This window comes from Apodemus sylvaticus, chromosome X, assembly GCF_947179515.1.
Source record: "Apodemus sylvaticus chromosome X, mApoSyl1.1, whole genome shotgun sequence".
NCBI lineage: Eukaryota > Metazoa > Chordata > Mammalia > Rodentia > Muridae > Apodemus > Apodemus sylvaticus.
Genome location: NC_067495.1, coordinates 126,881,694 through 127,025,872, shown reverse-complemented (window position 1 = coordinate 127,025,872; position 144,179 = coordinate 126,881,694). Strand labels below are relative to the sequence as shown.

The 144,179-nt window shown below is 43.3% G+C and overlaps 2 protein-coding genes across 4 annotated transcripts; one reads left to right on the top strand and one right to left on the bottom strand.

Moving 5' to 3' along the window:
- The first annotated feature begins 24,388 nt into the window (after positions 1 to 24,388).
- Apln (apelin) lies at positions 24,389 to 33,667 on the top strand. The gene is made up of 3 exons (XM_052171556.1): positions 24,389 to 24,764; positions 30,565 to 30,736; positions 31,357 to 33,667. Exons 1-2 carry the CDS (start codon positions 24,698 to 24,700, stop codon positions 30,729 to 30,731), a joined length of 234 nt encoding a protein of 77 aa, XP_052027516.1. The 5' UTR covers positions 24,389 to 24,697; the 3' UTR covers positions 30,732 to 30,736; positions 31,357 to 33,667.
- Positions 33,668 to 87,604: 53,937 nt separating this feature from the next.
- Positions 87,605 to 141,697, bottom strand: Ocrl (OCRL inositol polyphosphate-5-phosphatase). Of its 3 annotated transcripts, XM_052170948.1 has the most exons (24): positions 141,442 to 141,697; positions 141,113 to 141,192; positions 137,734 to 137,813; positions 134,188 to 134,226; positions 123,171 to 123,281; positions 122,674 to 122,760; positions 121,971 to 122,091; positions 121,724 to 121,885; positions 119,499 to 119,600; positions 118,096 to 118,210; positions 116,816 to 116,932; positions 116,534 to 116,721; positions 114,170 to 114,281; positions 111,350 to 111,459; positions 108,786 to 108,921; positions 105,389 to 105,499; positions 104,608 to 104,773; positions 104,124 to 104,359; positions 96,691 to 96,714; positions 92,909 to 93,025; positions 92,028 to 92,112; positions 91,283 to 91,410; positions 90,218 to 90,329; positions 87,605 to 90,011 (listed from the first exon to the last, which is right to left on the bottom strand). In XM_052170948.1, exons 1-24 carry the CDS (start codon positions 141,478 to 141,480, stop codon positions 89,887 to 89,889), a joined length of 2,703 nt encoding a protein of 900 aa, XP_052026908.1. In that variant the 5' UTR covers positions 141,481 to 141,697; the 3' UTR covers positions 87,605 to 89,886. The 3 variants fall into 3 exon arrangements, with proteins under 3 accessions (XP_052026908.1, XP_052026909.1, XP_052026910.1); XM_052170949.1 differs by lacking the exon at positions 96,691 to 96,714; XM_052170950.1 differs by lacking the exons at positions 137,734 to 137,813; positions 141,442 to 141,697 and having other exon boundaries at positions 141,113 to 141,141.
- Positions 141,698 to 144,179: the final 2,482 nt, after the last annotated feature.

Genomic DNA, 144,179 nt, shown 5'->3' with positions numbered 1-144,179 from the left:
CCAGACACCCCATTATCAGCCTAACTCCAGCACACATATCATCTCTTTACCTTTGCCTTTCCCTCTGGCTAGGAAGTGAACCTAGCCGAAGTTTCAAGTCCAGGCTTCCCAAGGATCAGGTCAATTAATGGAGGATAAGTGACAATACACCTCTTTCCTGCAGCCCAAGCAAAAATATTCTCATTCCCCATGCCTCAGTCCTTCAGAACTCCATCTGCACACTTGTCTACATAGTTGAGCTAATCTGTAACTACTTTAAGGCACATGTTGCCCCACACGCAGGGATTTTCATATATTGAGGTGGTCAGTGACTTGTCTAGGTAAGAACATGTGTCGAGGGGATGCAGAGACGCGCTCAGCTGTTAAGAGCACTTGTTGCTCTTGCAGTTTGGTTTCCAGCACCAGCACGGTGTCTCACAACTTAACTGTAACTACAGTTTCAGGAGATCCCATGCTCTCCTTGATTTTAGTAGGCATCAGGCATGTTGACATCTACATGCACTGCAGGCAAAACACTCCAACCCATTAAATAAAATAATCTAAATTCTCTAAAAATAATCGAATGTTTATTATTAAAACAAATAGTAACTCTTCTACCTTTGCTTCTATTCCTGTTACCTAGAAAACTGACCTTTGAGTCCTCATTTGTATCCGAGAAACCTACCCTTTGTTCAAGTACTTCTAGAACCCAGTCTTGGCCTTTCTTGTTCAGGGACTGGTACAAGAGCCATCGCCAGTCTTTGGTATTGAAGGGACAGGTGAGATTTTAAGCTGGAGAATGAAGATGTGAAGAAAATAGAGGGATGAAGTAGATGAATACAAAGTTCTGTGGGTTGAGCATGCCAGTGAGGTTGAAGTACAGTTCTCATGGCAATAAACAGTATAAATTGGCAATCTGGAAGATAAAAATATAACAGGGAGGGCTGGAGAGATGGCTCAGCAATTAAGAGCACTGACTGCTCTTCCAGAGGACCTGAGTTCAATTCCCAGCAACCACATGGTGGCTAACAATTATCTGATGCCCTCTTCTGGTGTGTCTGAAGACAGCTACAGTGTACTCATAAAAATAAATAAATCTTTTAAAAAAAGGATATAATGGGGAGAGGCTTGAAGTAGTGTTTCCAGTGTGGTGTATACTCATGTGTTTGTGTAGATGTGTACAGGTTGGTCATTGATATTAGGTGTCTTCTTGTATCTATCCACCTCATTTTTTGAGACAAGATCTATTGAGTGGACTAGTTGGCCAGCAAGCTCCAGATATCTCCCTGCCTCTGTTTTCAGTGCTGAAGTTATAGATGTTGTGATAGTTTGAATGAAAATGGTCCCCATAGTCCCAAAGGCACTATTAGGAGTTATGTCCTTTTTAGAGTAGGGGTAACCTTGTTGAAGAAAGTGTCTCATTGGGTTTTGGGGTTTCAAATGTTCAAGCTAGGCCTCGTGTCTCTATTTCCTGCCACCTGTGGATCCAGATATAGAACTCTCAACTACCTCTCAAACACCATGTCTGCTTGCGTGCCACCATGCTTCCAGCCTTGATGATATTGGATTGAAGCTCTGAAACTCTGAGCCAGCTTCAATGAAATGTTTGCCTTTGTAAGAGTTGCCATGGTCATGGTGTCTCGTCACAGCAATAGAAACCCTCACCAAGATAGACGTGTTCAGCAATGCCTGGCTTTTACATGAGTACTGGGGGTCCAGACTCAGCTCCTCATCCTTGAATGGAAGGCACTTTGTTAATTGAACGTCTTCATAAAGAAGCTTTTAAAGTGATACAGTCCAAAGCCATGACAAGGCGCAAGATATACCTGGCAGAATGGTGCTGAGGGAGGAGTGAGAGGAGGAAGTCAGAGAACAGAGACATCCAGGTGTTAAGAAAGTAGACTGGTTACCTTTCTTGTCTCTGTGACAAAATGCATGATGAAAACCGTGTAAGCAAGGATGGATTTTTCATACTGGCAGAGAAGGCACGCATGGTGTGGGAGTCTGAGACACCTGGTTACATCGTATCTGCAGTCAGGAAGCAGAGAAAGATGAATGATGGTATCTAGCTACCTTTCTCCTTTATATTCAGTCCTGAACCCCAACCCAAGGAACATTGTCACCTATATTCAGGGTGGGTCTTCTCTATCATTGAAAACTTTCTAGAAATACCTTCATAGATATACCCAGAGGTATGTTTCTATGGTAATTCCAATTAGCCATCATAGAAGGCATAGCCATATTAATATTAATGTTATTCATGATAATGAGGGTTGGGGAGCCTCCTGGGAGAGGAAGAAACCATGAGGTTATTATTATTATTATATTTTTATGTGCGTTGGTGTTTTGCCTGCATGTGTGTCTGTGTGAGGGTGTTGGATCCTCTGGAATTGGAGTTACTGACAGTTGTGAGCTGCCATGTGGGTGCTGGGAATTGACTTGAACCCAGGTCCTCTGGAAGAGTAGTCAGTGCTCTTAACTGCAGAGCCATTTCTCCAGTTCCACCATGAGATATTTTATCAAAAGTCTTTAGTGAATGAAATAAAAAACAAATGCAATGGAGGCAGGGGCAGTAGTCTAGATGTTGAAAGAGCCAGACATTAAATATTAGCATTCCTCTAGACCTATGTTAGTTTCTTCCTTGACGTTCTAGAGTCTTTACCCAGGTAATCTTCACACTGTTTGGCTTTAAATACTTTCTTCAATCTTTTTTCATCTCCATGGTACTGGCAACTATTCAATTACCTAAGCTATCCTAGACAGACTCCTTGTGTTTTTTTTCATGTCCAATTTGTTAACACGTCTTGTTGATTTCCCTTTCTAAGTAGCTCTTGAATTTACCCACTTCTGCCCATCATCCTGGCTGGCATTACCATCACCTCTCATCTGGCCTAATGCACTACCCTTGCACATCTACTTGGCCCATGTCTAATATGTTCAACGAGCCAAAGTGATCTTTTAATTTATAGTTCAATAACAACAACAACAACAACAACAACAACAACAATAAGTGTGCATAGCACTGTACACATATGGAGGCTTGAGGATAGTTTTCAGGAGCCGGTTCTACCTTCTACCCTGGATTCTAGGGAGCTAGTGTGGCAAGGTCTGGTCCCTGTTAAGCCATCTTTCCAGCCCCAAAGTGATCTTTTCAAACAGCAAATTTGGTTCCATCACCTGTCTGCTTGACCAAGTCTGTCTACTTCGCCATATAACAAGCACTGTGCCCAGGGCAATAGACTAGTTCAATAAATATTTGGTAATCGAATGAGTGGATGTGAGACAGAGTTCGGTCAATATAGTATCTGGGGTGGGGACCACTTTAATTAGGTTTTGAAGTATTGGGTGGTTTTAACACGCAGCTTCAGTCTGGAGCAGTGTTACTCTTGTTCCTCAAAGGGTGCAGGCAGCAGCATTCCTAGGAGGTTATCAAAGATTTTTCCTTGCTTTTAACTGTGTGTATGTGAGAGAGGGAAACTTGCATATGATTGTAGGCCGGCAAAGTGGTGGGTGCTGTGAATGGAACTCGGGTCCCCTGCCAGAGCAGTGCGTGCTCTGAACCACTGAGAGGTTATTAGAAATGCAGTCTGGGGCCCCTCAGCTCTTTTAAGTCAGAATCTGTATTTTAACAAGGAAATAGTGTTTGGAAACACTGTCACCAAGCCAAGGAAGAGGGTAGCCAGTTAGTGGTGCTCTTCCTAACTTCCAGGGAGGGCTATAGCTACTTGAAATGGGAACAAATCTCCACTCCTTCTCAGGTCCGGAGCTGATAATGGATTGCGGAGGCTTTTGGCAGGCTGCTGGATTTGCATCCTATTGTGAAAGAGGTCTTCACATGGACAAAATCCCCCGTTCTCAGTAGCAAGAGCAACAGCAAAGTAGTTTCCCTGTTCTGAAACCAAGACAACCGGGACTGGCAGACTGTGCTAGCTCAGAGTCCTCTCTAATGAGTGGAAACAATAGAATAAAGACCGCACTCACGGTCCTGTCACGTCCCTGTACCCAACTAACCACAAGCCTGGCTTGGTCGTAATTGCCAGCACTGCAAGCAATGCCTGCGCCTGGGGCCAGCTCACAAAGCCACTGCTCTCTGAGATTCTCTCCATCAGCTCCACCCCAAGGCGTATCTCCCCCAAAGAAAAGTAAAAGTGATCAGGATGTTAAAGTTCTGTTGTTGGATTGGTTTCTGAACGTCATCTCGCTTCTCTGCTCTTTTAAATTTTCGTTGCTCCTTAGAGCCATTTAGTTGGAGGGCAAGCATGGGAACTCACGACCTGGGAGGGTCCTCAGTCCTGTCACCACCACAGTGCCTATGCCTCCTCCAGTCCTCAGCTAGAGCAGCAGTGCCTGGGCGCGCTCCTGAAGCTGGGACAGGAGTGGCCATTGACTCGCGAAGGCATGCGTGCATGCTGGCAGTTCATTGCCCTGGTCAGGGCAGGCGACAAGCGTCTCTGCAGACCAAAGTAATCCTCTTCCCGGGCCTGTCTGGCACAGCCCAGCACCACCGCCGGTCTGTCTAAGTACCGCGCCAGGAAATGTCTTTGTACTGGAAAGACCCTGCTGTCTGCTCCAGAGTGTGGCAAACGTGTGAAACCAATTTGCACAAGCCTTGGGCGACAGAAAGCCTTGTGTTTCTTTTAAAGAATGTGGCCTCAGAATGCCAATTCTGGATTTTTTGTTGTTGTTTGTTTGTTTTTTAAACAAAGTCACCTGTCAACTGAACAACCCCCTGGGGGCCACGAAAGTAGAGGAAACATTTAAACACCACTGGGGCCATTTGGTGGCAGTGCCCAGAGCCTAACTTCTTCAGAGCCAGCTGTTTGCTGTGTAACTGAGAGCCGAGTCCTCTAAGGACACTCAGGCCATTGGGTAAACACTTTCTTCGTCTCTCAGGCAGCTGGTTTCGAATGGTGGCAGTTGCCTTTGGCTGGGAAGCAAGAGCACCCAGCTGTTGCCTAGCCTTTGAGTCTTGCGGAAGGGCATATAGATTCTGCAGAAAGCAAAAGCCAATCTCTCAAAGGATGGAGAACACGCATGCACTGACACATGCGCACAAGCACACACACACACACACACACACACACACACATCCTTGTGGAAGCAGATGTCTGCTTCCTCCTCAGCAGCAGTGCAGGTTTGATCTCTATCTATGTTGAGTCCTTCAGGCCTTCACTTCCATCTATTTTTCTCATGTTTCTGGCTTCTCTTATCTTGCCACCAGATCTCTCGTTTCCCCCTTCCTGCATGTTCTATCTGATCTGTTCTCTCCTCTTTTTCGTATTCCTTCAAAACTGCACCACTCTTATGTTAAGCGGTAGCTTGGCCGTGTAACACAATATTGTAGACTGTGTGACTTAAACATCATAAATCACTATTCCCATGATTCTGGAGGCCAGGGAGTTCAAGCCAAGATGCCAGCATGGTCAGGTAGAGTTAAGGAAAGAAATGGAGTATGTTGGGGGCGGGGGTAGGATCAGCTTCCTGTTTCTACAAGGTTACACTTCTGTCTGATTAGGATCCCATCTTTATAGTCTCTTTAACCTTAATTAAGGCCCACACCCAGACAAAAACACATTTGAGAAATTAGAACTTCAGCATACAAGCGGGGTAGGACTGGGTCCATAGCAAGTTCTTATAGGAACCATCGGGTCATAAACGGCTAAAATAGGGGCAAGACAATGGTATAAAGAGATGTAACCAGTGTTGTTACCATACTATGAGCAGAGCACAGTGGGAATATAGAGGGTCAGGGGTGAAGAGGTGTCTAAAGATGTCAAGATGGACTTGCTATAAGAGGTACTATTTGACCTGGTCCTTTAGGCAAGAGAAATAATTTGACGGATGCAAGAACAAAATTTCAGGCAAAGCAAATTTGACATGCACAAAGGGATAGAGCTGTCGCATCTTTTCATTTGATAAGCAGTGATGGATTTTGTGGTGCTAGAGGTAAGTGTCTATAAGTAAGGGTTCTATAAAGCAAGAGAAAGGGAATGTTGATGATGAAAGTTGTCATTTTATGAAAAATCTAACCTAGGATAATGCCAGTGGAAATGAAAAATAAGATAGTATTAGGGAGACATAGGTAAGACTAAATTACACAGTGCTTGCTGGTCGATTGAATGGTGAAGTGATCAGGAATACAGACTAGATGTTGAATTTAGGAGATTGTCCTCATTCATTAAAACAAAGAAAAGAAGGGTTGGGGCGAGAGCAGAAGTAAGCAGCCCGAAGCATCTCTAGGCTCTGCAGATGAGGTGGGGCTCGGTACTAGGGATGAAGTGGGGGTAGAACAAGCTATGTAGATTCAAGAGCACGTGAAGGGAATGATCTGGGGAGTGCTGGGGAGACACCACTACTAATGGCTGGAGGAACTGGACTCAGAACTCAGAGGTGGAAGTAGCACCTGTTCCTAACTAGCTAAGGTTTAAGTTTGGGGTGCTGCTATAGCTTGAACGTTAATGTCATTGCCAAAGCCACTTTCTATATTCCTAACAACTGGCATGATGGTATTAGGAGGTGGGGACTTCGGGAGCTGATGGGATGATGGGAGTCCTCACAAATGTGCCTTCTGCCTGTACATGAAGGGATAAGGTCTTTCTCCCTCCTCCATTTCTTTCTCCTCTTCTATTTCTCCTTCCTTCCCCCATCCTTCTCTTTCTTCTCTATTTCTGTCCTCCTTTCCACCCTCTTTTCTCCATCCCTCCCTCCTTCTGCCCATGTGAAGATATAATAAAAGATGGCCTTCTCAAATCAGCCAAGAATAATTAGCCTTTGACTTAACATTGCTCTGGTTTTATTTAATAAGGGTGAACAGCAAGAGCCCTTATTACCAAACACTTTAGAAGCATCTTAGCCAAGTCTCAGAATGAAGTTTAAACAGTTTACAGCAGGGTTCGTCAACTTCAATGCAATTGGTCCTGAGAAATTCTTTCTCATAGAGGCTATCCTGTGAGCTGTAGGATGCTTACCAACACATTCAACTTCTACATATTAAATACCAGTACTACCTTCCAATTGTAACAACCAAGCACGTCTCTAGACAAACAAAATCATCCCTCGTTGAGAACTGCTGATTATATAGATCCAGTGAAAAAAACTCATTAACATGGAGGCTACAATGTCTGGAACCTAGTTAAAAATGACCTGGCATGGCCAAAACAGGAAACTGACCAAAAGTACAATGTAAGTCAAATTACTGAAGTAAAATCAGAACTAATACAGATGATAGAATCATTAAATAAAGGCATTAAAAACAGTTACTATAATTGTATTCTGTAGGCTGTAATCATTAGAGACATGGAAGGTTTTTATGAAAATGCCTTATTAAAATTTATAGGACTAAAAATTACACATACAAAGTAAAAGAAAATACATTGAATTAGATTCGCTGCAGATTAGACATTGAAGAAGAAATGACTAGTGAACTTGGATTCAGAAGAATAGAGAGCACCCCTTCATGGCCTCTACATTAGCTCCTACCTCCAGGTTGCTGCCCTGTTTGAATACCTTCCATGACTTTCTTTGGTATTGAACAACAATGTGGAAGTGTAAGCTGAATGTGCCCTTTCCTTCCCAACATACTTTTTGCTCATGGTATTCTATTGCAGCAATAGAAACTCTAAGAAAATAACCAAATTGCTCAAAAACAGAACCTATTATACACTCTCAGAGGGAAGGGACAATTTTATGTATAAAGAAAATTGAGCAAATTTTTTTTCCAAACATAGTTTCTCTGTGTAACAGCCTTGGCTATTGTAGATCAGGCTGGCCTTGAACTCACAGAGATTTGCCTGCCTCTTCCTGAGTGTTGGAGTTAAAGGCCTGTGCCACCATGCCTGGCCTGAGCAAAATCTTTAAAATACCAAGATTAAGAAAAATTATAGCAGATTTTATTATACACAAACATATTGTTATAGATTGAGTGTCCCCTCTGAAAGTCCTTCTGATATTTAATTGCCATGGTAGAAGCATTAAAAGGAGCTTTTTAAAGAGATTGTTTATTAATAGTTCACATGTTTGAGTGTCTGGTACACATGGAAGGTAGAAGACGGCACCAGATTCTCCTGAAACTAGACTTACAGATAATTGTGAGCCACCAGGTAGGCACTGGGAACTGAACCTGTAAGTTCAGCAAGTATTCTTAACAGCTGAGCCATCTCTCCAGCCCCAAGAGGTGCTTTGATGTTGGAGGGTAATAGCTCAGTTGTAGACTTGCCTAGTAATATACTAGGTTCCCGGTTAAGTTCCCATAGTGAAAAATAAAGAGTTTGATGAATGGATTAATGGCAGTTATAAATGAGTTTGAAGCTTATTTGAGCTTATTTGAATTCCAATTTAACTTCTTGCTTTCTCTCACCCTTCTTTCGCTCATCTGTCATGAACTAATAGAAAAAAAACAAAACAAAACAAAACAAAAAGAGCCTTTCCTGCTACTACAATCAGTCTTCACAGCTTTCAGAATGATGTGCCAATATGTTTCTGTTTACTATAAATTGTCCTGTCTTTGGTATTCTGTTTAGGTATCACAAAGCTGATGAAAACAATCATCTTTCAAAACTGAAGGCCAAATAAAGACTAAATGGCTATAAAGGTCAAAGCACTTAAGGAAAAGTGACAACAATAGAGTATGACTTATGTGTAAATATAAAATGTATTACAATAATCGTCCAGGTTAGGAGGGGTAGTTCAAGTAGAGAGAGATCACTTGCAACTTCTTGTTACAATTAGGCTCTTAACAAGCGAGACGATTTCTGCTTATGCTGATGAGACTGATCCTTTTCTGAAACTCTTAGGCCTTCTGAAAAAAAAATTGTCACAATCTATCTGGAAATAGTCTGTAGCCCAGACAAGTTGACACGTAAAATTAATCATGCAGGCCTTAAATCAATGGCCTCAGTTTCTACTGTGAGCCACAAGCAGTAGATGAATAAATTAAATCCCAAGCAGAAGGAAATAAAGATCGGAGCAGAAATCAAGGCTACAGAAAACAAACAAACAGTACAAAAATAACTGAACCCAAAAGCTGGTTCTTAGAGAAGATCAATAAAGCTAATAAATCTTTAGGCAGGCTGACCAGGACAAGAAAGAAGGAGACACAGATAAAGAGTTTGAAGAATGACAGGCTGAGTAACTACAGAGTCTATGGATGTTAAAGTGGTACTAAGGGACTGCTAGGAACAACTTTGCTCTTCAGAGGCTCAAAAAACAAAAACAATGACAAAAACAAACAAAACAACACATCATTCAGAAATACACAGGTACTATGAATAGCTCTTTATTACAGACACCCAAATTTGCAGTTTAAATGATCAGTCCAGATAGACAGTTTCAGGGCCAGGTGACTTTATTGGTAAACTCTACAAAACATTTAAAGAAATAAGGTCAACTCTTACAACTTTTCTGTAAAGATGAAAAGAAAAGCCTATTACTTTTTATTACTCTTATAATACAAGCAGAAAAATATTTTAATAGCACAGATCAGAGCCCTTTACAAACACACACAACTTTCTGTAAACCAAATATAACAATATATAAAAAAGGAGAGCAATGTTCATAATTGTCCTGAAGAACAATGCTTGAAGTTAAAACTGTTTTAATGGTTGTTAAAATGATTAAACAGTATAAGCCATATGAAACAGGTCAATACTTCCATGTAGTAGTGATAGAACTGCAAGAGTATCTATATAAGCATGTACATAAGTTCTTCTAAAAGCATGATTCACAATAGTTCATGTTAAAAATAAGTCAATCGTCTATCAATTATTTCATCTAAAAATGTATTTCATCTAAATTATTTCGTCTAAAAATTTATTTCATCAAGGCAAGTTTTAACACTTGGGTGTCAAGTGATATAATTAGCCATATTAAGAAGAAATACACAAAAGCCAAACGATTATCTTAGCAGACACAGGAAAACATGTAATCAATCCAATATCTGTACCTATAAAAAAACTCTTAGCAAGGTAGAAATGGAAGGAACATTATCAATTTCAGTGCTACTGTGGACAAAACTATACAGTTAACGAGATCAGCTGCTGGATTCTTTTCTCCTAATGTGAGGCAGGAAACAACAATGTCTGCCTTTATTCAGTATTTTACTGTAAATTCTCAGTAGAGCAATAAAGCAAGAAAAGTAAAATGAAAAGCATTCATATAGGAAATGAAGACATAGTTGTCTTTACCTCTGCCAGCCCTAATTATCTGTTAGAAATCCACTGGAACTATTAGACTGTTTTAGCAAGGCTTCTGGATACAATATACAGAGATCAATTTTAGTTCTATTTACAAGCATCAAACAATGAAATGCAAACATTTAAAACAATACTAGTTACAATTTAATGGGAGGGGGAAAGATTATGCTTCTCAGTAAATCATGTTAAGAAAAATGGATATCCAAATGCAAAAGAATAAGGGTGATTAATTTCTTTCTTTATACATACAAATCAACTCAAAATAGATCATTGATATAAATAAACACAATAGAAAAATCTATACAACTTTTAAAAGGAACTATAATTATAAATCTGACTGTATTTATATTAGGTATCTGTTTCTTAAATATGAAACCAAAAGCACATGTCACCAAGGAAAATAGAGACAAATTAAACTTTATCAAAATTAAAAAGTTTTGGGCATGAAAAAGTGAGGAGACAACTTACCAATAGAAGAAAATTATTTGGAAATTGAATATCTGATAAAGGTCTACTATCTACCAACTACGTATACAGAGCCCATCACTGAGTTGGTAAAGTGCTCACCATGCAAACATTTGGATTCAAGTTTGATTCCTGGAACTCATGTTTAAAAAATGTCTAGGCATAGGGTAGCATGTTTGTAATCCTTGTACCAGGGAAGCAGAGAAAAGTGGATTCCTGTGACTCACCAGCCAGTCAGTCTAGTGCACTCGGTAAGCTCCAGGCTAGTGAAAGACCTAGTCTCAACAAACAATTGAATAAACATGGAGGGTTGCTCCTGAAGAACAATGCTTGAAGTTAAAACTGTTTTAATGGTTGTTAAAATGATTAAACAGCATAAACCATATGAAACAGGTCAATACTTCCATGTAGTAGTGATAGAACTGCAAGCATATCTATATAAGCATGTACATAAGTTCTTCTAAAAGCATGATTCACAATAGTTCATGTTAAAAATAAGTCAATCGTCTATCAATTATAATTGAATTATCCTGACGTCACTAACTTGGGGAAGAGGTTTTAGTTTGGCTTCAGGTTCAAGGAGATATAGCCCATCATGTCAGAGAAGGGATCACAGTGGGTGGCTTCAAGGCTGTGGGATATGAGCTCAGGATTCTTCATGTTTGAGATGCAAATGATGGTGGATGAATAAATAAAATGTGATATGTACAAGCAGTGAAATACCATCTGGCAATAACAAGGAATTAAATATAGATGCACACTATAATATAGATGAAATTTGAAGACAATGTAGTAGTAAAGGAGGCTACACACAAAACTACATCTTTATTGTATGACTTTATTCATATAAGATGTTCAGAAGTGGTAAACCTACCGAGACAGTAAATTGGTGGTTTCTAGAGGCTGAAGGGACAGCAAATAAAGAGCGGCTGGTAATGGGTATGAAGATTCCATTAAGGATGATGAAAATATTGTAATATTAGATTATGATGATACTTCTACAACTTTGTAAGTACATTAAAAACCGCTAATTCTTATACTTTCAATTAGTACATTTATGCATATGAATTATATCTCAATATAATTAGCATAATCCAGTTATAAGAAAACTAGCCAATAAAATATACTAAATATCTGAACATACGGTTGAACAAATATTATGAAGTAAATGTGCAATTTATTCTGTAGACTCATATGAACACTTGATTTCCATTTGGTGGTACTGTTTTGGGAATTTGTGTACCTTTTAGAAGGTGGGGTTTTGGAAGAAGTGTGTCATGGTAGAGGTCAAACCTTGAGGCATAATATAGCCTGTCTCACTTCTTGTTTAATCTCTGGATCCTGTCTCAAATGTGAGGAGTTCAGTGCTCACATTCCCACTGCTCTGCTGCCACCTGCTTTGATGTCTTACCCTTTGTGTAGGGCTATATCCCCTAGAACCAGGAACCAGCATGAGGCCCTCTTCCCGCAAGTTGCTGTCGCCAGGTATTTGATCATAACAAGAAAAGTAACTAACATAAAATTGGGCCTCTGAAGTAGGGTAGTTGCTGCGAATAACCTGGGTGAGTCATAGACCTTGGGATGATTTGTGAGAGAAATGTGGTTGAATTTGTGATTCCAGGTTAGAGCAAGCCTTAAAATGTTCTAAGGAGAACTTAATGGGTCATTCTGATGGGAGTGCAGAAGAAAGAATGCCAATAAAAATGTGGACAGTGAAAACTGTTCATGAGGTCTTCGAAGGTTTCAAGGAGTTTATTGGGAAAGGGGCTAGGGGTCACTCATACTATATTCTGGCAAAGAATCCAGCTGTGTTCTCCTCATATCCTAAAAACTTAAAAGGAATGGATTGACTTCTTGGTGGAATACATTTCAAAACAGCACACATTAACACTATAGCATGAAAATGCCTCCTTTTTGCTCTTAGTTAGGCTTGTGATGAAAGGGAGCAGAAAGCGAAACAGAAAAAATACCTAAAGTATGCCAGTTGATGAGGAAAGGTGCCTAACCACAGGCAAAGTTGCAAATTCAAGGCAGGTTCAGACAAAGCTTCTGTAATTATTGAAGAGGTTCATGCAATTGAGGACAGACCTCATATTTTGTATTGAAATGCTAGGAAAGGTGACCTAAAGGGAAGTCCACAGTCATGGTAGGTTCCAGGAAGTAACTACAAATTCATTTGGAAAATTTGTTCACTCAGAAACTAATACATGACTATCCATAGAAGTTTTATTTGTAAATAGAGAAAAACAATAAATGTCCACCAACAGGCATATGGATGAACAAAGTATGGTGGAAGGTATGAAATGAATATATACAGCAGCATAAATGATTTTTAAAACAATTTCATTGCATGAAAGAAATCAACAAAAGGGAAGATAATATTGTTTTGTTTCATTTTTAAAATTCCAGAACCTGTAAACTTTATAGTAACAGAAGAAGAAAAAGGCAAAACAACAACAACAACAACAAAAAACAAATAAAACAAGCAGACCACTACTTTCCTGATGTGTGGGAGAAGAGAGAAGTTTAAAGGAAGAAATAAAGAGACAGAGGGAAAGTTTAGGGAAGGAGAGACACCTGGTGATGGCGATGGTTTTATAGGGTGTTCTAGTTTGCTTTCTGTTGCTGTGACAGACATCATGACCAAAAGCAACTAGGGAAGGAGAAGAGTTATTTAATCTCACAACCACCCACACTCAGTCCATCACCGAGGGACATCAGGGCAAGAACCCAAAGTAGGAACCTCGCACAGGAACTGAAGCAGACACTATGTAAGAATTCTGCTTACTGGCTTGCTCCCTAATGTTTTGTTCAGTTTGCTTCCTTATATGACCCCAGACCACATGCCCACCTACTCTGGGTCCTCCCATATCAATTTGTTTGTTTGTTTGTTTTTGTTTTTGTTTTCCGAGACAGGGTTTCTCTGTGTAGCCCTGGCTGTCCTGGAACTCACTCTGTAGACCAGGCTGGCCCCAAACTCAGAAATCCGCCTGCCTCTGCCTCCCAAGTGCTAGAATCAAAGGTGTGTGCCACCACCTCCTGGCCCATATCAATTTCTTGATTATCAGTCAGGAAAATGCCCTCAAAGACTTGCTCATAGTCCAGTCTGATGGAGGCAACTCCTTAAATGAAGCTCCCTCTTCCTAGATGCCTTTAGCTTGTGTCAATTTGGCAAAAACCACCACACACACAGACACACACACATATGTACATCCATACACACATACAAGACACACATGCATATGCATGCATGTATATAGACATGTGAAGAATTAGTATTTACTTTGTATACTGTAAATTGTTTAAATTATTATGTCACTAAAACCTGTATAATACTATATGTCAAGGAGGAAGTCTTTGGTCAGATGCACTGGCAGGTCCTTTCAAGCTCCCATTCTGTACCTATTGGACGGAATTACCCTGAACTCTTCTACTGAAATGGTGTTTTTCCTGGGATATCTCAGTCAGTGAGACAAAGCTAGGAGTTTGGCTTGGACTATGCAGACATGTCTCTGCCCACCTGGGGTTGCATAGACAGCTTCAAAGAGCAGGGGACAGAACAGGAAAGCACGCCATCAGGCAAGTGGGAAGACATCCAGGTTGAAGGAGGAAACTGGGGAAATGACAGCCTAATGAGCGCTGCTCTTTCCAATTTCTTTAAGTATATGATTCAGAGGATCAGCTTGCTGTGGACATTCCAGACCAGTGAGGCATCTCAGAACTGTGAATATATAGATATCCCAGGGGAGAAAACAATGGACCACAAGATGGAAATGAGAAATAGCCCTTTAAGGTCTCTGGACCCAAATGCAAGCAGCTAAGAGGATATGGTGGAAGAGGTGGAAGTGTCCCTTCCGTGCAGGAAAAGAGATTATGACTTGAGAGGGTCTGGGGAAATCAAATGTAAGAAACCAAAGACCTGGAATGTTGAGCCTCTAGGGATGCTTTTTAGATGGATGTGCCTCAGGAATACGCGGAAGGAGGGATGCCCCTTTGCTTGTCCACAGTGAAAGCCAAGAAGGCATGGAAGTAGAAGAATGCAAAAGCAAGAGGCACACTTCACAGTCATCTGTCAAATGGGTAATGCCTTAAGCCAGTGCCATGGCTGATGGATCACTTAATGGGATGCACCACAAAGACAGTCTTAGCCCAGAAAGCTGTCACCCTATCCTTAACCTGACCCGATCAGATGTTTTAAAAGGAGACACTAAGAACCCTAAATACCTGAGATGGCTCCAGGGGATATTTACATCTGAGAATGCCCTTTCCTTCTTGATTTAGAGGATAAGTTATGAGCATTAAGCCTGGAAGCACAGAGAGTGTTTTTGTCATTTGTCTTCTTCAGTAGCAGAGCTGTAGAAAGTCTTCCTATCCAGAAGGATGTAGACTTCAAGTGCCCTTTCCCAGTTCCACATCTGTTTCTTCTGCAGCCTCTAAGACCTGAGCACTGCGTGTCTCACTCATGGGAATGGCTGGTTACATTAGCTGGTGTCATGCCTCCTTGAATTGGAAAAGTAACTCATGGTTTACAAAGTCCCTTCCCCTCCATTTCTAGGGAGATGCTACCCCATTGACCTATGTCTCCAATCTAGCTCACATTTTTCACTTGAATTCTTACTGTTTATTATGTATTTATTTAGAAAGCAACTGAGGACTGGAGAGATAGCTCAGCAGTTAAGAGCACGGACTGCTCTTCCGGAGGGCCTGAGTTCAAATCCCAACAACCACGTGGTGGCTCACAACCATCCATAATGTGATCTGATGTCCTCCTCTGGTGTGTCGGAAGACAGCTATTGTACTTACGTCAAATAAATAAAATCTCTGAGCAGAGCTGGAGCAAGGAGCTATAATGAGATCTGATGCCCTCTTCTGGTGTGTCTGAAAACAGCCACAGTGTACTTAACATATAATAAATAAATAAATATTTTTTTAAAAATAAAGCAATTGGATACTTAATATGTGTCAAATGCTGACTAGATGCTGAGGACAGTCATAAAGCAGGACAGTCCTAGATTGTGTCCCTGTGGAGCTCAAAGATGACCTCATCATCTGTCTGCCTTTGATGTCATTATAAAATCCATAACATAGACCAGTCCTCAACAATCATTGCCCTGGCTCAGAACGGAGTGTTTCCAGATTTAAGATCATATAATGTCCTGTCTAATGCAAGTCTTGATAAGGTTAGCCAGTAATGCAAGAGGAAGAAAGGTTTGCTGGCACATGGGACCTTAAGAGATAAACCTGGGTGTGGCTCTTTTAGCTCAGTGGGTCTTGCTTGGTGCAGAAAGAATTCCCATGCTTAACCCCGGGTACCAGAATATTTATAGATCCTAGGGGAGAGGAAGGATGGAGGTCCCGGGAGACGTCATAGAGGATGTTCAGAGGAAATGAAACTGTTCTGAAAGACAAACAAGAGGAGCAGGGATCTAGGTGGCTCTGGGAGAGGCAGGATCAGAAGGAATCAGACAGGATGCAGGGGGGAAAGAACACCTTGGTGTGGCTTAGGCTGGGGGTCATGGGGTTGAGGACAGAGGTGTGGCTCTTGTATCCTTCTTAGCGCTATTGAACTGTGAAGAATTAATCCTTCAGAGACAACTGAGATATGACGGATTATCTGAATTCCACTAATACAAGGTTTTTCAGATGCATGGTCATTAGTCGAGTGAAATTTATCTGTGGGAACCTATGATGCCTCCTAAATATATTAAACAACTGGAGAACAAACATAGTTTGTGAAGAATTTGGAAGAAACATGTAGTGGAAATGGATCAAATGTTTCCAGGGCACGTGCAACCAGTTTGAAAGTGGCCAAAAAGGCACCTGGAGAAGGAATTGGCATGGAACAACACCAGTAAATGCCAAGGATGTGACTAGAAGCCACGACATTGTTCTGGAAAGTGGGATGCAGTACGGATGTTGTATTGGTTATTTGTCTTGTTGCTATGACAAAATGTCTGACAAAAGAAACGTAAAGAGAAAGGGTTATTCGTGCTCAGGTTTGAAGGGTTAGCTCAACAGGGTAGAGAAGTGATTTTATTAAGAAAAGATCTACATATTTGTGTGTGTACATGAGTGTGCATGCATGCCCATACACACATATCTAAATGTATTTGAATGTGTGCATGCAGTATGGGTGCACATGCCTATGTATATGCTTAGTGGCCAGAAGAGAGCGTTGAGCATCCTCCTCTACCAGTCTGCATAGTTATTTGAGGCAGGGTTTCTCCCTGAATCTGGGACTTGTGTTTTCTCTGCCATGCTGGAAGTCAGCATGCAGTGGTGATCCTCTAATCTCTGCCCCGTTTATAGCTGAGGAAACAGGAGTATTCAGGATCCCTGGCTTCTTACAAGGCTTTCAGATCTAAACTCCAGTTCTAATGACTGTGCAGCAAGTACTCTTAACTGTTGAACCATCTCTCCAGCTCAGCCTCCTTTCTCCTTCATGTTTAATCTAGAATCTCAGCCACCCGAATTTAGGGTAGGTCTTCTCATTTACTAGCTTTTTTTTTTCCCCAGTCAATATTCAGAAGTTCGTTTCCATGGTAATTGTAATTCACATGCAGTTGCCAATCAAGCTTAACCACAACAAAAGGTTAGTATTTGGCTCTGTGTGCTTGGGAAAAGGGTTCATGTGAAAGATAGGATCTTATTCTGTGGTCAGGGTTACGTGACAAAGATATAAGAAGGTATTGGGCACAAGACTAGAGAGACAATCATATAGCTAGTTGAAGAAGAAACACTGGAAAACTCTACCAGATCTCAACAATATGGTTAGTTCGTCTAAATGGTAATGAGTGTCTTGTGATTCACAACATTTCAAAACAGGTTCTACGGATTTAACATTCGCTTCTTTATTCTGTGCTCTTGCATCTTATATGGGAAAGCTTACCCTTAAGCATGTGCCAGGGCATGGGAAGCATTGTGGCTGCCATTCTGTCACGATTCTGCCATTCTGAAAAGAGCACAGCTGTCACCAGTAGAATCCAAAGGAAACAAAACAAAAACCAAAAGCCACCCAGGTATTTGGACAGGAGAAAACAAAAAAGTCATTAGTCTATATCTGTGCTTCAGCAAGTGAAGTTCGTTTGTCATGGATCCAGTTAGCGAGGCATCAACTAACAGCTGACCTCTTAGGTCCTTCCACTGGGTTTCTGTTAAGCAGCTCTACAGAGAGTGTAAGATTTGAGGCTCTTTAAAAAAAAATTATTCAGCCAGGCAGTGGTGGCGCACGCCTGTAATCCCAGCACTCTGGGAGGCAGAGGCAGGCAGATTTCTGAGTTCGAGGCCAGCCTGGTCTACAGAGTGAGTTCCAGGACAGCCAGGGCTACACAGAGAGACCCTATCTCAAAAAAAACAAATCCAAAAAACACCCCCCAAAATTATTTATTTATTATATGTAGGTACACTGTAGCTGTTTTAAGACACTCCAGAAGAAGGCGTCAGATCTCATTACAAATGGTTGTGAACCACCATGTGGTTGCTGGGATTTGAACTCCGGACCTCTTAACCAATGAGCATCTCTCCAGCCCTTGAGGCTCTTTTTAAATGATTTCAAAAACAAAAAAGCAAAACAATTAAATAAAACAAAAGCAGTGCCATTGCTGCTGACCCATGCTCGCAAATTTTCCTATGTATTAGGGAACAGGTAGATGAGGAACACGGACTCTCGAAGGACTGGACCATGAACTGAGTCCTGTGTCTAACCACAGCCACTGTGAGTACCCGCTCTGCCAAGCCAGCTCGGGTTCTTCTAATGACCCTTTAGATCAATGCTGGAAAGGTACAGAGAAAAAAGCAAGATATGGGAGTTAATGTGCCTCAGTCCTGAGTTTGCTTCCAGCTTTGAACAAGCTGCTTTTCCATCCTTGGCTTCAGTTTCTCTATCTGCATAATGAGTGGAGTTAGAACTCTTAATATGAAAGTTCTCTGGTTGCTGGCAGGCCACCATTACCCAGACCTTTCTCCTTACTCATTCCATTATTTGTATTGCCCAATTAGGGCTGAGCTTAGTCACGTCTTTGAGTATTTCTGCTAACTGTTGATGTTGACTCATCTAAAATCCTGTGGGCAAGTTGTGATGATTTTTCCCAAAATAAGGATTCTTGGTGTGTCTCAAACCTAGAATGATGATTAGTACAATTCTTTCTTTCATTCAATGAACAGTCTCCGAGAATTGACTTTGGGCAACAGTACTACTGGAGAGAAGACAAAAATAAGACATAGGCTTACTCTCTCTCTCTCTCTCTCTCTCTCTCTCTGTCTGTCTGTCTGTCTGTCTCTGTCTGTCTCTCTTTCTCTCTTGGTTTTTCAATACAGGGTTTCTCTGTGTAGCCCTGGCTGTCCTGGTACTCTGTAGACCAGGCTGACCTCGAACTCAGAAAACCACCTGCCTCTGCCTCCCAAGTGCTGGGATTAAAGGCATGCGCCACCACTGCCCAGCATAGGCTTAGGCTTACTATCTTATATTGGTTATATATATATACATATATATATATATATATATATATATATATATATATATATATATATATATATACACACACACACATATCTATGAGAGTACATAACAACTGTACAATGCTCACCACACCATAAAAATCACCAAGCCCTGTTCTAAGTACTGTGTAGATTCTGATTCCTTTAAGCCTTCCCCAACTCCAGGGAGCCAGTGCTAGGGTGGCCTGGTTTTCATATAAGGCAGCAAAGGCCCAGAAAAGGTTAATGCTTTATCTAAAGTTATTCATTTAGTAAGTGACAGCACTGCTACAGTAGCCCTATGTCTCTCCCCACTGTGCTTCACTAGTTCCTAATTGAAGAGAGTATGACTTAGACGTTAGAGGCTCAAATAAAGCAATGCGTGGTATGGACCCAAGAAGTAGAATGTTTCTTCTTCCTCTTCTTCCTCTTCTTCCTCTTCCTCTTCTTCTTCCTCCTCTTCCTCTTCTTCTTCATTTTTTAAATTTAATTTAATTTTTATTTATTTATTTTTTACGTATTCACTTTACACTCCAGTCACTGACTCCTTCCCAGTTACCTCCTCCCACAATCCTCGCCCTTCTCCTTCTCCTCTGAGAGGGTGGGGGCCTTCCTGGACATTTTCTCACCCTGGCACTTCAAGTCTCTGCTGGGCTAGGTGCTTCCTCTCCCACTGAGGTCAGACAAAGCAGCCTAGCTAGAAAAACATATCCCATGTACAGGCAACAGTTTTTGGGATAGATGCCTCCCCACCCCCTGCTCCAGTTGTTCAGGACCCACACGAAGACCAAACTGCACATCTGGTACATATGTGTAGGCAGGCCTAGCTCAGCCCTGTATGCTCTTTGGTTGGTGGTGACCAGGAACAGGAGAGTATGAGCTTTGAGCTTTGAGGTTAGGCAGACCTGAGGAAATGATCTCTGTTAACTCCATTTGACTCTTCTACGAAGTAGGCCTGCCTCACTGATGTGAGGATTAAATATGTTAATACATTTAAAACACTAAGGATGGTACTTAACACATAGTACTTGTATAATACATTATTAGCTATCATCATTACTATTTTTATTATCTATGGAGACAGATAGAACTGCAGCAGGATCGTACTGAGGACTCAGTGGATGGATCTTTGACTTGGAAATTGATTTTTGAAAGCAAGCTAGCTCTATTTAGATTTGTTTTTTTTTTCCTCCAAGACAGGGTTTCTCTGTCTAGCCCTGGCTGTCCTGGAACTCACTCTGTAGACCAGGCTGGCCTCGAACTCAGAAATCTGTCTGCCTCTGCCTCCCAGAGTGCTGGGATTACAGGTGTGCATCACCACCACCCGAAGCTAGCTCTGTTTAGAAAAGTGCAAAATTAAAGTCACCAAAGAGTCTCTGTGCCTGACAGGGTGGAGTTTAATGCTCTGTTAGAATGAACTTCATACCTGGAAGTTTACCTTAAGTCACGATCACACTTGAAATCCCTAGATCCTGGATTCATCAGATTAGCCTCCAAAAGTATTGACCCTTTGGAGACAATGAGATAATGATCAGTTTTGCTGACTATTAAGAAGACAGGCGCTGAGGAAGCAGGGCAAAGGCAAAGGCCTTCCCACCTGATCAGTTCCTGGAGGCCAGAGGGCAGACTGCCAGATACGGGTAGGGGGAGGTCAGGCAGCAGAGAAAACTGACTTGAATGTGCACCTACTCTGGAGGGAGACCTGCTTAGTACTTTCGTGCATCATCTCATTGAACTGTTCAACTATAACTCTCTGCTCCTGCTGCTGTTATCAAAATGTCAGAGAAAGGGTAGTTCTTGTACAGTACAAATATATTTCTCACAGTTTTAGAGGCTGGATGGTCCACAATCAAAGCACCAGCAGGTTTTCATGTCTGGTGACAGCTTCCAAACTCTCTTCCCTTCCAATATGGTACCCTGAGTGTTGCTTCTTATGAGGTTGGGGTTGGGGGAATGAGGAGTGTGTGTGTGTGGGGGGGGGGCGGGGAGCTGTTCAATGCTGTGCTCCCACATGGCAGAAGAGACATGTATTAATTAGTTTGGGGGTTGTTGTGACCAAATACCTCAAGAAAGAGCCAACTTCAGGGAGAAAAGATTTATTTGTGATACATGGTTTGAGCAGATATATTCCATCATGGTAGAGAATTCATGGCAGCGGGAGTGGGAGGTGGTTGGTTGCATTACACCTATAGTCAGGAAGCAGAGAGAAGAAAATGGATGTGTTCCGCTTTTGTTCACTCATTTTCTTCTCTCCCCCCCCCCCCCAGTCCCTCAAGTACTGGGGGTTGAATCTAGGAAGTCCTGCATGTAAGCCAAGTCCCAGCCTCATTACCTCCTTTTTATTCAGTCTAAGACACTTCCTACTCAGGACATTGTGCCACCCACATTCATGGTGGCTCTTCCAATGTCAGATAAATCTCTCTAGAAATGCCTTATAGACCCACCTAGAGGTTTGTTTCTTAGGTGACTCTGTATTCCATCAAGTTGACAATCTACCACATGGCTCGAGGGTAAGAAAAGAGCATGGGAGTGGGTGTGGTAGTACAGACCTTTAACCCCAGCACGTGGGAGGCAGAGGCAGGCAGATCTCTGAGTTTGAGGCCAGCCTGATCTATATATAGAATGAGCTTCAGGACAGTCAGGATTACAGAGAGAAACCTTTTCTCAGAAAAAAAAAAGAAAAGAAGAGAAGAGAAGAGAAGAGAAAAGGATAGAAAAGAACATTGGATTGTTTCCTTCAACCTCTTTTATAAGAGCTCCAATCCACTCATGAGGATGGAGTCTTCATGACTTTAGTCACCTTCCAAAAAGCTTCTCAGAATACTACCACCTGGGGTTTTAGTTCTAACAAGAGTTTAGAGGGATATATACCTATAGTGTGCAGAAGAAGCCCTGAAACCTCAAAGGAGATAAAAGGCATCTAGAGCCACACAGCAGATGTAAGGAATTGAGCAGAATTTAAAATCCCAGGTTAAAAAAAAACCAACAACACTGCTCATACAAACCCACAGTACACAGAGGTAAGTTAGTCAACTGAGCAGCTAAAGAGCTGATGGTAATGACATATAAGACACCTTGGAACTGTATAGCATAGTGTTGATGTGGGGACTAGTGACCAGGTGCTCCCACAGAGGTCCGCCATCTCATCTCTGTTCCCAACAATGCCTGCACCAAGTTGTGTTCCTTGCGTCACATGGATACTAAGTCTTGTCAATGGGCCATGTTCTATGCTGCTGAGTATAGTAGCCACCAGCCTTGCATGTATGGCTCGAGCAACTGAAAAAAAAATGGCCAAAATGGCCAAGGAACTGAAAATTTATTTATTTTTTTTTGTTTAGAGTGTGGTTAGTATCTATCATATTGGAAAGCACTGTTCTAACCATTCAGCAACAGTCAGGCACGTCCCCGTGGACATGCAATGAGATATGGAACTTTCTATTAAGCTCTGAGGGGCACTTACTTGCATGTGCACAGGTTTGCTCAGTCAAGAACTGGAGCTATATGTTTCTTAATCGTGACTCTGTAAGGGCTTCTTCTCAATTTGTACAGTGCCTCATTTGTCCCTGTAGCACCATGGAGTGGGCTTCCCCTAAGATCCAGTAAGTATGGGTAAGGGCAGCAATGGCCTACAGCAGATGCATCTAGAGGACAATCTTTCTCATTCTCACTGAACTATTCTTTCCAGTAGGAGAGGGGGGAGAGCGTGGCATGCTACCCATGCTGGCTATTCATATCCACGGTCCCTCAGGTGAAGAGATTCTTCCTGGTCTCTCTTCTAGTCAATGTGCCCAATTGGACCGCAGACCACCATCAAGAACCTGTCTCGTTCCCGTCTGACTCCCTTGACTTATTTGAATAGTTACTCAGATGTATATCATATATTCTGAAGCCCATGAGCTCTGAGGCCCTGTTCTGGGCCTGGAGCTGCATTTATACAGAAAAAAAAAAGGATCACTTTCTTGTGGACAGTTTTGGCAGACAGACTGACAACATATATGTATTGGAGTGTTGCAACATTTCAAAGATAGTTCATAGTAATATATCATACCTTTTCACATCTTCTGTGGTACACAGAAACTGTCCAATGTACCTTTTGTGTACCTTTGGATATACACATGGAGCAAGCTGCCTGGCTTGCTGCAAGGTGGGAACACCTTTTGATTTAGTCTTTTGATATGTGTTGAGTGCCACCTATGTGCAGAGAGTGATATTGGGGACTTTGGAGAGATCTGGAAGATTGGGGCCATTAGGGTCCTGTCTTAAGGGGTTCCCAGTCTGGTGCATTTCTTCGGGAGCCCCCAGGCTGTAAAAGGAGCTAAGCATCTCAGGCAAATGGCTCCAGGGCCCTGTTATGACAGGGGACCCCAGTTGAGTGTAGAAGAAATCCAGCTGACTTTGGAAGGAACTGGAAGGCTCCTCCCTACAAAGAGACAAAACTAAGTTGGGGTCAGCTCCAAGCAACAAGAAGGGGAACACGGTAGAAACTGCAGAGTGTCTCTCCACAGTGACGCGGAACCAGGGGACAGCATCTCAGAATGGGCAGGGACAGGACAGTGGCCTTTAAGTTGGGTGGGATATTGAGGTTTTCCTGTATGCATAAAGAGCTTTAGTAGAAAGTACTCGCTGGGGGACAGCAGGACAAATAAATGGTGGTTACCTAAGTTTTATGTACGACCTAGGCAATCACTTCCAATTCTAATTCAGTTGAAGATGCAGAGGAGAAAAGAGGCGGAGTAGGGGAGGTCTGCAGCAAACTCATACTTGGGAATGCAGTGTCAAGGAAAGAAAGAACATGGTTAGATTCGGAAATGGAGGGTTGTTGTGGGGAGCCCAAATAGGGTCCTTCTCCAAATGCCCAGGTATCCTGACAGCTGTGAAGGAAACCCAGGTGAGAAAGAGTTAAGAGTGCCCCCTCACTGCTCCAAATGGTTTTTATGTTTGAAATCCTTCAGGTCTCTATGAACCCTCTGGACCCTGGCCAGGCAGGCACTGTCCGGGGAGCAGTTGTGGGTTGTCTGAGCAGCCGCTCAGTCTTTGTTGTGGGGCCACCTCGGGGGTTCTCTCGCGCGCCCTGCATAGGGCTGCAGCATGCTTCCCGGGAGGGGGGCGGTGCGGGAGGCTCACTCCCTCTCCCTCTTCCTGCCTACCCCCCCACCCCCGCCTCCTAATGACCACATGACCAAGTGGGCTCGTGGCCAAACCACAAGCTACAAAATGCAGACCCCGAAGTGAGCAGGGAAGCATTCTCTCTAGCAGCCTGGACCAGCGGGTAGCTGGGAGTCGCGGACAGAGCAGAGTCAGCCACTTGGAGAGTTTTTGCCGCCGGCCCGGAGCCACCAAGGCCAGCTTCGCGGCGCTGCCCTGCGGCCGCAGAGGAGGCTAGGCTGCCCCAGAGCAGAGGCAGCGAGCAGGCGTGGGGCCGGCAGCCAACGGTGCGCCTGGGGCGCTCACCCTCCCGCGGTCCAGGAGCCACGCGAGCTCCGTGCCCGCACGCGCCAGCCCCGGCTAGCGCCTTTCTTTGCGTCCGGGTGCCCGGCCTCTCCGCCCACTCGCCGGCTCTTCAGGGCTGCCGCGGACCGAGTTGCAGCATGAATCTGAGGCTCTGCGTGCAGGCGCTGCTGCTGCTCTGGCTCTCCTTGACTGCAGTGTGCGGAGGTGAGTGCGTGCCCTCCTGCTCGCTTGGGCTTCTTCCGTGGCTCTCCCGAGGTGCAGCCTGTGCGTTCCTCTCTTTCCGCCCCCACGCGCGCTCTTCCCGCCTCCGGGGAAACCCGGTGCGAGCCTTGCAGGAGCAGCCACGCGCCAGCCACACCGGGAGGCCTATTGACAGGGCATCTGGGGCCACGGGGCAACATGCCATGTAGGCTTTGCTTCCTGGGACAGCGCAGGGGGTTCGTGATTATTTCGGATATCAACACTTAGCCCCTACCCCACGCCCCTCATAGTTTAAAGTGCTCAGGGCCATAAACTTACACCTTGTGTCCTGCACCCTGCACCCCACGTGGTGGTGGTGGTAGTGGTGGTGGGGAAGAGGATGGGGGGGATGTCCAGCTCACCTCGTGAATCAGTGGAGATGGCTGACTAGAGCTGAGTGGGTCGGGACTCCATGTTGAAGGTCTCTGGGTCTTAGAATTTAGGGGCCGCTGGCCAGTCCAGGGGCTCAAACTACTGGGGATGATGTGCCAACTTGTAGACGTGACACTTGTTGCATAGTCAGGAGCACGCTGCGGGGGCGGGGGCAGGGGCAACCGCAGCGGCTAGTGGATCCCAGCTGCTGCTCTTTCAGCCTGTGTAAGCAGAGGCAGCGTCCTTAGGCAGACCTGGACTGGACAGGGCCAGACTGATCTTCTGTACGCCAAGGTCCTGGATGATTTTGTTCCCTGCTCCATTGTGGGGTACCTGGCCCCCCAGCCTCCATCTCTCCGGAGACTTAGTTCTTTACCCTGGCTTTACCCTCCACTCTTGCCCCAGGTTATCTTCGGTCCCTGGTCTCCAGGTACCAAAAACCAGGAAACACAGGAATTTGATCTGATAACCTCTCTGCAGCTCAGAGAAGGGGAATCCCTTCACCCCTACCTGTATTAACCCCCTACCTGGAAATTCCCCACACCCTTGGCACCCTTGTCTGCTTCAATCCCCAGGTCCTCAGGTCCTCAGTGTCCCATCAGCCCCTACCCGGTCTGACTGTCCTCTGTGGGTCAGAGCCTCCTGGGGCTGCCAGCTCCCACCTTCAGCTGCCCCAGTCCTGTGATCTGGCTGTCACAGCAGCCTGCCTGGCACAGCAGAAACGGAAGGCCAAGACCAGGTGGACAGTTGCCAGTGCCAGTGCCTCTCACAGAGAGGTGAGAGTGGGGAGAGAGAGAGAGAGAGAGAGAGAGAGAGAGAGAGAGAGAGAGAGAGAGAGAGAGAGAGAACAGGACAGCGAGTTTCCTAGAGGAAGAGCCCAGGAACTTTCTTAGTTTGAACAACCACCCCCCCCAACCCAAGAACAGGAGGATGGCACTCTGCCCGGGAGCCTCTGGGGTTCTGGCCAACTCTGCCCGCCTCTCTGTGTAGCCATCTCCTTTCTGCACTTTTGTTCTTTGGCATTGCCCTGAACTCAGTACATTGTTGGGCTTCTGAGGAAAGTACACTGACCTGGTTGATGCCCCCTGCCTCCAGGTAGTCCAGTGATCTCCAGCAGGACCCTAGCACTGAGGCAAGGCAGCCTCCTCCTTAGGAAGAGGGAGAAAGAGTTTCTCCTCAGAAATTCCTGTCAGCCAGGCAATGGCCGGAAGGGAATGAAAACTATGAATAAAGAAAGATAGCCCAGCCGCCTGTCCCTCTACCCGGGAGCTCACACAGCCAGTACGGTTGGCAAGACAAGACATCCTCATCATTCAGTTTCAGGCAAATAGTCCAAAGTGGTGCCTTTAAAGAAGAAAATGGTTGGGTACAGAGAGGGTACCCCAGAGGAGACTGGACCACCTTGTGCTGCATATTTTCCCAGAGGGTATAAGGGAGACTTTACCTGGCAGATACTCTGTGAACCCTTTGGGGTGCAGCTGTGGGGGTATTACTAGTGAAGTCATGAGCCGATGTCAAGGAAGCTAAGCAGGCTGCCAGAATACATAGGGGTTCTGGTCTAGACCCTGAAACTTCTTGTTCCATCTCCTCCTTTTATATTACATTTCTTGCATACTCTAATAATGTAGGTATAAGCATCACACTTACCATTTTATTAAAGACTAGCCTTGGTTACGTCTAAAGCTCCTAGTTTTCCACCCCCTGATCACTTCTGAAACCAAGAACAGCACTTCCTTGGAGGCGGCCGCCAGCCTGAGTCCTGGTCTAGAAAGAGGAGCCCTCGAATTGCTTTTCTTGTCCTTAGTATAATACAGACTTGCATGAACTCTCTCCATAGCCAGCGACCTCAAAGGTCCAGGTTCAAAAATCATACTTCCTCTTCGCTTCCCACTTTCTGTTCTGACTTGGAATGTTCACCTTCCTTCTTTGCCCCTCCTCCAACCACAAAGACTCCTTGCTGCCTCCTGACCTGGGAGACACTTTGCTCTTCTGAGACCAAGATTTTCTGGGTCCTTGCCAAGTGTCCCTTGGTCTCTGAGCACCACTTTCTCTCCTTCTACTCCCTCTTGGCAGCTTCTGCTCCTCTGTGCAGTGTAAGGGCAGTTGACTGTACCCCTCCCACTGTGGAGGACGCCACTCTATCACCAGTTTTCAACTCTAGGCACCCTTGGAACCTGAGTCAGGCCTGTCGGCAGGAAAGGCTAGACAAGTGGAGGCCAGGCCTGATCCAGAGAAGCAAAGCTGGCAGTAGAAGTCAGCACATTGTCTTGGAGAAGGTGAATGTGGAGGCAAAGAACAGTGCTTCTTATTAGTGAGTATTACTACAGAGTAGTAGATGTAGTAGCATCATCACCGCCAGTGGGATCTCCTCCAGAGCCGGGGGGTGGACTTTTAAAGCAATCACTATACAGGCCAGACCCTGAACAAGAAGACCAGTGCACCATTCCTGCTGAGCTTGGCATGTTCCTGAAAAGTTGCACAGACTTCTTTTTGCATCTCAGCTGGGTTGGAGTTCGGGTTGCAGGAAAATCAAATCCGCTTCTTCCCCAGGCTGCAGTTCTCAGCTTGAAAATGCTGTTGTCTTACTCTCATGGACAAGGGCTCCAAACCCCTTGGCTTGAGATTCCCTGGGAAATAGCTCTGGCTTCCTTTTAAACAGAAAATGAGCTGGAATGGTGTATTGAAGTGTACTGGGGGTATTTCGAGTTTCTAAAGGGGAAAGCCTTTTGTACAGCCAGGACCTCGACAGTGATGAGAATCAATGGCCTCTAATTTGCTCTTTCAGACTGGACAAAGCCAGGGTTTCAGGTATCAGCTTATCTAACCAGACTCAGCAGTAAAAGTAGGAAACAAGGGGGTGATGGGATCAGAGTGCAGGAGGAGCGCACAGACTTCCTGCGATGAGGAAGACAATGAGGTCCAGCCCAATAGGATGGACGAGGCCAAATGGCTTCTGGGGTGGCTGCTTTCCCAGACCTGGCTGAGCCTCACAGAGCACAGAGTAGATCTTCTCTGCAGGTCTAGAGTCTAGACATTTTCCTGGCCCGAGTCGGAACCACTGGTAGCATGCTGCTCCTCCTGGCTCTTGATCTCCCTTCCCTCAAGTCCTCCTTGACTCCCATGGACACTGACAGTCTCAGACCACGAGGCCATAGCAGCAGGGGGGAGGGGCGGTGATACTTAATCCCTCCTGGCACCATCCATCCATGCTTGGTGTGCCTCTAGGATACAATGGCCTGGACCATTGTTCCAAATCCAGTAGTTGAAGGCAGGGACATGAGAACCAAAGTCTCACATTTTTTAAGGGTCATTCCCTTATGCATGGCCACATGCTGGACACAGTGCTTACCACCCTATCCCTGAAACGTGTCTCTGCTTCTAACTTATCATCAGCATCATTCAGAGCAACCCTTAAGACTCAGGATGAGCGTTGATAAGATCCTAAAGCTCAGGACATCAGCTGGATCCCCTGGTAGGGAAGTCCAATGGTGCTCCCTCAGCCCCTTCACAGACAGTAGCAGGAGAGCAGGTCTAGGTCAGACAGAAGTAGTCCCTAAGCCTTCCCATCTGCTTCCAATGCACTATTGCTATTATTTTTAAAATCTTAATTCTTATGAGTTATATATAGGTTTAGAGGTTCAGTTGACACACTAATGCACTTTAACCATGAGCGTGGAAATGTGGCAAGTCAACCCTTGCAAACCCCTAGGTTTTAATAGACCTAATGATTTTTCTTGGACAAGAAAGAAAGGTGTTGCATGGATAAAGAGTATGTGCGTGGAGGGGTACGGGCGCAGTATGCGTAGTGTGCGTGTCTGGCCCTAAAGTCTATGCAAAGAGGCCTGCAAGGTCATACCATGCTTGATTTTCATCCATGAGGATACTAAATGCCTGGAAATTGTGTGCAAGCTGAAGAAGATCAAGGACCAGGGGGTCAAGGAAGGAGCCAAGGCGTGGGGGTGTTGGAAGCAGTGAGGATTGGAGGAAGGAGGAGTAATCGCCTGGATGCTGTATGGGAACTGTGAACCAGTGATGGGAATTCCTGGATGGATAGCAGTGAGATTCGAGGAACAGGGATCTAGCTGAAGGCAAATCTGCTGCTGTGTGGGGAAGGAACAGAGGCTGGTATTCATTATCACTGGCCTCAGGCACTTCTGTGTTTCTGAAGGCCACTCCCATACTGGGCATTGCATAAGCATCCTACTCATCTGCCTCTTCCCCAGAACCATTTCGTCTCTGGACACTGTCTGCTTTTTGTGGCCAAGAGTGTCTCCCGGTACTAACTCAGCTTTCCTGGCTGTGCTTCTGGCTCTGTGAGAGCTGGCAAGCTCACCTTCTCCGTCATCTTTCCCAAGAACATCCTGCACAACTTGGATTCCATTGTTAAGGCTCGGTGGCATCAGATGACTTCTGCGTTAAGCCAGATGTAGGCAGATGGAGCCAGGAGCCAGGGAGAGCATAACGGAAGCCAGGCAGCCTTAGAATGGAAAGAGTTTATATCAAATTTTGGATAGGAAGTGTGATCTAGAATGGCAACTCCGACAACCCACCCCTCTCCTGGTGTAGCATAGTGTACATTTCCCCCCACTCCTTTATTTCTTAGCCTCTGAATCTGGTAGAACCCAGAACAAAGCAGGAGGAGTTAGTCATGTCCCAGCCACACCCACAAGGAAGCCTTGAGAACAAGGAAAAGCCTCAAAAATACCTAACTGCTGGTGGGGTGCTCAAGGTGGGGTGTTCAAGGTGGGGTGCTCAAGGTGACGCAGATGAGATCTCTAGCATACAGAAGTGGGCCGCCTATCAAAGCATGGAAGCATGGAGTGACATGATTTGTTATTTGCTTTAAAATATTGTAGCTAAGAAGAGAAAGAAAGAAAGAAACCCAGAAAGAAAGAGAGAGAGAGAGACAGAGAGAGAGAGAGAGAGAGAGAGAGAGAGAAAGAACGAGTGAAGCATACAGGAATAATTCAATAACTGTGATGTCTGGGTGTGGGTCCAAGAAGGGACATCAGTGTGAGGTTGTACATCTAAAATGGTTGAAGTACACCAACTGTAGATGTGCCACAGGCAATTGTCCCTGCACCCCAACCAAGTATAGGCTTGATGTCGCAGAATGTACCTCTCTCTAATCATGACATTTCTAAAAGAAGAGCTTGTCCGTGCTTGTAGAAACATGATAGAACTGTCTGAAGAATGTAAAATCCTCAATGGTAAAATGAGTGATTCCACTTGCCCCAGAACAGTGTTTGAATGAGACATCTTTTCATCAGGGTAGAAAAGAATACTATGAGGGGTGCCATCTTGTGGAGAAGTTGTACTGTCCCTTGGACTGCAGCTTCCCCTACTGTTTCAATCCATCTTCCTGACTAACAGACTTTTCTTGTCTCTGCAGTACCACTGATGTTGCCTTCAGATGGGAAAGGGCTAGAAGAAGGCACCATGCGCTACCTGGTGAAGCCCAGAACTTCGAGGACTGGACCAGGGGCGTGGCAGGGAGGCAGGAGGAAATTTCGCAGACAGCGCCCCCGTCTCTCCCATAAGGGCCCCATGCCTTTCTAAAGCAGGTATTAGAGCCCCTTGTCAGTTGGTAGCTCTAAAGGGGATGGGCAGCCTATTATCAATGGGAAGACAAACCAGGGTCTTCAAGCTTCTTGAGAGCTAGTAAAAAGTGCTCATCTCCTTATAGACGAGGTGACTGTGGCCGAGAGAAAGGCTTAGTGCTTGGGACCAGTCTGATGACTCCTTCCCAAGAGCTACATGGCATTGGACAGGCTGTTGTCATTGGAGAGTTCTGGAAGTCCTAGCAAGTCTGGGCTGGAGAGGTGTGCCAAGGGAGGCTATGGCTACAGATAGCCAGTGTGCACTCTTACCAGGGCCACGGTAAAGAGGGCAGCCGAGAGCCTTGGGACAGTTTGGTAGGGAATAGGAGAGCCTGGATGGTAGCTGTCCAGAGCTGTGAGAAACAGAGAAAAACGAAAGGCTGATGCAGAGAGCAGAGCCTATGCCTGCTCCTGAGGCCTGGCCTGCCCCCCTACCCCTCACTACAGCTAGAAATGAGGGGAATCACCTTGGTGCCTTGGGATTATGGGTGGGAGCGGGAATGACTCTGTCTCCTCTTTTCCTAAGGGATTCCTTTGATCTAGGATATGTCTTTGACTTCTCTCTGGTTGTTTTGTTTCTTTAGGAGTGAAAGGCTCTCCAAGTGCCCTCCCGGTGCCGGTCCCTCTGCTCCACAGATGAGTTCTCTTCTCTGGAATCCTCACGTCTATTTGTCTCTCATCTTGCACCTGTTATAGCTGCTGATGGTCCCGTCTCTTCTCACCCACCAAGTTCCTCTGATGGCATGGTCTCACCCCTCATTTGGATGATTCCATTTCTCTCACAAGGATCCCTTTGGCCCATCTTCCTGGCCACTCCTCGGACTGCCCTTGGAGACCTAGCTTCTCCTCGGCCTGCTCCATACTCTAGTCCCTGTCTTTCAGCTTTAGCCTTCTCTTGCCCCCCCCCTTTTCCTTTGCCTTGGGCACTGGACAGGAACGCTCCCTTCTTTGATGGATTCCTACACATCCGTGCTTTCTTATCAATTGGACCTCGCCTGGAAGGGAGCACAGAGATGTGCAATGAGACTTTGGTTGAGAGGGCTTGGGTGTTGGGGTCCAGAGAAGGTACACTGGGAAAACTGAACAGTGGGCATGAGGAAGGGGTGAGGAGAAATAGCTGTCATGGCCTCTCCCTTAGCTCTCTCTGGCCCTGTTAAAGGAAGACACAGAGGAGAGGAGTTCGCGAAGTACTATGTCACTGTGTCTCCTAACATCCCCGCTCTCTCTGCTCTGTTGCAGCTAGCTCAGTCCTCAGGTAAGAAGGGGAGAGTGCTCATCCTGACATGGTTCTGCACTCTCCTGGGAGTAAATTTGCCAAAAAGTCCCAACCAATCAAGCAGCCAACCAAACGATCCACAGAAAGTCAGAGCCCAAAGGACCCTTGAAGATCACTTAGCTTCTTTATGCAAAAGCTTGCACAAACAGACCCTGGAGAGTGAAGTGACCTGCTCAGAGGCACTGCAGAGCCTGGCAGGGCACCAGGACCCTCAACTCCCACTTTATGATGCCTTTTATTCCTCTTGATGATGTCCTTTCAAAGCAAATGAAGTGCCTTTTGCTGGGTTTAGTGAAGTGGGTGGCTAGGAAGGAAGAGAGCAGCGGGAGGCAAGCCGGCTGTGAACTGCCTTGTGTGGGAATGGGGTTTCTCCCTCCCAGTGTGGCCCGGGAGAGTCCGTAAGTGGCGAGGTGTACCCCGCACAACCCTATGCCCAGGCTCATGCCATTTTAATGGGGGTTCTCAGGCACGGAAACTACCATTCCGCCCCTGACACTGGTTGTCATGAACCCCTATGTTGACTGCACCCTTGATCTTGGGGCTTGTGGGGGATGGAGAAAGGAAAAGAAAGGAAGGAGAGGTGGAAGAAGGAAGGAGAGATGGGAGGATGTGTAGGTGGGATCTATCAGTCCACCAAGGGGGTCTCATCTCTCACCAGGAGCCTTTTATAGCCCTTCCCTAAAGGGAGACTCTCATGTTCTCTGCCTGAGCAGATGGTCTTCTCAGAGGCCTCTCAGGAGGGAGAAAAGAGAAGACAGAAGCTTGCTATTCACTTACGTATGTGTAGGGTAGGGGGAGTCAGGACCCCCAGGCCCCATAAGATTGCCTATTCGTCCCTCCCTAAAGTTTCCCATCTGCTGCTGCTAATGCTGCTGCTGCTGCCGCCGCCACCGCTGCCTCTGCTGCCACTTCAAGGCCTACCTTGGGAAGTGGGGCCAGGCAGTGTCCTCACCACTTGGGCTAGAAGTGGGAGCTGTCTGGTGCCTTTTCTACTGCTGGTACCCCTCCCAGGGACCCGGCCTTTTCCGTCTTTGTCGTTTCTGCACCTCCTGCTTTATCAGCCTGCCATGACCAGCCCCACAGGGAAAGGGAGGGAAGGGGAGGTGTTGGCTGAGAAAGAGGAGAAATATAGAAACAGAAGAGGGGGAGTGGGCGGGCCCAGTGGGCTGTCTTATTTAAAGTGGTTGTGTATGATTCTTATACTAATTTATATAGAGATATTAAGGCCTTTTGAGTTAAAGAAACTGTCCCCTTCCCATAAGTGTGTTCACTATGTTTATAAGAATTATTCCATGTAAATATGTCTTTATAATAAAGAGTTAAAAGCTGACAGTTTGCCCTTACTCTTTGAGGTCATATTCAGGAGGGGCATTCTTTTCCCCCTAGGGCCAAACTTGTCCCTGTGCCCACAGATTGCACGTGTAGGGAGGTAAGGGCTTGTATCCCAAATTGGTTCTAGGTCAACTGGCCTCAAACCGATTTGCCACAGGCTCACAAAAAGACTCGCTATGCTTAAGGGCCAGTTCACATAAGTTTGAGCCCCTTTTAAGTCCTTTGGCATCCGTTTGAATGTCCTCATTTTTCTGGCAGTGTCACTTAAAGGATTTTTTTTTTCAGAAGCAATTCATTTAAGGACACAGTGATCAAAGGTGGGATTTGTACTAAATGCTATTTTGTAGCCCTGGTGGGTGTCTTCTGTTTTATCTGCTTTTGAATACTTTCGGGACTTTTTAGCCAGTTTGCCTTTCTTGACAAATGTTGTCTTCAGCCATAAATACATTTGGTAATGACTTTGTATGTATCGTTTTATGTTTCACAAAGTGGAGTTGCTTCATGAATGAGATTGCCTGGAAAATAAAATGCGAGGAGTTCAACCCGATCCTGCTCCATCTGTCTTATTTTTTTCATGCTTGTTGTCAAAATGTCAATATCTTGCAGAACAGACAGGAACATTGGGTACATGCTAATTTGGCTAATAAACCCATTAGGTACGCACAGGAATACACAATGCAGTACAAAACCCAGTGAGGAGACAGAATCATCAGAATAGATGAGTTTGATAAATCTTGTGAGGAATTTCATAGATTTGACAAGTAGTGAGTGCTGAAAAGATTTAAAGTTAGAGAAAATGCCTTCAGACAAACTTGCTAAACAGTCATAAAACTGCTCAATAGGCGACAACATAGAAAAAGTCACCCACAAGCAAGCTTAAGTATCCCATCATTAACGGAGTGTTGGATATTGTGCCATAGCAATTTGAAAACTATGGCGTTTTGTTGCAAGTGCCTCTTAGGAAAACATGTAGTTTTAAAATTGCCAGTTTCCTGTTTAAGTGAACTTGTTAACAGAAGAATTTAGCACGTGTAGGCTGAGCTTGGATTGGGCTGGCTTTAAGCTGATTGGTTTGTCATCTCCCTAACCACCCCCTGAGCTTACACAGGAAACCCAAGGCAGAGGGACAGTACTGGGCAACAACTGAATTCTGACCCATGAGGATCTAGGCTTTTTAGCAATTTCACAGAGTTCTCTAAAAATTACTAGCTTATGTTATCATTAGGACATCTAGGACAAAAGACTTCCATTTGCATCTTACAGATGAGAAAACATGGCTAGGAGAAGGGATGGTCTTGATCCAAAGTTTTGTAGCTTGTATGTGACTATAGAATTTACATCATGAATTCAAGAATACAAACTCTGTAGGGTAGAATAGAAGGCCTCCTAGTCTTGAGAAAAATGAAGTATAAAGTGTGTTTGTTTGTTTGTTTGTTTGTTCCAGTCCGTGAAACAGAATTTTGGAGTAGGAGACATCATGGGAAGAGGGTGGGCAGGGAAGACTGGGAATAAGAAAGAAACAGCAGCCACTAGGGTGCAGAGAGCAGGTGTTGTGAGCTGTGTATGAGCAAGTAGGTGCGAGCTTGACTCCCTTGGCACAGAGGACAAGGAGAAGGAAAACTAGTGTCCTTCTCTTAAGATAGCTGGACTTCAGACCTAACTAGAGCAGGGACATATAGGTTATATCCTTTGGAGATACCTTGTCTTGACCAAACAAATGCAATAGAATCAGAGCAGTGTTGGTTGTCAAAATGCTGTGCTCTCCAGGGATATCCAGTCCATAGCCTCGAGACCACACATGGCCCAGGATAGCCACGAATGTGGCCCAACATGAAAGCATATGCCTACTTTAAACTTGATGAGCTTTCTTTCTTTGTAACTTGATTATGTGGCTTTTTCTTTTTTTTCCCATTTATGTATGCTTTTGTGTATGCGGGCACATGCCTGTGGGCTTGCTTACCGTAGTGCACACATGGAGGTCAGAGAACCGCTGGCTGGAGTTGTCTCTCTCCTTCCACAGTGCAGGTTGCAGAGATGGGACTGAGATTATCAGATTGGGCTGAAAGTTCTCTTAACCACTGAGCCATCTTACTGGCTGCTTTATACGGTGCTTGAGTGTGACAGTTGTAGCTATGAGTGTCACACGAAATAAATGCATTGCATACTCTCATAACCTGCAAGTTGGGGTTAGATGCCCCTGCTAGACAAGCCAGCAATTCACCTGATTATTTCTGAACAAGAGGCCCTGGCCTGAGGAGTTGAGGGAGGCAGGCAAAGAACCTGAACCATAACACTGCTTCCAAAGCCATCTAGAAGCTGGGCAGCCTTTGAAATGACAGAGATTGGGAAAACAGATTTGGGACATGTGTGGCTTTTCAGGTCCCAGGTGTTGCTGTCAAATGAACCATGGCTCCTTGCCAGGAGACCTTTCTCTTTGGACTCTCTGATTGACTAAATAATAATAATAATCGGGGTAGGCCTCTTCTACAACCAAAGAGCTCATGGGGTCTGGAGTAAGTGGCCATTCCAGGGTGCTTATATAATCCTGTTTCTCGGATCTAAAGGCCATTCAGCTAAATTTCTCAATCCAAGGTTTCTCTCTGCCCAGATTGAACCAATGCCAGCTAACTGCCAAAGAAAATGGTAGAGAAGACTTAGTCAATACTTTCCTGTCCTGGCTGGCGAAGGCTGTTCCCCCTGCCAGGATTTCTCTGGAACACCCAAAAGGAAGGCCTCTGGAGGTCTCCTTTGAAAACCTACTTTCCCCTTCCTAGTGGCCAGTGCTTGGAGAGGTTAGCCTAGTAAGGAACTCCTCTGCTGGTGCTTTGGATTGCAGCCGAAAGGTCAAAGGTTCAAGGAAGACAGTTCATGGCAGGGACCAGAGCACTTTTTCTGTACAGTCTTTTCAAATCTGTTCCCCTATGAATTATATCTGCCTTGTCCCACAGAAGCAGCCATAGACAGCACATAAATCAACGGGCAGAACTGCGTTCCAACTAAGTTTTGCTTTTAAAAACAGGTAGCAGGCTACAGTTTGGCCAACTCCATTCTGATGAAGCATTGGCCAGTTCTTTGACTTCCCATTCAGACCCAGCCAGGGGATATGGGGAGGGGGGTGCAGGGGACGTTTGCAGTTGAGGGAATGTCATCAACTGCCTGTGATAGGACCCCTCACCAGGATGTGATAATGATCTCCCAAAGAACTCTCATTGGAAGGGGGAAGTCTGACTTTAAGATCATAGGTTAAATCCTGGTGCAGTTACTCACATATGTGACATTGGAGGTAAGGTCCTGGCCATGGTGAGCCTGCTTTTCCTTCTTGTCCCGGCTGCTTCTGCTTGCTTCTTGGTGCTATGATCAGGACTGTGTAGCATCACACAGGTAAGTGCTCAATACAGCCCTCAGCGCCCACTGGCTCAGGAAATAGCTGCGGTTAGTATCTCTACTCAGCCTGACATGAGTCCTGAAATGTGGATAGAGAAGCCATTATTTTTGCTTTATATAGAGAGGAAAAAATATGCTTGAGTTGGTGAAATCACTTGTTTAAGTGCACGAAGTAACTCTACTTGGTAAGCCATGCTTCAAACGTAGGTCTAACCTCAGCACGGGTTCACTGTCCTGCTCCCAGAACGTCTGTATGCCATGCCCACTGTGCCGCGGTCACTGGGACATATTCAGCCCACAGCATTGTCACTTGTGCCAGCTTCCACCTGGGCTCCAGCTTGGAAGGCCTCTCCAAAGATCCCAAGTTCTAAATATCAGCACCTCATCTGGGGACCCTGAGTTGCAATTATGGAGATAGACCTCTGTTCTAGGAGACTTGGTATTTAGGGATCAGAAGCCGGGAGGTGGTGGCGCACGCCTTTAATCCCAGCACTCTGGGAGGCAGAGGCAGGCGGATTTCTGAGTTCGAGGCCAGCCTGGTCTACAGAGTGAGTTCTAGGACAGCCAAGGCTATACAGAGAAACCCTGTCTCAAACAAACAAATGAGAGAGAGAGAGAGAGAGAGAGAGAGAGAGAGAGAGAGAGAGAGAGAGAGAGAGACACTAGTCTTGAGGGATCTGGGGCCTGTAAACCTAGTTTCCAGTCCTGAATCTGCTTCTGCCTTGGTTTTCCAGGCAGCCTGGCCATGCGTTTCTTTGGCCACTATTGGCCTCAACCCCCCCTCCCTGCTAGGCCAGCTTGAATGGGTAGATGGCTTTGGAACACCTTCAGGAACAATGCTTATAGCGGGGAATTCCAGAAATCAGTGAAAGTGCTTCAGGTACTTTGGGTTGTCCTGTGGAGGCAGCTCGGGTGTGGGAGAAGAAATACACATAGGATGGGGCATTGCCCTCAGCCAGAAAGCCAGAAAGGCAGGCCACTGCTGGGTTATGTGAGTCTGCACTACTTTCCTTTACTCCAGAGAGGCTGCTACCTCTTTGTCATCTTTCTCCCATGGTGCAAATGGCTTTCCCTTCTTCTGTGGGCACTGAAGAATTGGTAGGGCACAATCAAGGGAGCCCAGCAGCATGAAGTGGCCAAGCTCAGAGCTCTGCGTCCTGCGCCAGCTTGGCCAGTAGCTGACTGGGTGATTCCAGCCAGGTCATCTGTTAGGGTTCCACTTTGCCCTCATCCGTCCTCATCATCAGTCTCTCAGTGGTCTCCCTTTCTCAGCCATAGAGAATCCCGAGATCAGAGCTGGTGAGCCTCAGAGGCCATTCTGTGAGTCACACCCCTTCAGCTTTACATAGGACAAAGTTGAGATTCAGGCCAGGAGACTGACCCTTAAAAAGAAACATGATTAGGTAACACTAGAGAACTCAGAGAATCAAGGTGGTATTGGTATCTTTCTGGGCCTCAATTTTATCCTTTCTGAAATGAAAATCACAGTGCTTTGCAGGCTTGGAATATACCTCAGTGGTGGAGTATGTGCTTAGCATGCATTAGGTCCAGGAGTCCACCCCCCTCAAAAGAAATCTTAACATTTCTCAAATGTGTATTGAGTGCCTACGATATACCACATTCCTTATGAGTTGGAGAGAGAGGGGGGAGGGAGAGGGAAAGGAAGGAAGGAGGGAGGGAGAGAGAGGGAGGAGGGAGGGGGAGAGATCATTCAAAATGACAAGATGTTCAACTAATATTAGAAAAGTCAGGGCTTCTAGGTAGTTTCTCTGGGGACCATGGGGATGTGGGAGGAGGGTTCCTATAGGAGACTTGGGAGATGGGATCTCAGGAATGAGTCCGGAACAAGAAGGAGGGAGACCTTGGTAGAAGAAGCCCAGGGCTCCTGTTGAAACACTGAGGCAGGAAGGGGAAGACATGACTTCTTCTTAAAGCCATTTTACAGACAAAGAGGAGAGGTTGTGAGAGGCTGTGTGACTTGCCCAATGAGAGATTCCACAGAACTCCTACAGGGACTCCTGCCCTAGACTGGAAAGGGAGGGTACTTGATGATAGCTAAGACATCGTCTCCTGGCAATTTGCTTAAATGCTCTTATCGATTTTACCAGTTACTTAGGAAAGGTAGTGCCCCTCTCCTTACAGAAGTGGATGGTTGAGCGTCCCTGGTCTAACTTTCAGGCTGACAGGATACTCTGAAAGCTTCTACGTTCAGCAATCCTAAGCAGCGTTTCAGCAGTGCTATCTTACAGTCAGTTTGCTTGCTCAGTTTGGGGGAGAAATATAGCATGAGCGGCTTCCCCCTGCTGGCCAAGTGTTGAAACTGCAGAGTTTTTCTCCTTCCAGGAGCTCCGCGCACCTGCGAGTGAGCTTTTGCTTCTGATGGAACGCTTCCTTCAATGAAGCCCGTGTTCCCACCAGCCTCTTCCCTATCAGCGGCCTTTCTGTTACCCTGAAGTGCCAGAGGAAAGTCCCATCGCTTCTGCAGGCAATAGCAGTTGATACTCATTGTATGTGTTCCTGGAAGATCTCTAGTTTCTGGTTATTTCTTTGCCCCCGTCTGCACTGGTGAGGTTGGATAGGGTGATTCTGCCCAGAAAACACTGATTGATGGGCATTTCTGTGCCATGATGGTTATCCAATATTTTCAAGGTGCCACTCCAGATACTTTCCACGTTCCCAGATACAGATGTTCATTTTAACCCAGAGCTCTAGGAAGTCTGGCCTCTTCTAGGTGACTAAAAATGTCGTCCCAATTCCTGCTTCTCCGCTGGGCTGTCCGCAGTGCCACCTGGAGAAATCAAGGCAAAGTCCATAACTGGAACAGGAAACAGTGGAATCTGGGACAAAAGCTGGGGTTCCTGGTCTCTTGTGCACTTGGGTGCTGCTGGCCTACCGCTGGGCGTCAGGAACGGGGATCCCGGGTTCTCGATTCCCCTCAGTGCAACAACATAGGGCAGGAAGGGGAAGACAGAATCCAGCTTGGGGGGACCTGTTGGTTCGGAGTGAGTGCTGAGGGTTCAGAGGGTCTGGAGGAGAGAACTTCCTTTAGAGTTTAGGCTCATGGCTGGTTAAGGTGAAGGTTTTCCCTGCTGTGATCCTTAATGAAGAGCAGGTCATTGCTTGTTCATACTGGTTTATTTGATGATGGATGTGAGTGGTTCCCTGGTTCCCATACACTTTATTGGGGGTGAACCAGGGATTAAATACCGTTCACGGGAAGGAATGCTTATTGGCTGAACTTTGGGAGCTATCTAGATACTCCAATAGCATAGAGAATTCCTGGTGTTTATGCTACTTGATCCAGTGTCTGTAGTCCTCAGTGGGGTGAACCAGAGCAGGTAGAGGCAGGGAGGGAACGGCTCCACTCCTGCTGTTCTCAATTCTGAGATTCCGGGGATTTGAGCCCATTTAACCTTACCATTCTTACGCCTGTCTGGTAGCAAGGTCTCATAGCCTACATAAAAATACTAGCCTCCCTTGACCAATCTCAGCAAGCAAAATCCCCTGGTGAGGTCATTAGCTGAGTATTTGAGCCTCTATATTGGGACAAAAATGTCAGATTAGAGTCTAATGAATCCCTGAACCTGACTCAAAGGGAAAGCTTCTGGATGTGACCAGAATGATGGGAGCTCAGGAAAAGCCCATTGAGTTTCTAGAAATCAGCTTCAAGGGCTGGAGAGATGGCTCAGTAGTTAAGAGCACTGACTGTTCTTCCAGAGGGCCTGAGTTCAAATCCCAGCAACCACATGGTGGCTCACAACCATCCGTAACAAGATCTCACCTCCTTTTCTGGAATGTCTGAAGACAGCTACAGTCTACTTAGGTATGATAATAAACAATCTTTATAAACAAACAAACAAACAAACAAATAAATAAATCAGCTTTAAGTAAGTGCGCATGCCCAGGTGTCACTTTGTCTTCTTCCGTAGGCAGAACACACCAGTCACACGCCCAGCATTTCTAAGATGTACCCTCTTTGGCTTCCCCTAACTGTGGCTGTGACTCTTTCATGCACAAGTCCAAGAAGGGAGGAGCTGCTTCCCTCCGGTTGTCATCGCCAGGCAGGGCTCTCTCGCCCACCCCACAGCTCGCTCTTTCCATCTGCCATCCTCTCGGTAGGGTGGTCCTAAGTTCTGAGAAGTGTCCTACCAGAAAGAACGGCTCTGCTACTTGATAACGGGGTCCCTGCTCATCCTCCTTCCTTCACTTTCCTTACTAGACGGTGGAGATGGTCCTTGTACTCCTTGTTTGGGTCTTTAGGCTCAGTGAAGAGATTGAAACTAAAAGAAAACCGGCTACTAGAAGTATGCTAGTGAAGAGTTCAAAGCTCCTGGATCAGCCAGCGGTGAGATGGCACACGCCTGTAATCCCAGCACTCTGGGAGGCAGAGGCAGGCGGATTTCTGAGTTCAAGGCTAGCCTGGTTTACAGAGTGAGTTCCAGGACAGCCAGGGCTACACAGAGAAACCCTGTCTCGGGGAAAAAAAAACAAATCCACAAACAAACAAACAAACAAAAAAGCTCCTGGATCGGTACAGAGCCCTGCCCTGGGCAGGACACTTTCTGTCTCTCCAGATGGTACAGGAGGATGGATACACAGCTAACAGTCATGTAGCATCCTGCACTTGGTGGGAACTTCAGCTGAACCATCATGTTACAAGGCAAGCTGATATTTATTGAGCACCGATGCGCTAGGCACTATGCTGTACGCTTTACATCTGCTATTCTGATTGAATCCCGAAGACACCTCTGCCAGGCGGAGACTCTCATCCCCGTTCTTGTGGACATTCTAATATGCTTAAGCAAATTGCCTAAAGTCACACAGTTAGCAAGCTGTGCCAAAGTCTAAAGGCTGCAGTCTCCTTCCAGGACTGGGACTGAACCATCTAGAGCATGCTTGCTGAGCAGGTGCTTTTTGCCTCTGCTTGCTTACCTCCGGTAATGAGGACTTCATTACCTTGCAAGGTAGCCTGCTTCAGTTTCACACAGCCATAGCTGGTGGACTCTTCTGGCAAGTCTCCTCAAGTTTTAGTTACCCAGATGGCCCAATGATCTGTTTCCTGAAGATACAAGTAAGGAATAGGTTATAGCAAATATTCTTCTTCATGTTCATCCTCACACAGCAAAACTGAGGATTTCTTTGAGCTCAGAGAAATCTTGATGTCACTTTGTGGGGGGTGGGTGCTGGCATTTAGTCACACCTCTCCTCTTATCACAGGATCCCCCAAGGGACCAAGGCTTCTTTGTTATTCCATGGTCCTGATGCAGGGGCTGAGAACCAGACAGGGTTGAAGTGGAAAGTAAAATGGTCCTATCCACCTCAACCTTCTTTTCAGTTGTGGACAGTGGCTAATCAGGCCTTGTCTCTCGCTATAACCCAGAGCATCCACAGCTCCCAGTGTATTAATAGGTGCTCACTAATGCCAGATGAATGAATGAGCTCTAAGAGTGTGAAGTGCAAGCCCACAACCTCCTTTCTGGCTGGCCTCAATTTCTTGGAAGAGTTACTTTTGCATCCTGCATTGAGATCCTTAAAAGCAGCATTTCCATGGTAACAAAGCATAGACTTGTCACTCCGTAGGGCCAAATTCTTTTCTGTCACACAGAATCTGAGCTCCCTCCAGGAAAAAAAAAAAATACCCTAAATGTCCCCAGTGTCTGAGTAGCAGGCAGCTGTCAGTTGGGAGACCTGAGGAATAGGCACTGCCAAGGGCAGATCCCCCAGAGCACATCTCCTCAGGGAAGTTCTTGGGCCCATCAACCTCGCTGGAGTTTCCATGGTAACAACACTAGGCTAATGGGTTGCCAGGGTGACAGCGCGCTACTGCTAAGATTGCTCGGGACTGGACCACACAGGGCCACCGAGTTGAAAAGATGCTAATAACACCTTTCTGAGTCTCTATGGCAACAACACTCAAACACCCTGTCGGCTTTGTCCTGAATGCAGATTAGACCCCTAGCCTTCACCCTCAGCAAAGAATGCCTTGAAAGGTGGGGCCCCTAGCCCTGTGTGCTTTAGATTTTGTCCCTGCTCTTCCTTTCCAGAGGGAAGGGAAGACCCAGATTTGTTTCCTTCCTCAGTCTCCCTCTGCTTATTGCACTGATTCTCAGACTGCCAAGCTGAAACAGCCTCGGTCTGGAAGAAGGTCTGGGACAGGAACAGGGCTTGGCCTGGTAGACGTGGGGGCAAATAGAGCTTTAGTTACCTTCCGGGTCCAGTGCCCCTCTCACTGCAGCAGTTTTCAGGCTACTCGGGTTCATGTAGTCCAGGAGCAAAGCCAGGACCGCTGAGCCAGACTTTTCAAATTCTTTGCAAAGCCATAGCCCAGATAAATTGTATTAAAGCAAGATCAAAGCCCTCGGCATCAACTATTGAGTCTCATTCCTCTTCCTACCAGTGTCTCCCCTCCCCCAGGCACCCACAATTCCGTGGAACACAATTTGAAAAGTCTCAACTTTAGATCATTTCTAACTTGGAATCTTTGATTTTCCAAGGAGCACTTGGGCTTCTAGGTTTCCTACCTGTTTGTGGAGTTGATTTAAAAAAAAAAAAAATAAAGGACTGTGGGGGGAGGGGAGAGAAGGTTTCATTGTGGGGCCAGGCAAAAGCATTTAGGACAGACTTTCCAGAATTGACTTCCACACTTGTTACATGCTAACCAGTAGTTTAGGACATGCGTTCTGTGCTAGCCATCATGTCTTCTTCAGAACAAGCCATCAAGGCAGGCATGACTGGCTCCATTTAATGAAGGACAAAGGAAGCTCAAGGCAGGGAAAAGTGAACCCCAGTGCACCAACCTGGGTGAACATCTCTTTAGAAGGGGTGCTACTTACGAGTTCCAGCAGAGAATTCAGTGCGCAGTGCTGACCTGTGACCTCTCTCTGGTGACAATGAGTTGAAGCAGGTGGATTCATCCAAGTCATTAGAAACCCCTTACCACTCCCAGCCCCCACCCCCAGTCATTATCCACATGCAACACATTGCCTTGTCAGGGGGAAGTATTATCAATGTTGCGCAGCTGCAAGCCGTAAAAGGCATATGATCTTGTTAGGACATGGATAGCTATGGTGATTCCCAGTTACCATGGCAACTCAGGAAGGTGTATGCCCATCAGTTGCAGCAAAGGTCTGTTCTTGGGTGTGGTGGCACACACCTAAAATCTGAGGACTTGGAAAGCTGAGGCAGGGGGTCCACAGGGCAAGACCTTGTCTTAAATTGAACGCAACTAAAATAGCATTGACAATAAAAGAAGTTTTGTAGGGTTAGGAGGATGGCTCAGCAAGCAAATCATTTGCTGTGCAGGTCTCATGACCTGTGTTCAATTTCTGGAAAAAGTGGAAGGAGAGAGAGAGCATTCTGCCAAGTTGTCCTCTGACTCCCACATGTGCTGTGACAACTGTGCACTTGCATGCACATCACAGTCACACACAATAATAACAAATAAAATCGCTGTAAAGGGCCTGTAATTATTCCTGCAGTAGCACAATCACGTTGACACCTTTTGAATGTATGGGCTGATGGGGCCAAGTCTCTGCCTCAGGACTCTGGAGGATGGAGCCGCCTCTTTGACTCCTCTGAAACTGGAACGTGTGTAGTGTGTAGGCTGCTTGCCAGTGGCTTTCCCGGAGACTTCACCTGGACTCCATGGGCACTCAACTTTCTCAGAATGCACCCGTCCCTGCATCTGAACAGTCTTGTATTTTTTCCCATTAATTTTTTTTATTTCTTTACTTTTATGTGTATGAGTGTTTTGTCTGCAGCAGCTCTGTCTATCATATGCATGCCTGATGCCCAGAGAAGCCACAAGAGGGCATTGGATCCCCTGGAACTGGAGTTACTGACAGCTGGGAGCTACCGTGTGGCTGCTGAGAACTGAACCCTGTCCTCCGGAAGAGCAGCCAGTGCCCTCAATCACTCCAGCCCTTTCTGAACATTCTTCCAGCCTTGAACCCTTGAGGTTTTTCTGACAAGATATTGAACACTGGATAATTCGACAACCATAGAAATTTGTTCCTCATAGTTCTGGAAGTTGGGAATCCAAGGAGAAGGTGCCTGGTGAAGCCTGCTGTCTGCTTCAGGATAGTAACTTGTAGTATCTTCCAGAGTGGAGGAGCATTGTGTTCTCAGTTGGCAGAAGAATAGAATTGGATGCCTGACCCCTTCTTTTTTTAAAAAAAGAAAAGATTTATTTATTGTTATATCTAAGTCGCTGTCTTCAAACACCTCAGAAGAGGGCATCAGATCCCATTTCAGATGGTTGTGAGCTACCATGTGGTTGCTAGGATTTGAACTCAGGACCTTCAGAAGAGCAGTCAGTGCTCTTAACCACTGAGCCATCTCTCCAGCCCCCAACCCCCTTCTTATGCCATCTTATAAATCTCCTTATTTTTTTCTTGAGGGTTCTATCCTTGTGACTTACCTCATAAAGACCTTAACTTTTTTCAGAAAGAATTTCTTTTATTTTTATTTATGTCTAAGTATGTCTGCATATGGGTATATGAATGTGAATGCAAGTGCCTATGGAAGCCAAAGGGTATCATATGCCCTGGACCTGGTATTATAGACAGTTGTGAATCACTCAGCGTGGGTACTGGGAATGAAACTTGGGTCCTATTGAAGAGTAGTGAGTGCGCTCAAGTGCTTGGCCACTTCTCCAGCTGAAAATGCCACTTTTTAATACCATCACATGGGACTTAAAGGACTTATTTAGGTCACAGTTCTCCTTTGAATTCTATCTGCTAGAGGGTCACTTCTCTACCTCTCCATGACTGCCTCTTATAGATGCATAGTAGGTGCTTAATAAGTGTCAAATGAACAGAGATGAGGACAAATTGCTATAAACATTCTTCCTCTGTTTCTTTGTATTTCTACCCTGGTTTGGTGTCTTTAAAGCTCTGCTATTTCTACAAAGACCAGAGAGGCTCATGCAAAGTTTTCATTAGGGCTCAAGATTTATATATATATATATATATATATATATATATATATATATATATATATATATATATTCTATATTCTTTGTTTACATTCCAAAAGCCTTCCCCTTTCTCAGTCCCCCCCCCCCCCTTGTCCCATAAGTCCTCTTCTCTCCATCCATTCTCCTATCTTTCCCCCTCCCTTTTCTCTGTCCTGGTACTCCCCTACAATGCTGGATCAAGCCTTTCCAGGATCAGGGCCCTCTTCTTCCTTCTTCATGGGAATCATTTGATATGCTAATTGTATCTTCAGTATTCAGAGCTTCAGGGCTAATTAATATCCACTTATCAATGATTGCATTCCATGTGTAGTCTTTTGTGATTGCGTTACCTTGCTTAGGATGATATTTTCCAGTTCTAACCATTTGCCTAAAAAAATCATGAATTCATTGTTTTTAATTGCTGAATAGTACTTCATTGTGTATATATACCACATTTTCTGTATCCATTCCTCCATTGAGGGATATCTGGGTTCTTTCCAGCTTCTGGCTATTATAAATAAGGCTGCTATGAACATAGTGGAGCATGTGTCCGTATTGCATGCTGGGGAATCCTCTGGGTATATGCCCAGGAGAGGTATAGCAGGGCCCTCTGGAAGTGTCATGCCCAGTTTTCTGAGGAACCGCCAAACTGACTTCCATAGTGGTTGTACCATCTTACAATCCCACCAGCAGTGGAGGAGTATTCCTCTTTCTCCACATCCTCGCCAACACCTGCTGTCTCCTGAGTTTTTGACCTTAGCCATTCTGACTGGTGTGAGGTGAAATCTCAGGGTTGTTTTGATTTGCATTTCCCTAATGACTAATGATGTTGAGTATTTCTTAAGGTGCTTCTCGGTCATCTGAATTTCTTCAGGTGAAAATTCTTTGTTTAGCTCTGTACCCCATTTTTAATAAGGTTATTTGGTTCCCTGGGATCTAACTTCTTGAGTTCTTTGTATATATTGGATATTAGCCCTCTATCGGATGTAAGATTGGTGAATATCCTTTCCCAATTTGATGGTTGCTGTTTTGTCCTTTTGACAGTGTCCTTTGCCTTTCAGAAACTTTGTAATTTTATGAGATCCTATTTGTCAGTTCTTGATCTTAGAGCATAAGCTATTGGTGTTCTGTTCAGGAACTTTCTCCCTGTACCGATGTCCTCAAGGGTCTTCCCCAGTTTCTTTTCTATTAGCTTCAGAGTGTCTGGCTTTATGTGGAGGTCCTTGATCCATTTGGATTTGAGCTTAGTACAAGGAGACAAGGATGGATCAATTCCCATTCTTCTGCAGGCTGACCTCCAGTTGAACCAGCACCATTTGTTGAAAAGGCTATCTTTTTTTCACTGGATGTTTTCTGCTCAAGATTGAGTAGGTCTTTCCCCTTTGACAGGTGGCCAGGGGAAGACACTTAAAGCACCATGGTATGTACAGGTCAGGTGGAGAAGTGTGGGCTTCCATTGAGACACTTCCAAGTAGAGTGGGCATGAATGGAAGTGGCCCCTTGACCAGCAGAGGCAGCAGCCGTACTACGAGCTTCCAGGGTGGGAACAGTAAAGCCAGATGGCCTGGATTCCAGCCCCAGCTCTGCTACTTAGCATCTGTGCTAAGGTGTGGAGATGGGCAGTTCCTTCTCATGAAACTCTCATATGCGAATTCTCTCTGTGTGAGATGATGCCTGGTACCAAGTAAGCAGTCAACAAAAATGGAAGGGCTGGAAGGATTGTAGCTGTCACCCGGTAGCCAAACATTCATGCAGTGTGTGTGTGTGTGTGTGTGTGTGTGTGTGTGTGTGTGTGTGTGTGTGTGTGTGATGCTGTGAGTTAACATCTCAGCACCACAAAAATAGAGAGGGGAGTCAAGAAGCTCTTTATCCCCATCAAGGGTGAGAAATTCTTCACTCCCACTAATGTCCCACCCATTGCCACCACTGCAGTTTCTGGCCATAGTTGACCTATTTTTCCATAGGAAGAAAGCCCAGATGGTTATTTTAGTCTCACTGCTTGGGACTCAGAGCAGAGCAAAGTTTTAAATTTATGTGTGATGCATTTGTTGAGCACATACATGACACTTGGCTTCCCCTCAGTGTTGTTTGAAGCATCTCTGTAACTCTGCTTAGAATTCCTACTTCAGCTGCCTCATGGTCCTTCCTTCAAATTGCAGCCCTGCCCCCTTCTGCCTTCCCCAGTGGCTCTGATACTGAGCCACAGTGCTCACTGCTTTGTACCTCTATTTTCTTTTCTAAGACATCAGAGCCTGGGTGCTCTTTGGGCCTCCCTCATAGCACAGATGCTTACAGTGAGAATGTTTCTACTGGCTTGTCCTAAGGTTCCCTGGCTTCTGGAATGGCTCTGGCTCTCTGTCTTCTGGGAAAGGGTTGGGGCAGGCATGGGGCCTAAAATAGATGTTCCAACAGGAGATCTCAACCTCACCAGTAAAGTAAGCTTCTGCTCCAGCTCAGTCCAAAGCTAGATGAAAACAACCTTTCTGATTTGGTTGGCATCTACTGTGCTTAACCAAAACTTTCTCACTGGGCTTTGTCGGCTTCCTGAAGAGCAAGAGGGGCTGAGCAGTTTGGAGGGGGGAACATAATAGGTGGCTCTCAAGCAGGGCTATCTGTCTGCCTGCTCTCTCTGCAGGGCATTGATGGTAGCCATTGATCTCCCACACAGAATCTCATTAGATCACCCAAGCCCAACTAACTCCTGTGGCTTGTAGCTCAATAGGCCAGTCTGTAAGGATTTTCTCAACACAGCACCTTCATACCTCAAAGCCTTGCAATTTGAGTCACAACCCCTTAATAGTGAAGAAATTCTTACGCATTTCCCTGCTTGGATCTAGACTGTGCTTCTTCATTCAGTTCCTTGTGCTGTTATGATAGTTCGTCAGTCTCATAGAAACAAGGAAGCCAACCAAGGATGGTTTGGGGCTGGGGCATAGGAACTAGCTCTGGACTTGAACCACCTGGAAGCAGAACGCCCGAATTCTCTATTCTAGTTCATCTCTGCGTTGTGTATCTGACTTAGGGAAGATCATTTCTCTTCTCAGCATCTGCTTCCTCATCTGTGGAAATAGGAAGCGATAGTCTATCAACCTCACTGGGGAAATATGAGGCTCCCATAAGAATGGATCTGTGATAACACTTGCAAGTTGCACTGTGGTACATAAATATCCATCCAATGACAAGATGTCTTTCTACCTCTCCTAGGTGTCTGGCTTCCACTGTTCCCCTCCATGCTCTGAAGTACCAGCTTTTACCAGCTCCTCAGCCTTCTTCTCTGGCCATTAAAAGTACTCAGAGCTTCTGTGTCCATCTCCAACACTCTTCCACAACTTAACTCCTCATGCAAATGGTTGTCAACCATATGCCTTCACTTTTTTTTCAACCCTATTTCTCGGTGCCACTCCTCACCTGTCATCTTTCTTTATGATCTCAGCAACTGTGTCATCCTTTTGGTTCTAATGGTCTCAGAGAGTACCACCTCTTGATAGTCCTGTCCTTGTCCAATTTAATCCCCTTGACTGTGGGCTGAACCAAGAAACGTTAACTAATGGTAAGGTGGATGGGCAGGCATTTCTAAGATTACACTGTAAGGCAGTGATACTTGTCTTTCTCATATTCTCTCTCCTGCTTGCTCAGAGGAAGCTTGTGGCCATGTTGTGAGCTACCCTCTGGAGAGTTCCACATGGCAAGGCACCGAAGGCTGCCAAAAGCCAGCAGCACACCGAGACTCTCCATCCAATAACCAGCAGGCACCAGGATACTCCTGCCAGCAGCCACATGACAGAGCTTGGAAGTGAAGTCTCTCAGTTCAGCCCTGCAGTGACGGCAGCCTGGCTGACAACTTGACCCCAGCTTGAAAGAGAACTTAAGACAGAGGATCCAGTTAAGCAACACCTAGATTTTTGACTCAGAGATTAAGAAATACATTTTCTTTTGTTTTTGAAGTAGTAGGTATTGAACCCAGAACCTTGTATATACTAGGCAAGCACTCCACCACTGAACTACACCCACATTCTCCTTTTTGGAGACAGAGTTTCACTATGTAACCCTAGCTGGCCTGGAACTCCTTATGTAGAGGAAGCTGGTTTTGAACTCACAGAGATCTATCTGGCTCTTTCTCCAGAGTGCTGGGATTAAAGGCATTTTCCACCATTCACAGCTCTCTTTTCACCTCTAAACATTTTATTTTTATTTTACTTTAATTGTATCTATGTGTGTATATGAGTGCAGGGACCTCTGTAGGAGCACTTAGGACTCACCTAGTTAGAGTCACAGTGGCTGTGAGCCACCAACATGGTGCTAAGGAACCAAACTTGGATCTTCTGAAAGAGCAGTAAGTACTCTGAGCCACTGAACCATTTCTCCAATGTCCCTCTATTACACTTTTTATTTTGAAATATGGTCATACTAAATTAACAAGGTTGGTCTTGAACTCTCCAATAGCTGAGGCAGGCCTTGAACTTTCAATCTTCCTGCCTCAGCCTCCTGAGTGATAGGATTATAGCTATGTATCAAACCATGCCTGGTAGGGGCTGGAGAGACAACTCAGTTGTTAAGAGTACTGATTGATTTTTCCAGAGGACCCAGGTTCAATTACCAGCACCCCCATTAAAGCTCACAACTGTCCAAAGCTCCAATTCCAGGGGATTCAAAGTCCTCTTCTGGTCTTTAGGGTTACCAAGTCATCAAACAGTGCACAGACAGATCCCAGCAAAATGCCAATAAACATAAAATAACAACAAACCATGCCTAACACCAATTAAGTGCTATCTGTATGACTAGTACCACAAAGCCTTATATTACAATCTGTAGAAATACAAGCACAAGGGCTGAAGAGATGGCTCAGCAGTTAAGAACACTGACTGCTCTTCCAAAGGTCCTGAGTTCAAATTCCAGCAACCATATGGTGGCTCACAACCATCCGTAATGAGATCTGATGTCTCTTCCAGTGTGTCTGAAGACAGTTACAGTGTGCTCACTTACATATAAATAAATAAATAAATATTTAAAAAAAAGAAGTACAAGCACAGCATTCAGAAAGTCAGGCATCTGAAATTATCTCAATAGGGAGATAAGTACACAAATTGGGGCACATTTATACTATGGGCTACTAAAGAGTTAAGTTGAAATATATGTTTCAACATGCTAAATCTTAAAAACATAATTTTGAGTAAAAACAGCACACTGAAAAATGATATGGACAGGATATATAAAGTTCAAATACTCATAAAACCATGTTCTACATTGTTTATAGATGCAATGCATTGTAAAAGTTAAAATATATGCTCATTTCAGCTACACATATGGTAAAATTTGAACTCTAAAAAGGGTGACATGGACTCTGCAAAAATTTTTGAAGTATTCCATGAAAAATTATATATATATAATATAAGTTTATATGGAGAATCTTGCCCATGTCTCATCATATTATCTGTGGTGTTTTGAATGAGAATGTCTCTCATAGGCTCATATGTTGAAATACTTGTTCCGTGTTGGTGGGACTGTTTGGGACTCATTAGGTGATGTGGCTTTGTTTGAAGGGATATGTCACTGGGAATAGGCTTTGATGTTTTAAAAAGGACATTGTCATCTCTGCCTCTTGCTTGTGAATCACGATTGTTCAATTGTTTCTGCTGCCATGCCTTTGCTCTACCATTACCATACTCTGAAGCCATGTGTTGAATTAAACCATTGCTTTTATAAGTTGTCTTGGTCCTGTGTTTTATAACAACAAAAGAAAAGTAATTAAATTGGAAGTTAGTTCCAGATAGAGGCTTGTTGCTGTGAAAAACCTGACCATGTTTTTTGTTGTTGTTTTGTTTTGAGGAATTTGGACTAGAAACACAGTTGAATGTTGTAAGCAGCGTTTGATGGGCCATCTTAGTAGGAGCTTGGAAGACAATAGTTCTGGGAGCTATGTGTAATGTGAAGGCCTCACTCAAGAGGTTTCAGAGGCAAACAATCTTAGCAACTGGACTAGAGTCCACTCTTGTGTTTTGGCAAAGATTGAGACTGCTTTCTGCCCTTGTCTTAAGAATTTGTCTAGAGCTAAATTAAAAGGTAATGGACTGAGTGCTTTGGTGAAGGAGATTTCAAGACATTGTTGTTATTACATGGGTCTACAATGAAAAAGAGCAAGTGGGGCAAAAATAAATTTAAAATGTACAGTTTGAGAAGGAAAAACACAAGGAAATTTAATGCTGGCAAAAATGTTTGTGCTGAAAGAGATGAGGAGACTAAAATGAGGTATGACCTTCACTGGAGGGGTGACCTTGGGCTAAGACCTCATTCACGTAAGCTTCTAACTTGTAAAAGGAAAAGGCTTAAGAAATTTTCTCCTCCTAGAAAGGAAAAACAAGTCAATGCTGCTGCAAATGTGAGTTAAGGAAGCCAAGTCAGCAGCCAAACCTGACAGTGTTATTCATGTGGGGCTAGCTTCAGTCATGACAGATACATCAGCAAAATGGCTGTGGAAGCTTCCTTCATGGTTAAAGTAGCTAGACACCAACCATCCCTGCTGTGGACTAAGAGAATACCAACTTTTACCCAGAGTGTTATAAAATGCTTGAGATGGGGGGCGGGGGTGGGGGGTGGTGGTGGGGGGGGCTGGATGGCTCAGTGGTTAAGAGCACTGACTGCTGTTCTGAAGGTCCTGAGTTCAAATCCCAGCATCCACATGGTGGCTTACAACTATCCGTAATGAGATCTGATGCCCTCTTCTGGTGTGTCTGAAGACAGCAACAGTGTACTTACATAATAAATAAATCTTCTAAAAAAAAAAAAAAAAAAGGCTTGAGATCAGTCTCTCTGTCTCCAGTACTTCTGTTTATTCCCTGAAATGATTATTGACGGTTTATGGCCAGGCCTCTACCCAGAATTTCTTGTTACCTTCTATCTTCCTCAGTGTGATGACAAATGACCCTTCCAGATTAGTCTCAGTGCTTCCGAGCTAGACCTCCTGCTGCCATTCCCTAGGCCCTCCACTCCAAATACAGCAGTTGGTTAGTCCCTGTCTACTCAGCATACTCCCACCTCAGAGCCTTTTTTAGTTGCCACTCCCTTGGTCCAGAACATTTTTCTCTCAGGTAACAACTTGGCTCTCCTTCTTTATATCCCTCAGTATTTACTCTAAATGATATCTCCATAAAGCACCCTGGTTTTAAACATTACAAATGCTCCTCAAACCAGTCCTCTTTTTTCCTCTATTTTTCATATCACTGTCCCATCATGTATGTTTTAATTCTTTGTTGATTGTCTTCTTCATCATATGAAACTGTAAATTCTAAGTCAGTGGTTCTCAGCCTTCCTAATGCTGTGACCTTTCAATATAGTTCCTCATGTTGCAGTGACCCCCCCACATCCATAAAATTATTTCATTGCTACTTTCTAACTGTAATTTTGCTACCCTTATGAATTGTAATGTAAATCTATGATATACAGGACATCTGACATGTGACCCTTATGAAAGGGTCGTACTCTAAGATGATTGGATTTTTGTCTGTTATGTTTCCTGAAGGGGCCTATGCAGCAGGTGGGGGTATGGACAGCCTCCATCCGAGACAAATTGCTTTTTGGTCATGAAACTTTTCCTGGATGTGGCTTAGTTCCACATCTACAGCAAAGGTGGCATCTGAGTGTGACATTCCTGAAGGCTCCCCTGAACAGTAGGTCAGACAAGAGTGTCTATATGAGAGTTTGTGAAGACCTGTGTGGATGTGAGTAGGATTGGGAATGGAAGGCAGGGCGTGACTGTGGGGCTGTGAGCTTATGCTCTGGAGGGAAAGGTTAAGATATGCTTGGCTGGGGAAGGGTAAGCCCAAGGCACAGAGGCCTAGTTAGCGCTATAGGTTCCATCTTTGCATCCAGCAGGTGTCCTTAGTATGGCTGGCACTAGGATCTCCTGATATCCTCCTGGTGTCCCTGGAGGAGCTAGGAGTACTGTGAGTAGTAGGCCAAGCATCTCTGAGGAGGTGGGAGCCAAGCCTCTGGCATTTCCCCTCATGAGCCAAAGGAATGCCGGAGAAGCCCCAAGAACAATGGGGAGCTGACAGCCTCTCAGAGGATCAGTGACGTGGGCCCTAAAGGGGGAATGCACAGCTGCTGGCCAGAACTCAAGGGAGGGGAGAGGGTTTGGCAGGGATACAGAGAGCCTGAGGAATCCTTGAAGGAGGAAGGCGGAAGCAGCTGGGATGACACCGATAGGCATTTCCCGCCTCAGGATGCCCTCCCGCTTTCTTCACTTCCACTGCAGCTGCAAAAGCAAAAGCTGCAACTTCCATCCGGCCCCCAAAGACCATTCTAGAGTTCGTGAGCTGTAGGGCCCCCGTGAGCCCCCTCCACTCTTGCCACCCCGCCCAATCCCAGAGGAAAGCAGACCAACTGCTCACCCCACTGCAGAGTGCCTTCTTAGCCTACAGGAAAGTGTTAATGTAGCCCCTCTCCATCTTTGCCAAAAGTGGAAAGAAGGGCATTTGGGCCTGGCAGGTATGCTTGCCTTCTCGTTCTCTCACTGAGGTGTACCTACCCCCAAGTGATGCCGTCTGTTGCTCAGCCTCCATCTTTTCTATGGGAGCTTTGTTGAACAATGTTTAGTCACAGGCAGATCAAAGCCTTTCTCTTTAAAGGCCCTCTCGCTCTCTCTCTCTTTTTTTTGCCTCACCTCGGCACCCCATTTCAGGACTTTACAATCTTTTTTTTGTATTCTAACACATACTGAGCATGCTCCTTTGGCGTATTTTGGGGCATGATAATTCACCCCCATCAATTTACAATCACCGAGGCTACATCTCTCAGCCACCCTTCATGGGTATTCAAGGTTTCAGCTTGGAGAGGATAAGCTATGGTCAAAGCAATTCCAAGTGTAACAGCTTCGTTGGAGGGAGAATAACTTCATCCTTGGAATAATTCCAACTGCACCCTTGCAATGAAGATCATCATGATGCAACATCACATGCAATGCCAAATCATTTCTTTGCAAATTTCAATACTTTATCATGGCTTCCTTTACAATTGTCTTGACTCTGTTGTCTGAAAGGGCTTCCTACCTGTCATCCACTTTTCATTCTTAGAACAAACGCCCAAGATAATCAATTTGTAAAGAGAAGAAGTCCATTCCTTTCTAGTGCTTTCAGTCCATAACCAATTGGCCCCATTATTTTGAGCCCGTGACAAGGTAACTTGCGGCAGAGAAAATTGTTCACCTCATCTCTCAAAAGTGAGAGAAAGCAAGACGATGACACTGGGTTCCCAGCAGCTCCTTCAGGAGTAGCATCCCTGTGCTGCTTGGCACAGTAGCAACTGTGACCTCGATTGAAGTGGGAAGCACCTAAGTAATTATTAGCAAAACACTCCTTTGGGTGTGTTCATTAGTTTCTTTCCAGAGAGGATTAACTAAGGGGATGTTCTTGTTTCATTCTGTTGTTGTGATAAAGCAGTTTGGCCAAAACCAACTTACGGGAGGAAAGGGCTTATTTGACTTACATTTCCAGGTCACAGTGCATTATTGAAGGAAGTCTGGGCAGGAACTCAAGTAGGAACTAAAACAGATACCATGGAGCAATTCTTCACACAGGCTTGCTCAGTTAGCATTCTTACACAGTCTGGGACCAGTTGCCTGTGGATGGTGTTACCATAGTAGGCTGGTCCTTCCTATATCAATTAGCAATCAAAGCAATGTTGCCCTCAGACATGATTACATGTTAATATAAGCTGTGCAATCTGTCAACCAAGGATCCCTCTTCTTGGATGACTCTAAGCTGTGTCAAGTTGATGATGGAAGCTAACCAGCACAGGGGGAAGCCTTATTCTCACTGTTGGCAGCACCATAAGCTAGAGGCTAGGATGGGAGAGAAGAGGTAAAAGGGGAGAGCCAGTAGAACAGTTGCATTCTCCATGGTGTTTTGCCTGAGTGGGCGGGGCCAACAAACCATGAAACTCCCAAAATCTTTTCTCCCGTAAGTTATCTGGTCAGGCATTTGGTCATAGTGACAGGATGTCTGTTTAATATAGCTCCAGATGACCCAACTTCCTTCTGCTAGGTCCTATCTTTTAAAGGTCTCACTGTTTCCCAACAATGCCATATTGGGTAGCAAGTCTTTATGACATGGACCTTTAAGGAACACATAAGAGTGACCATACAGCAGAAGGTCCTCCCATAGATGCTTGAGCCCAGTTGGCATAGTAACGATCACAGGTGTGCCAGGTAATAGGTGCAGTAACAGTTGTGCTTCACCGGCCTCCATGAACCTTTAGGGAGACGCCTGATCACCATCTTGTAGGTATATGTCAACCAGCTGCTGTTACCTCAGGGTCAGCGGTAGAGTAGCTACAACACTGGAGGACTGAGATTAAGGACACACTTCTGGAGAAACAGACACCTTGGAGTCCTCCAGCAGGAGACCTGGTACCACAGTGTATTTTGTTACTGTAAGAGAATATAGATGTGGTAATTTAAAAGGGAGGGAAAACCTTTTTTTCTTCTCATTGTTCTGGAGGCTGGGATGTTCCAAGGTGACAGCACTTGGATGTTAACAGCATCTGGCTTCAGTGGTGGGTGGATGGCTTCACATGAGAGCGAGTGACAATGTGCAAAATAACCACACTGTTAAAAAAACAAACCAAAACGACAGCACTAATAAGAATGAATATACTCCTGTCAGAACAAACCCACTCCTTTAATCCATCCATGCAGGCTGTATGTGCCAGTAAGCCTCTCTTCTCAACACTGCTGCACTTGGAATTAATGTTCTAACCCTTGGAATTTCAAACCATAGCTAAGGGAAAGGTGCTTAGACATCAATTAAACTTGTGCTGTGTAGAACAAGTAGTATCAGCCATATCCGGCTACAGAGCATTTGAAATGGGACTATTGCAAAAGATGCTCTCTAAGAGTATCACATAAAATAAACTGCCAAATATATAAAATTACAAGGGGAGGGGGCTGGAGAGATGGCTTAGTGGTTAAGGTCAAGAGGACCTGAATTCAGTTCCTAGCATCTATATCTGGTAGCTCATGACTGTCTAAACTCTAGTTCCAGAGAATTCAACTCCCTGTTCTGGATTCCACAGCACACTCGTCCATGCATGCATGTGCACACATGCACACACACACACACACACACACACACACACACACAAAATAAATTTTAAAACATTCACAAAAGGACAGGAGCCCTTTGAAGTGGAGCAAAGCATTCACTCTCTGATTGTGATGATGGTTTCACAGATGCTAACATTATATATCAAACTGACCACTTTCAATATGTGCATGTCTTTATATACCAACTGTACGGCACCTGAGGATGAAAGGACTGATTTCACCTTTTTTTTTTTTTAACCAGTGAGGCTACTAGGCCATTTTGAATTACACACATGACTTGCATTGCACTTCTTTTAAGAAGGGCCAGACTAGAGGTCCTGGTTCATTTTTACAGATTATAAAACTAAGAGGAGCCTGTTCATGTAATGAGATAAAGAAAATATTTTTCCCTAATAGCCAGCACCAGCATCCACAGAAGCAGAAATATGCCACCAAAACCTTGAAGTATTTATTCCTTTAAGGGTAGAAAAGGGATGCTTGTCCTAGCTTTCACACCTGTAATACATACCAAGGCTCAGAAGGCAAGGGAAAGCTTTGGAACAATGCTAGATACCTTGAAGGAAAGCAGCAAGGAGTGTGAAGAAAGGTAGTCAGAAGACCCAGACAGAGGGAAGACATCTAGACACTCCTACCAAAGATTTTCAGGAAGGTCTTATTTTCTCCTTGTGTTCTTGTGAAAGGCCAAGGTTTCAAACCTTCATCGATATAGTAGGAACAGAGACTATGGCCCCAAAGCACAGGAACTGGGGAGGGGTGGGACCAAGAAGACCACAAGATATATTTTCCCTATTATTTCCCCACCCTGTGAAATTGACAGACATCATGGGTAGGGCTGTCTTGGCACTGAGCTGGCACAGAGGTGAAGAAGGCTAGAGGTTAAGGCCATTTAAGTCCTAGGGAGTATGGGGGCCTGGGGAAAACTGTAGAATCCAGTTGGGTAGATTAGAAAGGCAAAGGCAAAGGAAAAGGAGACTATAGATTTGAGTATCACCTACCACCCCTTGATTTGACAATTGAATAATAATAAAGGGGAATTAAGGAAGAGTTTGTGGCATGCAAAGCCAAGCTCTATCACCGCTCATGCTAGGTGTTACAAACAAACAAACAAACCAAGCACAGTCACTTGAAGCCTATAGAGAAGTCATTTCAACAAGAGATAGCACAATGGAGAGAAATCAGAGAGCAGGGTAGTTGGAGGACACAGGGACTCTGGGGAGCACTGAGAGGATAGCTCAGCAGAGTGGTAGAACCCAAGACTAGCTTCACTAGATGATGGACCTGATTCAAGGGACTTCTGGGTGTGTCTAGAATCCTTGGTGGCAAGAATGGCAAGAGGGAAAGCAAGCGATAGAATCTGGTGGTACAAGTACACCAGGGACTGAGTAAGTTGTTTGGGAAGGATGCCACTTATATTTTCTGGGAAGATATGTACTGAAACTCCTGAAAACAATGTATTTTATTGTATATGTATGGGGTGTTTGCTTGCCTGTATGTATGTAGATGTATTGACTGTGTGTCTGGTACCCATGGATGTTAAAAAAAGGCATTGGATTAGCTAGAACTGGAGTTACAGATGTGGTAAGCCACCAAATGGGTGCTGGAAACTAAACGCAGGACCTCTGTAAGACCCACAAGCGCTCTTAACCGCCGAGCCACCTCTCCAGCCTCATGCTGCCTTTTTCTATGTGCACCGAGAATAATGAGTAATCTAAGCTTAGCACAAACCTATAAAGTAAGTGCCCCTTTGGTCCCCATTGGACAGGTATAGAACTAGAAGCTTATGGAGGCTTCTGAGTCACTCAATGCTGCACAGCTGGTTAGGGATGGAGCCCGGAAGCAAACTTAGCAGATCTCATGCCATAGCTACTACTCAGACTACCTCTGGGATGGGCAGAAATAGGATGAAGGTGGGAGGTACAAGCTGTGACTTGAATAAGCAGAGTCAGGGAGGGATCCAAGAACACCTGGCATCTCATGGAAAGCAGAGATTATCTGGGTGGCTTGAGGTACTGGGAGGTACTGGGTGGTACCTGAAGGGGAAGTCATCCAAGTGCAGGTAGAAAAAAAAAAAGGAGTTTCGAGCTACATCTTCAGGTACCCGTGGGTAAAGAGTGTCATAGCACTGTGGAGGACTCACTAGCAGTAACATTCGATCACCTTTGCTTGATTCAAACAAGGAGCAACCTCCCCCCTACACACACACACACACACACACACACACACACACACCTTTACCCAGATGAGCTTATTTCCCAACGGGCCTCCCTAAGCCCCACCAACTATCCACTAAGCTCTGAGGCCAATGTTCATTTGAGGACAAGAATGGAAAATTCATCACGCTCCAGGCAGGAAATTCCACAGTGAAGGCCCTTGAGCGTCATCCCTGCAGCAGGAGCCATCTCCCATGCACGACAGGTCTGTTCCTGTTTTGTTTGTTTGACGACTGGATGTTGTTATTCCCTGCTTTGCCTGTGTTTATGTCAGGGAATGTTTACCATCAGAAAACAAAGTCCAGGCCAGGGTCGGGCCACCGCGGCCCACGGTGGAGCCCTTCACTCTGGCATTTCCGGACTTGCTCCCTCCTGATGAATTTCTCAATTGAACAACATCAAAGATCCTCTCTTCTAGTCTTTCTCTCATCTTCAAGGGACTGAGGTGCTGGGAGGAAGCCATTTGATTTTTGAAGCAAGGTAACATCAGGCTTGATGTCCCCGCCTGACTCCATCCTGAGTGAGAAACAGAACAGTCTTGCCCACGACACCCAGTCAGCAGCAACACAGAATGTCAGGCTTTTCCTCTCAGGCCTCTTCTAGGATGCATCCGTGTACAGGAGGACAGGGCCAGGCCTTGGAAGGTAACCTGGGACAGCATTAAACTGGCTATCAGAACTGTACTGCAAGACTCGAGAGGCCACACCACCTGCCTCCAGTAGGAGCATCTTCATTTTGCAGATGAAATAACGGTGGTGGTGGTGGGAGTGGTCTAAAGATGGGAGAGAGTGGACGAGTGTCGCTGAAGCTCAAGGCTACAAAAAGAACAGACTGAGAATTACAGAACAAGGACTACACACAGGGCCTCGGCAGCCATCTTGCCAAAAGTCCCTCAATGGCTTTTCTTTGTCTCCTCAGGCCTCTGTATTGGGGACTTGACCTCTGGCCCAGGGCCAAAGTAACCTCTCTTTTACTCTTCATCAACAACAGGTTCCTGCTACCATCTGATACAGCCAAATCCATCTCCTTCACTGTTCAATATCAGCCTCTTTGTCTGCTGTGGCTTACTGCATTTCCCCTCCCCATGGGCTGCATTGGTTTTGCAAATATCCCCAAATAGCTCATAGGTTTCCTGACACTCTCCTATGTGAGTGAATGCAATCCATTAGAGCACAGAGTCCCCTCCTTTTCCCACTCCCACTTTTCCTTCCATTCAGACCCACTGTAGGCCAGTGGGTAGTGATATGATCCGATAGGCTCCTCATCAACATGGAAACCAACTGGCTAGTAGTGACTGAGGACAGGGTCAGTGAATGGACTGGTAGCAAGTAGAACGGAATAAAAGAGATAATAGAAAGAGGGCTGGGGGCTATAGCTCACTTGGTAGAGTACTTTCTTACCATCTACAAAGCCCTAGGTTTTATATCTTTCGCATTATATTAATTAATTAATTATGCATGGCAGTATATGCCTGTAACCCTAGCACTCTGAAAATAAGAATTGAAGTTTAAGGCCATCCTTCTACACGGTGAATTCAAGCTCATCCTGGACGACATGAGACTTTCCATTTAGAAATAGTAAGTAAGTAAATAAATAATACACAATAAATATAAATAAATAATATAAGTAAATATTGTTCAGAGGGCAAAATGGGCTTACATAAAAGGCCAGACGCCAAATATATGGTTAGGTTGATGTTTTACTTCAGGTTTACCTGATGCTGGAGTCAGGCTCAGAATCAAGGTATTGTGTTGACTAGTGAAACAACATGATTCCCTGACCATGAGATATATACCCCCTTACACATGCACACACATACACTGAGCAGTGGAGATACCTCTTTAAATGCTACAGCTCTTAATGAAGAAGTGACTACAGTTTAGAGGCTGGTGGGAGATACCTGTACCAGGGCTGTTTTCACACGAACATCCATCCAGACTAGTAAACTAAGAAGGCAGGCAGAGAGCAAGGTGCTTGTCTTTGCACCTCCCTGCCTGTCCCTTCCGTGTATAGGGAGGGAATGGGGTCTTTCAGCTTGGCAACTTCTAAGCTCAGGGGTGAAGTTTGCCTTTGGGTACAGCCTCTTATGCCAAAGCCCCACCCAAAAGTCAACAAAGGAACAAGATCCACCTAGGCCAAGCCAGGCCACTGTACAATGCCTTGTGTGTACAAAAGGATGGAGCCTGGCTCCTGGTGGCAGCCCTGCCCCTTCTCATCTTGGTTCAGGAAGTCACTTTCTTGGTAACACCTTCCCTGACCGCCATATTGAAAACTGCTCCATCCCAAGTCTCCTTCTATGTTTTTTTTTTTTTCTCCAGTGATGTTTATGACCAACAGACATTTCTGCATGTTCATTTTCTTTGTCTTCTGACCCTCTCTACTGCACCATGCACACCACAGGAGTATGGATGGATTCACGGCTAGAATCTGTACCTGGCACACAGCCGTCCCTCAGGAAGGCGTTGCTGCACAGGTGTGGTCATGGCTTCAGCTGTTTGTGAGCTGCGCATGACACTGTTCACACTGGAACATTCCTTGGCTAGTCTTCAGGGGGAGGCCTGGGGCATAGGAGCAGCCTCTGTAGAGACCACTAGTCTGGTCAGTGTGAGATCCTAACTTCAAGTCGAGACAAAGTCCTGCATACATGACTTCCCTGCTGAGATCTATGTACTTAGAGACAGGCTGGGGTTCAAATGTTTTCTTCAGGTATGAAACAGATGCAAAAAACCCAGCAGTATCAGGCCATTGTTTGTTTACCACAACTGTCAGCAGACAGGATCTAAACTGCAGGAGGAGTTGATGTAGCACTTCCTAAGCAACCTGGCTCAACAATAACCACAACAGAAACAGGGGAATTCCCCCAGGTTAGTGTCTAATAATAGCTCATTTCGCACTAGCCAGCTGTGTGACCTCGGGCAAGTCCTGTGACCTCTCTGAGCTTCAGTAGTCTCATATGTAAAATGCAGGCTTCTGAGACTAAGATGAATTAATAGAAGGAAGGTGTCCGAAACATGGTTAACAGCATATAAACGTTACTTTTTGTGTTGTTATTTGTAGATCATAAGTGTCTCAAGAGAGGATCTATAATCCCATAGGCCTAGCACAAAATATGTAAGCTGAGGAAGGAGACTGTGATGTTATTGCAGATAGTCAGGTCACTATGAGTTGACCTCAGAGATCACTCCTCTAACTATGAGGAGACTTGAAAGATAAAAATGACCAGGCCTGCAAAGACCTGGGGGAAGAACTTTCCAGGCACAGGAAACAGCAGGTGTCAAAGCCCAGAGGCATCAAATGGCTTAGGGCTTTCCTGGAATGGAAGGGAGGCCATTGTTCCGGGGTGGCTGAAGTGTCATTAGCTGGGAGCAGCAGGTATATGACCTGATCCCACAGGCTTCATAAGCCACAGAAGGGAGGCTGAACATGGGTCGCGAGCACAAGGGTGGCCTCATAGTACTGAGATCATTCCCTATAGCAACTTGTTGTGACACATTGCACAATCATCCACAGTCCACATCCTGTCAGGAAAAAGATGGGGCCCCTGTCATCCACTTCCTTGTCTGGGTTTTGGACATCTCAGAGCAGCAAAGAGTGTCCATCTTAGATCTCGTCAGTTTAGACTTTGCGCTCATTCACACAAAAACTGAGCTTCTGTTTTTTGTTTGCTCATTCTCCCCCCCCCCCCTCAAAGTTCCAATCTCTGGTAGCCTAGGCTAGTCTTGAACTTGATTGAGATGTGGCTGAGGATGGATTTGAACTCCTGATCCTCTCGTCCCCACCTCCTGAGTGTTGGGATGAGAGGCTCAGGAGTTCAAATTCTGCGTGTTTGGCTTTGTGACAGAAAGCCTACTATGCTGCCTCCCAAGGCACCTATGAAAGCCAAGCTCCCGGGATGAAAACCGAGCAAGCTTCCCAGGGTGTCTGGAGCCACACTGGGCAGCTGGGCAGTTTCCGGGGTAGGCAGGTTCCCCAGGACGCCTCCTTGGCATCAGTGTCTCATACTACTACAGTGGATATGCAGAAGTCGCTGATTCCAAGTCATGTTGGACATCCTGGCTTTCTTTTTTATTCTTTATTATTGAACCTGTCTTGCTACGTAGTTCAGGTTGGCCTTGAATTTACAAGCCTACTGACTCACCCTCCCAAGTGCCAGAATTACAGGGAATATAGGCAAGTGTGTTATCACACAGTGTATTTACTCTCGGAAACTACTTGGCAGACAATCCTCCCTCTCCCTCCCTCCCTCTCTGTCTCCCTCTCTGTTCCCTCCCTCTTTCTCCCTCTTCCTCTCCCCCTCTCTTCCCCCTCCCCTACCCTCTCTCTCTCCCTCCCTCCCTCCCTCCCTCTGTCTCTCTCGGTCTCTCTCTGTCTCTCTGTCTCTGTCTCTGTCTCTCTCTCTCTGTCTCTCTTTCTCTCTATCCTCTCTCTCTGATTCATTTCCCACCTGACATTTTAGAATTGTCCTTTGACCTTCAAACTCTGTACAAAGCATGGGCCTAAGAGCATAGTATATGGTAAAAATTACATGCAATAAATATTCTTTTGTTATCCTACGTATCCCAGCATCCCTTGCAGTTAAGGTTCGGCAACATATTAGCTCTGACTGAGAAACAATCAATGGAACTACTGTGGGAGTCAATGTGCGTCCCTGAGAATGTATGCCAAACAACAGATCTGGGGTAAAGGGGGTTTATTGGAGGAGGGAGGAGGAGGAGGAGGAGGAGGAGGACCTAGGGAGGGGTAGAGGCAGCAAGAGAGCCATGTAGATAGAGCAGACAGGTGGGGCCAGAGCTATGAGGGCAGAGAAAAGGGAGAGGGAGAGAGAGAGAGAGAGAGAGAGAGAGAGACAGAGACACAGAGACACAGAGACTGACTTAGGTCTCTTTATTCACTGTGCATACCTGGTGGTGGGTGGCAGGTGGCTGCTAAGTCCCTGAGGGCAGGCCAGTGGGATGACCTGTACACTAACAATTGGGCAGCACCATCAAGTGTTACTATGTTGTTGTGGGCTGGATTGTATCCTCCAAAGGTGTTTTCTTAGAGTGTCTGGATCTGGAGCTAAGAATGAAAATGGAAATGAGCTCGGCTAGGTGGGGTCCTCATGCAGTTCCCTCAGCAGCAGCATCAGAGGGCATCTTTCTCTTTCTTGGGTGAGGATGCAACGAAAAGACGGGAAGCTGGTCCTGCTTAGACACAAAACCTTCCAGTGCATAGCCGGTGGCCCGACGTCCCAGGTTTCAGAAGCAAGGAATAGATGTCGTATGGTTGAGTGGCTAAGGCCCGGGTGTTGGCTCTTCCCCCGGGTCTCTTTGGCTGTGCTTTGGAGTTCTTGGAGGCCACTGGTTTCAGATGGCTTCCCTAGCTGTTGTTCAACCTTTGCTACACTGTGTGAGGAAGGAAAGAAGTCTTTTTTGGTTTCAGGGTGTTTGTCATTGCAGCTCGACCTACCGTATACAGATGGCAGAAAGAAAAAAAAAAGGACCTACCACATCACTTCTATCCAAACAAGAACAGAAGTGGGTTAAGTGGTACCCACAATTCTCCCTAGGCCTGCAGGCCTCCATCACTGAGCTGGGGGAGGGGGGGGAGTGTAGGGAATCACAAGTCCTGGGAATTAAGACGTGTAAACTTTGCTTCTTAGCTCCCTGGATGCAGCAAACAGTGACTGTTTAAACCTCTTGAGGAATTCATCAACATTTCAAATATGGAAACAAGGGCAGTGCAGTAGCTGGTGGGCATGCAGGGAGGTAGGCCATTGTTTCTAGAAAAGCCCCATTCAGATGCATACCACTTCCCTAGCAGGCTCCCTGCCTTGATCTTCCGGGACCCCAAAAACCCATTCTTCTGGAGGGGACTGAAAGGATGGGTCCAGGGCTTTGGAGCTGCCCTGGTCCCGAAGCAGGAAGCTGACTTGACTGCACAGCTTGGCCCGCAGTTAGGCCTCTGCTGCCCCGTGAGGAAGTCTGAATCTCTATCAAGAGTTGAAAGCCTATGCTGCTACTGAGGCTTCCCTATGACTTCTCTGTCCTTGCTGCGATCTCTTGGGCCATGTCACCTGCATGACTATCTCTTTAGATTATGAGATGTGTGTGTGTGTGTGTGTGTGTGTGTGTGTGTAGTGTACAGACAAGGTAACTGAAGCTCAGAGTTTTTTGACATGCAAGGAAAATGCATTTGGTGAACTAATGCGACTTGCTTTCTTCATCCCAAGGTGCTTCCTTCCTAATGGGTCCCCACTAATCCTTTTGCTTCTCCCTTGGTAATTTGCTACGCTAGGCTTTAAGATCTAAAATAGCTGAGGTTAATAATGGTGCTCATTTCATCTCTAGTCTCCAGTACTGGAGCCAAGGCGCAGCAAGTTGTTCGGTGGGCGTTTACCAGACAGGGTGTGAGGGGAGATTCTGGAGACCCTGCAACTGGCAAGCAGGCCTCAGAGCTGAGCACAAACCTTTAAAAAAGATGTGCTGAGAAACTTTCCGCAACAGGGCAGCCAAGGTTTTCCCTAGGAGCTCATTAAGAGCCTCGCTACTGCTTTCATTGTCCCCTCCCCTTAATCCAAGTGGAAGTTGGGGACATGGTAGGCTCAGGAGACTCTGGCCTAGCTTTGTCTATTCTTCCCCACCTCAGCCCTGAGAATTCTACCCAAAAGGGTGGGACTTGAGCTTTGAAGAGGGAAGAATGGCAGATCTGTCAAAACGTCATGCCTCATTGCTGGGCATCTGCTTGGGCTGTAGGTCTGTAGCTCTGGCCTCAGTCTATATATGAAAGCAAGGTGAGGGGAAACTGGTGAGGCTGGGCACTGAGCACTGTAGCGGGGGTGGGGGTGGGGGTGGGGATGGGGGTGGGACATGGCCGGTATATTGTTTTCCTGCCACTGAGGAAAGCACGTCTGAGTTGTTCCATTGATGAAGACTGGTCCTAGGAACAAAGATCTTTGGGGGAATCCTCTGAAAGGGACGATAAAAATGTAGAGTAGAGGTAAATGTGTGTGCCTGTGTGTGTTCTTCTGATTACACCGGATCCATCTTACCTTCTAAGAATCTCTACAGCCCACTGCCCCCTCGAGGTTCCTCTAAGGCACCCCCCCTCCAGTTTCCTACCGCGGGGCCTCTCTTGCCAGAACTCTCAGAGGCTCCATCGGGATTCCCACTAGGAGACAACCTTCTGAGATTTGGTGCTGACAATGTAGGGATCTGCAGGTAGTCTTATGACAGACAGGTGACTTTTGCAAAGGCATCTGGAAATAGAAGCCTCCAGTCTGTATCCCGAGGTCGGGCAGTTTTCTGAGTGTGAGGAAGGCCAGGGCATGAAAAAGGAGATCTGGAGACCTGGGTCCAAGTCCTGCTCTACACAGCACCTTGATGCCTTTCCTCTGTCTGCAGTTTAGGGGCGGCACCTCCCTCTGAGGGCGGCGGAGAGAAGGACATGGGGTCTTGCCCGCGGGAGTCTGGACTCCAGACCTATTGCTACCACCCACTAGTTCTCTGACTTGTAGAAAATCTCCTAACCTGTGATTTATTCCTCACAAGCCAGAGGATGCATTGCATTTCCTGGAAACAAAGAGCTAAATAGAAATAGGAAGATTTCCCTCCACTGTGTGAACAGAGGCGATGGAATCAACTGCTTTCTTAAGGTTCCTTCCTGTTTCCTGTTTCCATGATTTAAAAACAAAGCAAAACAAAACAGCAGAAAATCTTCTCTTCAAAACCGACGCGGAGAGCCAAATCAGGTTTCAGCACCATTTCACCTTCAGCCCCGCCCACCAGACAAAACTGAGCTTATATTGCCCTCTGGTGTCCACTACTGTTACTGCACTCACTTCTACCGGCCTATGGAGGCTTTGGAATCGATACTTCATTCACACTTCTTGGTTCATTCACACCTCACACTTTTATTGATTGCTCCACGCTGGCCAGCAGCTGTGCTGTGTGCACCGTGACAACAAAGATGAAGACGTAGATGCTTCCTTTAAGGAGGCTCCTCTTCTTTAGGAGAAATAGATTTTAAGGAGATAATTTTATTTATATTTATTTGTGCATGTGTGTGTGTGTGTGTGTGTGTGTGTGTGTGTGTGTGGTTAGTTAGTTGCACGCGTATTTATATGCTGATCCATCTCGCTGACCCTCATAGGTTGCTTTAATAGGAAAGTAAATGTAAAAGGCTATTTAATGCTGGGTCAAGGTGTGCTTGGCTTCAGGGAGAAAAAAAAGGACAAGCATTTTAAAGATCACATTGTGGCTACCTGTTATTCCCTCAAGATAATTATTTTAAAATTAAAGCAATTATACTAATTGATGGAATTCATTATGGAATTTTCACACACACACACACACCATTGTCCGTCTCCCAAACACCCCTCTCCTTTCCACCTGCCCTCCTCTTCCTGATACCCTCTTCTCCGTGGGTAGTTGCTGCCTCTTGGGTTTTGGGGTCACTTGTATTCCATTACTCCTTCTACCTCCCTCCCCTCAATATCTATCTCATCTTCTCTCGTCTCCTATGCCCCTCCTCACACACCTGGGGCACTTACATCTGTACTCCGCATATGAGACAAAGCAGGAAGGGTTTGTCTTTCTGAGTCTGGCTCGTTTCCCTCCATCTGATATTCTCCAGGTCCTCTCCATTCTGTCATGTCATGACTTCCAGCTTCTTCACCTCTCACTAAACTTCTGCTATGTCTACTGTACTATTTTTTCCCCATTTACATGTTGATGGGAATTTAGAATGGTTCCATCTTTTGGATATTGTGATACAGCAATAAACATGGCTGTGCACGTATCTAAAGGATGATCACTGAGAGTCCTTTGGGCACATACTCAGGAGCAGGCTGGATCGTTTCGTTTTCTTATGTTTAGTGCATTGAGGAACCTCCGTACCAGTTCACACCCCACACAATACATAAGGGTTCTCTCCCCATATCCTTGCTAGCATAAAAAAAAAAACACCTTTGTTATATATGGATATATATGGATATATATATATTGTTATATATGGATATATGGATGTTATATATGGATATTTACCTGCCTTTATGCATGTGTACCATGTGTATTCCTGGTACCCATGGAGTCTAGAGGAAGGTGTTAGATCCCTTGTAACTGGGGTTATAGGTGGTTGTGAACTACCATATTGGTACCTGGTTTTCTGCAAGAACAGCAAGTGTTCTCACCACTGAGCCATGTCGCTAGCACCAGCATTTGCTTTTTAATAGCCCCTCTAACTGGGTTAAGAGGGAATCTCAATTTGCACTTTCCTGATGGCTAAGGATGCTGGATACTTGTAAAAACATTTATTAGCCACTTGTATTTCTTTTTTAAAAAAAGATTTATTTTATGTATATGAGCACACTGTCATTGTCTTCAGACACACCAGAAGAGGGCACTGGATCCCATTACAGATGGTTGTGAGCCACCATGTGGTTGCTGGGAAATTGAACTCAGGACCTCTGGAAGAGCAGTCAGAGCTCTTAACTGCTGAGCCATCTCTGCAGCCCCACCATTTGTATTTCTTGTTTTGAGAATTAGTGCATGTATTAATTGGGGTGAGCTTGGAGGGTTTTCTGTTTACTTCTTGCATTTCCTCATACATGCTAGAGATCAATCCCCTGTATCATATATAGTTGATAAAGACTTTCTCCCATCCTGAACGGTGTCTTTCAGACTCTGATGATTGTTTCTTAATTTCATGCAACCCAGTTTGTTAGTTCTTAGTATTGAGTCCTGGAGTATCAGCACCCTTTAATGAAAGTCGATGCCCAAGTCCGTGTCTTGAAGTGACACCTATGCTTTCCTATGCAGTTTCAAAGCTCCAGGTCTTTATGCCAAGGCCTTTTATCCACTTGGAACTTGTACTGGCTAGTTTTGTGTGTCAACTTGACACAGGCTGGAGTTATCACAAAGAAAGGAGCTTCAGTTGGGGAAGTGCCTCCATGAGATCCAGCTGTGGGGCATTTTCTCAATTAGTGATCAAGTGGTGACGGCCCCTTGTGGGTGGTACCACCTTTGGGCTGGTGCTCTTGGGTTCTATAAGAGAGCAGGCTGAGCAAGACAGGGGAAGCAAGCCAGTAAGTAACATGGCCTCTGCATCAGCTCCTGCTTCCTGACCTGCTTGAGTCCCAGTCCTGACTTCCTTTAGTGATGAACTGCAATGTGGAAGTGTAAGCTCAATAAATACTTTCCTCCCCAACTTGCTTCTTGGTCATGATGTTTGCGCAGGAATAGAAACCCTGACTAAGAGAGAACTTTTGTTTGTATTAGAGGGACAGATAGGAATCTAGTTTCATTTTTCTACATGACTTTTTTTTCTAGTGTATGGTTTTGACACCTTTGTCAAAGATCTGGTAGCTTAATGGTGCTTTGGTTTATTTCGGAGTCAGTCCTCTATTCTAATCTTTTGGTCTATATGTCTTTTGTTGTGTGCCAGTGGTGGTGGTTGCTGGATGGATGAATTTGAGTTCTTCCAGTAACTGGACAGAGTTGGTATATGTAAAAGCAAAGAATCACACTTAGAGCAGTATAGGGCATTTGGTATGTTGGGGGCATAATGTGGATTTGGGGTAACAGAATGAGATGAAGATGTGGGCCGGGAGGCATTCAGGCAGAGATAGGTCTTGTGTGTCATGTGAGAAGCTTGGACTTGATTCCTGGGTGAGCAGGGATTTCGTGGTGTTGAGTAGTGACAATGACATATCTGAAGGTCTGTAAGTTCCTTTTGGGCTGTGAAGCTCTTGGTCTGGTTGCTACGTTTAGAAACAAAACAAAGGGGAAAAAACAAACAAACAAAATGAAACACAGATGGTCCAGTTACGTTTGAACTTCACAGAGAGAATGCTTTGTTTAAGTGTAAGTGTGACCCAAATGTAGTATGAGATAGGCTGAAATTGATTCTCTGTACCCGAGATTCTAATTCAACTAGGTGGCTTATACTCTGTCTGCTGTACCTGTCACAGAGAGATGATAGTTAGTGGCTTGGGCTATGATGGAGATCGAGAGTTGAATACTAGTGGGAAAGAACTTGGGATGGCAAGGATGTGGGATTATGAAAGAGAAGGAGGTGTTAAACATGAGTGTCCAGTTTTGTTATTTAAGCCATATCTTCAACCTACCCACCATACTCCCTGAGGTCCAGTGTCCTTTGAAAGCATATTAAAGAACTATGGAAGCCAGGAGGACAGTCCTCACCAGAGCCCTGGCATTTCTAGTACAGCTCTGCCTCCTGCTTCATTTTACATCACGGCCCCCATCCCTTTCTCCGCTCAGGTTCCCTGTCTCGTCTCGCCTCGCAATGCAAGGAGGAGGCACTCAGACCGGGCCTCTGACTGATTATGGGACAATGCCAGCCAAAGTGACATGGGACTGGTTTCTAGACCGGTGGAGAAGGCACGCCTTCAGCTCTCCCACGCTGGGCAGGACTGGGGAAGATGCTCCAGGCTGAATTGCTCAGACTCCTCAAAATCACTAGCCTTCGTCCGTGTCTCACCTTACAAACAAAGCTACTTGTGACCACTTCCACCCAGAGGACTGACCTGGGACTCTCACAATGCGATTCCTCAGGACGGGCATGCAGTCAGGCCAGGTGTCTAGGCTGCCCGCCACAACAGATGACTGCCCAGTTCTCCAATATAGCACTCTCCCTTCTGCAGTCACAAGGAGTCAAAAAGAACCACAGAGGAGACTTTGCAATTTGTCTTCAATAGGCCAACTAAACAAATAAGGAACAGCAAAAATGTGCAGGAGAAAAGGGTTTTACATATGTATTCAATGCTGCCACATTAAAAAAAAGGACAAAAAGGCCCAGTGCCTATGCCTCCTCATGTTTATCTTCTGGGTACCGTAAAGGTAGATTTAAATAGAGGGGCAGAGATATGGATAAGTAAAGAGTTCCAGTCAAGACATGGTCTTGTCCATCACTGACCCTTCATTGTCTACACGAGCTCCACCCTCTCTCTCTAAGGTGGTCTGACAAGTTGTCTGAACTGTGTGGAGTCTTGGGAGATAAGTTCCTCCTTTGATTAACACCATGGCCTCTGCCTTTCCTTTTACCACCATGTATCTCCCATGGGAAAGATTTTATGGGTGCGTAGTTTCAATTGACTTACAGCCAAAGGTGGGGGGGGGGTCCCAAGCTTTTCTTTAGAGCATCTTCATTTTGGTAGGGATGGCGACATCCTGAAGTGGCTGCGGAAAAACTTGAAAAGGAGCCCAACTCAGGACATTCAGCATCGCCCCTTGCTCTCAGACTTCAGGGGGCCACCGAGGCTTTGAAGCAGAGGTTGAGGTAATCAACGTGCTCCTGTCTCTCCCCTGCCCCTCTCCCTGTTTCAGGTGTCACCCAACTGAGAGGAACAGCACGCCCGACCCTCTGCTTTCCATCAGGGTTCTGGTTTGGGTTGGTCTCCTATTTTCCTGAGCCAAGATATGGATTAAACACAAAGTTCATCATGTGGTGTAACTTTAAACTGCGAGTAATAACAGCTCACCAAGTGTCTGGACAAACTAAAGGCAGTCGAGCACGTAAGCTAGTTTTAAACAATTATTTTTAACAGTTTTCAGATTGTAAGATGCAAATCTCTACAAGGTTCATCCTGCTGGCTTCGCTCCCAACATTCCCATCTCTCTCCTTGGTCCACAGGGTCTCTAGTTGTCTACTTGAAAAATGAAGCAGGGATCACTTCGTCTTTTCTGGGATTACCTCAGTTCCTGGAGCAGCTCCATAGCCTGCAAGTTTTCCAGAATGTGATCCTCTGGGGGCTTGGTGAATCAGGGGTGGGCGGCACCACAGTCATGACCCCTTGAGTTATGCAACACCCTAGCTATATTCTAGGAACTAATGAATGATGTTTGCCCAACCCCCCACCCCCCTGGCTAAGGAGCCGGTGCTCTTCCTGTGTTAGTGAGATCTACTTCTTGTGTGAGCCTCTGGCCTGCTCTGCTCCCTCCGAGACCATCAGCTTTAGCCCTACTTCCTGGCTAGCTCCAAACTGTACATGGTGTGTATATACATTGTAGACTCATCTTTCCAGCCAAGGGGTCTGCTTGCTGTATACTAGCTCCATCAAACCCTATCCCCGCAGTTCCTACAAGGCACTTGCTTATCTTCTGTGTCTCTAAACTGATCATCCATCCAGGGACCTCCTCAAGTCTGCAGTGGTGGGAATTTATCTTGTGCTAAAGGGCCCAGCTGCCACTGGTAAGGCTCCGAGCAGAACTGTCTAGATTACAATGCTTCTATGAAGGGCCAGGTAGTAAATGTTTTTGTTTGTGAGTCACTGCGGCAACTACGTAATTCTCTTACTGTAGTAAAACACAGTTATAGCTAACATGGAAAAAATCGCATTACTGTGCTCCAATCAAACTTTGCTTACAAAATTGAATGGTATGTTGGACTTGGCCCATGCTTTGCCAACCCCCTGAAAGCATCTAGAACAGAATTCTACAGAACTTGTTCAGAGGCAAATTACACATTAGTCATACTGTATAGTATAATACTAAACATTATCACCAAGAGTCCTTGTGGCTAGGCAGGTGGGCCAAGCTTCTGGATAAGGTCCCTCAGCAAGTATGCCACGTGTCTACGCTCTCAAAACAGGCTATTTTGGCATTCTGGGTTTCCTAGGGTGTCCTTGAATTTACTATAAATCTCATCTAGGGCCATTACACAGAGGTGTGTTCATTCCCATCCACCCTCGCCACCTACAACAGACTATTTCCGTTGGTAGGATTGTACTGGCATCATTGAGGGCACAGAAAACTCAGTAAAAGTTTGGCTATTTTTTTAATGATGGGTTCAGTCATAAATGTGGGGCATCTGGGTGGAGCTCTTTAGTCTGTAGTGACATATAAGTATTCATTTAATGTCAACTCAACTCAATTTATGCTTTCATAGAGAGAGAAAATACTGGTGGGATGTATTCTGAACTCCGCCCATGCTGGGGCCAAGCAACTGTGTTCAGGGAATCAGTGTGAGATGTCTCTCTACCATCCCTTTAGCAGGTGTCAGTTCTAAGTTATGTTTTGTCATATGATCATCTCCCTAGAGTGAGCACGACTCCTATATTTAAAGTGAGCAGTGTGTGCCAGGTGGTGGTGGCACACACCTTGAATCCCAGCACTCATGAAGGCAGAGGCAGGTGGATCTCTGAGTTCAAGACCAGCCTTGTCATATGGACTGAGTTCCAGGACAGCCAGGGCTACACAGAGAAACCTATCTTGAAACACACACACACACACACACACACACACACACACACACAGAGAGAGAGAGAGAGAGAGAGAGAGAGAGAGAGAGAGAGAGAGAGAGAGAGGTGAGACAGCGACAGAAAGAGACAAGAGAGGGAGGGAAGGAGGGAGAGGGAGGGAGATAGGGAGGAAGGGAAGGAAAGAACGGGGTACTCGTATATTGTGGACCATTCCTTTGCATTGGGAATAGTTAGGGGACTCTAGTCCCTGTGATCATTCCATTCTTTAAAAAGTAGCAGACTTTACAACACCAACCGAGTAGGTGATAACACTACTGTAAAATGGATCTGAAGTGGAAGGTGGCAGGAATGGTTACTGCTTCAGATAGAGAGGTTTGGCACTTGCTAGCCTACAGGTGGGGACTGCAGGCAAAAGAATGAGCTAGGTTAATGGAGAAATGTACTATGAGAAGCGATGTGACCAAATCCCAGCACATGCCACCAGTTAGTGGTAGGGCCAAGAAGCAAACAGGAGCCTGCAACGGCACCTCCAAGCCATTGGAGGAAAGCGAGGAAAAGTGCTTGCCAAATTAGGTCACATTCGTGGGTGCTGGGGATTAAGACTTGGACACATGCACTTGGATGGCTCTAGTGCAACTCCCAACAAGCATCACTCTCATTCTTGTACATCTTCTCCAGCTACCTGGTTAGGCATCATTGGGATTCTTTCCAGTTCTCATACATCTGTCCCAGCCCCCTCCTCCAGATGGTCCAGTCACTTCCATTCTCCTCCCCACAGAAGATGTAAGTCATTAGCTCTAGGCAGCAAGGTTACTTCCCAACTGTGGTTGGTGCTTTCAAAATAACTGAGAAAGGAACATATTATTTGATTTGGCATGGTGTTCTATGAAATCCAGGGCTGAAATATCCACTGCCTTTACACAGTCTCAATTTAGTCTTTTTTTTTAGGGGCTTTGTTTTCGTTGGCTTTTTGAGCCACAGTAGAAAAGAAATGATGCCAAAATAAAAAAAATAATTCCAGTTTAAATGCTTTTAACGGGAGAGAATAGTCAGCCTCTGCTGCCATCTACTGGCCATAGCTGTAATCTGCACATGATCCTTGTTCTGCAAAGCCAGAGTTTTGTGTGTGTGCCTGTGCATGTGTCAGGCCGTTATCTTGGAGATTTATACTCCATAGAGCTATTCCTGGGGGCTAGGGGGTACAGATGAGACATCTGTGATCTTCTTTCTCAAAACCCTTCAATATGAGGGTGAGGGCAAGGATGCCCCCAGTCACCCCTATTCCTGAGGGAGAAACTGTTCACTCCAACACAGAGACATTTCTTTCTTTCATGAAATAATGCCTTCCTTAATCTTTTTTTTTCCTGAGTATAAAAAGCAATATGAACTCTCGTTGTAAAACATCTAGTAAACCAGCGAAATATCCAAGGTCGCTAAAATCATTGAGGTTAGAATCAAAGAGTAGGCACTACCACAATTTTCAGCAATGCTCCCAATGTCACTATGGATGCTCCTGTAATTTTAAGCAACATTCTGCTTCCCATATAAAGGCAATGCGCAGCATCAGGACAAATCTTTCATACACTTAATGCTTCTAAAGTTCACTCCATGCACATTCTGAAGTCATCGTGGACTACCATGCTATGATCCAAAAGTACTGTTGTCAACAGTTTAGAGCACTGTTTTCATGTATGATAAAGCAGGTGACACTTTTCTTCGTGAGACTGGCTTATTTGGTTTAACATGACAATCTCCAGTTCTCTCTGATCTGCCTATGAATACTATGATTTCGGTTTTTCTTTTAGATTTACTTATTTATTTATTTTTATGTATATGAGTACACTGTAGCTGTACAGATGGTTGTGGGCCACCATGTGGGTGCTGGGAATTGAACTCAGGACCTTTGCTTGTTCCAGCCCCGCTCACTCCAGCTCAAAGATATATTTATTATTCTATGTAAGTACACTGTAGCTGTCCCCAGACACACCAGAAGAGGGCATCATATCTCGTTAAGGATGGTTGTGAGCCACCATGTGGGTGCTGGGATTTGAACTCAGGACCTTAGGAAGAGTAGCAGTCAGTGCTCTTAACAGTTAAACCATCTCTCCAGCCCCGATTTCTGTTTTCTTTATGGCTGAAAAAACATCCGTTGCTCATACACATCTCCTTTTCTGTATCCATCCATCTGTTGATGGTCATCTAGGCTGGTTCCATTTACAAGCTATTGTGTGTGACCAGTGTAGCGGTAAATACGGTCATTGTCTTCTCAGCTTTTTGATGAACCTCTGATTGATTTCTATAGTTGCTGTACCAGTTTGAATTCTCACCCTGCACACATGAGGAGTCCTCTTTCTCTGAATTTGCACCAACATTTGCTTTCTTCATACAAGTCACTCGGATGGACTCTCAAAATAGTTTTCCATTTGTTTGTTTGTTTCATTAGCGTAGCAAATGTAAATTTATTAAGGAAAGGTGACAAAGAACTACAGCGACTGGGAAGGGTTCTTTCATGTTTCTCTCACTGATGGCTAAGACACTGTCCATTTTCGTATTGTACTTATTGGCCATTTGTACTTCCTTTGGGAATTGTCTGTTAACTAACTTGCCCAATTTTTGGACTGGACCATTTGTTTTTTTGAAAAACACTTTACTTATTTTTTCGTAATTTTCTTTTATTTTTTGAGACATGGTCTTTCTACATAGCCCTGGCTGTCCTGGAACAGGCTCTGGAGACCAGATTGGTCTCAAGCTCACAGGAATCTGCCTGCCTCTGCCTCCTGAATGCTGGGATTAAAGGCATGGGCCAGCACACCTGGCTCAATATTTCTTCTTTAGTGTTTAATTTTAGAGTACTTTATATATTCTAGAGGGTATTACTTTGTCAGAGTAATATGTGGCAAAGATTTTTCTATCATTTTCTTCATTCTGCTGTTTCATTTGCTTCATGTGTGTATATATTATTTTTGAATTTGATTTTTTAAAATTGGGAACATTGATGTAATTATACATAGCCTGCCTTTTCTATTTGATGTTACATATTACCAATTTTCCCAGGACATGATTCTTTGAAAATATTATTTGATGAAGGGTGAGAGCTATATTTATCTGTGGGAATAAGGCTAAATATTGACAATGCAAGAGTTATGCTGATTTAGTAAGGTGACAGTTGTAAGCTTTTCTCCAATATTCATGACTTCACCTCTCCTGGGTAGTTGGCTAGATTTTCAGTACCAAGTATGATTTCCCTCTTGTTGAGCGGGCTTTAAGTCCAATTAAAGAGCTGTAGGTTAGTGCCTTGATATTCGTGCCCTTGGACTATTGAGCCATTCTGGATGTTGGCATAGTTTCTAGGTGTGACAGCTGCATAGGACTAGACAGCTTCCCTTCTCTGGATACTTGCATGACACCTATTAAAAACTAATTTTCAGGGAGAAGGTTTTCATGTCAAATCCAGCTCTGATGCTTTGGTTCCTCTAGCAGTAAGGACTTACCTTCAGACTCTGGGAGGCCACCCTGAGCAAAGGCAATAGCCTATAATGTTTTGGAAGTTTGCTGGACTTTCTTGACCAACAACTTAAAAGGGTTCTTATGCCTAGTATTGATTGGGTTTTTTTTTTTTTTTAAATAACAGAACCCATCATTGGAAACCACAACCGATCAAAATGCCGAGAACCAGTGGTCATATGGTACCCAGCCCCAACTGATACAGGCATAATAAAACATATGCACCTCAGGATCAGGAAGCATCTCAAAAGAGGTGGCAGATGAACACAAAGTATACTGTGAGATTGTGTCTCCTACGAATATCAGGAAAGCTACACCCGCTGATATTGGGGAGGATCAAAGTCATACTTTAGATTTTATGTCCCAGGTTACCAAATAGCATATAATTTTCCAACATGTTTTACATCTACTTGTGTAACTGATAATGATACTTTAAAGCATGATAAGGCACGAATTGAAACCAGCTCATAAATTATAATTTACACTAAAATTAGAGCCACATGTTGGAAAATGTTAGAAATATTAAAATATTTCATATACTAAAACGCTACACCCATAAGTCCCACCAATGTTGCTGTCTAAAAATGACTTGCCAATTTCTGGCAAGCGTGCTGTGATGTCTGCCCGCTGAGAGGCCTGGGCTGCAACTGCTGAGTTGTATTTGGGTTTTGCTACAGGACTAAAACCAAGCTCGCCCCCAAAGAACTATTGCTGAACAGGTTCACTTCCCCCATATCCTAATAACTTTTCTCTTCCACTACTGCTGGGTGGTGGGCTAGAGAAGAGGCTGAACCCTTATTAAAAGTAGGCTGCAAAAAATGGATGCCTACACACTTACATAGTGACCCTGATTAACAGGCTGTTTTAATTGTCTAGAAATTTATAAACATGATAGTATAGAGGTTTTCCAAATAATTTTTCTTACAGTGCTGGAACAGAAGGTCTAGCACATGCTGGCCAAGTGAGCTCTCATGGAGCTAGACTTTCTTTCTTTTCTTTTTCTTTTTTTCTTTTTTCTTTTCTTTCTTTTTTTTTTTTTTTTTTGGTTTTTTGGATTTGTTTTTTTCGAGACAGGGTTTCTCTGTATAGCCCTGGCTGTTCTGGAACTCACTCTGTAGACCAGGCTGGCCTTACACTCAGAGATCCCCCTGCCTCTGCTTCCCAGAGTGCTGGGATTACAGGCATGTGCCACCACTGCCCGGCTTTGAGCTAGACTTTCAACGCCAAACACTTATAAAGTTTTGTTTACTTATTTATTGTGTGTGTTGTACGCGCACTTGCGCGCACGTGCACACACACACACACACACACACACACACACACACGTGTGGAGGTCAGGAGCTAACTTGCAGGTGTTGGTCCTCTCCTTCCACCATGTGGATCCTGGTGATCAAACAGGTGGTTAAATTATGATCACATAATTTTTCCCTTCTTTTTTTACACTCCATACACTCCAACCCCTACCACGTAACCCCACCACCACCACTTACTGCTTCTCAAATTGATGACCTCTGTTGACTTATTGATACATACATACACACTTAAATATATAAATGCAACCAGATCAGTTCATATAATGTTACTTAGATGTATATGATTTCAGTACCATTTCCTAGAACCAGAATTACTACTGTTACATTTTCCAGGTTTATTCTATATATCTCCATATTGTGTTTAGAAACTTGACACTCATGATTTCAAATTCCTCAGAGTGGCTTGTTTTCCTGGCCCATTCCAGTACTCCAATAATCCATGATAGAGATTATGGAATGCCAGGCATTAGGGAAGATGTTGGGGATATGGTTGTAAGAAAGAAAAAGACAGTACTGTCACCACCGGATTTCTGGTCTGGTAATAGAGTGACTTTGCTCCAATAATGAGTGTGCAATTCCAGACTGGATAGGAGGGTATTAGGAGTCCTGGCTGGGCGGTGGCCAAGGAAAGCCTCTCAAAGAATAGGTGTTTCTGTTGAGACTGAGGGAAGTTGTTGCTAATGGTAAAAGGGACCAGAGTATTCCAGAAGAGAAGTGCGGTTGGTTGAATCCAAGAGGATATAGCGTAGCAATGCACAGAGAAGATTTGCACCCAAAGCATCTGGGATGGTTTGAAACAGAGAAGTGATGTGATCAGACTTGCCTTCTGAGGGTTGTGGGGATTCATAATGTACAATGTACCATCTTAGCCATTTAACCTACAGAGTTCAATAGTCTTAAGTATAGTCCACACTGTGGTGCAACAGATCTCCAAAATTTTTTTTTTCATCTTGCAACAGTGAAGATCCATATCCAGGAAAGAAATATTTCCCGTATCCACAGTCCCTGGTAGCCTCTGTCTGACTGTCTATCTGTATGACCGACTATCCTGCATGTCTCCCCTTAGTGGAATCATTCAGTATTTGACTTTTTTGTTTTTGATCATCAGGGTTCATCTGTTCAATAATATCAGCAGAGCCTTCCCTTTAAAGAATAAACAGCCTTCCATTATTTCTGCATGCCACGTTCTCCTTATTCTTCCCTTTGTGGACGGATATGGTTGCTTTTCCCTTCTTCCTACTGTGAATAATGTTATGAACATGAGTGAGCAAATGTGTTTTCAAGAACTTTCTTTAAATTATTTTAGATATATATCCAGAAGTATGTCTGCTGGATTATATGGTAATTCCATTTTTAATTTTTTGAGGACTTTTGAGAATTATTTGAAGAAAAGGGAATTCAAGGGCCAATAAGATGACTTTGCAGGTAAAAGTGCTTCCTACCGAGCCTAACAATCTGAGTTTGGTGCTTGGAACCTATATAGTCAAAGGAGAGAAGCAGCTCTCACAAATTGTTCTTTGAACCTCACATTGTGGCATGGTATACATGTATGTGTATACCTTGCATATCTATATGTTTCTCATACAAACTTACACGAAAATAAATTAAGGATTGATTGAATGAATGAATGAAATAAAAATATTAAAAAGAAAATTCAGGGCTGGAGAGATGGCTCAGTGGTTAAGAACACCCTGCTCTTCCAGAGGACACAGTTTGATGCCTAGCACCCACACGGTTGCTCATAACTATCTGTAACTTCAGCTGCAGGAGACCTGACTCCTTCTTCTGGGCTTTATGGGCACCAGGCACACTTGTCATGCTTGTACCTACACGCAGACAACCCTACCATTACACATTAAAAAAGAAAAAATAATCAATAAAATTGAGTTTGTTGCCCACAAAACCAAGAGGGCTGATAGAACTGCATGGCTGTGAAAAACTATTATCTTCTCGGACTACACTAATGCAATCCACTAATGTCCCACCTGCTCATATACACACACACTTCTCTGAAGTTAACAGAGCTCAGAATGAATAATTAATTGTATACACATATCAGGAGCATGTATTAAACAGACTTATGTCTTCATGTATTTTCAGGAATATTTTCATTTGTTAACCAAATATTATTGAGCATTTGTCCTTTGCGGGGCACTGTGGGAAAACTCCCAATATGCTCAGCTTAGTTCCAACTCTCTTGGGGCTTCCAGTCCTGAGGGGCAACAATACTCTTTGACAGGTGGTGTCTTGAAATAGTGGCCCAGAGGGAAAGTTCAAGGAAGGCAGGAGAAGGGAGGGAAGGAGGAGGTGACAATACATTTGCTTGAGTATACGTAGAGACAGGAGCTAGGGCAATTCTCAACCTCTGTTGTGAGTCCTTTGGGTACCAAATAACCCTCTTACAGGTGTCCCATATCAGATATCCTGCATATCATATATTTACATTGCAATTCATAAGAGTAATAAAATCACAGTTATGAAGTAGCAACAGCAATAATGGGGATGGGGGTTAGCACAGCATGAAGAATTGTATCAAAGGGTCTCAGCCTTAGGAAGGCTGAGAACCACTGGCCTAGAGAGATCCAAATGATTGTGACGGGGACAGAGCAGAATATAGGTAGTTTGATGCAAGGGGAGTGCACGAGAGGTTGAAAGTGGGAGATTTGTCCACAGAAGTGGGCAGAAGACTATTTATAATAGCTAGAAGCTGGAACCAACCCAGATGTCCCTCAATGGAGGAATGGATACAGAAAATGTGGTATATTTACACAATGGAATACTACTTAGCCATTAGAAACAATGAATTCATGAAATTCTTAGACAAATGGATGGAGCTGGAGAACATCATACTAAGTGAGATAACTCATTCACAAAAGAACACACATGGAATGCAGTCACTGATAAGTGGATATTAGCCCAGAAGCTCTGGATACCCAAGACACAATTCACATATCAAATCATTCCCAAGAAGAAGGAAGGAGAGGGCCCTGGTCCTGGAAAGGCTCAATGCAGCAGTGTAGGGGAATACCAGGACAGGGAAGTGCGAAGGGGTGGATAGGGAACAGGGGGAGGGAAGAGGGCTTATGGGATGTTCGAGGAGTGGGGATCCAGGAAAGGGAAACTCAGTTGAAATGTAAATAAAAAATATATCGAATAAAACAAATAATAAAAAAAGAAGTGGGCAGAAGAGACCGAGGAGGTCGAAGAGTGAGGCCTCTGTGGTGTGTAAGGGAGCAGGAGAAGCGTGGAGAAGAAGGACATCCCCAAATGCAGTGGTGTGCAAGCTGAAAAGTTAGGCAGAGGTTAGCGAGGCTAGCTCAAGCTTCACATCTCAGATCTGAAGTAACGAGGGCTTGAATTTTGTGGGGCTCAGGGGGTTGGCAAGGGCAAAGAGGGTTTAGATGTGGGTTACTTTGAATGTCCCAAACTTGGCTCCATTTCTTACGATGCCTCTTCACACCCTTACGTCCACTCCCCCATTCTTCCTTTTCCTCATTTCCCCTTTCTTCCTTCAATCTCTCACTTCCCACTCTTCCAGTCTTCTCTCATTCATCCTCTCCCCCAACCTCCTTCTTCTTCCACATTCTTGTCCCAGGCCTTTCCCCCCCCACCCCACCCCCATCTTATCTTTTCCCCTTTTAAGAAAAAGAATCCACACATTTGTCTTATCTCCCATCATTTCCATTTTACTTTCCTTCAGGTTCTTACACAATGGCCTGCAGTTAGTGAGTACTTGATAAGTACTTGCTGAATTCAAGTTATGACAAGATTACAAGTGGGGCCCAGGGCCCTGAAGTAGGCAAAGGCTTAGGCCTCGGCTTTGAGAGAGCAAGGTAACAGGAGAAGCTAGTTAAAGGTTAAGCTAAGTTGAATATCAGCTACCAGCTGGATATTAAGCCGATGTGATGTGTTGGGGATGAAGCTAAAAGGGATTAAAGGGGGCTCCCCAACTACCCTGGTTAGGATGTTGAAGGTTCTCAAAAGATCCATGTGTAAAAAGCTTGGGTCCTCAGGGTGGTGATACAAGGAAGGTGTTGTGAGGCTGTCTTCAAGGCATGGCATGGCCATTGCTATCTTGGGGTCGGAGAAGCCGTGATTACTTGCAGGAGACCGCCATGTGATTGTCTACTATCATTTCTGCATAAGAATTGTGCGTGTCCAGTCAGAATGGCTAAGATTAAAAATTCAAGAGACAGCAGGTGTTGGTGAGGATGTGGAGAAAGAGGAACACTCCTCCACTGCTGGTGGGGTTGCAAGAAGGTACAACCACTCTGGAAATCAGTCTGGGGGTTCCTCAGAAAACTGGGCACCTCACTTCCAGAAGATCCTGCTATACCACTCCTGGGCATATACCCAGAAGATTCCCCGGCATGCAATAAGGACACATGCTCTACTATGTTCATAGCAGCCTTATTTATAATAGCCAGAAGCTGGAAAGAGCCCAGGTATCCCTCAACAGATGAATGGATGCAAAAGATGTGGTATATCTACACAATGGAGTACTATTCAGCCATTAGAAACAATGAATTCATGAAATTCTTAGACGAATGGATGGAGCTGCAGAACATCATACTAAGTGAGGTAACCCAGTCTCGAAAGATCAATCATGGTATGCACTCATTAATAAGTGGATATTAGCCTACAAACTTTGAATACCCAAAACATAATCCACACATCAAATGAGGTACAAGAAGAACGGAGGAGTGGACCCTAGTTCTAGAAAGACCCAGTGTAGCAGTATAAGGCAAAACCAGAACAGGGAAGTGGGAAGGGATGGGTGGGAGAACAGGGGGAGGGAAGGGGGCTTATGGGACTTTCGGGGGGTGGGGGGCCAGAAAAGGGGAAATCATTTGAAATGTAAATAAAAATATATCGAATAAAAAAAAGAATTGTGTGTGTGTGGGTGCGTGTGTGTGTGTGTGTGTGTGTGTGTGTGCGCGCGCGCGCGCGCGCTAACCCCTTCAGTCAGATCTTCCTCTGTGACTCCAGCCACTCACTTCCTCTTAGCCCTCCCTAGTCACACGTCTTCTTATCCCAGCTGTGGTTTCAGGAAGTGGTGGAGTGTATATAGGTGGTGGAAGGTTGCCTGGGGTAGGAGACTCCAGAGAGTCCAGCTTTTCTGAGTCATAACTCGTGCTAGGGTGGGGCTTTCTGGTGATGCAGCTGCCAGTGAGTCACCCGTGCTCCTCTAAGTAACTGGAATAAAGTCACTCGTCCATCAAGTTAGACTTGGACAGAACTTGCTCTTTTGGTCCATTGGTGTCCTGTCTGTCTTGGGGTAAACAGAATTCCCAGGAAAAGTAACACACCATTGCCTATGGAACTTCTAGTAGGTAGAGCCTAATGGGGAGACCCTTAGGTCTCCTTCAAAGGACTTGGGAGACCCCAGCCCTTCTTTTTGTCCTGATTTAGGGACTTTGTTCCAACATGAACACAATTGCCATCTGGCACTCCTGCTAGAAGGCAGAAGAAATGTGGCCACTCAATTATGGAGGAAACCTCCCAAATTAAGAGCTAAATATCCCTTTCACCTTCAAGTTAATTATTTTCAGGTATTTTATTACAGAAGGGAAAGCACACATACCTACCACCTTCACATGCATTGAAGTGGGGGAGATAACAATTGCTTCTAACAGCTCAGTTTGGACTCTGGAGTCATATTCTACTCAGTCATTAGTGTGCTCGTTAGTCATTCTTCTTCTAATTTGAACAGGTATGGCCAAAGAGAGATGTCTCACAAATGAAAAGCAAATTTTGCTTGAGGAGAATCTGAGTTTTGGTCTCAGGATCTATATCAAGCAACTCATGAGTACTTATAACTGAAGCTCTAGAGGATCCAATGGTATCTTCTACTCCTGTGGGGGTAGACACACACACACACTCCTACATAAATATATACTCCACACACACACACACACACACACACACACACACGAGAAAACAAACAATTGAGAAGACATTGTTATTTAGCTAAGTCTAACCTTGAACTCAGTATATAACGTAGGCTGTCCTCTAAATATGTTTGGCCTCCCAAGAAAACACTTTATAGATGTATATCACCATACTTGGCTTTAAGGTATATCCCAATCCCATTTTCATAAAGGCTTCTGGAAGATCACCTAGATGGACCAGTGAGTAACAAGAATTTATCACACAAGCCTGATAACCTGAATTCAATCCCTGAACCCAGTGTAAGGAGAGAGCTGACTTCTACAACTTGTTCCCTGACACACACACACACACACACACACACACACACACACACACACACACACACAATAATAATAATAATAACAAATAATTTGAAAATGAGTTACAGATAAGGTCTGAAATACAGAGGCCTAGGTGCTGGTGTGGTGGCATGTCTTGGTCAAACTATAAAGAAGAACTGAAGAGGTTGAGTACCAGCTGATTCTCACCTATCTGACAAGGTTATTAGCAATAAGAAATCTAAAGCCTTAGGTACAAGGTACAGCTGGGAGTGGGAAAACTATATAGCAGCTTCTACCTGCTGTGTACTATTGCAGTCAGCTCAAGGTATCTTTCATTTAACAATTTCATACCTCACAGCCTATAAGAAAGTTGGGATATTGTTCTAAACATGCCAGGTAAGCTTTAGCATTTTTAGCAAGGAGGTGATGAGGTTCATGTAATTACACCACATATTATACTCATTTCATTTTACAGCAAGAAAGCCATAGGCTAACTAGTCTAAAGTCACTCACAATAAAAAGAAGTGGCAGGAACTGGATTAAATAGCAGACCCAAGGTAAGGCAACTGGGTTAAATGCTAACTGGTGAGCACTATGCCAAGGAGCAGCCTCAGCTGGGAGACGAGTTCTGAGAGAAGGGGTGTGTGGGGGCATCGAATCAAAGTACTCTAAGTCAAACTGTGGGTCCGAGCAGAAGGCCTGCCTTCTGCTGGAGACAGCACAGCTCCCCAGCCTGCTCTCTCTCTGTTCTGCTTTCTTCTCTCTGATCTGCTTTCTCTTCATCTCTGTGTTCTGCTTGAGATAGCTCTCCAAGCAGTTCTCTCTTGCTAGTCTGAAAAAAATTCTCTGGATGGCTCATCCCTTGCAGATCACAAACCTAGTCTTTTTTATTTACGTATCAATCCAGCCTTTTAGTTCAGGTTCCCTTTTGCTACACTGTGAATCAGTTTCGTTACAGGATCCCAGCCTCTAAATTCTTAGGAGACAGCAAGCACACACTTTCTTTTAACTTCTTTGCAAAGAATTCAAAGATCTGCCTGCCTTTGTTACACACAGATGCTAAATTAGCTGGGCGGGACCCTGTTCTGAAATTACCATTTCTGCCACTCCTGGGCCTTGACTCCCAGGCTGACCTTGACCTCGGGAATCTGCCTGCCTTATTTTTCTGCGTAGTTGAGAAATTATCTATTTTGGAACTCAGGCTTTTAGAGTTCTTTTCCACAGCCTGAAGGGCTGTCTGGTAGGTCCCTAGGTTTACCATTTTGCAGAGACATTAGGCACACCTTTGCCTCTTAGACTCAAGCTATCTCATTATCATGGAATATTAACATTAACGTGGTGGAGGGCGTTCCTTAAAGAAGACATGTAAAATATGTGCATTATACAAACAAGCCTTAGACCTATAGCTGCCAAGGACACTTGGAGAGGCCCACGCTTGCAGGCCCCATCCCCAGGGGCAGGAACTGTGTCAATCTGTCCCCTCCAAGGCCAAGCCGGACCTGGCAAATACAGGATAAGGTTCTGTAGGGTATTCATTGACCCATGTTAGACTATAAAGTTTAAGCCTTTTCTTCCCACCAAACCACAGGACGGGTCAATCTTTGTCCTCTCTGAACTCCTTATTTGAACAGCAACAAAGGATTAGATCATTTACTAAGGCTCTCTCCATGTGGTTTCATAGTTACACTATGTGGCTATGGATTATAAAGCCACACAGAGCCTGTTCAACTTGTTTTGCATCAAAAAAGTTCTAGTGGGGTCTCTATAACACAAGAGCATCTGGGCAGGTACGGATGTAGTTTCTAACTTCAGGCAAGGACAGCTACAGTGCCAGTCATGCCACATTGCCCACTGCTACACAGAAACTGCTGGGTGTTAGTCTCCATTCACAGAAGGGAACATCACTTTTGAAAGGAAACACCTTCTGCCAAGTCTTTGGGTGGAGCTAGAAAAAAAACCACACTGAGTCAGCACTCGCCTCTGGCAGGCTCACAGTGGGAAGGAACTGGAAGAAGAAGGCTTGGCTCAGAAGAAATCTCCAGCGAAGCTTCTTCGGTCTCAAGGGTAATGAAGTCAGAATCCACAAATTCATGCTGTGGATGGGCCAGCCAAGTGTATACCCTGCTCAACCGAGGAGCATCATCTTCAAGAGCCAGAGAGCTCATACCACGACCTTCCATACGGATTTGTAAATGTATGTATACTATCACCCCAAGTAATAAACTGGTTTTCAAACGTTCTAAAATGGATTATGTGAAAAACAGGCTCTTTGGGAGTCAGATCTAATCCACCTAGGGGCAACTGGGCTCCTCTGAAATGTCATGTATGTTAGGATTTGTCATGCTTCTGGAGCTGGCAGGATCATGGATATGACCTTGCTGTGGCATTTATGGGGTTAAGAACCAGTATCTAACCAGGCAAGATGTTGTGTGACTATAGACCTACAAAGGGAGGCTGGGTCAGGGTTGTTGATTGAGTCTATAAGTTCAAGACCAGCCTCAGCAACATAGTAAGATTCCATTACAAATCCCACCCAATCCCAAAGGAAGACTTTTTTTTGTTTTTTTGACAGGGATTCTCTGTATAGCCCTGGCTGTCCTGGAACTCACTCTGTAGACCGGGCTGGCCTCAGAAATTTGCCTGCCTCTGCCTCCCAAGTGCTGGGATTACAGGCGTGTGCCACCACTGCCTTGGTGAAGACTTTCTTTTGATGAATTGCCTGAACTCTTAGGGCCAAAATGATTTTTGCTGGCCCTGAATTCTTTATTAGTCTTGTAGAATCCATGGCTTCTTATACATGCACCATTTGTGTGTGGGTGCTTTCAGTGGCCCTTGGATCCCCTGGAGATAGAGTTGCAGCAGTTGTGATCTGCCAGATGTGGGTGCTGAGACCCAAAACCAATCAGTAAGTGCTCCCAAGTGCTGAGCCATCTCTCCAGGCCCAATTTTATTTATGTGGCCATGTCACAACACGTGTGCAGGTTACATGACAACTTTCTGGAGTCGGTTTCTTCCTTCTACCATGTGGTTTCTGAGAATCAAACTCAGGTTACCAGCCTTGATGGCAATACCTTTACCCACGGAATCATCTTACCAGCCCAGGAAAACACTTTTTTTGTGGTCCTGGTGCTGAGAATCAAATTCAAGGCTTAGTACATGCTAAGTAAGCACTCTAGAATGGAGTTACAGCTCCAGCACAACAATTTTAAATGTTATTTCTCTGTGGGCTGGGTAGTAACAGGTACAGGTATGGTTGGACAGGGACTGCAAAAAAGCCAAGTGAGACCGAGTAACATTAAATCTCCCCTCTTCAGTTCTTTCTCAGTCAGATCACAATGAATTTTCACACAACATATATTTATTCATAAAATTGCAATAAATTATAATAAAAAAGATGACACAAAATACAGAATCCCACTAGCAGCTTTGCATAGTGACCGAGACATATTTTTGTGAAATATAATAAAGAACTACAGATTAAGAATCAGAAATGGAAATTAATGCAATATCACCCAACAGATTGGAATCATTTCTTCCTGAAGATGCTAGGTGCAGAGTCTTTCCCGACCAGTTGGATCTGAAATTCTTAATTCAGAGCAACTATGAAATAGTACCTTGGAGGAATTAGAAATTAAGAGGTTTGAGGTGCAGGATAGGCAGGATAGGGAAGCAGGTTTCTTCCATCTGATCTGTTTTGTATCCCCTTCCTGGAGATTGTCTAAAACCCTCAACCCTATATACATCTCAGGCCAAGCTGGAGAAAAGGCTGAGGCAGTGAAGCAACTCGGTGCTTTGGCCTGATGAAGGAAGGGCACTAAGTGCATGCTCCACAGAGCGCCAAGAACCATATTCTTGCTCATCTAAAGACCCAAGCTTGGCAAGGTATTATAAAATGGGCACAGGAGAGGCATTTCCCTGGGGACCACCTTGCTCCAGCTTCTACCATCTGCTTCTTCAGTGATTATTTTCTGGCCTAATAGATATGACAGAATTCTTCTGCTCTCAAGTCTTCCATTAACCAACTGTTGACCCAATCAGATCTTCAGTGAGCTGGCACCAATACTTTGACTCTGATTTCCCAAGTCCCAATTATGTAAAGGCTTAATCAGTCTTTTGCAGGATACATACCTTTTGTTCCCCCAAGAACTCAATTTTGAAGAGATGAGGGAGCTGGAAAACCATGTGATGGTGGATGTTTCCCTGGCCCTCTCCTTGGATGGTACAAGATGCCACTGAAGGAATCAGTACCCAAGATTGTACACCCAGCCTATATAAGCTCCTTACATCAGGTGTTAATAGGCAAGAATGAGACGACTTGGGTTGGTTTGGTGAATGAAACCAAGCAAGTCAATTTCACCAGGCAGTTTTGCAGCCAGAAGCTGGCAGCTGGTTTGTCAGTCAACAAATTAATTTTTAAAAAAGGTTGTCTGTCCCACAAAGCTTGAATAAAGTGAAAACCTTAGAGTCATTTCAAGTGGAAGAGGTAATGTGTGTGGCTGGTCCCACGGACCAGTCTCTCTTACACAGCACTTGATATAGTGTCTAGGAGCCAAGGTCAGTCTTTAAGTCTTTGCTTGAAGGAGGCAGATGTGGAGGCCAGAGTCAGCCCTGGTGAGAGATACTTTCCCCGATACCTCTGAAGCTAGGAGACAGGGTTCTGAGGGTGACCCTCAGTACTTGGTTTGGAGGGTGAGGTGAGCTCCATGGGGCCTCACCTGAGGTACACGGACTCCTCTTTTGACTGCGATGCAAACAGTATTCTGGAAATGGATTTCTAGTGGGGTGATGGGTACCCTGACAAGCAGGATTGCTCCTCATGTCAAGTGTGGCTATTAGCAGGGCACGGGGAGTGGGAAGCAGGGACATTTTTTCACTTTGACAGACTCACAGTGCTTTCTTCGCTGTTGTGATGTTTCTCACATCAGTGGGATGCCATCGCTATAGTCCATAAAATTATGTAACTAAACATGGTCTGAGACAAGGGAATATGGTTCCACCGAGTGTGGCTCCACAAGAAGGCCAATATTACAGTGACACCTAGACATCATTGTAGTAGAAATGCACAAACACATGTAACAATCACATGTAGACAGTGAGCTTCACCGTTCCGGACACCCACGGAGTCACTAGCCTGAGCCAGGCTTCCTTCAAAGTGATAGCATGGAGGAAGTGTGCAAAGTAGTGACATGAGGAGAGGGTGGGTCCAAAGTGCATCATACAAAGGACTGCAGACAAGTTTGAGCTATAGTAAGTAGTGCTTGTAGGCTTAGAATGGGAACGCCTCTCAATCCAGGCCTAGGGTATTAAAGATAATCATGAGGACTGGGAAGCAGGGCAGAAAACCCCTCTACACCTAACCCCTAGGTAAGGTGTGACAATACAGAGCTCTTTGCTTTACAAAGAGTAAAGACAAAAACACCAAAATATGGTAACTTTGGCTTGGCAATATATGTCTAAAAGGAGTTTGCTGTGTAGGATATGGTAAGGAAGGATTAGGACACTCTTCCCTTTGTAGTATTAACAGAATGTAAGATCCTACATTAGACCCTTTTTGTATGATGACTTTTCAAATCATTCTGAAATACTTGGAGCCCAAGATCTTCCTCCTCTAGAATCTCAAATAGGAAAAGACTTAGTCTTCCTCGTTTCCAAGCAGGAAGACCAGAAGAAACTGGATGGCACGCTGGCGGTCACTTGGAGTCTGTCTTGCCATGAGGTTTGGTGGAGGCCTTAGGAGAAGGCTACTGAACAGGGTAGCTAGAGGGTGGGAGAAAGAAAAGGGGAAGCCCATTGTCAGACACGACCTAAGCAAAACCTCAAGGTTTGGGGTTCAGGGAACAAGAATAGCAGGAGGGAAGGGACTGCCAATTCACGACCATCAAACATGGTGCACATTATGCACAATGCATACAGATTCTTTTCAACAAGCACTCCACACAGACTTTCTCAGGAAGTCCCCTTACCGATCATGTTGGTGCTGACATTGTTGTAATCAGAGAATTTTAAGAGTTCACGAAGGAATGCCATCAAGTAGCGGAAAACGTTTCTATGGCACCTGGGAAGCTGGGAAATTACCTGTTTTTTAGAGAGGAGAGTGGGGTAAGGTAAACGGCTGGTAGGGGATGAGAAACTATAGCTGACATAAGAGCAATCTGTAATCCAGCCGTTGTGGCCCCATTTGTCTGTCACTACACTTTATTACTCAGGAGCAGTATTTTACCTGACAGATTAGGACTCTGCAGTAAGTATGGTTTGGTTTCTCTCTATTCAATGACCAGGCCATGCAGTCAGCACAGAGTCGAGTTCACACAGTGCCTCACCAGAAGGAAAGAGTTCATCTGTTATTTTCCCTTTCCCCTCCAAAGCAAAGGCATCAGTTAACTTGTTTTTCTCTATAATGCCACTTGGCAATGATAGGTACTTCCTACCAACACTCACCGATGTGATTCATAGCTAATCTCAGCCATTGTGGACCAAAATCTTTGCACGATCAAAAACACATCAAGAAGGAAAGGAGGAAGAGAAGGAGGAGGTGGCGGTGGCTCCCAACCTACTCTTTCACGTAAAGACAACTAGAACTGCACTTACAATTCATTTTGCAGTCTCACCCCAGGGTGAGAAGTACCCACCTCACTATGCTTTCTGTTAACAGAAATAGGCCAACTAGAAAATGTTAGAATATAATAAAAATTATACTACCTAAATTCAATTTATTTAGTGTGTGTGTGTGTGTGTGTGTGTGTGTGTGTGAGGGGTGGGGCACATGTGGAGATCAAAGAACAACTAGTAGGAATTAATTGATTTATTTTCTTCCATCACTTGTGTTCTTGGATCACACTTAGGTCAAAGGATCACACTTGGTGGCAAGTACCTTTAATCATTGAACCATCTCATTGGCTCCCTTAAGGATCTTAATTTTTCACTATGGTGTCTGACCCAGGCCCATTCTGTCATACAGCTTTGGAAAACTGACCGTTTCTCTATGGGAGAACCTGCACTGAGCATATGCTCAGGGCACCAAAACTCACCTGTTTGCAGATCCGAGGATCATGAGCAGAGTCAAGACATCGCTGATACAGCTCATAACAGATGACTGGCTCTGGCAGCGCTTCCAGGAAAATGAGCAGGGCTTCAGCTACAGAATGGTTACTGCCAGCTGAATTACCTTGAGTTAAAGGAAGAGGAACCCAGAAAAAAGCCACCCAGAGACCTGACTGGCTCCCTTCCTCAAGCCTCTATGGGATGGTTTTTCTCTTCTCTTTCAGCACACGCTATTCCTGACTGTGTTTTTAGGATGGTCCAGGTGCTCTGCAGTGGAGTTGGTACAGAATTTGCCAGTCCCCCTAGGAGGTTTCACTATAACTAGAGACTTAGAGAGCATAGCCTGCACAGGGTCCATTGGATGGGTTATAAACTAGCTGCCAGTGTTTCCTCTCACTCTTCTTCCTGCCCTACTGGATGCACATGGCTGGGAAGGTTAGCAGGAACAGCCAACTGGCTGAAGAACTGTACTGGTGTTAGGGCTCCTATGTATGCCCCATGCTCATTAGAAGTTGTTGTTACACTCCCCTTGATTCCTCTTAGTCTGAGTTTTGGCACAAAGGGAGACTAAAAGTTCCTGAAATGTCTTAAGAAAACAAATGGATAGTCACTGAATATCTTAAAATAAGGCAATGGAAAACATCAGTGTAGAACACAAGCATCAAATACAGGTGAGAAAAACCGTTGGCCAAGTATCTGTCCATCTTCCCAAGCCTTGGGCAGGAAGGATACGAATTGTCTCAGGAATGCTGGTATCCAGACAATCAATGATCTGCTGTAACTCCTCCTGCATTCCAGGGGTTTGGAACAAGTCCTCCTACCAAAGAAGAAGCAATGAAGGAAACAAGGCAAGAGAGCCAGCCCTTCAAGTTCTGAGCTTGCCTAGAAACTGGGAGAGCATCAGGACAAAAAGCGAAGGGTGGTTGCCTGTATTAACAGTTAGGGAAGGAAGTGTGGACACTGTATCACTTTCCCTTAGCATTTCTATCATCCATGTGAAATGCTATTTCAAGCAAGAAAATGACCTGTCAGAAAATGACATTTTAGGCTCTACTTGATAAGGCAAGGAACCAGATGGCCAGATCAGGAAGCCTAGTAGTGTACCATGGAGCATAGAAAACAGTGTGTACCCTGACCAATGTGGACAGAATTGGATGAAGGGAAAAATGTGAATGGCACATTCATGATACAACTTGGTTTCCGAGTTAGATTGCTTTTAGTAGATCTGAGAATATTATCCTTCAATTTGGTCATATAAAGTTCTTTTCTTAAAAAAGGGAATGGGCTGGGAGTGGCTAGGGTTTTAGTATAGGATTTAAAAGAAAACTCAGTGCCCTGTTAAAGAAATAGGCCTGAAGTCAAAACAGGCATTAGAGCAGAGCACTAAGTCATCCAGGGCAAAGTGTATAAACAAGCCATAGGCATTCTCAGTTCTGGTCTTGCCTCTGCCCTCAGACTCAGAGTTAGCTTAGCTTGTATGCTTTAGCGGTCTGATGGCGTAGCCACATGGAGACTGCTTGACATGGCTAGATGCACTATGCGGATGGGAAGCTTAATTTCCTGTATGATTCATACACATGCTGCAGTTGCAGGGAAGGTTTTCACTCACTCACCTGGTGACATGCATATTTGAACAAGTGATCTACTAGAAGCCAGATCTCTTTGGGGACTTGAAGGGGTCGCTCACTGGCACCTTCATCCAAGGGGACCATCTGCAGAAGGGATTTCTCCTAACAGATGAAAAGGGATTAGGATCAAAGAGGCCTCAGAATAAAGCATTAACTATCTCTCAAAATCTTCTCAAGTGGATACATGGTGATCTTTGTCTCTTAAGTTTTTGCCTTTTTTTTTTTCTCACAAGAGACATGCATGTTTAGAAGGCACTCAGTAATGATTGCAGTAGTTAAAACAACCTCCTTTCCAAGATGCTTTATTCAGTTAGTAAGCATTTTATCTGTGCTTATGATGTGCATCCTCTGGATGCATTCCATATTCTGAAGTGAGAATATAATTCAGTCATAGTACAGTCTATGCACGACCAGTAGCTGGACCATGAAATCACAATTGTTAATACAGTACCCTGAGGGACTGTATTTACACATAAGTTTCAGTTTATTCTACACTAACTACTCAGGTCTTATCACAAGTACTACTGGGACTTCTCATTGCTTCTTTAACTGAATTGCTTTGGCTCTCAGGAATTAAAGACAACTCTGCACATTAGATGTACATATATGGATAACTTTATACTTGATCCAAGTTTCTATTTATAAGCCCCAAGATCTAAAAGTAATAACGTAGAATATAGTAACCAAAGAGTTAGAATACCATGAACATTCAAGGGTCTGCTTCCAGAAGTTATGGTTTATATTAATAGCTCGGCAAAGACTTTTTAGTTATTTGTCTTACGTACCTTTCTATTGCCTAGAGTCTTCTGAAAGAATATAAGACAAAAATCCAGAAGTGACACATACCAGACAAATAACTAAAGTCAAAGTGTGAAATAAACTCAATTATCTTCCAATACTCAAAAAGAAATATGTTAATTTATCTTAGGTTTATAGTTTCAAATGTAAAGAATATGAAAAAATACGTCTAAAATAGGGTAAAGGGGCTCTGAAGGCAGCCTCCAGAAGAACCCTAGTGGAGAAAGCCATGTTCAGGTTTAGCATCCTCTTCCTTTTCCCACCTTTAAGTTATACATTATATATTGTTAACTTTCAGAAATTCTTGCCTGACATTGTTCTTTCTATAACCTCCAATCATGTAGCTTTAAGGGAAAGAAAAAAAAAAAAAGCCCGTATCACTATGCTCGCAAAGACCACACCCAGGTATCTTCCTAACATGGTATTCTTTAATAAGTACTGATGATCTTTCTAAGCTGCTGCATCTTTCCCAGGGAATAAAGAGAAGGGGGTAGTGATCATTGGTTGCCATTTCAAATCTCTATACATATCTATTTTCACATTTCTTTGCTTTCTTTCCCTGGGATACTATCTTGATATTCATATCCTGTATAGTTGCTGTCACTTGTACTGGTGTCTCACTCACTGGTTTCATTCTGGCTGTATGTATAACCTGCAGGCATCCACCTGATATCTGAGCCCAAATACTTCACAATGCATTCTACTAACTTGCTGGACTAAATAGAATACAGGTACAGATTCTTTACTAGATACCTCCAAAGTTACCATATATAAATTATTCATCATTGACTCATATACTTTCAAAAATCTGACATCCAACTGAAGGTTTTTCTTGTACTAAGGCATTAAGACAACACAAGGCACTGTTTAAGCTGCACAGACAGAACACGGACTGCCCTTAACAGAAAAGAGCTAAGAAGCAAAGATGTCTTAAGCCTTAGTAGTTTAAAAAGGTTAATAAAATGTCAGTAGGTTATATACAGCACCTATTATCTACTTCCAAATTCATGTGTGATAGTTGGAAATGTCACAGTTGTGGCTCTGGAGACTAGAAAAAGATATAATAAGAAAATGGAGCCCAGCAGTGGTGGCGCATGCCTTTAATACTAGTACTTGGGAGGCAGAGGCAGAGGCAGGTGGATTTCTGAGTTTGAGGCCAGCCCTGATGTACAGAGTGAGTTCCAGGACAGAGAAAACCTGTCTCAGAAAACCAAATAAATAAATAAATAAATAAATAAATAAATAAATAAATAAATAAAATATAATGAAAAGGAAAATGGGGAAAGAATATTACAAAGCATATTATGTAATATTGTGAACTCCTAAAGTTCAAAGGGGAACCAAGATCCTCTGCCTTTTTTCAACAGGACACACTCTGCCTTATAAACCTTCACTTTGTAATCTTAATGCTAATGGTTAAAGCAGCTTCACTTTCAAAGTGCATTCAACTCCACTCAAAGGAGAGGCCCCTCAAACACATGAAAGTTCTGTGGAATGTCTGTCCAGCTCCTTCCTCTGCCTTTGGCAGCTCTGAGGGGAGCCTGGCCTCTCCAGTTGAGGATGAAAAAGGTCTTGAGACACTACAGAAGGGCCGTACCACTGGGCAGTCAGGAAACAGTACCCTCCCCTTACATTCTGGTGCTCAGGAGCAGTGGGACTTTTTAATAGCATTTTCTACCTTTCTGGGCTTTGGGCCTTGTCTGTTAGAACATAGAAAATATCTTTTGCTGCCAAAAAAGACAGCTAGATTAGATGATTTACGATTTTTATTTAGCTCCCCAATTCTACTCTTTGCTCTATTTCTTGAGTATATCTGGGTATTCTCTGGGTAATTAGCCACTATTATCAAGGACCCCCAAATCACTTCTTTGTTGTATGTGTGGTCCATGTGTATGTATGGATATGTGTGTGTGTATATGCAGGCCAGGGGTTGATACCATGTGTCTCCCTCCAGCTGTCTCCATCTCAGTTCTTTTTTTTTGAGACTGGCTCTATCAACTGGAGAGTAACTGATTCTGTTAGACTGGCTGGCCAGGGAGCCCCAGGGACCTACCTGTTCTTCCAGCACTGGGATTACAGATGTGTGTTACTGCACCTAGCTTTTTTGTTTACACTACCGTTGGAAACCTGAACGTAGGTCTTCATGGTTACATGGCAAGTACTTTATTGCCTGGGCCATCTCTCCAGCTTACAAGTCACTTTTAATGCAAAAGGAATAACTTTTTTCCTTTGGGTTTTATTACCATTGGAAGTGGGAGCAGCTAAATAGTACTGTCTAACTCATGAGGTTTCTGATAAGATCTATGAAGACAAACCTGGGTTAGAGATGTAGTTTCATGGTACAGCATGCATTTGTCTGCAAATTAAAAAATGCAAAGTAGTGTGGGCATGGCTCAATGGTGGTGTGTTTGTCTAGCATGTATAAGGCCTTGTGTTTCATCCCTTGCAACATACTTTAGTGTACACACACACATGTCCACATGCTAATGACTAGGGATATAGCTCAGTTGTTAGAATGCTTACCTATCATCTATCACAAGGCCCAAGTTTGATTCCCAGGACTGAGTAAAACCAGGGGTGCTGTAATCTTAGCACTGGGGAGGTGGAGACAGGAGGATGAAAAAAATTAAGGTCACTCTTTGCTACCTAGTGAGGCTAGTCTATAATACATGAGATCCCGTCTCAAAAAAAAAAAAAAAAAAAAAAAGAAAGAAAGAAAGAAAAGAAAATGTACCCTTGAATTTTATCTCATTTATATACAGTGTCAACAACTTCTCAGATGTGTCAACATTGTTCTTATATTTTGAACATACTTCAAAGCACCTTGCAGGACATCAGTGGTTATTGGGAAATTCTCACCGAGTCAGAGGCCTCTGATACGAGAATGCTTAGGGACAATTTCCAGGGACCACAGTTAAGTGTTAATCAAGCAAAAGGAAACCTTCATTACCACCAATGGATTGAATTACCTTTTCTAGGAAGCTGTCTTCTTCCTGAGAGCAGAGCAGGAGAAAAGTCATGGGCAGATAGACAATGATCAGAGTTAATTCACAGTATTAGAAACAGCTCAGTATTAGGTCTTGCTAGCTTGCTAGACACATAGGCTCTTCACAGCTCTGAGTCCTTCAAAGGATAAACACTGAAAATGAAACCCATTTCCCACATGCAAAGTTCTTTGTCACACCTAGGGTACTTAACAGTTCACCGAGATTATCACTAAGAAAACATCCTTCTCCCGGCCTTGTAGACTATAGGCATGCCCTCGGGAAGCTGTCTGAGGCCCCAGTCAAGCCTGGTGCTGCATTTCCTTGTTCATCTTCTGTCAGCTGCAGCTCTTACCTCATCCTAAGGGTGCTTCCATGGAAGAACTCAACTGTGGGACTGACAGTGGATATTCAGAAGCGGGGAAAACTTGTCTATTTCTATCTTTACTTCATATACTCCTTCCTCTCACCATTCTCATCCCAGCTAGCCTGAGTCTCCCAGGGCCTCCTGGAGCTTTTTCCCTCACCCTGTACCCACCCACCTTCTCAAAAGCATATAGACTCCCCAGATTTGAAGACCGACTGAAATGTAAATGGACTTTATCTCAGAGCTCTGTGCATCAGGGTATATCCAATCAGCTCCTCTATTCCCCCCTTGCCCCCCAGATGTAAAAGACAAAGGAGAAGCAGAGGCAATAGTTTCATTGTCCTTGTTATTTCTGCATTCATTACAATCCAATGAGAGGAAGAACAGCAGCCATGATTACCACCACCAGAGGAATCTCTACCACCTAACATGCAAAGGGTGTATATACAATGCCACTTTATCTGCACATCAATGTGAAGCATTATTTCCATTTTACAGATGAAGAAACTGAGGCTTTGAGAGGTTAAATTATTTGCCCAAGGCTACACATTGGTAATAAGTGACAGAATCAGGATTGGAACCCAGGTCTGACTATAACTCAGAGAGGAACAACATAAGTGCTTCCAAGATAGAGAGGTAGAGGAAAGCTGTGAGAGTACTTCTATGATCAGCTAAGGAGAGTGAGACATGTTATTCACAAGGCAGCATGGTTTATGCAGAGGATAGGTATTGATGACAGACAGGCCTGGATACAAGTCTTCCTTCTGCCTCTTAGTGATTTGGTAGAGAGCCCAGGCAATTTATCCCATTTTGTACTGTCCCAGTATCTTCATCTCTGAAGTAGGTAAAATATTTTCCTTATAGGGACAGTGAAGCCATCTAAATCCAGGAGTCTCTGCCACAGATCCGAGATGCAAGGGCTCCTGGAGTGGGAGTGAATGTGTACTCCCTACATTCCAAATGAATATTCTGACCCTATGTTCCTGAGCTGTTCTTACATATGGCAATTAGGGGTTTTAGCATTGTTAGACACATCGTGAATTAAACTTCATTTTCTGACTTGACCTACATTTAAATACCATGGGAAACAAAGATGTCAGAGACCTAGGTATGCATCGTTCTATCCTTATGATACTTCTAAATGTAAAGATAGTTCTGAGTGCTAACAATCTAATTCAACAAAAGCCTATACTATAACCTTGTATTAAATTTAGAAACATCTGTTAATAAATCTGAGAGACTTTATTTTTGTCCTCTGAAGTGTACATGCCCATGATATAACAAGCAAAACAAAGCAGGGAGTCTGTGTGCTGTTGTGCCAATCTAGGTCCTGAAAGAAGTTTCCTTTGAGTGGTGAGCATCTCCTGGTACAAAGGACTATGTGACATACCTTCTGGAGGAGGGCAGTGACAGTCAAGGACAAATAAGGGACAAAGATGTGCTTGGTTCCTAACTCTGGTTTCCAATTAAGTTTGAGTCCTTCTTAGTCTTAGAATTTACAAACTGGTATTCTTTTTTTTTTCATTTTTTTTTTTTTTTACAAATTGGTATTCTTATAATTTATATGTAAATGTTCTCAATACTTGGCTACTAGTCCTAAAAAAAAAACCAGGATTTTTTTAAGCTGGCATTTTGAGATAAGAGATCCTCAGAGTAAGCTGGATAGGAAGCCTGGCCAAATCACTGGGATCTGGGTTTATCTGATTTCTCCTTAGGACCCAGAGTTATATGCACCCTGGGCTAACGGTCTACTACTGAAGCATATCTAAGCCCTTACTCCACAGGATTTTGGGGACAGGATAGTGGAAGTAAGCCAGGCACAGTGGTATGGGCCTGTTATGGAGTGACTCAGGAAGTTCCCATGAATGCAGAGTACAGGGCCAGTCTGGACAATATAGTAAGATCCATGCTCTAAGAAAAGGTGGGAGTGGCAGAAAGAAACAAATGCACAGAAACATTAAATGACAAGGCAACTAAGAAGCAATTCTTCACCCTGTTGTGGGAACCATAACTAAGTAGAGAATGTTGTGAGAATCAAAATGTGACACCGAGTGACAACTTAATATGTCTGCATTGTCTACAGCAGGCACTGGGGAGCAAGGACAAAACTACCCGCGCCTGAGCAGTATTACAAAATGTTTAATCTGGCAGACCTAAATGGGAGAAAATGAAGTGCAGAAACAAAGGGAAACACGAAATGGATATCAACACAGGTTAAGCAGGGGAAAAGAAACACCTTAAAACCAACATGGCGGCCCACTGACGACTTAAGGAATCTCTGGAATTCACACAGTGGAGTAAAAGAATCAACCCCACAAAACTGTCCTCCGACTTCTATCAGCGAGCCTGGGTGTGCATGCACAAGCTAAATCAGTCAATGGAACATTTATGTACTAATATGGGGCCTGGAAGCTGGCTCACTCGATGAAGGTGTATGTATGCAGACCCAGGTCAATCCCTAGAGCCCACAAGGTGGATGGAGAGAAGCAACTCCCAAGAGTTGGCCTGATCAACACACCATATATATTTTAACTTAGTGGACAAACAGTGTCTTTTAGTAGTAGAATGCTTGTCTGGCATGAATGAGGCAGTGAGTTCCACCCCCAATACCACAAACCTGAGAAATGGAAAAAAAAAGAGGAAACTCTAAAAGAGGAATCCAAAGGACTGCTAAGATGCTAGTGGAGAGGCAAGTGTGATGGACTCTGGATCCCCAGAACCCCAGAAAATGGGGAGTGGTGCAGTAGCCTGCCTGTACTTCTAGCCTTGGGGAGATACGAGATCCTCAGAGTAAGCTGTGTAGGAAGACCGGCCATTATCACTGGGATCTGGGTTTATCTGAGAAATGGCCTCAATGCATAAGGTGGGAGACAAATGGAAAAAGCTTCTCCATATTAAGGAACAGGGCTTTGCATGTGTGCATATATGCACGTACACACAAATACACATGTATACCATGCACATTGAGAGTGTAAAAGGAAAAAAATACAATGAGCTTACTCCTCTGGATGTAGGCATAAAGAAAACAAATGTAAATTACACTTAATCCCAATGCTAGATTGAATTTTAGAACTAGAAATGTCAGTTAATCTCTACTAAAAAAAAAAAAAGGTTACTTCTTCCCTGGAGTGACACAACACATAAGAAGCATAACGCAAATCATTCCTCAGCCCAATATCTAAGAATGTTCCCAGTAGTGAATGGAGAGAAAACAATAGAAGAGTTCTTTGTCAGTAGAAGATTCAGTTGATAGTGCCGAGCATTAAACCCAGGGCCTGGGGTATATTACAAAACTGTCCTACCACTGAGCTGAATCTTCAACCCCCCTGTGCACTTTTTAGAGTAGACAAAGCTTGTCAAATTTCTCTAGCTAGTTCCTTGATCTTGTGATCCTCCTGCCTTTCATCTTTCAAGTAGTTGGATAAAAAGTGTATGGCACCAGGCTCAACCAGAAGGTTCAAATTTAAGAATAACTAAATGGAAATCAAAGCTCTCAGAAGAAATAGTTCAGATGAAATAGACAGAAGAAACAAATCATACATAGAAGAGGACAAGAAAGGAGTTATTAGATCAGTAAGATAAAGTAAAGAGAGAAACGATCACTGCTGTCAGATGAATCACTGAGTTCTTATCTCAGGCTTTATCTCCCTCCCCTCCTTGGCATGGTCTTCACCCAGCTTTCCTCTTTTCTCACGTTTCTAATTGCAACCAAAATCCTTAACCAGGTCTGGCACTTGAAGCCTGGTTTCTTTTCTATTAGCTCATTCTAAATCCAGCGTCCAGAAGGTTCCTTCTAATATGCCACTTTACAACTTTGTATTAGTCCTCAAAGTCTCCTGAAGGGTCTACATAATCTCTGGCTCAAGCATAAGTGCATTTCGTGATTTCCACACCATTTCCTGCCTATGCCTATCCTACAGAACCATCTTCACATATCATAATCTGACCCGCCCTTCAAGAGAAATCTTGTAATTTCCTACTCATGCAAAGTTTTCTCTTGCTTTGCATCCTTTATTCAAGGTGCTCTTTACTTCTGGAAGAGCCTACTCATCCAATCCCTAAATACATGTTTCCTTCTTAAGTGCACTGACTTGACTGGAAACATGTCTCTGATAAACCCAAATCACTTCTCTAATCTACCTTATCCATATGTACTGAACCTATTTCTGGATCATGCTAATGTTATAAGCATCAAACATCCATTAAGATAAAAATAGGCAGATTCTGAGACTGATTTTACAAAGATTGCCTGGTGAATCGATAAGCTTTTATAACACACAAATATTTGAGTAACTGCTGGAAAAGCAACTATTATGAATACAAATTACAATCTCCACAACATTCAGTTTAAATCATTTCCCCAAAATATTGACTTAACCAAATATAGTGAATATTAGCCAGCAAAGATCATTAATGTTCAAATTATCTTGAATGAAAACTTCTATTAACCACGACTTAGAATTTAGCTAGACTGTGCATGCAAATATACTTTCATGGCCACTAAATTGCAGAAACTCACATCATCTCCATACTACTTTATATCTAGTGTGTAATAAATATTGATGATTATTCCATAGTTAACATGTTAGTGAATCAGAAAAATAGACCTTTGCTCTGATAAAAGAAGAAAAATAGTCACAACAACAAATAATTCTCATCCATTCCCTCTTAATTTAATTCCAACTGTCCTAGGAGTCATAGGAGCTCTCCTATTGGAAATGGTTGGAAGAACAAAAAGATTCATGCCAATGATCTCATTTTGAATTTGGTAGGAAGGAAGTGGAATGTACGGATCATTCTGAAACAGTACATGGAGACAGCACAAGTACTGAGCTCACTTCCGGCTCCACCATGAGTTTATAGCACACAACACCAGAGAGGACATGTACTGGTATTAGTAGCATTGTCTCATGGGGTTAAGTCCTGGAAAAACCATGAGACCTCAAGAAGTATTTTGGATTTGAAACAAGAGGAAAAGCATTCAGAAAAGGGATGTGATTATTTTAGATCCCTGTTTACTGCCTCATAACAATATGGATAATTTCCTCATTGATGAGATACAGTATCTTAATAACACTGAAATGCAATAAGCCATGGAAAGAATGAGAGCCCTAAGGCCTACAAAATATAAACTTTCAAAATGAGCAAATGATCATGAATACATAATTTAATAAAAAGCCATTCTGTAATTACAGATGAGCAAGGTTCTGTTTCTTTAACTCTGAGTTAATTCTGTTCTAGAAGAGTGAAGAAGGCCCTATACAGAGCCATGATTCCTCTAATAATTTTATATACTTTCTATTTAGGAAGAAATGTGGTTGAATTGCCTGATAATACATTTTATATATAGTAAGAGCTTATAAAGTGGTTGAGCCTCCTAGTCATTCCCAGAACATGGAAAAATTATGGCCAGGGTACTATACTGCTGCCACTGACTTTGTTAAAAATAAGCCTTTTGTCTCATACTGCTTTAAACATTTTTTTTTTTGTCCTACTGGTCTTTTACCTATATATTATGATATCCTGTGTGTTTATAGTTTTTGTTTGTGTGTATTTCTTGGCTTTAAAAAATTCTAGTTTGTTTTGTTTTCCAACTTATTTTTTTTCTAAAGACAGAAAGAAAGGGTGTGGAGTTAGGCAACTGGGTAGTGTGGAAAGGCTCTGGGAGGCACTGGGGGAGGGGGAGCGTGATGAGACTCTATTGTATAATTTTTTCCATTAAAAATGGTGGTAGAAGAAAATCAATTTCGAGAAATAGCAGACTGACAGGATATGAATTTCTGTAGAAAATGGTTTTCTTTCTAACACAGGTAAAATCTTCTATCATGAGGGCTCTATGGAAACAAATGACACTCCAGAGCTGGAATTTGCTCTCTGAGTCACAGGTGCAAGGATTCCATGGCAACGGCACAGATTACATTCAGACAAGCCAGCAGGCTGCTGAGGCTCTAACCCTTCCTGATGGACCATACAATCACTGGCTGCTCCCAGGCCTGAGCACCAATGTGATTTTATATACAAATGGTAACCCTTGGCTCTTCCCTTCATTATATCTGGAGAAAAAAAAAGCTAACTGCCAATCTGTACACAAATCCAACAATAGCTTCGTGTAGCAGAAAAAATTTTAATAGGATGACTTGCTATTAAATCTTTTTTTTTACTGAAAATAATATGCTTTTCCTGCATGAGAATAAAGGCATTATATAATAACTTGGCTTGAGAAAGGGGGTGGATATAATTATTTTTTTCTTTCTTGAGGCCCACACATTAAGTGAAGAAGCTTCAGTATATGTTAGACCCATCTATAGACTGAGTTTCTATCTCAGTTGGCAGAGGCCCTGCCTCACATGCAAGTAGTCCTAGATTTGGTACCCAGCACTGCATAAAGCAGATATGGTGGAGTATACCTGTGATCTCACACGAGGGAGGTGGAGGCAGGAAGATCAGAAGTTTAAATTCATTCTTAGTTGAAGAGAAAATTCAAGTCCAGTCTAGGTTACCAAAGGGGGAAAAATGCCGATTCATAGGCTCTGATGTAAGTTCTGTAAGCATCCACAACAGCCTCTGCTCTCATTGGCAGCCAAGTTTGATATACTGTAGAAAGGAATACTGGAGTGGAAGTCAGAAAATCTGGGTGGTAGATCTGTCACTAATTTATCTGACTATGGGCAAGTGAATCCCTCAGGCCTCAGTTTTTTTGTAAGCACAATGAGGATAAAAATGCATGGTGCACTTACCACCTAGCATACATGCCAATTTATGCAAAAGTGTGATGAGCTTAGTGAGCAGAGCTTTGAGAGGGGCCTTTGATCTCATTTTGGAAGTATAATATATTATCTACAGTAGTCGCAACAAGATTTAACCACAGAGTAGTCTCTCCTTTTCCCTCCTAGGCTTAATTTAACCAAAGTAGTGCTAAGATAAAGTGACATTCTTCTGTATCATTTGTCAGTTCCCATGACCCCAGAAGAAGAGAGAAGGCACAGAAATAATGGGGACAAAACATGCAAATTAAATGTAAAGACGGTTGCTGTCTGAGGACTTGTCTCACCAAGTCTATGAGTTTGGTGACAGGAACTTCTCGGATTGGTCTTTTCATTCGGCACAAAGCCTCCAAAGAGGTTCCAAAGCAACTTGGAAGGTAATTCCCACTGATGGTCAAGAAGTAATCTTTTCCTCGATCCAAATGGAGGACAAGAATATCTTCAATTTTATCTTCGCCGGAGTTCAGGATGGTTACAGAGTCTTTGCTGACATATACATCAAGGGAAATGTCTATTGTCTCATCTGAAATGAAAGAGATGGGGCATGGGAGCACAGCACTATCCCGTGGAAAAGCAACTCTCCTCCAAAACAAAAAAACAGAACCTCCAGGCAACGACAGGGAAGAGATGGGACACACAAAAGAGGTATCACCAATATAAGGACAGTGCAGGTGACAGACAAGTGATTAGAGAACAAGAAGTTAAGTCAGGGTTGTGGGAGGCTTGGGAGGGTGTATATGGCAAGCAGACAGTGGTGAAGGGGAAACTCACTTGGCTCCAAGTAGCCCTCAAAAGGTTCAGCTCGAAGCCATGGCTTGCAGTATTGGGTGTCATTAAGCTTAGGGATGAAAGAAAAATGGCAGGGAACCTGTCCATTGTTGCTGATCTGGAACTTCTCCTTTTGCAGCTGCCGAAACTTCACATTCTCAAACAAAAACTGGGGAATAACAAACAAACAGACAGACACAACCATGCATTCGTAGTAGGGGAAGTAAGTTGGATTATTTGTAGACAATATGAATCAAGAATAAGGTAATTATTAATCAGATATGTGACTGCTACATGTACTCACAGACTGAGACAACTTCCTAGCATTGACTCTCATATATTATTTGGCTCATGCCAGCAGAGAAGGTGTTAGGCAACCCTTGACTCTGTTCAGGGCTATTCTGGTTGTTCCAGGGATCCTGAGAAGAGTGTGATTATGGTCCAGGGAGCTCAGTCTTTGACTGAGCTCTGCTCCCCCAGACACATGAACTAAGCACCAAACAACAGTAACTAATCTGAAGACCTCCAAGCTGCTAGGTGCTATTGTAAGAGCTTATCAGGTATTATTTAATTCATGTGATCCAGAAAGGGGAGCTGAGTCTCTGAGAGGGTGGGGCACTTCATGCGCTCCTGCATCTACCAAACTGCAAGTGAGACTAGGATGCAGTGTCACAGTCTGACACTGGTGACGATGATTTTAACCTTGATGCCCTTTTAAGTAACATGGTTTCCTTAGCGTTGGCTACAATGGACAGGAGACAGGAAGCTGTGCAGTTTTGCTTACTTCTCTCCTGCTAAGGTCTAATGAAGGAAGGAAGTCATTTTCCATTCTGTCCATAATGCGTACGATATCTTCAAAGACCTTCCGATACCTCCGTTCATCCACAACCTTCACCTAAAGGGGAAGAAGGCACCATTTTCATCTTCACATGCACGTAGGTAGCACATCTCTATCAGAGATTATCTAATAATCTAAAACGGGGCACTACGGGAACTGCTTCAGCTCTAACTCTTTCACTCAGAGCTCCTGAGTCGGGGGATTAAAGGCAGGGACTACCGTCACCTAGCTCTCTAGCAAATTTTAAGTCACTAAAAAAACCTAAATTAATAGACACTATATAGATAATAGGCATTATAAAAAATACAGCTTAGGGGAAAGGTAAGGTTAATTAGCTAAATTTCTGGAAAAGTTCAATCTGCAAGAAGCTTGATAATAGTACATATTTGGCAAGGATTTTTCTTTGTTCAATTGTTAATTATCTGACTGTGGAGAAAATGGGATAATTGCAGTAAAAATGATTTCTTGCAGTGTGTAAAATGACAGCTAAAATACATCCACCGCTTTTTTTTAACAGGCATAAAATAGTAAAAGTGCAGAAAAATATGATTAAGGCATTTAAGTCCATTAGTTGCCATGGACATTTGCAGAAATCAGATAATTGCTCAGATTACATAAAAGGGACTGCATGGTGTTAGTAAGTACAACTAGCGACCACTTTAGAAAAAGGCCACTACAAAATGACCACCATAGAATAAAACCATGACAACAGACAAGTCATTTGGTCTAACAAATGGCTTAAGAAAGTTTTCAGGTGATACAGGACTTCCAATGTCCTGATGTAGTTGTATTTTTTTAAAATATTAAAACCTTACACAAAGTAATGTTACAATTTAGTACAAACATTGTAATATATCATTGTTATATTTGAGACATCAGTTTCCTTTTTACCCAAAGTCTAAAGTTTTACAAAAAGCCATGTTAAACAGATTCGTGTTTGCAGCAAAGGGTCTGAGGTGGGTGTGGAAAACACATGAGTCAACAGTCTAGGGAGTTATTTGGTTTTTTAAAAATGTATCTGAGCCATAACTTATAGAACTGAAGGCTGATCATTTTAGTCTTACAGTATGTGTGAGGTTATAATGAATTTCACAGTTCTGACATAATTTTGTAAACTTTTCTTTCTGAAAGTTATTCTTTGTCTCTGTCTGTATGTCTGTCTCTGTGTCTGTGTGTCTGTCTGTTTGTCTGTCTCTTTCTTTCTTTCTCTGTCTATCTCTGTCTCTCTTTTTGAGACAGGGGTTTCTCTGTGTAGCCTTGGCTGATCCTGGAACTTACTCTGTAGACCAGGCTGGACTCAAACTCATAGCGATCTGCCTGCCTTTGTCTCCCAAGTGCTGAAATTAAAGGTGCTATCTTGACTACCACACAAAGAACTTTTTAAAATTGCTGTATCATTTAAAAGAAGAAACACATAATTCTATTAAAGATACACAAAAATATAAAGAACCCTTGAAAATTTTAAAATATATAAGTGGGAGTTCAGGATTGAGGTGTAATATGAAAAATATTCCACAGAAAACCAACAAAAGATCCAAGAAGGTCAGTGTTTGGGAAGAGATACCTTCCTTAAATGCATTAGAGGGTTCACATGAGGAAAAGAGGAGACCCCGGATATACAAACTGGACTTGGATGGGTTAAGTGTGACTTCTGGAGGCATATTTCATCAGGATATTAGAACTATGAAGCCACTGTGCGGTAGTAGAAAGAACACAGATATAGGAGTTAAACAGACTAAAGATTTGAATCTCAGCTCTCTTCCTAGTTGAATGCTCTTGAGGAAGCAATTTTTAAAGTCCTAGGATTTTTATTTGCTCCTCTGTGAAGTGGCAAGTATTTAAGTGAGCACTGTTGTGGGAAGGGGAAGTAACCGTGGTGCACAAAGAACCCAGCACCATTTCTAGCACACAACTAGAACGCAGGATTAGTATGTCAGATTAAACACAGGGCTAGCATCCTTCTTATGTTACGACTTCAAAGTGGGGTGGGAAGGGAGTAGGGGTGAATAGAACTCAGTGTTTAGAAGGTACAGACTCTTGTGTTTGATTCCTAGAATTACATTAAAAACAACTGCAGAGAGTAGAGGAAGATAACCAGTTCTTGCCAAGTTGTCATATGACCTTCATACATTACATAGCACACACCCTTCAATAAACATATAACAAACAAAAACTAATAACTGCAATCCAAAAGTGGACAAAAATGTTATTAGTTGTCTTGAACAACTTAAAATATATTCTAATACCAAGAACTAATTTTGTTTCCCAAGGAAATGCCCTAAAGTCCTTTAAAAAGAGGACTGTGGAGGTGTGTAGGTGTGTGTGTGTGTGTGTGTGTGTGTGTGTGTGTGTGTGCTGGAGGGATGGCTCAGTAGTTATGGGCACTGGTTACTCTTTGAGAAGATCTGGGTTCAATTCCTAGCACCCACATGGCAGCTCCCAGCTGTCTGTGACTACAATTCCAGGGGATCCGACATCCTCACACAGACATATATGTAAGCAAAACACCAGTGCATATAAAATAAAAATAAATAAATAATTTAATTTAAAAAAGAGCACTCAGGACAAGAGTTACCATAAGATACATGGGTGATATGTATGTCAGCAGTCCTTAAAACTGACATAAAAAATTCTGTCCTGTTTTGCCCTTTGCATACATGAATCTTTACAAGTTGGTCTCATTACCAGCATACTTTGTAGAGGAGACTGATACAGGAGGATGTTAAATATATTGTATATAGTCCCACAATTACAAAATGGTTGACCTAGAATGCAAAACCAGGTAGTAGACTATCAAGTCATTCTAGTAAGAACCACACTAGTTATATCCTGATAGGCTACAATACCACATGTGTGGAAAATCCACAAGAAATAATCAAAGTATAGGCCAGCAAGCTTATAATTTGCACACTCATAATATAGCTAAAAATGAGGAAACAATGCATATACAATAGAGGCAAAACATTAAATAACTGGCTATAAATTCAGCTCAAAATGCAATCAAGTTCAAAGCAACATCAAACCTATGCTGTTTGAGAGGAAGACTGTAGCAGATGGGGCTATATCTCTTAAATTAATGAGCAGATCTGGTTCTATTCTGATCATTCTGTGCCTACACAGCATAAAATACCTATATATCAGTAAAAAAGGGTGGACTGTGGAGAGGTCTAAGGGTAGTATTTAAGACCAGTGAAGGAGTGCTAACCATTCAGGTCTATAAATGATGATTTGTCTAGAGATCATTTATGATATGCTGGATTCTGAATCTACTCTATACCTGTACAGTGCTCTGGAAATAGCTACTTAACATATAAGCAAATGAAATGTACAACCAACTGTTTACCCCAATATGGAACAGGGCGCTAACAGGTTTGTGGTCACTAGTTTTGAGTTCCATGTGACTCCGGTAATGAAGTTGATTGACATTTATTCCTCTCCAAAGAATTCGGTCACACCAGGCTGGAACTCGGCATTTCCCACTGTAAATAAAGGCACAAGTCACGAACAACATACCACACAAGAGTAATAGCACACATTGGCTTAGAATCACACTAAGCCTCTTTTTATGTGCTTCCCATAGGACCCTATTGTCTTCTTTCCTACACTGCAAGTATTGACAACGAATGGCCTGTGTCTGCTTGCCAGGAACTAACTCCTAGCACTGCTGTGCAGTACAAAGTATGTGCTTAATATCATCCAAAGACTGAATAGATGGTTTCCCTAAATTTAGGTCTGTATCTTAGACAATGTCACCATAGGGGAAGGTAGAACAACACCTTCCTAAAATAGCCTTATAAGGTCAGGGTTCCACTTTGACCATTTCCTCTTCTTTTGCTCTACCGGACAGCAATGGTACTTCATAACAGACAACTAATTGAGTAGAAAACTGTAATCCTCTGTTCCTAGAGTGAGCTTAATTTCTGGAGAAGAATAGAGCTTTCTCTTCTAAACCTGGACTTTCATGGACACATCTAGTTTCTTTGATAGAGATGAACTAACATGCACACATGTATGCCTGAGCATAGAATAGTCCACAGAAAACTTATTTATTCTTCATTCAAATTAGAAATTCCTTGTACACTTGATCTAGTAGGTGACTCAAATATTCTTTATCAGTAGCTCTGGAGCTTGACCTTAAGTGACAGAAACCAAATAAGGTCCCTCAGTATCCCTATTCAATTGTGGACTGGCTCCCTGGGAACATGGCATAACCCCCCCCCCCCAACCCTGCTGCCAATTCCCCTACCCCCCCCCCCCACCCCATCCCATGTAATGATCTCAGAGTTTGCAGCAGCCGAGTGTGCCCATGGATACGTTTGTCTTTCAAGCTCCCGAGTCACCTAGGCAACTAGGAAAAAGAAAGAAACATGTGGTGGACAGGCAGGTGAGAAGGATTTACTGATAGGGTCACTCACTAATTTTCTGGAGGAAATGAGGAAGAAATCAAAGGGACTCCAAAAAAATTTCTCGTTTCCACCCAACAACAGCAGATGTGAATCCAGACATTAGGATTTCTTTCTTTTCTTTTCTTTTTCTTTTTTTTTTTTTGTCTGTTGTCACCTTAGGTTTTTTTTTTTTTAAATTTTTCTATATTCTTTGTTTACATTCCAAATGCTTTCCCCTTTCCCGGTTCCCCCCTCCCCATAAGTCCCATAAGCCCTCTTCCCTCCGCCCATTCTCTAATCACCCCCCCCCCCCCATTTCTCTGTCCTAGTACTCTCCTACAAGGCTGGATCAAGCCTTTCCAGGACCTCTCCTTCCCTCTTCTTGGGTATCATTTGATATGCTAATTGTGTCTTAAGAGTTCAGAGCTTCTGGGCTAATTAATATCCACTTATCAGTGACTGCATTCCATGTGTATTCTTTTATGAATGAGTTACCTCACTTAGGATGATATTTTCCAGTTCCAACCATTTGCCTAAGAATTTCATGAATTCATTGTTTTTAATTGCTGAGTAGTATTCCATTGTGTTTATATACCACATGATCTGTATCCATTCCTCCATTGAGAGATACCTGGGTTCTTTCCAACTTCTGGCAATTATAAATAGGGCTGCTATGAACATAGTGGAACATGTGTCCCTATTGCATGCCGGGGAATCCTCTGGGTATATGCCCAGGAGTGGTCTAGCCGGGTCCTCCGGAAGTGTCATGCCCAGTTTTCTGAGGAACCGCCAGACTGATTTCCAGAGTGGTTGTACCAGCTTGCAACCCCACCAGCAGTGGAGGAGTGTTCCTCTTTCTCCACATCCTCGCCAACACCTGCTGTCTCCTGAATTTTTAATCTTAGCCACTCTGACTGGTGTGAGTTGAAGAGGTCACCGACAAATTATTTTTGAAGGCTTTAAAAAAATTTCATTTATGTGTACATATAAGCAGGTGCTGTCAAAGGCCAGGAGACGGTGTCAGAGCCCCTGGAACTGGCGTTATTGTACTTGGGTCCTCTGTAAGAGCACCAAATATTCTAGCCTCTGAGTAATCCCTCCAATCCCTTACCAGTGGATTCTGGTATGCTCTTAGGACCAAGAGTGCCTGTGCTAGAAGAACTGCTTATGATTCTTTGTTCTTACCTTCTGGTCTCCAAAGATAAGTAGTAGAGAAGGAGTGTGGGGGAAGGGGTTAAGTGCATCAGCTAAGAAGGAAGGGTAAGATTAGGAAGGCAAAACTCCAAGCTAGAGGTGAACTAGGGTGCTGGAGGCAGCTCATAAAATGTCACCAGCTCTGATATCTAATTAATACTTTCCCAATATAAGCTCAGTTTGAAATACTCTTCTGTAATACCACTAAGCCATTTGATTTCCCTCTCTGCATATGGAGTGATATAAACAGTTCCTAGCCTGTCAGGAGGGACATGGAAGGACATAGAAAAGCTTTAACCTTTCTGTGAGAACATTCTCATCACTTTACCTGGAATCCCATCTGTCAGTTTTAGAATCATACTTGTAAGTGGGAATAAACTTGATTTCCCCTTCATTGAAATCCGCAAAAGCCTTTTTCTGTGTGCGCTGAATGTTTAACTACAAACAGAAAGAAACACCACGTAAGCATAGCAACAGCATATCAATGTGAGAAGCTGACCCCGCTGTTTCCATTCTAGGTATTCAGTTCCACAGCTTTTTCAAGCGTGGAAAAACACACAGATAAGATTTCTTATCTTTTGAATTCAATGTCAACATTGCCAAAGCATCTGAACTCACCTTCTAACACTTATTAGCATGCTGATATTTATTCCCAGTTGTGGCCAGGATAAAATTGTGGAAACAAGAATTCAATAATATCAATAATGTCAAGAAACAATAATTCCACATTACATAGAACTGAGCAGGAATGATCTTGCATAATTATAGTTACAACAAAAAGCACACAAACCTTGAAAGAATAATTTGGAAAGCAATTTCTTTCAGCAAAGAATGTTTTTGTTTTCTTAATGGGTGAGTTGGGGTTATAGAGATGCTCGTAGTTAAGAGAGCACACTGCTCTTTCAGAGGATCTGGATTTGTTGGATGGCTCACAGCTACCTGTAACTTGAGCTTTGGTGGAGCCACAGCTGCCTTCTGGCCTCCATGGGTACTGCAGTCAAGTATTCAGACCCATCCTTGCTCATGCATACACACAGTGATCCTCCTGTCTCCACCTCTCCCTGTTAATGCTGGGGTAATGGTTGCATGTGGTCACGCTTCTTTTTTTTTTTTTTTATGTGGATGCTAGGATCCAAATTCAGGTCCTCATGTTCTCAGGGAAAGTATCATTTCTCCCCCCTACAGCCCAGTGTTTGTAAAAGTTATCCTCACTCAGATATTTCACCAATGAGACTCAGAATTTATTCCAACTGTACCCTCACTGCATATAAGAAAAAGGAAGAAATAAAAACAATTAGCCATTCAACTTCAGGGTAAAGGTAGATAGCTAAGAAAGGCTCACTATAAAAATTACTGTAGTGTAAAACTCCAAAATTTCTACTGTCTCTAAAGGTTGAAAAAGCTCTTATGAGAATTTAAAGACATTTAAATCAAGTCAAAACATTGTCTTTCCTCATTAAGAAGCATTTACTTTCATTCCAGTACCACTATGTTCTGGGTCCATAATCAAAGGAAGTGAAATCAGCATACCAAAGAGATATGGATACACACATTTATTGTGGCACTATTCATAATAGCCAAATATAAGGAACCAAGAGAAGTGCCTGCTAATAGCGACTAAAGAAAATGTGACACACACACACACACACACACACACACACACACACACACACACGGTAAATGAAATAAACCAGACACAGAAATACAATGTTACATTTTAGCTCTCAGTCATAAAAACTAAAAGCAATAAACCTGAATGTAGAACAGTGATCATCAGAAAGTGGGATGTGAGGGGGATGATTTCTATGGCACTGGAGATCTCCCCACAGCATTACATGGATCATGCAAATGGTCCTCCACTGAGCATCATTCCCCAGCTCCAAGAAGCTGGACTTGATTATTGTATTTTGAATATACTTGCTGATATATCACAAGAAATACAATGACTGTGTGCAATCAATATGTATTCACTACATATGAGAGGACATGAAGGAACATTCATTTTTACTGGCCAGCACCTATATTTCAAAACAGATTATTTTTATGATCAAGGTATGTTGACACCTTGCAATGCCAGCATTTAGGAAGCAATGAAGGAGGCCCATAAATTCAAGGCCAGCTCTACACTATTCAGCTAGTTCTAATCTAGGATGGACTTTATAGTGATACTCTAGCTCAAAAAGAAAAGAAAAGTGTATGAAAATAACAATTCAACTCATTTACCAGGTTTACACACCAACATAGTGGCTTATATACATAGATACTGGTTTCTATCAGCCTTTGTCTGAGCACTTCATAATCAATCGTTTTCCCACAAGGGGTTCTGTTGTTCTTTGTTTATATGTGGGTGGGTGTCCGTGTGGGAATGTGCAGACATCAGTGGGTGATACCAGGCTGTTTTCTTCAGTCACGTCTCTACCTTATGTTTTGAGACAGGCTCTCTCATTGAACAAGGAGCTCACTATTTGGCTTAGGGTGATTGGCTAGTCAACCCCAGAGCTCTGGCTACAGACATATGCTCCTGAGCCTGGCCTTTCCACAGGTGCTGAGGATCCTAACTCAAGTCCTGATGCTTGCGCAGCAAAGACTGTATCCAAGGAGCCACCATCTCAGTCCTTTACTCTGGTTTTAACATGAACAGCTGAATACCAGTTAACACCAACTTATCGCTCAGTTCCTGTTAGATTATAGTTTTGGCCATTCATTCCAAACAAACTTCTTTTCTCAGTGTTCCAGTCTCTTACATAGGGCCTCCTTCCCTCTTTTACCTTCAAGCTGTTGGCCAGCCGGCCAAGCAATTATAGAACAATTTTTTCCATTCCATTTGCTAAACTACACCAACACAGCAGAAGGTCCATTTCCTCTAGGAAGTGTTCTCCAGTTAACCTCACTCATTCTCCAGCCCACGGATACAAATCTCTAAAATCTCTGCCTGATAATGACTTACTAAAGGATTTTTACATTTGCTTTTTGTCACCAACATTATCTCCATTGGATCTTAGTACCTAATCAAGGCTTGCTCCAAAATCTCTATATCCCCAGCCACAATATCTTGCAAGATAGTATGAACTTGTCATCTCTTTCTAGTATAAACCATGCCTACCATGTGTGTAATCCTAACAGTCTCTGCCACTGAAACGTCACTTACCTGGTCGAATTTCAACAGCTTCTGAAGCTCATTTTTATTAATAAGACTTTTCACCTCATTGGCATCAGGCATGCAAAGTCTGTAGTTCAAGTCTCCCAACCAAATGACAACACTGAGGACCAAGAAATAGATTAGTATAGACTGAAATAGATTAGACTAACAGTAATTAAGATTAAAGTCAATCAGAGGGGGAACTGAGAGAAGAAAATGCGTAGATTACTTTTAAGGATCTATTTATCACTGACAAGGGGTTTAAAGCTGTAATTAATTCTTTAGGGGCAAGTACTGCCAATACCTAAGAAAGACAAGAGATAATAAAATATCTGGGAAAATAGGCATCACCACATAAAACCAAATGAAAATGGGGGAACACAGTATACATATGGGATTTGGAAGCCAAGGAGTTAATGGACTGAGAAGCATGCAGTTTATTTGCTGGATTAGCTTCAAAATTTTGTCTGGCTGCCTGCCAGATCTCTAGGCAATGAGAATCTTAATGTGTTTTGCTTCCCAGAGCCCTGAGGTTTTGTAGCCTCTCTGTAGGATGGGTTGACTGATTGAGAACACTAGGCCTTACATCTCTACTGTAGCCAACCTGGCACCTAAATTCTCAGTCCCAGCACCAGTACTTGAGATATGGTGAGAAGACACGGAAATGACCACATCAAAATGGGTCCCTTCCAAGTCACTGCAAGTTCTCAAAAGCAACAGGAAAGTTTGGGATTCTCGGGAAATAAGTTTACAAATTGCTAGGGTCTTTATGGTCATAAATTTCAAGACCTTGACTTTGTCTGTCATGAAACAGAATTCTCCATGATTCCAGTTTTTTTTTTTATTCCTTTAAAATTTTTATTTATTTATTTAAATTTATTTACATTTCAAGTGTTATTCCCTTACAAGGCTTCCCCTCTCCCAGAAATCCCCTATCCCATTTTCTCTCCCCCTGCTTCTTCTATGAGGGTGTTCCTCCACCCACCCACCCACTCACCCACCCACTCACACCTACCCACCCTCTATTCCCCTACACTGAGGCATCGATTGAACCTTCATAGGACCAAGGACCTCTCCTCTCACTGATGCCTGACACAGCTGTCCTCTGCTACATATCCGGAGCATGTGGACTCCTTGGTTGGTGGCTTAGTCCCTGGGAGCTCTGGGGTGTCTGGTTGGTTGATATTGTTGTTCTTCCTATGGGGTTGCAAACTCCTTCAGCTCCTTCAGTCCTTTAACTCCTCCATTGGGGACCCTGTACTCAATGCTATGGTTGGCTATGAGCATCATGAGTCCAGTTTTTGTGACAATATGGGCACACTTAAATACCACTATATTGGACCCATTCTTTCTTAATTCTGCTAATAGTCACTGCTTCTAATATTCCTAAATTACCTTTTGATTTCCTACAATCATCACTTCACACTATGTCTTCCATATCATCCTCTCAGAACCTCAAAGACCAATACTCACTTCTTTACAACTGGCGATTTTCTAGCCCCACCCACCCCATTCTTCAATGACCCTCTACTTCTGGCCTTCTCAAGTCTCATTTTTACAGACCCATCATTGCTACCCCTCTTTTAAATCACTACAACCATTAAAATGAATAATTTAGATCTGTGGACACAGAGTTGGAAAGATAAATAGGGCAATATGTTCTCATACAACTATGTCTGTCTGTATATGTATGGAGAAAAGTCTAGAAGAGACTGTTCGTTGAAATGATACGTCTCCCTATTCTTTTAATTTTTCTAATAGATGCACTTAAAATAAAAAGTAAAAATAACCTTTATTTAGCCCAATGCATCCAAATCATTAATGTATGATTAATATTTTGCAAATTAGAGTATTCCACATTTTCCCTATGCCATTTTCAAAATCCAATATAGCTTTTGCTTACAGTCTGACTAATGACTTTCAAATACCCAACAGCCAGATGCTGGCTATCATATCAGACAGCACAGCTCTAGAAAAGATCCACACCCAAACAGCACCCAAAGACATTCTCCTTTGGAGAGCAGGACTAGCTGGGAGAATGGAAGTTAAATGAAGGATTTTAAATCATGTTTATTCATTTTATCTTTTATTATTAAACTTACAGTGAACATTTTTATTCGAATTAAAAAGGACTCTAATTTGCAGATTTCCTTGTGTTATTTTAGAAGCTATACTAATATAAACCTTTTTTTCTTTTAACGCCAAACCTAATTTCTCTGTCTTAATGAATCTGTTATTTCTAACTATCATTCTCTTCTTTGTGACCCAAATCCCCAAATGATAATCTCTCACTCTTCACAGCTCTATAGCTTTGTACCCTATTTAATCACTTTTATATCCTTATCTAAAGGCCACAGAGAGGAAGCTGCTTACTCATGCTTCATGATGTTCACTTGTGGGACAGTCTGATTGGGGACCGAAAAACTCATTCTTGCACAGATGTCTTTATAATCCTGATTCCTCCGTTCAAACTCTTCCACGTGGGCGGCCAGGTGGGAATTGACAATACAGAAAGTGGTGTTGTGGAATACAAATCTCATAGCTACTCCACCTTTGTTTCCCTGTTAGACAAAGTATAACGTGGGTTAACACAAGGAACAATTGAATTTGGCATAGATATAAATGATAATCAAATTAATTGCCAAAGCAACTCACCATTTTCCCCATGATTCCAGTTCCAACTGTTTCTGTAGCAATATCTCGGATATATTGACATTGATCTTTTCTGGCAAATACAAGAAGCATCATCCCCACAAGGCGGACCAGTTGAACCTATGAATTCCAGGAAGTTACTAACAGCTAAAATAAGCATCATCACTCTCTGCTATAGAACTAACTTCCTAGGATGACCGACAAGGTGATTACTAATGTCCAAATCTAGATCTGCATCTTCTAGTTTCCAATTAGACCCCGTAAATTGGAAAGTAAGATTCTCTGTGGAGGCTCTAATCTGGTTTTGATTAATAAGAGTAAAAAGCCTTGAGGGACAGTGTGTAGGTCTAAGTTTCTCTCTCTGTCTCCCTTCCCTCCTCCCTCTCTGTCTCTCTCTGTCTCTCTGTCTCTCTGTGTGTGTGTCTCTCTTTGCTTCTATTTATCAGTGCTGAGGATCCAATAGAGAGCCTTGAGCATGTTAGGCAGCTGACTACCACTGAGCCATATGCCCAGTCTGAGATCTCTAAATCACTTTGTAGCCCACTGAGATTATATTAAAGATTCAAATAGTAAAGCATACGCCATTATCCCCAGCTTGTTCCCCTTCCCTCCTAAAGGGTGACCCTTTGAATTCTGATTATTGTTAACCTAATGTTGAGCCAGAGAGCTGTAACATCTTCAAGAGTTATGCTACCTACATAAACTGTTCAAAACCATAGATTTATTTGTTTGAGCTTGGGATAGAAGTCTTAAGATGAAAATAACTCTCCTAGTAGCTAAATGCTCCTAGCAGGTATCTTCTAAAGACCAACAAATTGGGCCACCTTGCTAAAGCCAATTTTATTCTTGACCTACAAACAAGTTCAGAATGTGCTCAAATCCCACAATACTGCTATGTTTGTTCTGAATCTAAAACATACTTTCTGTACCCCATATACTTCATACTGCTTTTCTTATTGGCATTTCATTCTGGCCATGTCAGAGGACAATCTTATATTTTTATTACACAGATCAGTTAGCTTATATGTAATTATTTTGATTATTAATGCAAAAACAATATATTGATTTCTTCTAAAAACATCTAACTGATGAAAATGTATGATCAGAAAGCTTATGAATTTTTTCTCAGAAGTAACTACAGCAGATTAGTCTCATATAGCACAGTATTTCATATGGGGAAGAAGTCAATTATTTACACCTTTTGGAAGAGGTTCAGTTAATGGAGTAACTCCCAGTGAATCCTACTTAATTCTATACTGAAAAGAGAATCCAGCGCAGCTTACTTTTTTATACTTGGCCTTTGAAGGCAGCCCCCTTTCCACAGCCATGGACCACTCTTGTTCTTTTACAGACTCGAAGTAGAAAAAGGCTTCTGTACTCAAGTCCAGCTCTTGGAATCTGAGGGAAGAAATAGATGTAGGCACTATAGACAGCCACAGTTTTCTTTGCCTATATCCTCTCCCATTTGCTGAGACATTAGAGTAAAGAAAAAAAAGAGTACGAGATAAATTTTATAAAAGATGTGTAATTCCCACCAGTACATTCATAGGTTATAGAAAAACTGAACAATAACAAAACTCTCATAGGGATAGTAGTGAAACTTGTCATTTATAATCACTTTGAGAACTGATCTCATCTGTTTCTATGATGAACGGTTCCCTATTATGAGCCTCATTCATGTTTTCTTTTGACCCACAAATTAACCCTCACATATAGTGCACAGCAAGTTTTTACCAAACATGTTTTAGAACAAATATGCAGATCAACTCTGGGGAAATGTCCCAGTCAGTAAAGTGTTTGGTGTACAAGTGTGAGGATCTGAGTTCGAACCTCAGCATCCATGTAAAAAAGCTGTCTGTGCAGGCATGTGTCTGTAATGCCAGCTCTGGGGAGGAAGTAACAGGAGGATCTATCTCTTCAAACTACTGGTAGATAAGGCTTTTATCATAGAAGTGGGTGGCAGCTAAGGTAGGAACTCATAACTGGCCAGAGTGCTGACATTTAGTGATGGCAGGGCACTCTGCCACTATGGGACATTTATGTCACACATTCCAAGGCTCGAGGAATACTTGAAAGAGGGTGTGGAAATAATGTGAGAGCCACAAGATGAACATGGACAGCAAAAGGACATCTTCTGCATGGTATCACCATTGTTCCCCTGAACTCAGTACAGCTGTGGTTGTCTGCATCAGTCCTGCACAGATTAGGCCCATCAACATTTCATCATGGACAGGGGAGGGGCCCATGAGGCCCTGCCCCAAGGGACAATGGGCAGTTAATGGTTGCTGGTGGAAGGGGTGTCACTTTCTTTGGTGGGAAAGCCACTAATGAGTTGCACTAGTAAATAACATCCCGTCCATGTTCATAGAAGAAAGTCCAACTAAACTCAGTGGGCCGTACATATGAAGAAGGCATCAGTGTAGGACAGGATTTTGGGGGTAGAAGATGATAGGGGGTGTAAACAACTAAAATTCATTACATATGTAAGTGAAATGTTTGAAGAATAAAAAAGTGGAAAGGAAATAAGATGGGGAGTGATTGGCCAAGACACCTGATAATCTCTGGGGTTCATAAGCACACACCAACATGTTCACACACAAACACATACACACAGATAAGAGGGAGGCCAAAGTCATTTACACTAACACCAAATATAGGAAAAGGACAATCCAGAAGTGCTCTTTACCCAATGCAGTAAATATCAGGAGGATTTGGATCACAGTTGAGCCAAGGTTCTAAGCTGCTGTCTGGAGACTGGCCGTTCACATTCCAAGTTCCAACAAAAAATCTAATAACATTATACCAAAAAAATAATTTAAAAACAAAGATCAAGTATAAATAAACACAATGCTGTTTTTATCACTTCTATGAACCTATATTTTGATTAACATAACTTTTCAAAGTGTTTTGCCAAGATACCTAAGAACTCTTGGGACCCATGGCTCCAGCTGCATATGGAGCAGAGGATGGCCTTATCTGACATCAATGGGAGGAGAGGCCCTGGTCCTGTGAATGCCCCAGTGTAGGAGAATACTAGAGGGGTGAGGTAGGAGTGGGTGAATGGGTGGAGGAGCACCCTCATAGAGGGAAAGGGAAGGACAGTGAGGGAGGATGTGAGGGGGGGTTGGTACCTGGGAAGAAGGATATCATTTGAAATGTAGGCAAATAAAATGATTAATATATAAAGAACTCTTGCACATATAAAAGCATGGGTTTATTTTCTCTCCATTTTACATCAATGAATCAACAAAAGTAACTAGGACTATACTTTATTTTATTTTGGATTTGTTTTTTTTTTTTTTTTTCAAGACAGGGTTTCTCTGTAGCCCTGGCTGTCCTGGAACTCACTCTGTAGACCACCAGGCTGGCCTCAAACTCAGAAATTCGCCTGCCTCTGCCTCCCAGAGTGCTGGGATTACAGGTGTGCGCCACCACCACCCGACTAGGTCTATATTTTAAACAAACACAATTATAGTCCGTCCAAATTCATTAAGGCAGAGCTTTAGGTTAGGATGGGAAAGAGGTATCTTGGTGCTAGACACAATTCAATATGGATAACTCTTTCGTAAGGAACTATAGCTAAACTTAAAAACAACAACAACAACAACAAAACAAACTTTACTTTTCCAGGATCATGAGAACAACTGTGGGAAATATTGATGAGGCAGATAATATATGAAGTGGAAAGGCAGAAGAGATGACACACATGAGTAGTGTGTAGATATAAGGAAGTACAGATGTGTTTGAATTTGGGGAAATGAAGCATGGTAGGATACCAATGGTATCTTGTATTAGATGGGATATTCTGTTCATCAATAACACATTGGGGATACATGCCACACCTTATCATCTCCCCTTTCTACCACAGGGTTCAGAAAAGGGAATATTAAACGAGCAATTGTGAAATGAAGACTAATAGGAAAGAATTGAGGGCATTGGGGCAACCTTAGTTGATTTATCAAAGCAGTAAATTTATATATGGTAATAATGGTACACTTTAATTTTTCAATACTGGCTGGACAAAGGTTCAGCTGGACAGATGAGACACATACTTATTTATTGAAGGTATTATAGGTGAATTTTCTATTATATGTGAGTTTGATTTAGTCCTCTAAGTCTGGATAGAAATATTAGTAGACATGGTATCATTAGCAGTTAGGAAACTGAAGGGAAGCTATAGCTTATGCATAATTCTAGATATATATGTTTTAAGCAAGCAGAGACAGGAGCCTGAGTCAGGTAATCATTCCCTTATACTGTGCTTTCATTCTTAATGAAGCTAATACTTTTACAAATCAAGATTATTGTGAGGAACAATATGAACCACCCAGTACCCTCAGAGCTCCCAGGGTCTAAACTACCAACCAAAGAGTACACATGGAGGGACCCATGGCTCCAGCTACATATTTAGCAGAGGATGGACTTGTTGGACATCAAAGGGAGAAGAGGCCTTGATCATGAGAAGGCTGGATGACCCAGTATAGGGGAATACCAGGACAGGAAATCGGGAGAAGGTGGATTGGAGAGCAGGGGGAGGGGGGATGGGTTAGGGGGTTTTCAGAGGGGAAACCAGGAAAGGGGATAACATTTGAAATGTAAACAAAGACTATAGACTATATTTAATTTAATATAAAATTAAAAAAAAAGAGGTAGGGAACAGGGCACAACCACAATGTAAAAAAGGAAAAACTAAACTCTAACAGTGCAAACAACTCAATACTTAGTATCTGGAATTCACTCATGACCCTCTGGCTTTACCGCTCACTCTGGTGTGTAACAGACAACATGTTTTGAATCATTTGAACCACTCGGATACAATAAATTACTTTGCTTTTGAAAAAAATGAAATGTAAATAAAGCAAATATCCAATAAAAAATTATTGTGCCTCAGTGAATAGAAAACAGACAAACCTGAAAGATTGGATGTTGACATATTCTTTCTCTCGCTTTGTGAGGATGTGTTTGATGAGACCCTCTCGCTGCCCGGACTGGGTGTTTGGAACAAATAGCTTCCGCATGGTATTGGTCACTTTGGGCTGTTCTTTGTTTGAAGCTTCCTTTTCACGTGGAAGCCTAGAAAACAAACCATGGGCTCCAAAGTAAAACTGGCTAAAATGCAAGCCTCTTGGAGGGGGAGTAGTTGCAACAGAGGACTTACATTCTATTCGATGAAGACGGTGGAGGGGGTGGTTCCCGATGAATCCCGGTCGGGGGATTTTGTGTATTCATTTTTTTATCTAAATTCATAGATGTAAAATTATCCTCAAATCCAAGCAGCCCTGAAGGACACAAGACCCAAAGACAAAGTGAAGATAAAGAGACCCTCCAACATAACCAGGCTAGGTGAGAGTTATCAAGGTACCACAGGTGTAGTAATCATTTACATAAGGGTAAGTCTAACATTCATCCCAGAAGCACTGACTCACTAACTGTAATGACAGAAAGTTATACCAATCTCAAACCTGAATAATACAAGCCAACATTTATAGAGGTGATTATATATCATTTGCCTTCCTTACATTTCAATAACTTGCATAAGGTAGGTAATATTAACATTTTTTTCTACATTGTAGAGAAGAAAACAGAAGCTCAGAGTTGAGTCACTCAAAGAAGGTGACATAATTAGTAAGTTTCAGACTTGGCATTCACACCTAGGTTGTCTGGCTGTGAAGTCTGTACGTAAACTTTTTTTTTTCCAAGTAGGCTCAGAAAGAGCTACCACACCACAGAGCAAATCAGGAGTGAAGACGCATCAGTCCATGGCCATGGATTCCTCCACACAACCAGTTCATCTGAACTAATACTATCTACTGGCTCGGAAGCCATCATAGCAACCGGAGATGAAAGAGTCTTTCCAATACCTGAATAAGTAGGTTTATCCTTAGTGTCTAATTTCTGGTACCAGCTAGATGAGTCTTTTTGCTCTGGAACAAGAAGCTGTGACTGAGCTGGAAAGACAAGATTTAGGTCAGAAACTGGGAAGACCATCATTAAACTACAAGCCAAAGCTATTCATTTCTTCAGAGTCCTTGAATGCACAGTCAGCAGAATTCTGAAAAGGAAAAGAAGGGACTAAGGAAATACCAGCAGCTCTGAGTCATTTTAGACAGAAGGAGGGGAATTGCAGGCTGCAGTAAACTGCATGCCATGCCACCGACTTTCTTTTTTGAAAGCTGGATAGACTTGTTCCTTAATCTATCCCTGGGTTCATTCCTGAAGGGAAAAATAAAGAGCTATCAGAGCTCAAGGGGAAGGGTGGGGGTGGGGCTTCGTTAGTGGCTTCCCTCCTTTGACTCAGCACGTCAGCATTTCACTCCCATTGAAATTGTGGAAAGGAAATTGTTGAGTTTTGAGTTACCTTCCTGAGCTGCAAGGACCTCGGAGAGGAACTTCAGACAGCGTTCTTCATCAGGAATTTCAAAGTGGCGCTCTCTTGTCCAGTCTCCCTGTACTCGAATTTTGCAGCCACCTTTAAAAAGAATTAAATCCACAGATCCCCTAGCTATGTATGGGACACAATGGTTTGTCAATACCTTATTGGGATAACAGTCTCAGACTTTCTGATCAGAAGGAGGTCCAGATTACAAATAGTCCAGACCCTTAATAAGGAGCACATGTTGAAGAGCAGGGGCTCCAGTACTATAGTGGCAGATGGGATGATGCAGAGGAGAAACACTACAGGAAGAGTATTCACAGTGTTGATGAACTGTGTCAATGAGCAGACTAGCAATAGGCACACTAAATCATAGCTTCCTATGTCCCAATATCTCAGATGTCAATGTAGGGATTTCTAAGTTCTAGCAAAATATAAATTCACAAATCACCCTCTTTCTATCTCCACACTGGAAATTCCTACCATTTAAGTTCAGGTTGCATAATATTCTAAGGCATGATGGTAAAATAGGAAGTCCCGTGATCAGGTTCTGAGTAAACTAAATTTATAAGTTAACTTAAAAATAGTGGGGTTGGCTTGATGTGTTCTGAGAAGACATACCTATACCTCATTAACACAAGTGGAAAAACACCACAGGTATTTTGAATAATCTTGCAAATCTATCCCAAAGTTGGTTGGTTTAAGAATAGTCAATTGAGAAAGATTAGAATTAGAAGCAAATGTGTTGGTTACTAGGGCTGGAGAGATGGCTCAGCAGTTGAGGACACTTGATGCAGATGACTGGAATTTGATTCCCAACACCCACATGTTAAAACACAACCTTCATTAACTCCAATGCTAGGGCATCCAATGCCCTCCTCTTCTGACCTTCTACAGGCACTAAGTGGTCCATATACATAATGCATGCAAACACCTATACACATTAAAAAATAGTAAGACCTTTTAAAAAAGCAAAGCAAGCTTAACCAAGGGCTTAGATTTCTTTAATTATTAAAATAGTATTTTTATGTTATATGTATAGGTGTTTTTGCCTGCATGTATGTGTGTGCAGCACATGTGTGCCTGGTGCCTCTGGAGGCAAGAAGAGGCACTGGGTCCCTCTAGAACCTGAGCTGAGGGGTCTGGGAATTGAACCCAGGTCCTCTAGAAGAGCAGCTAAGCCATCTCTAGCCCCAGGCTTAGACTTTTTAAGGGTACAACATACTCTCTTCTGTTTTCTGACCCTAAAATTATCATCTGACTCAACTATTTAGACTTTATAATCCAGGAAGCCTATGTATTTATTTATATTCTCAGTCTAATTGGTTAATTATATACATTGTTTCTCCTGTGTCCCTAAAGCTATAAGCTTAGTCAAGAGGCAAGGCACATATGCACATCACCCAATGTTTTCTACAGTTTAGAGTAACCAATGGCTTCAGAGCTGTCTGAGATTGAAGGGCTTGTGGAGAAAGTCCTGGGTTGGGTGGTCACTCTCCCAGTAACAGTGATGGCAGACTTCAGAGCTAGAAGGCATTTAATAAAATGACTGTGGAACAGGACTTTTTTTACACTTATAAATAATAAGAAAGAGGAAAATAGAATTAAAAATCCTAGTCTATGTTGATAATCTAGCTCTCAATTTTGGTTATGTTTTTCTTCCTTTTTTATGCTTGATCTTAGCCAAAAGGCCAAGAAGGGATTTTTTTCCTTCTTTTTAATCTCTTTTGTTTCCATCTTTATAGAACATAGTGTTTTGTTTTGTTGTTTTTTTTTTTTTAAAAAGATCACTGGTCAGAATGATAAAAAAGGATAAAAATGGAGAAAAATGAAAGCCAACCAAAGGACCAGAGATAAGATACTTAATGGGGGAATCCACTGTACAGACAAGAATGAAGGCAGGGAAACAAGTGTCAGGAGCACATTAAAGATACTAAGGAAAGCTTCAGGATCGGACTCCTCCCTTCCTCCTGTCAGTTAGAATTAGAATAGGTAAGATATTTTATGGTTGTGAGCCAAGCCTTTAACGGCTGAGCCATCTCCAGGACAGGGGAAGAGAAAGGGACTTATGGGACTTTCGGGGAGTGGGGGGCTAGAAAAGGGGAAATCATTTGAAATGTAAATAAAAAATTATATCAAATAAAAAAAAAGAATAGGTAAGATAAAGCCATCCCCATTGGGTACAAATTTGGTACAAGGACATTTTGTCTCTTTTCTATTATTTTTAAAGATTTATTTATTTATTACAGTGTAAGTACACTGTAGCTGTCTTCAGACACACCAGAAAAAGGCATCAGGTCTCATAACGGATGGTTGTGAGTCACCTTGTGGTTGCTGGGATTTGAACTCAGGACCTTCGGAAGAGCAGTCAGTGCTCTTAACCACTGAGCCATCTCTCCAGCCTTCTACAGCTCTTGAAAGGTATACTTTAGTAAATATAAAATACATCTATTCAATGGCCAGAAGATTCCAGAAATTGCTTGCAAATTATCAATGAATGCTCTCTTAACATGTTGCTAAAAAGATACAGCAAATTATTCCATGACCCAGTTTTCTCTTCCCCTTTCTTCCACCCTGTCCTGTGGGCAGCCAGCGGTCCTACATCTTTCACTTCACCTGATATGGTAGTTCTTAACCATGGCTTCATTACATTACTAGAGGTCTCTATTTGTGTGCACACAGGAAGAGGACAGAGGTTAGCTCTGTTGTGAGGATTCATCCACTTTGATTTTTTTAATTACACAGGGTCTTTCACTGACCTTGGACTTGTAGGGTAGTATAGGGTAGCTGACCAGTGAGCCCCAGGGATCTACTTGTCTCTGCCACCAACTTTTTTCCTTTCAAACACAGGTTCTGGGGAATCAAACTTGTCCTCATGCTTGGACAAAACAGCAGTTTACCAACTGAGACATCTCTCCAGCCCTAGAAGTGCTTTTTAGGGTATGCTGCTATATGTGCCCCACCTCAGGACAATAAAATAGACTATCTGGGGAGGAAGCCCAGAAATGTCTCACTATGTAGCCCAGGCTCACTTCAAACCTTTGATCCTGCCTCAGGCTCCTAAGTACTAGAATTATAGGCACCTGCCAAGACACCTGACTCCACTGGTAATTTAAGAAAAATACTTATTAGGGATTCTAACATACAACTACATTATAAATCAGAGGCAAATACAAACTGACTCGTTTTCCAAGCAGGTTACTTCTTCCACAGACTGGATTTTAATTCCTGGTTTCAAGTGATCCCCCTGCCTCAGTTTCTCATGTATTTGAGACTATAGACAAGCACTATCATGCTTGGCTTAAATATGATGCAGTTCAATACCTCCTACAGACTACTTCCTCTCCATCTCTGTCAGGAAACTGCTTTCTTCTGAGGTTCATTTACTGGGCTATACCATCTTTTCTTTCTTCCTCTACAAGACCATCACTCTCTACAAACCTCAGGGTTCAGAATCCAATGCGTGCTACATAAGACTCTACTTCCACTCAATCACCTGCCATTATTCAATCTTGCTTAAAACCTGGCACAGAGAGTGGGGGGCTAGAAAAGGGGAAATCATTTGAAATGTAAATAAATTATATCGAATAAAAAAAAAGATTAAAAAAAAACAAAAACAAAAACCTGGCACAGAAAATCCAGTTACCACCTTCACCTTCTTCACCCAGTGGCCTTTCCATTCCACTTCAGCCTCCGCTGACTGCCTCACTCCTTGCAGTGACTCCCTCAAGAATATCCTAGATTTCCCATCACAGAAGCACCATCGCCTAACATGCAACGTAAATCAAATATCTCACTGTGACTAGTAGTCCTCCCAATATACTTGCTCCTTATCTTTTCAGCAATTGTTTTTGACCTCGAGGAACCTTGGCCCCATTAATCCCTTCATTTGCTATCCCTGGAACCCTTCTTGCTTTCACTTCCCCTTTTCTCAAACAGATGTCATCATCATTGTCTGTTGCAAAACTCCACAACTGCCTTACCTCTGGGCTCCCACAGCACCTATTTGGCTAAATTCCAACCCACAATACTCCAACTAATTGCCTTCTCTCTACTTCCGCCAGAGCGACCAGAGGAAATCAGCACACAAGTACAACATACATATTGTGCTCGCTTTATGGTTTGAGATGTCAACTTGGCATAAAGTGGTCATCTGAGAAGAGGAAACCTCAATTGAGAAAATGCCTCCAAAAGATCGGGCTGCAGGCAAACCTGTAGAGCATTTTTCTTAATGAGTGATTCATGTAGGAGGGCCCACCCCACGGTTGGCAGTGCCACTTAGGCCTGTGGTCCTGAGTTCTGTAACCAGACTGATCAAGCCATGGGGAGCAAGCTGGTAAGCAGCACTCCTCGACAGCCTCTGTATCAGCTCCTGCCTCCAGGTTCCTGCTCTGTTGGAGTTCCTGTCCTGACTTCATTCAGTAATGGACTGTGATGGAGAAGTGTAAGCCAAATAAACCCTTTCCTTCTCAAGTCATTTTTTGGTTACTGTGTTTCACTGTGGCAATAGTAACCCTTACTAAGTTGGTATCAATGTAGTAGGGTATTGTTGTGACAGACCCGAGCATGTTTGGGGGTAGATTTTGAAAGGATTTTTGGAACTTTGAGCTAGGAAAGTGGATGTTGAGAGCTCAGTGGGCTATTTTGTGGGAGCTTGGAAGCTAAGAGAGCAAGACGATGGAGGCCTGGCTTATGACGTTTCAGAGGGAAACTTAAAAACTCTAGGGGCCATTTGTTATTTTGAATTACATTTCTGTGGTTCCCATTAGCTGAGGCTGAAGAGTCAGCTATGATTAGAAAGCTATCTGAAACTACAAAATGAAACCTTTACTTTGCTGGGATATTCAATGCTGGTCAGTGATTAAGACAAGCATCTTTGAGGTTAAATCTCTTGGGAAGTGTTTCCTCAGAGTCAACGTAGAGAAGCTATGTTCCAGAGGCAGCCAAGATTGATTGCACCTTGTGCTGGAGGCTGAACTTGGCAGTGTAAGAGTTACCCAGGAACTGGTTTTGAAGGCATTAAAGGGTCATGGAGAGCAGCTGAGGCTTGGTACTGTGAGAAGCCAGGAAATGCTATTGGTGAAGGTGCAGCCTCAGTGGCAGTTTAAGGCGTAGTACTGAAAGAGTCATGCAGAGAATCTGAGGCTTGGTAACATGAAGAGAGCCTAGGAAGGGCTATTGGTTGAAGTGCAACCCAGATGCATCAGAAGACTGTAGAATTTTGGATCTGCAAGTACCTGGGATAACTATTAAGAATACCAGCAGTGGTGGAGTGGAATCTGCCCTCGCTTAGAAGACAAGCTGTGTGTGCTAAAGAGGGCAGAGCTGGAGAAGTGACCCAAGCCCTTTGGAGGAGCCCAAGAAGATGGTGAGTGGATCCCAGACATCGGACATTCTGTTTTGGAGATGCCAGTACCTGGGAGGATCACCAAGAAGAGCAGCAGCAATGGAGTGGATCAGCCTGAGATTAGAGTGCTGCAGAGGGCAGAGCTAGAGAAGTGACCCAGCTCCTTTGGAGGATCCCAGAAGATCATGTGTCCATCCCAAACACTGGACATTCTATTATTTACACTCTTGTCATCTTGTACCCCAAACTGACTACAAGTCGTTTCTTCCGCAGCTCCCAAACATCCCTTCCTCAGAACCCCTTTCTAAGATGAGGCTGGTCCTTGGCAGTGTGCCACCATGCCTGGCTAGTTTTCCCTACTTTTTGAAATGGCTTCTCCTATATGTAACAAAAAACCCCAAAACAAAACCCAAACAACAACAAACAAACCCCAGAATTCTTTGAATTGTCCAACATTATTTTCTCATTCTATATAGCACTGTCTCGAGTTTTCTGTGATGATTAGCATGCTCTATAACTCTATAAGCAGTATGGCTGCATCTGGCTAGTGAACTTTTGAAATGTGATTACTGACATGGAGCCACTGAATTGTGAATTTTCCTTCTAATTCATGTAAGCAGGTGTATGCATCAGATAGCACTGTGTGAAACAGTGGAGCTCTCAACACAATCACATCCTCTCTCATCATAGCTCCCGAAAATTCACATGCCTGTCAGGCTTTGTTCCTAAGTGGCATCTATCTGTTTAGCTGCCAATTTGTCATCCACACAGAAGTGTCTCAAAGAAATCTCAAACATGGCCAAAACCGCATTCACTGGTAATGTAAATGGAGCCACAAATCCATGGTTGAGGTACTCAAAAGCCCAGGAATCAGCCTACTATCACTCTGTTAAATGGACACAGTAGCAAACTGCCCTCAAAGCTCTCAGATTTATCTAAAAAGTCTGTGCGGTGAATGGTGGTTAAGAAAGAAACTCACAAGTGGTCAAATGGGAAAGAGAAAGGGTCAGTGGCATGCTTAGCCACAAATGGGACATCTATATCACACTCCTTTCCCAAGGCTCAGGGACCTTCTAAAAGTCAGGGTGGAAGAACAGCAAGAGCCAGAGGCTTCGGAGGACTGAAACAAAACTGTCTTCTTAGCATGACAGGACCACAGTGCACTCGAGCTCACCATGACTGTGGCTATGTGCTCAGGACCTGTAAAAATCAGCCAGGCAACATTGTAGCACCAAGTGTAAAGGGGTTCATGAGCCCCTACTCCTAACTGAGGAGCCATGCACAGCTGATGGCTTCAAGGGGAGGGAAAGTGAGTTTTCCCTAAAGTTGGAGCTCCTGATAGGTCAACCATTCTGCACCGAATGACTCCATGCTCAGGAGTAAGTAAAAATGATAAAAATGTATTGACAAAGAATAAAATATATTTTTGAAAATGAATTTTTGATTGTTCCCCTCAAAGGAAAATTCATTCCACCTTCAAGATTTTTATGCAAATGGGCAACATCATCTAAGTTCCTGCTGGAAACCTTGTATTCATCTTCTTTTCCTCCCATCCCTCACACCCAAGCTGATTGTTCTTGACTTTACTTCCAAATTCATCTTTCAAATCTGCCCACTTCTCTCCATTTCTATCACAATCATACTCTCTAGCACATACAACCAAAGCAGCCTCATAAGTGATCTTTCTGCTTCCAGGCAAATGATGCTCTATCAGCATAAAAATCCTTAACTTCTCATTTTAAAGTCTAAAGCTGCAGATTCAACACTGTGGCTTACAAGACTTCCTAGCCTCTCTTGCCTTGGTGCTCAAGCCCTGTTCCAGGCACCCTTGGCTTTTATTTCCCAGAAACTGTCAGCGTACTTCTGAGTTTGGAGTCTCACAACCCCCTTTTTCTGGAATAATCTTTTTTTCCCTCCAGTTGTTGCCTGTCTCTTAGGCCCTCTGTTCCCAATATAAATGTCTCTTCTTTGTAAATGCCTTGCCTTAGTATACTGCCTAACTTAGTGACCCCTCTTGTGAACTCTGCACTTTTTCTTGTTAGTATGTATTAAATCCACATTCATGTAAGCATCCAATCTGGCTAAAGTCACTTTTGCACATTAAAATACATGAACCACCAAGAATGTGTTGCTTTCTCTCGCTTTTTAGAGCTTAGCGCAGTGCATAGTACCCAAAATGCATTCAAAGGTTTATGGAATACACTTATGAATTATAGGCATCTCTGTGGCTCTAGCATCAAAAGGCACAAAAGGAAAAAGGAAAGCAGAATCAGGACTTTTATCTCTGCTGTGCTCGGATGATCCTGTAGGATTTACTACCAGGTCTGACAAATAGAAGGCACTCAACAAATATTTGTAGAATAATGAATAAACTAGGTAGGGTACTATTTAAAAATTAGCATAACAGAGTTCATCTAAAGGTCATAAAGAGACAAAGGAAAGAAAAAGGAAAAATAAATTCATCTCTACAAAAACAGGGAGAAAATTTAATAAAACTCAGTACGCGTATGCACACTAAGAAACAGCAAAATCTTAGTTTTTGTTGTTGGTTTTGTTCTTTTTCTGTGTGACACAGCCTTGCTATGTGGCTCAGACTGGTCTTGAACTTGCTATACAGCCCTGGCCTTCAATTCACAATCATCTTGCTTAAGTCTGCCAGCTACTACTAGCACATGCCATGTCTGGTTTAAATACAATTTGTTGTTTTATTAAGAACCAGAAAATCATCAGGGAAAAATGTCTTTAACTGGGAAATGCCAGTTGAAGCATCCTCACTAAAACTCAGAGCCACATACGAGTTCACACCACCATTTAACTTTCCACTTTCAATTATTTACTTTCATTAACCACTTTCAAGGTGCTTACAACTAGTATGTAGACAATATATTTATATTAAAATCAGTCTTGCACATTGATAAAGGATACTAGTTTTTAGGAGTTGAACTCAGATTGTTGTCATTCTTGTGCAATAAGTACTTTTACTCACTGAGATTTCTCCCTGACCCTATGTTCCTTAAAATAAAAACATGATTTGGAGACAGGGAGTGTTTCATGTAGCACAGGCTAGCTTGGAACTCACAATGTAACTGAAGGATAGACCTGAATTCCTGATCGTTGTGCCTGCACTGCACTGAGGTTACCAATGTGTGCTAGCACACCCAGTTTATGGAGTGCTAGCGATAGAACCAGGGCTTTTTGCAGGCTAGGCAAATAAATACTCTATCAACTGAACCATATCTCCAGCCTGCTGCTGTTTTTGTCTTCTTTTGTCTAAATAGAAAACAACATAAAAGGGCTGGAGAGATGGCTCAATAGTTAAGAGCACTGACTGCTCTTCCGAAGGTCCTGAGTTCAATTCCCAGCAAACACATGGTGGCTTACAATCATCCTTAATGAGATCCGATGTCCTCTTCTAGGGTGTCTGAAGACAGCTACAGTGCACTTACATATAATAAATAAATAACTCTTTAGAAAACAACACAGATTCTAAGTTATTTTCTCTCTTGGATACCTGTAACAGAAGTTATCAGCTAGTTTTACATAACAGTTTCAGAGTAGCTATTAAGACTTCTATATTCTAGGGTTAAAGAAAGGAATAATAAACCCAAACTAGAAACCCATTAGGTACACATTAATAGTGCCAAGGGCAGAGACGCTCTCCAAACAAAATTATGTGCAACCTGTAGCCCCAAGCTAAATGGCAAGTTCTGCTTATCCAACGACTCAAGCCAGAGATAAGGGAAACCATTAGATTTAGATTTGTATGGTCAAATACACTTTCCATAGCAACCACACAGTAGCAGCAGTAGCAATCAAGTGCCCATTTTTTCCTCTCCAGAGCACAGTACAATTAGATGATAAACAAAGAACATCTTGCACAGAAAGTCAGTGATTTGCATTAAAACTGATAAACCCTCCTCCCCCCCTGAAAAGGACAGAAACAGCAAAAAGAAGACCATGTTCCCTCTGATGAATGGGGGCCTTGAGGGATGGGGCTTAAGTAGGACACAAATTATTTCAAAAAAGAAAAGAAAAAAAGAACAGGCCATTTAATGGACTCTGTGCCTTTCAAAATGATATAAGGAATAGATGAAAGCATTGTGAATTCACACAAAAACATGAAAACAAGGTGGGAGTAGACTGTAGAATATAATAGTCAAAAGATAACATTTACTCAGGCACATTGACAAGCAGAATTGTGACATTTGCAAGAAAATGGGTGTAACTGGAAATTACAATGACACTGCTAGCAAAGTATCTCAGACTCAGAAAGGCAACTGTTACATGTTTTCTTCTCATATGCAGAGCCTACATTTTAATGTGTATACAGGTGCATGTGAGTGTGTGCATGTGTGTGTAGGGGTACAGGACATGAGACTAGAAAAGGGACCATGAGAGAAAAAAAACATAGCTTAAGGGAAAGCTGGGGAGAGGGAAAACAGGTAAAAGAACTATGACATGTAGGCAGAAAGCAGAGCAGTGAAAAGTGGGTCAGAAGGAAGGAGGCAGGCTGGTGTGGGATGAAAATCAATAAAAAAAAAAGCATGCTTGAAACGGCCATGATGAAACCTATTACTTTGTATGCTAACAACAACAACAACAACAGAATAGACAACTAGTGAGTATTAAGAGAGGGAGAATCTGCCTCTGGGGGGAGATGAACCTCTAATAGATTATCCAATAGAAAGTGGTCAGCTCTGAAACCATATGTACACAAAATGAAACATTTAGTAGGCTGTATTGATATATTTATGCATATATATATGCACACTAATATATAACAATAATAGTGAGAAAGAGGCTATCAATTTGAGATTGGTGGACATGATGGAAGGTGAGAAGGAGGGACCTTTAGAGGGGCTGAGGTGGCAGGATAGGGAAGGAGGAAAAGAATGCAGTTATATCTTTATTTTACACACACACACACACACACACACACATTATGTATACAAATTTTTAAGAAAACCTAATATGGCTGGGTAGAGAGCTTAGTCAGAAAAGTGCTTGGCATTTAAACAGGAGGACCTGAGTTTGATCTTCAGAACCTATGTAAAAAAGCTGGAAATGACACATACCTGTAATCTGAGCTGAGGAAGCAGAAAAAGGCAGAGAGATTCCTGGGGGTTACTGGCCAGTCAGCATAGGCTAATTGACAAGCTTCAAGCTCGTGAATCTCTGTCTCAAAACCAAAGGTGCAGTACACCTAAAAATATTACCTATTGTAGTCCACACATGTACATGTGCACACATATTCATGAACACACATACATGAATGTACATGCTTGTCTGATAAAGAAATGACCCATAGACCTCCAGCACTTTGAGCATTTCCCTAGCTCTTCCTATTAGTCAGTTCCACAGCAACGAAAAGATTATAGATAATGTTTGAAGCTTCAAGTAGCTTACGGTTCCGCAGCAGTAGCAGCCAAGCATATCACAGTTCAGGTTTGGAGAGATTCTTAGCAGCCACCTGTGTTTTCCTAGGCTCAGCTGGAATGGTTTTGAGAGCTGAGGATAATTTTTAGGGCTGCCTTAAGAAAATGGCGACTTCGGGATGAGATGGCAAAACATGCACCCCTGAATGTTTCTTAGATGTAAAGTATTAAAGTCAGTATTTGTAGAATGAAAACCAGTTCTGTTCGGGAAGATACTCACTGTTTGAAGCAATATCAATCAAAAGAGTTTCTTCTGCTTCTGAAAGGAGGAAAAACACAACAGAATCACAGAGGAGAAAACCACTCATTACCACCAGAACAGTATTTCATAACTAAATCACAGCATTACTCAGTTCCCCTGGAGTCTTAAAACACATTAAAGAATCCTTTGATTGTTTTTGTTTGGCACTTTTTTTTTTAAAAAGAGGATTTTAATAGCCCCAAGTTGTAAAGAGTATGTGCAACTCAACTTTAAAAAGAAAAAAACAAAACAAAACAGGAAGAGAAAGAAACTGATCAAGGACCCAACTGGAGCTCTTCAAAGAAAAGCAATGGATGGCGACGTAATAGTAGGGAACATAACAGTGTGTTCATGTAAGTGAAGGAAAGCTTAGCTCTCTGTGTTCATCAGATCTCAGAGAAAGCCAGGGAAGGGACTGAAAGCCTCTGAGCAGCAACTCAGATATAATCTCTGAAAGGTTGGCAATGATCTCAGCATCTGCACTTTTGCCCGAAGACTGGAGGATACTTAAAGTTCTTTGCTCTTAGGCTTTGGTGAATATCTAGCAGGAGGTTTTGGTCACTTGCACTACCATCTTAATTGGAGTACTATTCATGAGAGTCATCAACTGAAGTGACCACAGATAGATGAATAAAGAAGATATAGTATAGAACACACAATGGAGTGCTATTTAAGGACAAGAAGAATGAAATCCTGACCTGCTGGCCATCTGCATGGAAGTGGAGGACATTATGCTAAGTGAAATAAATCAGTCACAGAAGGACAAATATTGCATGTTCTCAACATGCGGAAGCTGAAAAAAATGATCTCAGAGAAGTGCAGAGTAGAAATAAGTACCAGAGACTAGTAGGAAGTATTAGGTAAAGGGATCAAGAGAGAAAAAGAGGGAGAGGGAGAGGGAGAGGGAGAGGGAGAGGGAGAGGGAGAGGGAGAGGGAGAGGGAGAGGGAGAGGGAGAGGGAGAGGGAGAGGGAGAGGGAGAGGGAGAGGGAGAGGGAGAGGGAAAGGGAGGGAGGGAGAGGGAGAGGGAGAGGGAGAGGGAGAGGGAGGAATGGATAGTTAAGTACAGTTAGATAGGAGGTCTATGTTGTAGTGTTTTCCAGCATAGCAGGGTAACTAAGGTATATCACACATTTACAGATCTTAAAGGAACTAGAGGAGTTGTATTGGTTCCCAATACAAAGAAATGTTATTTTCTCAACTGAATCATTACATGTTTCCAATTGGTACACTGTACTTCTTTTTTTTAATATACTGTACTTCTTAATAAGTACAAATGTTATGCATCAATGGAAAAAAAGAAGACAGCATAAAGCAGTTTGTAAGTTTAGGGTTCTCTCTCTCTCTCTCTCTCTCTCTCTCTCTCTCTCTCTCTCTCTCTCTCTCTCTCTCTCTCTCCACATTGGCTTTCCTTGACTTCCTTTTTTTTTGCCCTGAGTATCTGAACTCAACCTTTCTTTTCCTCTCTGAATTCCCCAGATTTGAGCACAGCCTCACAGCTGACCCTTGATTCTGAGCTAGAATCAACCAGGAGCTCTGTTGATCAAATGGGGAGTTGCATACTTGTCTTGCTCTCTCGACACCCAAGATCCTACTGCAGGTTCTATTAGTCAGGTGCAAAAGAAGCAACGAGTAAGGCACTACATTGTCTACTAGTAGAGAATAAGGTACTATGTTGTCTACTGGTGCAACAGAGTCTCACTACTATCCGCTGCAGGGTGAAGAAAGTAGGTTATGAACACACAGTCTATCCTCTCCACTGTCCTGTAGTACCGTTTAGTTCCACAAAACTCTGACTGATTAGTTTTCTAAATAGATAACACAAGTCAGGAAATGGAAAGGAAGTGAAAACTCAAGGGCATAACATTTCAATTTGTCATGGGGGAAGCGATGGCAGACATGTTTCCCACTGCAGTCTAGCAACCAGCCACCTCCTTCTGATTAAAAACAACAGAAGTGAGACCCCAGAAGTAGTAGGAAAGGGGAAATATATGCTAGAACACTGGCAAAGTAGGTGAGTGCAGTAACCTACGGTGGCATCTGTGCCTTGTTTAGTATCTCTCTCCCACACAGAGCAGACTCAAAAACTGACTTGCTTTTCGACCCCCTGTAGATACTATTCCTCACAGGCATTTCAACGTGCCCCTCCTCTTTCTCCAGTTCCTTCCTGCTTTCTTCTTATCTTGTTCCTTCTGCTTTTGTTGTTGTTGGATATTGGGTCTCACTACACAACTAAATCTAGTCTGGAACTCACACTTGGCCTGGACTCTGCAATCCTCCCGCTTTAGCTTCTTTCTGGGATAATAGGTGTGAGCCACTATGGTCAGCTCAGTAATTTTAGTTCTTAATGCATACTGTGTTTTCTTTTCAGCATGCTGTCTTAAAACTCATACACACCGACTCTATTCACTCACAGGGCTAAATCCTGAGCAAATAACAGGTATGTGGGAAGATTTATGTACAGAGATGTTCATCCCATTACTTTTTTACAGCGGTGAACAGTAATACAAATGCCAACCAGAGGGAATAATTAGATTATGAGCCATTCATAAAATGGAACAGCGTATAGCCACTGGCAGCACAGAAAACACTCATAACACAGTAGCAAGTGGGTGACAGAGAAATGTTATACAGGATGAGTCCTGCTTAAACGTTGTATTATGTGCACAGAGGAAAAAAAGATGGCGGGTGCCTCTTAAGCATGAGAATGCAGGTGACTTGTTTTCTTTGTGCACTGCTGCTCTTTCCAACCCTTTTATAGCATGCACGTTACTGTCGTGCAAAAAGAAAGTTCAATGTAGAAAGCACTTGTGCCAGTTGGGCCTCTAGTTCTCAATGTTTTCCACTGGCTGAGGAAGGCTTCTGCCTGATAGAAGCACTGGATTGTTGGGAGACATAACACATTTCTTCTCCAGTAATCAGCTTCCTTTCTAGGACAAAGTGAGGTTGCAGAAGCAATACCTCCCACATAGCTCTCCCAGTGTTTGAATTTAAGTGTAGCAAATGCAGCAAGATTTTTCTATGTTCGGTCTGGTCTTCAAATGTAAGGATCAAAAGCCAAGTGTTTCTTTCCCAGAGCTATGATTCACAAATGTCAAGGCTTAAGAACTAACTGTGAGCCATTACAATCTGATACGTCATGTTGCCAAGGTGTCTTAAATCCAGTACTTTGAAAACAAAGTGCCGAATGTGTGTAAATCCTTTATAACAGACATCATGTTGGTTGAGCCCAAGACTGTACTTTAAATCCACATATATGTCGATCAGCATAAAAGATTACTTACACATATCTCCAGCTCTACTCAGGGAGACAGGTGATATATACATATGTATTTTAAAATATAATTCTTTGGCACTTTTAAACACAACACTTTTCAAAGGCAGGTTAGAAGTGTTAACTTTTCTGTGAAGGGTAATATATTTCACTTTACATGCAGTGACAAATTTGAATATGTATGACATTAAACACTGCATTAATGGCTGAGGAGAAGCCTTATAAAACTAGCTAAGTCATTAAAGCAAGTACCTTGAACACATCTGAAGTGGCTATTTATAGGAATGATATCTTGAACATGCTGTTCCTTCCCATGCAACTGGATTATTAACCTAGAACATAGAAGAATGTATCAACGAACGGCTACCAAAAATGCCTAATCTTTAGCAACAAAGCACTGTTATCTTGCTACATAAATATAATCTGTGTTTATTAAACTTGCTGCATTGAGTCCACCCGATCTGAGCACGACAATTGCTAGATGTTGCTCAAGGGCTAAAAGATGATCAATACCTGAACATCCAAACTGCTTTACACACATAAGGAATGTATAACAGTCTATGTCCTTAACACAGTCTTAAGAGCATGCACTGCAAGTTACATACCTTCACTGTATGAACACCAGACTGAAGAACTTACAGCTATTCACAGTATGTCTAGTGCTTAGTGTGGGGCCTGGCATATCTCAGACATTCCTGTGCATTGAATCAATGAATCAGACAACTCATTCATTAGATTTTCATGTTCAGTTTCATGGCTGTGACCAAAGAACGGTGCTGACACTTTCACAAATGCAAATTACTAAAGGAGTAAGAATCATTTCTGGGCCAGCCAAAAGAACACTAGCAGCTGACGAGGTAGCAACATTCCTGAATGGGTTGCCTTGTTACCCTTTGTGCATGTCCTCTGGTTTCTCACTTTAGGCTGGTATTTTTATGCAAACACGAATGAATTTGTCTCCCAAGTATGAAATGCAAGACTCCAAAATTCACTTCTACTCACTCCTTAAACATTAATGTTTGAGATAGGCTTTTAGTATTGTAGTTCAGGCTGGCCTATAACTCATAATATAGCTTAGGCTGATCTCAAACACATCAAGTTTCCTGCCCAGACTCCAAATTGCATGAATTACAGATGCATACTACTATGTTAGGCTTATTTTTTTTAACTTTCTAGTGGGGCAGAATCATGGTATATCCTAATTGGTAAACAGACATTCTAAACATCAACTGGCTTCTTCACATCAGGAACTCTTTAGGTGACTGTTTTTGTTTTCTTTTTTTTTTTTAATATTCTTTTAAAATTTTTTTAAATCAATACATCTTTTCTTACCAGCATCCAGTTCAAATATCACTTCCTCTGTGAAGCCCTCTCCAAATATTCCCCAAAAGAATATGCTGTTATCTCCTTAGCCTGGCTCTTCAATAGAACACTTAAACAGCAGTTATATTTATTATATTGGAGCTCCTTAAGAGCAAAGGCCCTATTCAGTTTTGTCTACAGTTCAACAGATACTCAATGATTACTGGTTGAATAAGTGAACAACTTTAATTACACTATAAACAGAGGTGAATTTTGAGATGAAAGTCCTTGGAGAAATAAATAAGTACTTTGTAGACATTTGATTGTTTCCCAAAACAACCCCTTCTCCCTCCCCCTTTCCACTTTGGTCTTTCAAGCAAAAGTTCCTCTATATTCAGAACCACAGAGCCTGTGGCTTCAAGTTTTAAGACAATGGTGATAGGCTTCAAGTTTTAAGACAATAGGTCAAATGTAAAAAGTTCTGGAGATCTAGGTCAGAGATGACATTAAGAGAAAAAAAAAAAAAAAACAAAAAACCTTGAGGCTTATAAGTGGTTTTATGTCTCCAGTTGGAAAGAATGTTCTCTTCTGGGAATGGTAGTGCATGTCTTTAATCCCAGTACTCTGGATGCAGAGACAGGCAGATGTCTGACTTTGGTTACAATGTCAGTTCCTGGACAGCTACAGCTAAACAGAGAAACACTGTCTCAAAAACAAAAGTAGAAATTTTCTCTGTGGAATTCTTAACTATGCCTCATGGATTTGGTTCTAAGCTATGCATCTTTGTAACTCTGAGTAAGTGACTTAACAGCAATGCAAAGGGGCATGATAAGTGCTTAACAGTCTTCAAGCCATCCTGTTAATTGTTGCTATACCTTTATTAGTTATATGGACTCAAAACACAGGGATTTAATTTCCCTGTGTGGAAGTAGGCAGGAGCCCTTCCTTGCCAAGTTTAAAAGTTCTAGTACAAGAGCTTAGTCAGAACAAGTTACTTTTCCCAAGACCAGCTGCTGCCCCTCTCAGTAGAGTTCTAAACCCACTAAACCAGGGGGCAAATATCTGTGTTGTGGTTATTTCAACAGTGTAGCTATCCCATTCAATACTTAAAACTTTGGGTTTTTACAGAAGAGGAAACCAAGATACACAGAATCTACTGGTTTGTGCAGGTGACACTTCTACACACCATTTCCACCTTTCTCACATGGACTTGCACTTTTCAATTCACTCTTCTATTGAATGTACTCTTATTAAACTAGTCTTCCTGGATTTTATAAAGTCTACAGAAAATAACATGAATTTCTTACATCAACACAACCAACCAAGCAGGATCTAGGGAAGAGCCACTTCATGGGCCTAGTTGACAATCAGTTATAATAGCACCCACCGCTTCAGCTACCTTCAGGCCAGGCTAGCGGGACGTTCCTTCTTTGTGAATTAGACAGCCTGGGACAGATTATTTAAAAGTAGAGCCTGAGACAGTTTTTTTCATGCAGGGAAGTAGCTTGTACATATACAGTGGTAGGTAGGGCACCTATTAGATGAAATGATCTCTGGGGAAACTTTTAAGATAAAGCGTTAGTGGCAAGGGGGCAACATTAGCAGCTGTGGCGATAGCTAATCAAAATAATCTTAAGCTCAATCAGTCACTAGTATTTACCGAGCTGCCATCATCCAAGGAAGAGTTGGAGGTGACATGCACTGATAAAATGTCAAATACCATTTTGTTTCTACACATTTCATTAACTTTGCTTTCCAACAGTCCTGCTCCAGTGACAGTGACTGAGTGACTGCCCTGCACCAACACATTAGTGAATCAATGCACAAGTCTTCAAGCAAACGGAAAAAGAAGATCTGGGGACTGGAAGAAGAGCCAGTTGAATGGGAAAAGGACAAGTCTGTAGCATTAGCACCACAGCATCTCCATTGCACTTTTACTTGTAAGCCACTTTTGCCTGTGTGGTCCCCCAATTTTATCTCCAAAAGCCATAAGACAGTTTATGGTTTTATTCAACTCAAGAGGAAACCAAGGCTCAGAGAGCCTGATTAACTTGGTTACACAACACATGTCAGTTACAGACAGAGTGAAGGAACTAAGAAGCTTCCTGCTTCCCTGTCCATTGAGTCCATCCACTGAGCCACAGGGCTGGAGTTATCTAGTAGCTCAGAAGTTGGGGGTAAGAGGCCCCAGCTCGGGTAGCTCACTCTTCACACCTAGTTGTGAACCTGTTGCCCACTTGGCCAAGGTGGGTGGCTCCCTGTGGTTTCGGGCTCAAGGAGGTTTATAGAAGAAGGCTCTCTCCTCCATGGGAGTCAGGAGGTTACTTACTCATATTGCCCGTTCCTCCGTGCTAGGGTCAGGACGCAGGGCTCCCGGAGGGGACCCTTCATCTCCAAACCCGCCACCATATGCAGACACTGGTTAAGGGTCTCTCTCTCTCTCTCTCTCTCTCTTTTTTTTTTTTTTTGCAAACACAGCCAAAGAGGGGTGACGCGGGGCCAGCCTCCTACCGTCTGTCCTCCTCAACTCCCCCAGCGTCCCCTTCCAAGCAGGTCCCCTTTCCTTACTCCGCTCGCCCCAGGACATACTGCACCCCAACCCGCGCCCCACGCCCGGACGGCCTCCCTTCCCCTTCCCCCCTTCTCTCAGACGGATACTGCCAGGGGCTGAGCTCCGATCGGGAGCCGCGGCTCCATCAGGGCGGCCTCCAGGCTCTGCGGGGCTGCGGACTGCCAGCGGATTCCACGACACCGCCTCCTGCGGCCTGCAGCCCGCCCGCCTTGCCTAGGCGGAGAGGAAGGGCTCTGGCGCTGCTGGGCGCGGGGAGCCTGGGAGCCCGGGAGCCTGGGAGCCTGGGAGCCTGGGAGCTAGCCGGAGAGCTGGGGAGCCGGGAGGAGAGAGTCTGACACGAGAGGAGAGAGAGCGGCGCCTCCCGCCCCCGCCCCCGCCCGCCTGCCAGGCCGCCGCAGATTTCGCCCCCTGTGGCCAACCTGGGGAACTGCAACCAGACACCCGAAGGACTTGGGCACTCCATAGCAGGTCCCTCTTCAAATTGCTATCTGCAACACCCTAGAAGGAATCTGAGGACTTTGAAGATGCTCAGAGAAAAGAAACTGCTACACCAGTTGAACTGGACCGATAGGATCCACAACATACTCTTCCCCCACCCTCAAATCCTTAAGGTTATGAAGCCTTCTATTGTTCATCTTTTAAGCTGTTTTCTCTTCCCATTTCTTCCTTCTATCCCCTAAATTGGAAAATTACTCATAGCTCAGCCTTCTGTCTATCCCCCATTTTTCATCCAACCCAGGTGATTTCCAAGCATGCAAAGTTCAAGCACACAGGCCTAGTCTAGGCCTCTTAATGCAGCCCATTGTGAAAATGTTATTCATTGACAAAACTAACTTACCATTTCCCTCAGCCACCAGTCCCGAAACTTAAAGGTACAAGCTTTCTTCCCCTAGTTTGATTTTTTTAAATCCACATATTCCTTGTTTATATTTTCTTTGGAATGGCGTTTTCGTTATTTTGTCTTTTAAGAAATTTATTTATTTACTTATTATATTTGTAAGTACTTCAGACACTTCAGAAGAGAGCATCAGATCTCACTACGGATGGTTGTGAGCCACCATGTGGTTGCTGGGATTTGAACTCAGGACCTTTGGAAGAGCAGTCAGTGCTCTTAACCGCTGAGCCATCTCTCCAGCCCTGGAATGATGTTTTCAATTCCTTGTCTTCTCTTCTTTTTCCCCTGGCCATCACTCTACTATAAGCTCTGTGATATCCATATCCAATCTGGGTTACAGAATGTCCCTCCAAAGAAATCACCTCTCCTTTAACTTTTCTATTCTGTTGATAGCCACCAAAAGTACTACCATTTCAGTTGTTTAAACACAGACCAGTGGAATGGAAAATACAGCCCTCAAATACAACCATAGGCTTATAGAAGATTAATACTCAGTATATATGTTATTTCCTATCAGTGAGGGAAGAATCGATTCTTCACTAAATAACACTGTGAATATTGATTTTTTTCACATGTAGAATTATGAAATTTGCTTTTCACTTCACATCACGAAAAGGAAAATTAATTTCAGGATATCTTATAGTTAGTAGACAGCCAGACAAGCTGTCTACCAGACAAGCTGTGTGTGCTATGGAGATGTAAGGTTAACGAAGCACTTTAGAGCCCAGAAGATCACAAATGAATCCCAGATATCTGACATGAAGCTTTTAATACCATTGGATTTTTTTGTTTTGCCTTCACCTGATTGTAATCAGGTTCTGGTTCTTCCCTCTGGAATAAGAAGGTATGTAACTTATTTTGGATTTTTATAAGAACCTGAAGTTAAGAGATTTTGGATTTTAAAGAGAACTTAGACTTTAAAATTATGATTTTTTAAAACATTGAAACTTTTAAAAGTTGTATTGATATTAAGGTGATATCTCAGGAAAAATAAACGAAAAAGGGAAGGCGTAAAAGAGTGTGTTTGTGTGTCAACATTGACAAAGATTTTTTTTTTCTGATTACTGATTGATGTGGCAGAACCTAGCCTACTGAGCAGGTATGCCTATGCTGAAAGACAGCTAAGCAAGTCAAGGACAGTGACCCCTGTAGGCAGTATTCCTCCATGATTCCTGCTTCAGTTCCTGCCCTGGCTTCTGTTGATGATGGATTCTTACCTGTAAGATGAAATAAGTCCCTTTCCTCTCCAAGTTGGTTTTGGTCAGTGTTTTATCACAGCAACAGAAAAAAATTAGGAAAGTTAGATGAAAAACCAGATGGCGAAAAGCAAAATTTTGCAACTTTTAGAAGAAAATGGAACAATAGGGGTGGCAGGCTATATGGGCCAGCGATAGCACGATAGCACATGATAGCACATACATTTAGCATGCACAAGTCACTGCAACCTCTAGCAACGAAATTATCTCAAAATAGAGTGAGAATGATAACTTTAGTTACACCATTTTTCATAATTGATATACTTTAAGACAATATAGTGAGGCATGATGACACATACCTTAATTCAGTACTCAGTGGCAGAAGTAGATGAATTATGAGTTTGAGGGTAGCCTATGCAACACGGAAAGTTCAAGACTAGTTAAATTTTAATAATAAGAGCTTATTTCATGGGAAACAAGGAGATGGAGTTCATCTTAGTGTGCTTGTCTACCATGTGCCAGCCTCTGGGTTTAGTAACTATCAACACACACACACACACACACACCATCTAGTAGAATACTAGACAAAACTATATGAATAATAATTGTCTAGGAAACTTTAGTGAGCGATAAAGTCTAAAAAGATGCCCAACTTCATTTCTATTCATTGAAACTAAAAATGAAAAATAAAAAAAAAAACCACGAAATATTTCACAATCATTTGTTTGGCAAC

Excerpts from the sequence above, each read along its gene's own strand:
- Apln (XM_052171556.1), top strand. The coding sequence starts at position 24,698 with ATGAATCTGAGGCTCTGCGTGCAGGCGCTGCTGCTGCTCTGGCTCTCC. Across the intron at positions 24,765-30,564 it reads CTTGACTGCAGTGTGCGGAG|TACCACTGATGTTGCCTTCA; the intron begins GTGAGTGCGTGC and ends TTGTCTCTGCAG.
- Ocrl (XM_052170948.1), bottom strand. The coding sequence starts at position 141,480 with ATGGAGCCGCGGCTCCCGATCGGAGCTCAGCCCCTGGCA. Across the intron at positions 141,193-141,441 it reads TCGGAGCTCAGCCCCTGGCA|ATGGTGGCGGGTTTGGAGAT; the intron begins GTATCCGTCTGA and ends CAGTGTCTGCAT. Across the intron at positions 121,886-121,970 it reads CCGTCTTCATCGAATAGAAT|GCTTCCACGTGAAAAGGAAG; the intron begins GTAAGTCCTCTG and ends TTTGTTTTCTAG.